The sequence below is a fragment of the Mesoplodon mirus genome (genome assembly GCF_964341445.2).
Source record: "Mesoplodon mirus genome assembly, chromosome: 12".
In the NCBI taxonomy this organism is placed as follows: Eukaryota; Metazoa; Chordata; class Mammalia; order Artiodactyla; family Ziphiidae; genus Mesoplodon; species Mesoplodon mirus.
Genome location: NC_138988.1, coordinates 66,523,445 through 66,643,145, shown reverse-complemented (window position 1 = coordinate 66,643,145; position 119,701 = coordinate 66,523,445). Strand labels below are relative to the sequence as shown.

Genomic DNA, 119,701 nt, shown 5'->3' with positions numbered 1-119,701 from the left:
CAAAAATGTAGTCCACTTAGTTTCAGGGCAGACTCCTCTGACCCACCTGCTTATATCCTTCTCTCATGCCCCATTTTCCTGCAACATCTTTACAAAGAAAGAGAAGGAAGGTGGGCTTCTCTCTCTCCCCACTTGTCCTTTGATTGCAAAAATGTAGTCCACTTAGTTTTCAGGGCAGACTCCTCTGACCCACCTGCTTATATCCTTCTCAAGTGTCTATACTAATAAATCCACTTCTTACCTATCACTTTGTCCCTCACCAAATTCTTTCAGTGCCACGGCATAAAGAACCTGAGCTTTGTTAAGTCCTGAGATGAGTTGTGTGGTTTCATTACTGCGTAACAACTCCAGACCTTAGTGATTTAAAACAATAATTGTAGGGGCTTCCCTGGTGGTGCAGTGGTTAAGAGTCTGCGCTCCCAATGCAGAGGGCCCGGGGTTTGTACCTTGTCAAGGAACTAGATCCCACCTGCATGCTGCAACTAAGAGTTCACATGCCACAACTGAGGAGCCCACGTGCCGCAACTAAAGACCCGATGCAACCAAAAAAAAAAGTCTAAAAATAAATAAATAAATAAAACGATAATTGTAGATAATTTCTCACAACCAATGGTCAACTGAGCAGTTTTGTTGATTTAGATTGAGCTCACTAATGAATCTTCAGTTAGTCAATGGGTCTAGCTGGTGGCTGGCTGGTCTAGTAATGACTTGTAGACAACTGGACTCTCTTCCATGTGTCTTTCTCACATCCCCCCAGCAACCAAGACATGTCCTCAAGCAAGACTAGCATCTTCTTGAAGCAACTGCAGAAAAGTAAGAGAGGAAATGCGAACACAAAAGCACTTGTTTAATCTTCTGCAGGCCTCCAGCCTGCTAACATCCTATTTGGCGACACCAAGTACCTGGCCAAGTCAGATGTAAGGGGCAGGGAAATGGGCTCACATCCTTTTTTTTTTTTTTTTTTGGACCGCACTGCGTGGCATGCAGGATCTTAGTTCCCCAATCAGGGATGGAACCCGTGCTTCCTGCACTGGCAGCACGGAGTCTTAACCACTGGACCGCCAGGGGACTTCCCTCTACGTCTGTTTTGAGAGGCATTATAAAGTCACAGGGCAAAGAATGTGGATACAGATAGAGGTCAAAAATTGGGATCACGAATGCAATCAATCTTATCACAAATTATTGACTGATTGATTGGCTAATTTTTCTTTTCTTTGAGAAACTAGATTGCTCTAAACCGATTTGATTTAAATATCAATCAAATAAGTATATCTTCTTAAAACGTTTTTCTTAGGATCTTAACAATCCTTTAATCCAAAAACACAAGTATACACACTATTTCTATTTTTAAAAGCAGTAAGACTTCCCTGGTGGCACAGTGGTTAAGAATCTGCCTGCCAATGCAGGGGACACATGTTCGATCCCTGGTCCAGGAAGATCCCACATGTTGAGGGGCAACTAAGCCCATGCACCACAACTACTGAAGCCCACGTGCCCTAGAGCCCAAGCATCGCAACTACTGAGCCCACACACCGCACCTACTGAAACCGTGTGCCGCAACAAGAGAAGCCACCGCAACAAGAAGCCGCACACTGCAAGGAAGAGAACACTCTGCTCGCAGCAACTAGAGAAAGCCTTCACACAGCAATGAAGACCCAATGCAGCCAAAAAAATAAATGAAAAATTAAAATATATATATATTTTAAAAAATTTGGCTAAAAAAAGAAAAAGCAGCCAAGGGACTTCCCTGGTGGTCTACTGCGTAAGACTCAGCGCTCCCAATGCAGAGGACCTGGGTTCGATCCCTAGTCAGGGAAGTAGATTCCACAGGCATGCCGCAATGAAGATCCATGTGCTACACGTGCTACAATGAAGACGTGCAGAGCCAAAATAAATAAATAAATAAATCTGTTTTTAAAATTAACAAAAATAAATAAAAGCAGTCAATCATCTCAAAACGCAACTGTGGGGCTTTCCTGGTGGCACAGTGGTTAGGAATCTGCCTGCCAATGAAAGGGACACGGGAAGATACCACATGTTGCAGAGTAACTAAGCCCGTGCACCATAACTACTGAGCCTGAGCTCTAGAGCCCGCAAGCCACAACTACTGAGCCCACGTGCCACAACTACTGAAGCCTGCGCACCTAGAGCCTGTATTCCGCAACAAGAGAAGCCACGACAATGAGAAGCCCGCGCACCACAATGAAGAGTAGCCCCTGCTCACCGCAACTAGAGAAAGCCCGCGCACAGCAACGAAGACCCAACACAGCCAAAATAATTAATTAATTATTTATTTATTTTTAAACAACAGCCCAACTGTGGACACTGGAGTGATCACAGTAAGGAGAGGTGTGCCTCCCTGGAGAAAGATGTTTTTCTTCCCTTTTACAAAACTGCTTCCCAAACATGCACATGCACCCCTGCCTTGCATTTGGAAAAAGAAGAGACCCTGGAATTTCTCAACATTTATCTGAGTTTTGGGGAAAGGTTGTGACACGAGGAAAGGAGAAAGGAAGAAATGAATATGTGTTGAGATATTATGCTTATGACAGACATCTCAATTTGGCTGTACAGCTCTCTAAGATAGAAATTATTATGCCCATTTTATGGACGAAGCAAAATAAGTATAGGTAAAAGAAAATAGTATACTAAAGAAGGAGAACATAATAGTATCAAGTAATAGTTGCATCATTCACTCTATCTTAAGTATAGTTGCATCATTCACTCTATCTTAAGTATTCATTTTTCCCTTGCATAGATAAATAATATAAAGTAGTAAATATACTGTATTAGTTTTCTTTAAATCTAAGTTTACAGTTAGAAGGTAATTATCTGACCTTTCTCTAGTTGTAGGGGTAAATCAGGAAGATGGTTGTAGAATTATGGCAAGAAAAATATGAACAGAAAGTATTTTATTCTATCACCTTGGGAAGAAATATAGAAATGACTAAAAACAACCCATAACGTTACTTCATTTATGCAATGGTTAGGGAAAAGATTTTGGAAGGTTGAGATAGTCTCTGTGTGTTTGTTTTTTAATGTGTCTATAATTTTAAAGAAAATTGGACATATTAGAGGATCTGACAAATTAATCTTGTGATTTCTTTTTTTTTTTTTGCTCGTCAAACTACTGACTTTCTTTTTTTTAATATTTATTTATTTGGCTGTGCCGGGTCTTAGTTGCAGCATGCAGGATCTTTTAGTTGTGGCATGTGGGATCTAGTTCCCTGACCAGGGATCGAACCTGCACCCCCTGCATTGGGAGTGCAGAGTCTTAACCACTGGACCACCAGGGAAGTCCCTCTTTTTTTTAACATCTTTATTGGAGTATAATTGCTTTATAATGTTGTGTTAGTTTCTGCTGTATAACAAAGTGAATCAGCTATATGTATACATATATCCCCATATCCCCTCCCTTTTGCGTCTCCCTCCCACCCTCCCTATCCTACCCCTGTAGGTGGTCACAAAGCACCGAGCTGATCTCCCTGTGTTACGTGGCTGCTTCCCACTAGCTATCTATTTTACATTTGGTAGTGTATATATATGTCCATGCCACTCTCTCACTTCGTCCCAGATTACCCTTTCCCCTCCCCATGTCCTCAAGTCCATTCTCTACATCTGCGGCTTTATTCCTGTCCTGCCCGTAGGTTCATCAGAACCTTTTTTTTTTTTTAGATTCCATATATATGTGTTAGCATATGGTATTTTTCTCTTTCTGACTTACTTCACTCTGTATGACAGACTCTAGGTCCATCTACCTCGCTATAAATAGTTCAATTTCGTTTCTTTTTATGGCTGAGTAATATTCCATTGCATACATGTGACACATCTTCTTTATCCATTCATCTGTCGATGGACACTTAGGTTGCTTCCATGTCCCGGCTGTCTTTTTTTTTTTTTTGGCTGCGTTGGGTATTCGTTGTTGTGCGTGGGCTTTCTCTATTTGCGGCGAGCAGGGGTTACTCTTTGCTGCGGTGCGTGGGCTTCTCATTGAAGTGGCTTCTCTTGTTGCGGAGCACCGGTTCTAGGTGCACGGTCTTCAGTAGTTGTGGCACATGGGCTCAGTTGCTGTGGTGCGCGGGCTCAGTAGTTGTGACTCACGGGCTTAGCTGCTCCGCAGCATGTGGGATCTTCCCAGACCAGGGCTCGAACCCATGTCCCCTTCATTGACAGCCAGATTCTTAACCACTGAGCCACCAGAGAAGCCCCATCTTTTTTTTTAAATTTTATTTTATATTGGAATATAGTTGATTAACAATATTGTGTTAGTTTCAGGTGTACAACAAAGTGATTCAATTATACATATACATGTATCTATTCTTTTTCAAATTCTTTTTCCATTTAAGTTATTACAGAATATTGAGCAGGGTTCCCTGTGCTATACAGTAGGTCCGTATTAGTTATCTATTTTATTTTATTTTATTATTATTATTATTTTTTTTTTTTTTGCGGTACGCAGGCCTCTCACTGTTGTGGCCTCTCCCGTTGCGGAGCACAGGCTCCAGACGCGCAGGCTCAGCGGCCATGGCTCACGGGCCCAGACGCTCCGTGGCATGTGGGATCTTCCTGGACAGGGGCATGAACCCGTGTCCCCTGCATCGGCAGGCGGACTCTTAACCACTGCGCCACCAGGGAAGCCCATAGTTATCTATTTTAAATATAGCAGTGTGTATATGTCAATCCCAAACTCCCAGTCTATCCCTCCCCCCCACCCTAATCTTGTGATTTCAAATTGAATTGTGTAATTTATTCTAGACTTGTGATTTGAAGCTTGAAAAGTATAAGATAATTTGATTACATTTGTAAATGGTATGGATATCTTGAAGACAACTTAATGTGCCACATTTAGAAGCTCGAATTATTAGGTTTAGGAGAGTTATTTACATGCTTAAGATTTTTTTCTTGTTTGACTTTTAAATCTGTCTACGAGGCATTTGAAGTGCTTGAAAAAAAGCAAGTATATTAAATTTGTAAATGTAGTTTAAATATTTAAGAGAATTTAATTAACTTTGTAAATGGCATGAGTAATGTTCAAGCAAATCTAGTATGTCAAACCCATGGGCTAACTGAAAATTAATCAAGGAACAAGTTATTGCTCTTATTTTTATACAAAAAATACAAGATTTCTAAACAGAACATTAAAGTAAGTTAAACTTAAGAAAATTTGTTTGTAAATTTACAACTTTAATTAATTGAAAATTAAACATAAACAACTGCAAATAGTCCTTTTTCCTCTCAGATGTGTCCCTAGTATATATGCCTCCTTGGCAGCCGACTACCTTCATCTCACAGTGTTTGTCCTTCCCCAATCTGTGATAGCCCTCATTACTGGGAACTCTTTCACTGGGCCCTGTTTTTTGTGGTTATTTAACTTTTATAAGAATGCACGGGGACTTCCCTGGTGGCGCAGTGGTTAGGAATCCGCCGGCTAATGCAGGGGACACGGGTTTGATCTCTGGTCCGGGAAGATCCCATGTGCCGCGGAGCAACTAAACCCACGTGCCACAACTACTGAGCCTGCGTGCCACTACTGAAGCCTGCGGCCTAGAGCCCGTGCTCCGCAACAAGAGAAGCCACCGCAATGAGAAGCCCCCGCACCGCAAAGAAGAGTAGTCCCCGATCGCCGCAACTAGAAAGAAAGAAAAAAAAAAGCACGTGCGCATCAACGAAGATCCAACGCAGCCAACAATACATTTTTTTAAATTAAAAAAAAAAAAAAGAATTTTGAGAGTAGACTCACGTGAAGGGTTTAGCAAGTACGTGGCATGGAGTAAACCCTCAATAAATGTTAGCTGTCCCTCCCACCCCCATCATCTCTGTATTCCACAGCATCCACAAGCCTCAAGAAATACTCATTGAATATCCTTTCTCTTGATCCAGTATTTTCTAGGACTTTGGCTTTAAAAAAAATCTAAATAGAAAAAGCACTTTATGGTCAAAAATGCTCATCTGTGACAAAATTTCAAAGAGCTAAGTATTAGGACAGTTTATTTCAACAGTAGGGAAATTGTTGAGCAATTTTATTTATGATTTTATACACCACCTTGTTCCAAAAAAGGATTTAAGATGGCTTACAGAGGCCTAAACCAAAGAACAAGATAAAATATGTTTAAAACAAACAAGAAATATAAGGCAAAGGGATGGAAAACAAAGATAGCAAAGTGGGCGGGGGCCAAGAGTAGGGTTAGCAATCCAAATAATACATGTGCTAAAGTCATATATCCTTGACCGGAAAGATTTGTTATAAGCTTTCTAGCAGCCAACACCACTCAAATTCAAAACTCGAAGGGTCCATAGGCCAAAAACTAACAAATTGCTCTAAAAAGTTAAACTCCTCTGGAAAGCGAGATCATAAGAAGGTCCTCCTTTGATTAAAGGGGGGCTGTGTAATGAACCAGCACCATCCTCAAGAGCTGTTTGGAGAGAAAACACAAGGACGAGCTTCAGCACTTCCCAGAGGATAGGCAAAGACACAACTCGGCGCCGCCATTCTAAGGAAGGCAGGTATTCCCAGGCACAATCCAGGTGATTTGACATCGAACGAGTAAATAAAGGATGATAATCCACTTAATGGACTATTCCAATGCGCACCACAGTACGGGGGTGGGGAGGGGAGTGCTTCCGTGAAAGAATTAAGTGGAAAAACTGGAGACGACAAAAACACAAAAATATCAAACTATGTGTAGAAAATCATCAGAGTAAAATTCACTAACATGTTAACTCGTTATTTCCGTATATTAGGAGTACCATTGCTTTTTTCCCCCTATTTATTATTAATTTTTAGATGTCCAATGGGAAATACAGTGGGTAAAAGTATCTTGAAAGATGACTCACATAAAATCTGAAGAGTGATTAGACTAAGCCTCGAAGCAGCGTTCCTGCGCATCCTAACCCCGGGTCGCATGTTTACGGTAAAAGCCCTGACCCGGGGTACCCAGGCGTCCCAGGGAGCCGCCCACAGAGACGCAGGGTCCTCCGCACAGCCTAGAGAGGACCGGAAGTCGGCTGGGGGCGGGGTCTGAGGCTCCTTCAGACTCCAGGTCCGCTGGTGGCTCGTAGTTTTGCCGCTAGAAGGGAATCGGTCGAAATCGTGCTGTGGAGGGCGGACTAGCTGCACTCTATCCACCTGTGCTCCCCTTGACCTCAACTTGCCATGCCGCCAGCGCCCGAGGTGACAGTGGGTGCGGGTCCCAAGCCCCTGGCGGGGGTCGACGCCGGCCGTGCATCGCCCCGTGCTTGGGGTCGTCGGGGCTCTGCCCCCACTCGGTGCCCCCCGATCGCCTTTTCTCAGGCCCGTCCATCCCCCACTTCTCTTGGCGAAGCAGGTGATAGGATGACCCCGGGCCATAGTGGACAAACCTTCAGTTCCAAGAGCCGGTGACCTTGGAGGATGTGGGCGTGGGCTTCAGATACGAAGAGTGGAAGCGCCTGGACCCTCCTCGGAAGGCTCTCTACGCGGACGGAATGCTAAAGAATTATGGAACCGTTATCGCACTGAGTAAGGGCTTTCCTGCGACCCACAGTCGGTCTGACTGGAAGGCTTAACTGCACTTTGTTTCTCACTGGGTCTTCCTCTGCACTCCCCGTCTCGTGTGTTGTGAAACGTTTCAGGGACTGGAGAGCTTCCAGAATTTGTCCAAGTAGACCTGTGAGTTCAAGGTTTTTTCTTTTTCTTTTTTTGGCCGCGTTTGTACGTAGCTTGCGGGATCTTAGTTTCCCGACCAGGGATCGAACCTGTGCCTAACCCCTGTAAGCGCGGAGTCCCAACCCCAGGATCGCCAGGGAAGTCCCCTGAGCTCAAGTTTCTAATTTCTTTGTTTGTATTTGGTTTTGGTTTTGGTTTTATGGGTTTTTTAGTATTTGTTTTTTTAGTCAGTATTTCTTTATTTTTTCTTTGCATTATTTATTTTTGATGTGGACCATTTTTAACATCTTTATTGAATTTGTTACAATATTGCTTCTTTTTTTATGTTTTGGTTTTTTGGCCACGAGGCATGTGGGATCTTAGCTCCCCAACCAGAGATCGAACCCTCACCCTCTGCATTGCAAGGCAAAATCTTAACCACTGAACCACCAGGGAAGTCCCTGCATTATTTATTTTTATGTCAGGCAAAAGGCTTGAAATTTGCCTGTGTCCCTCATTGGTATGGCACTCTTCTGGTGAGAGTGCTGCTCTGGTGGAGCCGTGCAGTTCCTGATTCCCCCCACCCCATGGACAGAGAGAGAGCCTTGAGGTGCTCCTGGGCCCTGAGGAAAGATATTTCTACTCGTAGACTCATGTTGCCCGATTCGTATCTGTTAAAAGTGGGCAGTTTTTCAGCATTCTCAGTTACTGCCTTTCTCATACCTGGAGTTCTCTATAAGCAGGATCCCAGGCCTGGGACCAACTGGTAGGTTTCTAGGGTGGCTGCCCACTGCTATTGTCTTTCATGTCATCCCAGACACACAAAAAAGATGTGCTCACCAGGACAACACTGCTTTCCAGGCCTCAGAATATTCTGACCCCAGAGACAGCGTATTTCTCCGACTTCCCCAAATATAAGAAATGAGTCCTGGGAATTCCCTGGCGGTCCACTGGTTAGGACTCAGTGCTTCCACTGCAGGAGGCAAGGGATCCCTGGTCTGGGAACTAAGAAACTAAGATCCTGCATGCCACGTGGTGCAGCCAAAAAAAAAAGAAAAAAGAAATGAGTCCTTAGTTCCTTTTGTCACTGTAATCATGTAACAGAATGATTTAATTAGATTAAACTGGGGGATCATTAACGTGGAGGACTCCTTTGCCAGCCTCTCATACTTTGTAGAAAAGGAGTCCCTGGGCTTCCCTGGTGGCACAGTGGTTAAGAATCTGCCTGCCAATGCAGGGGACACAGGTTCGAGCCCTGGTCCAGGAAGATCCCACATGCCACGGAGCACCTAAGCCTGTGTGCCACAACTACTGAGCCTGCGCTCTAGAGCCCATGAGCCACAACTACTGAAGCCCGCGTGCCTAGAGCCCGTGCTCGGCAACAAGAGAAGCCACCGCAATGAGAAGCCTGTGCACCGCAACGAAGAGTAGTCCCCGCTCACCGCAACTAGAGAAAGCCTGCGCACAGCAACAAAGACCCAACACAGCCAAAAAGAAAAAAAAAAGAAAAGGGGTCCCCTACCCCAAGTGTTGGAAAAAGTAAAGAATGGATAGAGTTGAACTCTGTCCTTGATATGAAAGTGGGGTGAAAGATTCCCAGGATAGCATCTAAAAAGGAAAACCAGAAATACAGTGGGCCCTTGAACAACATGGGTTTGAACAGGTCCACTTACAAACTGATTCTTTCCCTAAATATGTCCTGCAGTACTACTCTATCCTTAGTTGGTTGAATACACAGATGCGGAACCGTGGGTATGGCAGCCCCACTGTAAAGTTATAGGTGGATTTTTTGACAACTCAGAGGATTGGCACCCCTAACCCTGTGTTCAAGGGTCAACCGTATAGACGAGGCTTTACCTGCCCATTGTCTGTATTTCCGTAGTGACCAGCAGAAAACCTTTATCTTAGAAGCTTTTTTAGGTGAGAGTGGACTGCAAGAAAGCAGAAACCTGGGAAGTCTTCAGCTAGTCCTGGGGAGAAAGGAAAGAAGGAAGGAAATGAGTATCTAGAGCCTGAGGGAAGGAGCCAAGGGGCAGGGACAAAGAGGAGGATAGCTTAACTGGGGCCCCCAGCAGAGTTGCCCTGATACCCTGATTTCTTGAAATGCTGACCCCTTTCCTTGCCCATAAATAGGATTTGCAGTTTATAAGCCTGAGGTGCTAAGCCATTTGGAAAAAGGGGAAACCTGTGTATCTGGGCTGGACAAAGAACCAGAGTCAGATGGGTGAGTGCAGGAAGGCCTTGGGGCCACCGACCTGCCCTGCCTTCAACTTGTACTGATAATTACCTGTAAATAGTTCCAAAGGCTTGTGAGTTCCATTATTAAGAATATAGGCTCTTCCAGGTTGATTTTACTATTGCCAGTGATTATCCAGCCTTTTTCTCTCTGGTCTCATTCTGGTTCAAGGTTCCTGTGAAGGAAGGCTCAAGATGATTATCTTTCCACCTTCATCAGGGCCCAATGGACTTAGGATTTCTAAATGAGCAGAGTGTAGCATTGACAGTTTTTATGTGCTCTATTTTTTTTTTAATAAATTTATTTATTTTTTGGCTGCGTTGGGTCTTCGTTGCTGTGCACGAGCTTTCTCTAGTTGCAGTGAGTGGGGGCTACTCTTTGTTGTGGTGCGTGGGCTTCTCATTGCAGTGAGTTCTCTTTGTTCTGGAGCACAGGCTCCAGGCACGCGGGCTGCAGTAGTTGTGGCACGCGGGCTCAGTAGTTGTGGCTCGTGGGCTCTAGAGCGCAGGCTCAGTAGTTGTGGCACACGGGCTTAGTTGCTCCGCAGCATATGGGATCTTCCCGGACCAGGGCTTGAACCTGTGTCCCCTGCACTGGCAGGTGGATCCTTAACCACTGCGTCACCAGGGAAGTCCCATGTGCTCTACTTAGAATTTGCATCTCATCTTCCTTTGGAAATGGAAGCAGAGTAGAGAACGGGACTTGGATCTAGAACCCCCAAATTCTCAGAACCTTCGTGTTCAAATAAGCAGCACTCTGAATCCAGTGGCCCCTATTCTGACATTGGACTGAGAAAAGGTGTCTGGGTGATGGTGCTGAGACCTCCAACCCTCCTCCTCACCTGTGTCCTCTTGGTGAAGCCATAGTGAATTCTCATCCAGGGGAACGGGAAGAGGACTGGAAAGTTCTCTCAACAGGAGTGGCTCTTTTGTCCTTTGAAGATGAAGACCTTCCCTGGCTGCTTGGAGGACCAAGAGCTCACACCTGTTCTAGGCTCTCCTGGTTGCTGAGGAATCGGGCCCTGGCCCTAGTGCAGGATTGATGAGCTCCAGACGATCTGAGACAGCTTGGTCCTGCCTCTCCACGGGTTTCCTAAAGGCAAAAGGATAACTTCAACCACCAGACATTTAAACAGTTGGAGCTTTATTGCTGATAAGGTTAACCTAAACATTAAACTTAAACTGATTAGACTTCTGTTTAAAAACTAAATCCAATAAAGTCATTGTTTTTATTCATTTTTGCCTCCATGGTCTTATGAGTAGAAGAGGTTGCTAATATATTTAAATAGTACTACCAGGACTACAAATTATTAAGTAACCAATCAGAATTAAAGACTTTAAAAGTTAAAGGTCACTTTCCCAAGATGTAGTAATAATCTCTGAAGTCCAGGAGTCTTGAAAGACTCCTTAACAATAGTCTTAGGACTTCCCTGGTGGTGCAGTAGTTAAGAATCCGCCTGCCAATGCAGGCGACACGGGTTCAAACCCTGGCTGGGGAAGATCCCACATGCTGCGGAGCAACTAAGCCCATGCACCTGGAGCCCATGCTCCGCAACAAGAGAAGCCACTGCAATGAGAAGCCCATACACCACAAGGAAGAGTAGCCCCCCGGTCTTCGCTAGAGAAAGCCCACACACAGCAACAAAGACCCAACGCAGCCAAAAATAATAAATCAATTTATTTTTTAAAAAAGGAAAAAGGCTGAATAAGATAATTATCGAACAGAACATGGGGATGTAATGGAATCCCATTTTCCATCTGTCACATCTGGAGGATTCTTGTTAAGTAGAACACACATCAAATTTGTCTCAGCTGATCCCAGCCATTCACGTCTTTAGGCCTGCAGTCATAACCTCTTCTGTCACTGATGCACCAGTGGCTTTTTTTTTTTTTTTTTTTTTTTTTTTTTTTTTTTTGCGGTACGCGGGCCTCTCACTGCTGTGGCCTCTCCCGCTGTGGAGCACAGGCTCCGGACGCGCAGGCCCAGCGGCCATGGCTCACGGGCCCAGCCACTCCACAGCATGCGGGATCCTCCCGGACCAGGGCACGAACCCGCGTCCCCTGCATCGGCAGGCGGACTCCCAACCACTGCGCCACCAGGGAAGCCCACCAGTGGCTTTTGAGCCAGTGGCCGACCCGTAACCCCTGGGGTCTAGTGAGGAAAGGGGAGCAGAAGGTGGCTGGTGGGATGGCCCCTGACCCTGCTGAGTCCATGTAGAGCTTCTGCTCAGATTCCCCTCCCCTTCCCAGGCTGGTGTGGTATCAGGAATCTCAGGAGGGACCAGGGGGTTGAGAGTCAGAGATCAGCTCATCTCTGCTGCCTTTTGTTTCGTCCAGGATGTCCAGAGAGGACGACCCCAAACTCTTGTGTAGTCAGCCCTTGAAATAGGTCTTCTGAATTACTTACTTAGGACACAGTCGTTTTGATCTCAGGTGGCCTCAGCCTGCAGCGGCTTGAAGCAGGATTTCAGTTCCCAGCCAGAGACTGAAGTCAGGCCACGGCAGTGAGAGCGCTGAATCCTAGCCACTAAACCAGTGACCAGTGACAAGGCTCTGGCCCTTCGGCTTTGCAGAAATGAATTCCCACAAAGACGGAAAGTAGTGAAACAAGTAAAGTGTTTATTAGGAGGAAAAAGAGTACGTGTGGATCGACACACAGGCGGGCTCAGAGAGTCACGCCCTCGTAGTAGTTTGAATCACTTATATGGGGCATTTCTTCAGGGTTTCCTTTGGCCATTCATCTTGCTTTGCCTGATTCTGAGTCCGTATTTGATTTATCTAAGGGTCCTCCCATGTGTGTGCACACACCTCTTAGCCAAGGTGGATTCCAGTGAACAGGCCTATGGGTAGCTTGACATCACCAACTATGGGGTGGCACCCCCTCCCTTTTTGACCTTCAAGGAGCCTTTCTGTGCATGTGTAGTCAGGAAGGTCTCCTTGACCTTGAGAATGAGAAACATGTGCCCAGCCCTGGGCAGGGCTTAGCCCCTCCTCCTCTTCGTCTTGGAGTATCTGTCCATAGGGTCAGACTCCAGCTGTTCAGCCTGGGGCCCATTTACCTCCTGCCTCAGTTTGAAGAGATTTCTTCCTGCCACATAAATAGATAATTTTCAGGTGAAGAGCTGGAATTTACCCTAGACCTTAGGGACAACTTCCATTTTAGTAGGTGGCCGTATGTCCCAATTTGCTTGAGGCAATTCCAGTTAAGACCCAATGGCCTGGTGCAATTATTAATAGCATTCCCTTTCACTGACTGAAGTAAGAAGTATTCCCATTGCAACAATAAATCACATAGTCCCTGGAATTCTAGGACAGATCACATTTCTCCAGTATCAGTTCCTACTCTAAATTCCCTCCCCAGTCATTCTTTCTGAATGGAACCAGTCAGACTAACTTGCCTCCTGGTCCCCTGAACTGTGCAACCCAGGAATCCTTTTTCCCCACAGGTTGGTCATGCAATTGGTTTCTGTTGTTGCTGTGGCCACTGATGTTATGTGAGGATGCAAACTGTTCATTTGCTGTCTGCTTTAACAACAGCTCACTCAAAGGCTGAGAAATATTTGAAACCCAGTTGTAAACACCCTGAAGAAACTGGAGCATTGACTGGCGTGTCCTATGCAAAAACCTGTAAAGTTCAGACCACTTTAAATTGTTCTTTTCTGTGAATAATGCACAAATTAGGGCAGCTCCAGGGTAGGTATGGGCTGTTAGGCCAGTGCAGGGTTTTAAAATAAGTTGAATTATAACACAACATTGTAAATCAATTATATCTGAATTTAAAAATTAAATAAATAAAATAAGTTGAATTGAAGTACTTCTGGGGAGTCCCCCCTCTCCAGGGAGCCATAGCCCCCCACCCTTTTGTCCGATTCCAGCTGCTTCTCTCACGTTTACCTTTCCTACCTGGTGCCAGTTTTGCCAGTTCAAAACTCACAAGACTTGTGAGTTTGTGAACTCAGCTCTAAGTTTCCTTTTCTGTCTTTGTTACCTTTTGTTCACATTGGAACAGGAGGGAATAGCGTGCTGGCCTCTCAGGCTGGCTTGGCAAGTGGGGTCACCACAGGTGAGATAAACCTGGCCCCTTAGGCTCACACCTATGTTTGCAAAACTATGCTATTTTCATTTCCGTGCTAATAGCTGACCTTCACTGAGCAACTCCCACCTGCCTGGGCCTGTTCTGAGGGTTTACCTGTCTTGGTAACCTTAAGGGGGAGATGCTTTTATCCCTATTTTATAGGTGAAGAAACTGGTACAGAGAGGTTGATTAACTTGCCTAAGGTAATCTGAGTGATAATTTTTTAAAAACTCATTGCTTCTCATTTTCCAATTATAGTAGTAATTATTGTTCATGACAGAAAATGTGGAAAATACAGAAAAATAAAGACATAAATTTATAAAATTACAAAATAACACAAATCTCCAATTGCACCCTGAGACATAAATCCCATGTTTAGTAAGGTTCTGCCAGGTTTTTTTTTTCCCCTGAGTATATATATTTTTAAACATAGCTGGAATCATTTAGTACATCTGTTTTATAACCTGATTTTTAAAATGTCCTCAATTGTGAACTTTTTCCCATGGCAGTATCTGCTCTTTTACGTCATGTTTTTTAATGCCTGCATCGTCTTCTACATATGTTCTATAATGAATTTTGTTCTTAACTGATTCCCTATTGTTGGACATTTATGTAACTTCCAAGCTGTTATAGTTAACCAGCATGCAGATTTACAACAAGAAATATATCTGGCAAGCCAACAAGACTATTTCTGCAAGTTGGTCACACATCTTTTCCCTCTAAGAAAGTATGTGGAAAATCAAACTATATCACAGAATTCAAAAAAGGGGCTTTGATCTTAATAAGTGGGGTCCGCAAGGTAGGTGGTAGCCTGTTAAAACCTGTTTGGATAAGAATGTCTGCATTGCAGTCTTCCAAGTTACATCAAAGACCATACATGTCAGGGTCTCCTTATCCACACCTATACTGACCAGTACATGGGTTTTTCTTCCTGCCACATAAGTAGATAGTTTTCAGGTGAAGAGCTGGCATTTACCTTAGGATTCTGCATTTCTAACAAAGTATCACACTTCAAAGGCTTTACAGAGCTTTCTGCAAGCTGTCCAGTGACTCCTGTTTCCATTTCATTGGCCAGAACTGTATCCTGGAACCAGCCCTGGTGCAGGAAAGCCTGGGAGACATGGTCTTTTTAGCTGAGCACTTTGTCACCCTGAATACAATGTGTCTATGTTAGTAGGAAAGAAGAGAATGGTGTTAGTAGGTGACTCTGATCACATTGGAAACTTTTTAAAAAATCTGTCCCATTAATAGTTACAGTTCATTTTTGGTAGAAGTGTGATTTCCACTGCCTACCCTGTATAGAAATGTTTTCCCAAGGATGTTTTCTGTGAAACCAAAATAACTGTAATATTATGAAGTGATGGACCTTGTCATTCTTCCTGGCTACAAATTCTCTCTCCTATAGTTTCCCATTCTGGTATGTGAAATAAGTGGTTTTGGGGAAGGGCTGAGATGAGCTCAGAGACACCAGCTCTCCTGCATGCCTTTGCTTAAAAAGTACTCACCTTTTGCATTCAGCCTGTGTGCTGTTTTAACTCCAGATACAAAGATCTAATATCCTGTAGATCTATCACTATGTCAAAATAAAGAGCTAAAAAATCTCCAAGATCCTGGGCTTCCTTGGTGGCGCAGTGGTTGAGAGTCCGCCTGCCGATGCAGGGGACACGGGTTCGTGCCCCGGTCCGGGAAGATCCCATATGCCATGGAGTGGCTGGGCCCGTGAGCCATGGCCACTGAGCCTGCGCATCCGGAGCCTGTGCTCCGCAACCGAAGAGGCCACAAGAGTGAGAGGCCCGCGTACCGCAAAAAAAAGTCTTGCAGATCCTGATCCAACTGTATGAAATATTTTTGAGATATTCTGGGTCATCAAGATCTAGCAGGTGAAACAAGAATGGCAGAATGTTTATGGCTGCAGTTTACTCTTTATACTTTCGTGAATCTTAAAAATTTTCCAGGCAAAAAGCTTTTTAAGAAAGTTTTTAAAAATTGAAAGGTATCCAGAACATATAAAGTACTCCTACAATTCAACAACAGCAAAAAACTCCATTAAAAAATGGGCAAAGGACTTGAATAGACATTTCTCTAAAAGAAGTTACGCAAATAACTAATAAGCACATGAAAAGAAGCCCAACATCACTAATCATTAGGGGAATGCAAATCAAAACCACAGTGAGAGGGCCTCCCTGGTGGCGCAGTGGTTGAGAGTCCGCCTGCCGATGCAGGGGATACGGGTTCGTGCCCCGGTCTGGGAGGATCCCATATGCCGCGGAGCGGCTGGGCCCGTGAGCCATGGCCGCTGGGCCTGCGCGTCCGGAGCCTGTGCTCCGCAACGGGGAAGGCCACAACAGTGAGAGGCCCGCATACCGCAAAAAGAAAAAAAAAAAAAAAAAAAAAAAAAAAAAAAAAAAAAAAAAAAACACAGTGAGATACCGCTTAACATCCATTAGGATGGCTAGTTATGAAAAAAACAGAAAATAACAAGTGTTGGTGAGGCTAAGGAGAAATTGGAACCTTGTGCATTGCTGGTGCAGCTGCTATGGAAAATGTTATGGCAGTCCCTCTAAAAAATTAAAGATAGAACTACCATATGATCCAGCAATTCCACTTCTTGGTATATACCCAAAAGAACTGAAAACTTCAGTAGATATTTACACACCCATATTCATAGCAGCATTATTCACAATGGCCAAAAGGTGGAAGCAACCCAGATATTCAGTGGATGACTGGATAAACAGTGTGGTATATATCGATATATGTATATTGTGATATATATATATATAGATATATAGATATCACATTGTGGGTGTGTGTGTATATATATATATAGTGAGTATATATATATACTGTATATATATATACACACACAATGGAATGTTACTTGGGCTTAAAATGAAGGAAAGTCTGCCACATGCTACAACATGGATGAACTTTGAGGACATTATGCTCATGAAATAATACAATCACAAAAGGACAAATCCTGTTTGATTCCACTTATATGAGGTACCTAGAGGAATCAAGTTCTTAGAGACAGAAAGTAGAATGGTGGTTGCCAGGGCCGAGGAGGAAAGAGGGATGAGGAGTTAAGGTTAATGAGTATGGAGTTTCAGTTTGGGAAGATGAAGCAAGTTCTACGAGAGATGGATGGTGGTGATGGTTCCCTAGCAGGGTGCATGTACCTAACGCCACTGAACTGTACACTTAAAAATTATTAAAGTGATATATTTTATGTTACACACATCTTGCCACAACCCTTTTAAAAAGAGTGATTGCTGGTTGGGTTCAGCCATGAGAAAGTCTTGTTCGGGATTGTTCTTTTGGCCTGGATGCATTGGAGCAAAGCCATAGCCAATTACAGCCCTCATGTAACATGAGTGACAAATCAATCTCTGCTGTTGTTTAAAAAATGAATACACTTTATGTTTATATTTTACCATAATAAAAATATTTGAAAGAAAACTTTTTTTGATTATGAAAGTAATACAGGTTCTTTATGTTAAAAAAAATGTGGAAAGTGAATACCTCTCTCAATCCTTTCCTTCAAGAGTTTAGAATAAATTTGTCCAGATTTTATGTATGAATATACGTTTTAAAAAGGATCAAGCTGAACCTTGTTCCACTTACAGCAACTTCCTGCATCATGAAGACATCTCCAAGTCTTTCTATATAGATCTACTTTACAGTGCGTGGTATTTCACTATGCACAATAGATATGCCGTATCTTTTTGGCCAATGGAGATTTATCATTTATGATACTTTTGTTTACTTGTTTAGCAGCCCAAGTTAAGATGGTTAGGGTGGACTTCCCTGGTGGTCCAGTGGTTAAGACGCCACACTCCCAATGCAGGGGGTCCAGGTTCAATCCCTGGTCAGGGAACTAGATTCCCACATGCCTCAACTAAAGATCCCGTTTGCCGCAACTAAGACCTGGTGCAGCCAAAAAAAAAAAAAAAGGTTAGGGTACGCATGGGTAGATTTTGAAATTCTTAAAAGTGAAGACTACCTGGCTTACTCTCCCACTTGAGAGAGGTGGGATGCATTATTACTCTTAGAGTCTGGTTTCTGAAGTGGATTTGGGTGCAGGTTCAGAACTGCGGGGCTGTGCACACTCCTCCCTTTGCAAATATTCCTACCTTGTGTGTGTGGTCCCTCCCTGGTCATGGGAGTTGGTCTGGGCACAAAGCAGGGGGACTGTCTCTTTTTTTTTTTGTCCAAATTCAAACTTTTGCCCTAGCTTCTGCCAGTTGTGACCCCAAAGTATCCGCCCTCTGGTCATGGCCACTCCAGCCCTAGCACTTGGGTCTGGTAAGCCTGCTTCTGTTTGCTTCTTTCCCAAGATCTTGCCTTGCCACTCAAACAAGGTTTGCATTCCTTCCTGTGGTATGATAAATATATTTGGTCTTTGTCCCCATTTCCTGGCACAGAGTTCCCCAAACCCCTGGAATTCCCTGAATGATAGCAGTGTCTTTTGTTAGCCGTAAGGAGCCCCTTTTGAGCACACTGGAGTTTATGCTAATGAGGTGACTTAGGGTGGGGCCCTAGATGGCCTCAGGAAGGGGCTGGACACCAGAAAGACCAAGTGATTGGAGGACTGGAACTTTCAGTCCCACCTTCCGACCCCTGGGAAGGGGGTGGTGCTGGATTTTAGGCTCTATTAAAAAACCCTTGGACAGAGCTTCCCTGGTGGCGCAGTGGTTGAGAGTCCGCCTGCCGATGCAGGGGACACGGGTTCGTGCCCCGGTCCGGGAAGATCCCACATGCAGCGGAGCGGCTGGGCCCGTGAGCCATGGCCACTGAGCCTGTGTGTCCAGAGCCTGTGCTCCGCAATGGGAGAGGCCACAACAGTGAGAGGCTCGCGTACCACAAAAAAAAACTCTTGGACAATGAGATTTGATGAGCTCTTCGGGGCTGGTGAACAAGAATGCATCCAGGGCTTCCCTGGTCTGGGAAGACCCCACATGCCATGGAGCAACTAAGCCCGTGTGCCACAACTACTGAGCCTGCACTCTAGAGCCTGCGAGCCAGAACTACTGAGCCTGTGTGCCACAACTACTGACGCCCATGTGCCTAGAGCCCATGCTCTGCAACAAGAGAAGCCACTGCAATGAGAAACCCGTCGAAGAGTAGCCCCCGCTCACCGCAACTAGAGAAAGCCCAAGGAATGAAGACTCAAGGCCGCCAAAAATAAATAAATAAATTAATTAAAAAAAAAAAAAAAAAAAAAGGAATGCGCCCGCATGCCAGGAGGGTGGCACAGCCAAGGTCCACACAGGGCAGAAGCGCTCTTCATCTGGCTGTTTACTCGTATCCTTTAATATCCTTTGTCATAAACTGGCCGGAGTGAGTACACTGTTTTCCTGAGTTCTGAGAACCACTCTAGCAAATTAACCCAACCTGAGAGGGGGTCGTGGGAACCTCTGGTTTAAAGCTGGTCAGTCAGACAACCAGATGACAGACAACCTGGACTTGAGATTGTTGTCAGAAATGGGGGCGGTCTTCTGGGACCAAGCCCTTGACCTGTGGGGTCCGACACTCCAGGTAGAGAGTGTCTGAAATGAAGTAAATTGTGGGGTGAGAACTGCTTGGTGTAGGAACACCCTACTCCACCCAGTCCTCAGCCCCCACGCCCCCTCCCCCACATGCACTTGGTGACCAGAAGTATTGAGAGTAGAGGAGGAAAGTAGAATTTTCCTCTTGCACTTCCTTTGCTCAGACATTTGCTGACCACACAGACATGACCATGCCCTTCCCTGCTAAGAGTTTCCCTAGACTTGACCCCTGGCCTCTTGTTGGAGAGCTCTTCTTGCTCATCAGACATAAACACAAGACTCAAAGCCTCCCCCTTACCCTGCTGAATCTTTCTGTGCCCCTCAGGGATTATTCTCCTGATGAGGTAGAAATCTTCAGGATCATCTTTGAGGATGAGTGAGGTTGTGACCATACCCTTCACCCATGGGGACAGGTGTTGACCCCTCCGAGAGGAATCTCCATTAGGATGTGATGGGGAATCTGGGGAATGTGATCTGACTCAGTTCATTCCTTGCTAACCAAGTCATTGCTGCCACCCATGTGTTAGTGATGTGGTCTGAAGGTTTCCATTTAGTTGGTTTTAGTTTCTGATTCCTTGCAAGCTGTATGGTGCCTTTTGATGAAAAATGGGCTATTTCTGCTTCTCCTTAGTATTCAGTTCTGATGTTTTCCTCACTGGAAATGGGCAGCTTTCCTGTGCTCTGAGTCTACCCTCACCTCCCTGGCACCTGGGTCATCTGCCTTTGTATTGAAGGCCCTGCCTGTGGGAGTTTTACTTCTGTCCTGAGATGGTCATCCTGCCTGTCTGTGCTTCCCAGCAAGCTCTCCATTTGTGTCTCCAGCCATATCTGGTTCCCACTGACAGAAGGGTTAAGGCTGGTTTTGGTCTATTATCTCCCCTTTCCTGTTTTCGGTGCTATGAACAGAATTTCACTTTTCCAACCTAATCTGATCATCCTCCTGGAACAAGGGAAGCATCCTGGGTACCACAACTGCAGGCAGATGAGGACAGAAGACTCACTCACAGGTGATGGGGGGAGTCCGCTAGCGCCCCCCACCCCCCACCTTGTTACAGCTCCTTCCCTTGTGCCATTTACAATGTTGAAGAACCCGAGGTGGAGCGCTGATTCAGATGAGTCCTTGTCTTCGCTTGGTCCCTAAGCCACTACGTGAGAATCTGATGGACACCTCCACATTAACACCTCGCCGTGCATTCCCCTCGCCTGGGTGAGTCGCCTGCACAGAGGGGACAGTGGCCCAACGCCTGGTCAGTCTGTGTGTGGTGAAGACGCCAAAGACCTTCGGCCCTCAGCCGTTCCCCTTTACCTGCTGCTTTGCTTTGTCACCCCTTTCTGGCTGGGGCCCTACATCCCTGTTTCTTCCCCAGTGTTTTGTCCTGTCTTTTGTTCCCTCCCTTTTATTCTCCACGTAGCACCAGTACACTCTTTGTCTGCTGGCTCTTGGAGGTTTCTGTTTTGGTCCCCTTCCCGGTCCTTACTGTTCAGGGTTGTGAAGATAAGTGCTGGATGCTGTCATTCTCTTTGTTGCGCTTGATTATTCTGTTCTTCTCAGGTTAATTTTTGCTCAGGATGCGGATCAAGTCATGTGTTATTTGTCAGATGGTGAGAGCAGAACCAGGAATCAACTCTATAAGGCAGGGCCTTTCTGAGGACATGAAGTATGGAGGGAAGGCATTGTGAGGACTCCCAAAGGCTAGGCTCCAGAGATCTAATTTTGTAGAATCTCGTGGATCCCAAGAAACCACAAAAGGTCTTAGAAGAAAGGATCCTGCAAGTATAGTGCGTGCAGTAAGGGATCCACCAGGAAGTCACAACTTGCTGCCTGGCAGAGAATCCTCGCTGGAGAAAGGTTTGCCCTCACCTGTTCCTGTAGCCCGGAGGAATTCCACTGGCAAAGAATCTCGTAGATGTAAGGTGTGTGAGAAAGCGCTGAGAAACAGATACATGTTCTCATACATCAGGGCACTCACACCAGAGGGAAACCCCACACTCACAGCAGGTATGGGGAGTTCTTCGAGTCTAGTGCTGTGACCGTCCCCTGTGGAGAGAAGGCCCAAGAGTGTGAGCAATGTAGCAGAATCATAGCCCTAGTCCCCAGCTTACACCATGTGGGGAGAAGTCTGAGTGCCGAGGGTGTGAAGAAAGGATCAGAATCACCGCTCAAGCTCATCAGTGCTTCATAATAGAGAAAGCTCCATGGGTGTCACAAGCATGGAAGAACTTTCTGAGATGTGAGGCCCTTTCTTCCCATCAGTGAGCATACAGAATGGGAAGGAATACATCTGTAAGGAGTGCAGAGAGGCCTTTTCTCAGGAGGCCACTGTTACTGTCTGTTTGTTTTTTTAAAGATTTTTTTTTTTTTTTTGGTGGTACGCGGGCCTCTCACCGCCGCGGCCTCTCCCGCCGCGGAGCACAGGCTCCGGACGCGCAGGCTCAGCGGCCATGGCTCACGGGCCCAGCCGCTCCGCGGCATGCGGGATCTTCCCGGACTGGGGCACGAACCCGTGTCCCCTGCATCGGCAGACGGACTCTCAACCACTGCGCCACCAGGGAAGCCCTAAAGATTTTTTTGATGTGGACCATCTTTAAAGACTTTATCGAATGTGTTACAATATTGCTTCTGTTTTATGTTGTTTTTTTTGGCAGTGAGGCATGTGGAATCTTAGCTCCCCGACCGGGGATCAAACCTGCACCGCCTGCATTGGAAGGAGAAGTTTTAACCAGGGACCTCCAGAGAAGTCCCCAGGAGGCCACTGTTATTGTTGGTCAAAGAGTCCACACTAGAGAGAAGCTGTATAGAACATAAAGAATACAGGAGAGATTTCAGAGACGGGTCACATCTCATTACACACCAGAGTTCACATCCCAAGTAGGCCATGTGCACACCACAAGTGTGGAAGAGCTGCCGTGTATATCACAGTAACCTCTATTCACTGCAGAGTTCACACCGGAGAGAAGCCCCATGGGTACAAAAGCTCCCAACACTTGGTTCTTCTGAGTAGTCACTCTGGGGAAAGCCTTGCACGTGTGGCAAGTGTGGAAAAGCCTTCAGGGATCGGCCCCATGTCACTGTCCATCAGCGTATTTATACTGTGAAGAAGGCTTAAGAACTGAGTGGAAAAGCCTTCAGCCAAAAGTGGACTCTCAGGGTCCATCAAGGAGTCCACCCATGGACTTCCCTGGTGGCGCAGTGGTTAAGAATCCTCCTGCCAATGCAGGGGACACGGGTTCAATCCCTGGCCCGGGAAGATCCCACATGCCGCAGAGCAACTAAGCCCGTGTGCCACAACTACTGAGCCCATGTGCCGCAACTACTGAAGGCCATGCACCCTAGAGCCCGTGCTCCGCAACAAGAGAAGCCACTGCAATGAGAAGCCCGCGTACCGCAATGAAGAGTAGCCCCTGCGAGCTGCAACTAGAGAAAGCCCGTGCACAGCAACGAAGACCCAACGCAGCCAAACTTCTTCAACCTGGTGGTGGTTTCAGTATCTGTAAGACAGCTCACAGGATATGGCTCAGGATATTATCTGTAGCCCTTAAGAAGGCATTATAAGTCCTTGACTATGCTTAATGACTAAACTATTATTATTTGGTCTCCTTTGACTGTTTTCCTTTGTTTTTGCATTGTCTCACTTCTCTGATTAAACTTATTCTTTGGCAAAAGTTTTTCCACGAACAAAAGGCAAGCTGAGGATATGGGGGGCATAGACCATAGGGTCCTGTTCCGTTTCAAGAGCGGGACTAGGAATGGGACACTGGGTTTGTCCAAGGGTGGTGTATTAGTCCCCTGGGGCCACCATGACAAATGACGACCAGCTGGTGGCTTAAAACAGCAGGAATTTATCCTCACAATTCTGGAGGCCAGATGTCTAAAACCAAGGTACCAGCAGGGCTGGGCTCCTTCCAAGGGCTCTAGGAGATCACTCTTTGCCTCCTCCAGCACCTGGAGGCTCCAGATGTTCCTTGGTTTGTGGCTGTAGTGCTCCATTCTCTGCCTCCTTCTTCACAGGGCCCTCTATTCTGTCTGTATCTCTCCTTATGTGTCTCTCAGGACACTCGCCATTGGATTTAGGGATCGCCCAATGATCCAGGACGATCTCAAGATTCTTAATTACATCTGCAAACACCTTTTTTTCTAAATCAGTTAACTTTCATAGGTTCCTGGGGTTGGGATGTGGACATATCTTTTGTGGGGCACCAATCAACCCACTCACTACAGGTTTAATCAGTGGAGGGACGGTAAGGAAGCATGTGAGCCGGTTCTGGAGAGAACGGGGGCAGAGGGAGTGCAGACGGCAAGCATGTGTAGAGCTAGAGGGTAAGACTGAGTCACACTTGCCTGATGAAAGCAAGGATCCTGTTATACCCAACTCTCCGTGTCGGATGCAGCGCCCCCACACACACGTTCCAGGAGGAGGAGATGGAGGAGGCGGGGAAGGAGTTGTATCACAGCATTCCTGTTACACAGCCATGGCCTTTCTGGAATCAGCCACTGCAGTGGGTGTCAGGTCTCTAGATGCCTGGAAGCAACACAAGCTTGACTGGGGGTTGGGGGGACAGCATTGCCAAAGCAGGTGGGCAGGAGCTAGAAGAGAACAATTTATAATGGCCCGAGCTCCTGTGGGCACCTCTGGAAGCCCTGAAGGCTACGCTGAAGGTTTTCAGAGACCAGGCTACCTTTGGTACTGAGGCAGCCATCCATAAAATAAATTGCATGTCCTCCTGCAGCCATGAGAGACTTGTCCTCACAGACTAAATCCAATCCCCCAGCTTCCAGGAGGAAGAAGCGGTCTTACATGCAGGACACCTACATTATGCTTGGCATTAAGGCCAGTGCCCAGTTCTCCAATGAATGGCAAAAGTCTGCCCCAACTCTTTTCCATAGGATTGCTTAGACAGGGACACAAAAAGTGGTGTGCTCTGGGGAATGGTAGGGTGAGGCAATCTCAGCCTTGAACAAAAGAGAAGGGGCCTTGGCCAGAGTAGGTCAGATTTTGATGTGCAGACAAAAGATGGTGATGCCAGGATGAAATGACTCACTGGAAAGGGATAGCACCTGGAGGAAGATGGCTTGGGGGGCAGGATGTATTTCAGGTTAATTGAAACATAACTTTTTCAAAAAGGTTTTCCAAGGCACCCTAAAGAAGTTGGGTGCCCTATTCTTTCAGCTCACTTGTTCAGGGTCATCAGTTTACGAAGGTAGCTCCACAATGACAGGGACTAGCTAGCATCCTGTCTAATGCAGCTGATGGAATGAACTGGAGGAGAAGGGGAGGGAGAAATAATCAGCTGTCTCCTGCATCTTCGTTCTGAGCAGTTGCTAGGTGATGTCTAGGAGGACCACTGCTGCCTGCTACCTGCAGGAGCTGTTCCCTGAGCTCTGCCCCCTGCACAGCACTGGGTGGGGGAGGGGTGCAGAGGGAGGGTGCCTGGCCCTCTCCTGGACTGCATGCAACCCTCCCTCCATAGGTTTGCCTCGCTGGCCTCTATCGTCACCCCAGCAATTGCTCACCACCTCCCAGCTCTTCCCCTTCTCTGTCCTCATTCCCAGACTGAGGAATGCCAAATCGAAGCGTTTCGAAGCGTTGAGTCACCCCCCCACCCCGTTTTCCCTTCTGTCTCTTTCAGCCAACCCTAGCTGAAGAAATGCTGCGGGGGCTGGCAGTGTCACCCCCAACATCAGCAGGAGCCCCGTATCTCCTCCCATCCTCCTATTGTCAGAGGTACTTCAAACCATATGATGGAAGCAAACATTTCTGCTTGTTTTACATACACTTCTCACTGCGCATAGATGGGCCGGACACTCAACTGCAATGTTTTCAGGGTTAGGGCTCTGCTCAACTGATCTTCCCATAACATCACTTTCTTTTTTTTTTTTTTAACATCAATTTCTTTTGGAATTGAATTTGACACACAAAGTCCACATGGTTTGTAAAGCACAGGTTTAAAAAAATTTATAACCTATTTTTGGCTAAAGGAGGGTTGTGGAAAAATAGTTTCTATCTAATCAAATAGTCATTTTTAAAAATTAAAGGGACTTCCCTGGTGGCACAGTGGTTAAGAATCCACCTGCCAACGCAGGGGACACAGGTTCGATCCCTGGTCCAGGAAGATCCCACATGCTGCAGAGCAACTAAGCCCGTGCGCCACAACTACTGAGACTGTGCTCTAGAGCCCACGAGCCACAACTACTGAGCCCACCTGCCACAACTACTGAAGCCCGCACGCCTAGAGCCCGTGCTCTGCAACAAGAGAAGCCACCGCAATGAGAAGCCTGCACTGCAACGAGGAGTAGCCCCTGCTTGCTGCAACTAGAGAAAGCTCGCGTGCAGTAACAAAGACCCAACACAGCCAAAAATTAATTAATTAAAAAAAAAAGATTAAAGCCTAGTTCTAATGAGATTGCTGAAAAGGGTGTATAACCTTGGAATATTTGAGAAGTATCCATTTCATTGCCTACTGATGTACCAATTGCAAAGTTTTTTCTAAGTGATGTTTCTTTGCTAGCTGTGGAGAGAGGGGAACGTCCCACAGTCACTCAGGGACCTGTCTCCACAAGTGGAGTGGACTTCTTTATAACCCAGGGTTTTGTTGGTGTGATGCTGCATTCAGCACGGCCTCAGAGTGATGTCCCAGTATCCTGCTACCCTCTCGACACATGGCACCAAATATGTAATCTGAAAATAAAAACGAGGATGGTTCCTGTTTTATAGACAATTTAAGAGGAAAACCCTTGAAATGGGAAGTCTTTTTTAAAATCAAACTTTGCTTCATCCCTCAAATTTCCTTGATCCTGATTCTGTTCCTTACTTTATAAACTCATTACATATTTGATTTTAAATTTTATTATTAAGATAGGTTAATTTCCCCTGTTAGAACCTTCTTAGAGTTTCTCCCCACCACACCTGATGCTTGATACAGAATATTTTGAGGGGTGGCGTTAAAGGCATAGGACTAGACGGAGCTTTTTGAAAGCAGGGACCGATACTTGATCATCTCCGTATCCTCAGCACTTGACGTGAAGGCCTGATGGAATGAGGATTGAATTGAGCCAGGCCTGCAGTGCTTTCACGTGGCCATAGAGCAGCCAACCAGGTGCCTGCTCCTGGGAGGAGGTGGGCTCCGCAGTCTGCCTGTCCCGCCCCTTGGACCCGGGCCCAGAGACGGGGTTACCAGCTGGGCGGCCCCCCAGACTCAGGCGGGCAGATGGCCCCAGCACCCTCGGCCCGAGAACGGCGGGGGCGACGCCAGAATGAGGCGGGGCGATGGGTGAGCGCGCCTCGGCCCCTCGGCCAAGGAGCCGGGGTGCAAGGAAGAGGAGAATCACCTCGAACCCCGGACGTGAGAAAGTTTACAAGGCTGGGAAGACAAGGCAGGGGAAAGGTTTCCTTCCCTCAGAGGGAAAGGAAGGAGAGCCTGCTTTTGAAAACAAAACCCTCATCCCCACCCCCACCCACGTAACTAGAGGGGCCCGGGAGGCCGATCTTCGATGGCAGAGGGTTGTATGGGGCCAACAGATCCGCGCACAAACTGCAGACGGCGCCGGCCTCGAGCCGCGGGAGAAGCAGGTTTATGAGCCCTGAAACCCTCTGAGATGACAGAGATAATATCTATAAAATCCAGGATTGCTAGAAAGCCACAGACTTTCTTCTCCAAACTGCCGAAAATAAAAAGTAGGAAGTGAAATTAATAGCGCTGGGGATGAGAAAGGAACGAGGCCATGCACGCGTACCTTTGAAGCATCTTCTGGACACATTACATTCCGGGTGCTGACCTAAGTAATTTGCACTTCTTATGTCATTTAATCCTCACAACAACCCAAGGAGATAGGGGTTACAATCTTGTTTAATCAATGAGGAAATTCTCTTAGGTTAACTTGCCCAAAGTCACATCGCTGACTCAACAGGACCAGTTTAATAACTATGCCAGTAACTTTCAAACTTTTTGGACTAAGATCCACAGTAAGGGATGTATTTTAGATCCAGAGCACATACATATAATATATAACTGAAAGGAAAATTTCATAAAATGTGTACCCTTGATTCTTTCTATTCTATTCATTCCATTTTATTTAAAAGGAAATGCTGGTCCCGACCCGCTTAATGCATTTCATAATTCACTAAAGGGACAGCCCCCCACCCCTACCCCCCAGCTGGAGAAACCCTGTGTTACCACCTCCCAGCAGCAGAGGGGCTGGAGTGGACCCTGAAGAGGGCTTTGCCAGGCTCCCTTGAATTGCTGGCCTGAAGGGTAAATACCCTCCTCAGATAAACAGTGAGGATGTGAGGACTGTAAGGTCGTCTTGAATCTCCTGGCCCTGATGAATTACATCCCAGCAGAATGAGGGAACTTGCCTTGGAGACCTTTGAGGAAGTGCCACAGAGGAAACTGGCAGTGGATTATGAACAAATAATAATCAGTTATAAAGAGGCACTGCATGCATTCACAAGGAACAGGTCTCTGTCCTGGTGGGAATACTTCTACTAGTACTGTATACACCTGAACTTTAGCAAAGCGTTGGACTAATTTCCTAACAGCCTTATGGAGAACTTGGGAAACGTAGGATAGTTTTTGGTTAAATAAATTTACTCCCGGTTGGCTGCCTATGCCAAACAGGGCTCAAAAGAGATAGTCCATGAGGGAGTTCTTTCTAAAAACAAAAGCAGTGAACAAGTGTTTTAGAATTTATATCATTGTTTTTTTTTTTTTTTTTTTTTTTTTTTTTTTTTTTTTTTTTTTTCTTTTTGCGGTATGCGGGCCTCTCACTGTTGTGGCCTCTCCCGTTGCGGAGCACAGGCTCCGGATGCGCAGGCCCAGCGGCCATGGCTCACGGGCCCAGCCGCTCCACGGCATATGGGATCCTCCCAGACCGGGGCACGAACCCGTATCCCCTGCATCGGCAGGCGGACTCTCAACCACTGCGCCACCAGGGAGGCCCTATATCATTGTTTTTAATGGCTTTATTTTATTTTATTTTTGGCCTCATGGCATGTGGGATCTTTGTTCCCTAACCAGGGATCAAACCGCACCCTCTGCATTGGAAGCGCAGAGTCTTAACCGCTGGGCCACCAGGGAAGTCCCTATATCATATTTAATTGCATCTGTCTCCCCCACTAGAATGTGAACCCTCTGAGGGTGAAGAACTTACTTCATTTGCCACCTCTGTACTCCCAGCGCTTAGCCCAGGCTCAGGCATTTAAATGCTCCTCAGTCACTCTTGGTGGAATGTGATCATTAATTGATCAATATCTGCCTGAAAGAGACCTCCAGGGACAGGGTCCAGAGCTCTGGCCTAAGTCCCCTCATGTTCCACATTCTTACCAGTTACTTGGACATGGGAATGGATGACATATTTATCAAAGTTTCAGGTGGCACAAAACTGGGACAGCCAAAGCACCGGATGACAGAATCAGGCTCCAAAAATAACCTAGCAGCCTGGAATGGTGGGCTGAATCAGGATGAAAAATAATAGAGATCTGTATTCTGCCTGAAGGTCTAAAACTTAACTTCATAAGCGCAGGATGAGGGGGTATCTGGTTTAACAGGAACACATGTGAGGGATTGGGGTTTTTATGGGAAGCTAACAAATGAAGCAGCAATGTGGTGAGGTAGCCGACGCTGCAGACTTATCCTGTGAAAATGCAAGCTTGGGGGGCCCCCCTCTACCTGGTGCAGGTCAAAGGAGGCTGGGAGAACTGGCTCTGTTTGAGCAACAGTCATGAAGGATGATAATGACACATTGCAAGCCTTCTAGAGGAGGACAGTACAGTAAATTTGCCCACATCAAAATCCAGGATTTCTGTTAATCAAGGACACCTTGATTATTATATCAAGGTACTGACAGGATAGAGAGCAGACTACGAAAAGATATCACATTAAACGAGCACGGAATTAATACCTACAGTGTTTAAGGAACACGTGCAAATCAACAAGAGAAAGGCAGGAGGCCATGAGAAAAGAGGGCATATGTCACAGAAAAGGAAACTTGAACTGCTACCAGTGTCAGAAGAGATACTGGGATTCACAACTAATCAAAGAAATGCAGATGAAAACAACAGGACTTCTCTTTCAGGTAATAGCAAGGTAGCTCTCTCCAGCCACCCTCCTGCTGAAAACAACTAAGTTAGCTGGATAAAATGTTGAAAACATCCTCTGTAAAGAACTGACAAGATGGGACAGCATCACTCTGCAGGTCACCAGAACCAAAGAGGGAGGAGCCCAGAGGCTGCTCTCCCGCTAAGGAAGGACCTTTGCCTACTAGGGGAGGGTTGAACTTTCCTTTTGATGGCGTCTTGAGATGAATGGGTCTCCATCACAGCCCAGGACCTGCCCTGGTGGGAAGTCAAACAGGAGACGCCTTCCCCCCAATAAGCCAGGATGAGAGTAAACTAGAAGTGGACCAACCTGCCAGAATGACAAGCTGGTTCTGTTTGCCTGGGTTACCCAGTGTATCCCAATACTTGACTTTGGGTAGCTTAGTACCGACAATGTACCCAGGCTCCTGGAAGAAGCAAAACAAATTCTCTATGGAGGAAATTACCTTCATCCTCGCCCTCAAATTATCCCTACAAACGATTTTTCAAATATAATGACCAGCATATAGTCAAAGATAAACTTGGGGCACAAGGAAATTAGGCTCCAGCCCACTGCCCTAGAAGCCCAATTTCTGTGGCTGCTAGACTCCAAATCTGACACCTGGTGGCAAGGGTAGCACAGAGTACGTGGCCATCAGCAGCTGTGTGTCCAGCACCCAGGGACTGTGTGAGGGGGTGACAGTGTGGGTGCATGTGTATGCCTCCAGAGTGCTGGGAAGTTCTCTCCCTGACAGCTGGTCAGGTTTTCTGATAATCTTCTAATTTTTCCAAAAATATGCTTGAAGAGGGCCACTTTTTCTAATTTGCTTAAAGGTGTCCTATGGCCTAGGGGCAGCCCCATGTAAAGACTTTAGATATTGAAACTATCTGATACAGACTATAAAATAACGAGGTATATGATCTTAAAGAAATAGGTTGAATATATCTGCAGTAAACAGGAAACTAGAAAAAGTAATATGGCAGGTTTGAAAAAGAACCAAATTGAACTTCTAGAAATGATAAATGCAGTAAGTGATGAGAAACTCATGTCAGTGAGACAACCACTATACCAATCAGAGAGAGAAAAGTTAGAAGGAGGGAAATACTCAACACTGGGCAGGATCCAGGGAGCTGGGATCCTTGGGCAATGATTGCGGATATGTATAGAGTACTACCTTCTAGAGAGGCGCCTACAGTGCTTTTGTGCAGGGGCATGTGTACCCCCTGTAACCTAACAGTCCTGACCTTAGGGTCAGAGCTCAGAGACCTGTGCAGAGACAATTATGAGGGCCGCCACCCCAACCTCGCACGGGCTGCAAGCAGCTGGGATGACGGCCCTCATGCAGCTGGTAGTGGCTTTATTAAGAGAGATGTGGAAAGAAGGTTTTCATTTGGGATAATTCACTCTGTAGCCTGTGGAAATTGAAAGAGGAAGAAGGTTTATCTTTAAGGGGCTCTAACTCAATAGGAAGCCAAGGTGATTTTTTTTAGTTGAGACGATTACAAAATTCAGTTTTAAAATATTTTATTTGTATTGCTGTCATAGTATTAAAATCATCTAATTTGTTTTGTTAAAGTCAGTACACAGTTGTCATAGAAGAAATAATCCAGATTATATGGCATGGCTGTTTTAGAAAAATAAAATAGTTTTATAATGTCAGTATTTTTTTGTAATGGTGGTTGGTCTTCTCACAGAGTCTGGCAAAAATAAACAGCCAAAATGCAAATCTGACCAATTAGCTGGAGAGAGTTAATCTCCCAGTGACTCCAGTTATTTGCATCATCTATTTTTGTTAAATACATTAACAAAATCATCTTTCCATTTTCTGTGGATACATTTGCAAAGTTGATTAACTTTATTTAGTTAATTATTTAACAGCATTAAACTGTTTAAAGTCCATATAATAAAATGTAACCTACAGCCAAATCTGGGATATGAAGATTATATATTAAATTTATATCAAATGACAAGTACCAACTTTTGGTGGACTGTTGATTAAATCAAGAGACCCAGACTTGCACCTTAAATAAACTCATACCATATATTTTAAATAGTGAATTGAGTCTACCTTATCAAAATCAGATTCCCTAACTCCAAATGCTGGGTGCAATTTATGTTGACAATATTTAAAACAGTTGGTAATTCCTGAACATCCCTGGCTCTTCCCTGGAAGATGACCCTCAGAAGAGCTTGACAGGCAGGAGGGGTGGGCCCAGAACCTAATGTTCCTAGTGGGCCCATCCCATCAGCCTATCTGGGCCTGGGTAGCAAACACTGAAACTTATTGCTACCAATTGGCTTTAATGCTTCCCGGTTTATTGATGCAAAATTGTCAGTGTTAAGGCTACATCTGCAAATTCCTTATTAAGGAATTAAATTTACACTTGTTTGCTTTGCTGGATTTGGAATGCTCAGCTCAGATACATTTTTATTCGATTCTGGGAGCTCTAGGGGTTTCTCATAAGTAAGCTAATTGCCTTTTTTGTACATAAACAAATGAAAAAATGAAAACTAAAATTTCTCTACTTAAAATGCAATTCTTTTGTAGTTTTATGCATTCTTTTTCCCTTTTCATTAATTATTTAACACGTTTTTATGATCCATGGGGGTAACTGGCCTGAATTAAAATTGAAACTGGGAAAAAATACATACGTAGTCCAAATGATAATTCTTTTTTTCTAATAATAGTTTTGAGGGATAATGGAGTGAATTTGAAAGAGCATGAACTTTACAATCATCCAGACCTGGGTTTTAACTGGGGTTCCCCAATTACCTATAAATTAATGACCCTGTTGCAGTTTCTACTCCATAAAATGGGAATATCACCTACCTTGCAGTCGTTATGAAGGTTAAAGATAATATGAGTAAAGTGCCTGGTGCATGGAAGAGAGTTTTTGATTTTATTCCCTTGTGTGATTCTTGCCAGGGTTTGATGGCTTAAGCATGTCACTCTGGTGGGTTTTTTGTTTTGTTTGTTTATTTTTACATGGCATGACCTGGTGGATCATTCTGGCCCTTTCATGTATTCTTTTCAATGTGATTTTATTCTCACCTGGTCTTGAGACACATCATCATATGAGTTAATTTATCTGATCTTCACAATAGCCTATGAAGGTCTGTCTCAAGGCCATCAACATGAACTCACAATCCAAAATCAGAAAACCCACAAGGAAATAATCCACAATGAATGAGAGTTTGCCTACATAACAAACAGCAGAATTAGACCCTCAAGCACTTCAGACAATAGAATTACAAGATTCAAGCTATAAGTATGATTAAAAATGATTAGTCATAAAACACAGAATCATGCTTCCCCGGTGGCACAGTGGTTAAGAATCCACCTGCCAATGCAGGGGACACGGGTTCGAGCCCTGGTCCAGGAAGATCCCACATGCCGTGGAGCAACTAAGCCTGCGAGCCACAACTACTGAGCCCACGCGCCACAGGTACTGAAGCCCATGCAACTAGAGCCTGTGCTCCGCAACAAGCCACCGCAATGAGAAGCCCACGCACCGCAACAAAGAGTAGCCCCTGCTCACCGCAACTAGAGAAAGCTCGCATGCAGCAATGAAGACCCAGTGCAGCCAAAAATAAAAAAATTTTAAATAAATTAAAAAGAAACAGAAACAAAGAATCAAAACCATGAAATAAACAGAATGCTATAGAAAAGATTAGCCAGGTATCAATGATTACAAATGACAAATATAAACTCAATGGATGGGTTAAACAGAAGATTAGAAGTAGCTGAAGTTAGAATTGGGCATTGAAAGATAAATCTGACAAAAGTATCTAAAATGTAGACCAGAAAGATAATGAGATGAAAAATGTGTAAAAGAGAGGAAGAGGCATGGTGGATAGAATGAAATGTTCTAACAAATGCCTGAAAAAATTTTGAGCAGGAGAGAATAGAGAGAATGAGAGGGAGTGGAGAAAAAGGCTCATTTATTTACAGATTCATTCAACAACTATTTATAAGCACCTAATGTATGTCAGGCACTATTTTAGGCTCTTAAAACAGATAATGACATGATGAGAACAGATCATGGTTGATCATCATCCAGAACTGATTTTGGTCAAAAATTCTCAGTGTCAGGAAATGAGTCCCAAGATACACTAAATCCTCACCCAGATACATCAGAAAGAAACTGAAGAACTCAAAGACTGGGGGAATATTTGAAAAGAAAGCAGAAAGAAAACATATGTTTTCCACAAAGCAGTGAAGCCCAGACAAATAGAAAATTTCTCAACAGCAACTACAGAAACTGAAAGACAGGGCACTACTATCTTCATAGGTCTTGGAGGAAATATCTGGCAACTTAGACCATTAGACTAAGCTAAACCATCATTCGAGAATGAAGATGAGTTGAACAAACCCCCAGTATACAGACTACTCCTGTTCAGGTTTACCTAAATTCTTACTGATTTTTTAGACAGTTGGAGAAATATGAATACACACTTAGTATTAGATGGTGTAAGGAATTATTATGTTATTAGTGATAGTGATATTGTGGTTAAGTAAGAAATGTCCTTATTTTCATAAGATGAATACTCAAGAATTTAGGGGCGAAATGTCATGATGTGTGTAATAACTTTTTAAAAACCACAATGAGATATTATTTCACATAATGATATTGGCAAAAGTAAAACAAAAAAATCTGAAAATACCAAGCATTGGGAAAAAGAAATATCTACCTGCTGCTGGTGGAGGTGTAAATGGGCAAATTGGAGAGTAATTTGGTATCAAGTAATTTGGAAAAGCTGAAGATGAAATTGCCTCCTACCCAGCAGTGCTACTCTTTAGATTTATATCCTAGAAAAATTCTCCTACCTGTGCAGAGGCATATTCTAAGTGGTCTCAACTCATGCTAGTTAGAAGGTTTTTTGTTTTATTTATTTATTTATTTATTTAGGCTCTGCCGGGTCATAGCTGCAGTACTTGGGATCTTCATTGTGGCATGTTTTTTTCAGTTGCAGCATGCGGACTCTTAGTTGCAGCATGCGGACTTCTTAGTTGTGGTGTGCATGTGGGATCTAGTTCCTCGACCAGGGATAGAACCCGGGCCCCCTGCACTGGGAGTGCGGAGTCTTACCCGCTGGACCACCAGGGAAGTCCCTAGTTAGAAGTTAAATGTATATGTCCACCATCTTCAGCATGTGTTTTTCCAACACTCTTCCCAGTCTCTTCTTATTGTATCCTCACTGGAATCTATCAACAGAAGTTCCGTCTAGAAAAAATCTGAAGCAAACTATTAACAAAGGACACAATCTTAGCATATAACTTTGTACAAGAATACTTATATAACAGGTGTATCAGTAAGATATTACTGTCTTCTGATATGAATATTGCATCACCTGTGATGTGATCTAGCCAATAAAGTTTGATTTAAATCTAATCAAGCCTTTGGATCTAACTTGCAGTTTAAAGGAAATCTAGAGGAAAGAGAAACATGCTAAACACCACCACATGGAAGCAATCAGACCAGAACAGAAGGTGGGCTATTTCACAGGACAAGCAGCCTTGTCTATTCAGCTAATCAGTGTCATGAAAAAAGGGACTGCTCAAAATTAGAAGGGGCTTAAGGGACACAATAAAGAAACTAATGCAGGGACTTCCCTGGTGGCGCAGTGGTTAAGAATCCGCCTGCCAATGCAGGGGACACAGGTTTGACCCCTGTCCGGGAAGATCACACATGCCGTGGAGCAACTAAGCCCGTGTGCCCCAACTACTGAGCCTGTGCTCTAGAGCCCGCGAGCCACAACTACTGAGCCTACGTGCCACAACTACTGAAGCCCGTGTGCCTAGAGTCCATGTTCAGCAACAAAGAGAAGCCACTGCAATGAGAAGCCCACGCACCACAACAAAGAGTAGCAACTAGAGAAAGTCCGCTTGCAGCAACGAAGACCCAACGCAGCCAAAAATAAATAAATTTATTAAAAATAAATAAATAAATAAATAATAAAGAGACATAGTGGGATTTCCCTGGTGGTCCAGTAGCTAAGACTCCGCGCCCCAATGCAGGGGGCCTGGGTTCAATCCCTGGTCAGGGAACTACATCCCACATGCTGCAACTAAGAGTTCACATGCCACAACTAAAGACCCCACATGCCGCAACTAAAGATCCCGTATGCAACAAAGATCTATGCAACAAAGATCTATACAACAAAGATCCCACACGCGGCATCGAACACCCCGCATGCCGCAACTAAGACCTGGCACAGCCAAATAAATAAATAAATAAACATTAAAAAGAGAGAGAGAGAGAGAGAGAGAGAGAGAGACAGAAACGTTGAAAATAAATTGATGGAAAAAGACATACCAGACAAAAATTAACCAAAAGAAAAAGCATTATTAGAAATGAAGGGGAGGGGCTTCCCTGGTGGCGCAGTGGTTGGGAGTCTGCCTGCCAATGCGGGGGACGCAGGTTCAATCCCTGGTTCGGGAGGATCCCACATGCCGCTGAGCGGCTGAGCCTGTGCGCCACAGCTGCTGAGCCTGCGCTCTGGTGCCCGTGGGCCACAGCTACTGAGCCCACGTGCCACAGCTACTGAGGCCCACGTGCCCAGAGCCCGTGCTCTGCAGCGGGAGGGGTCAACGCGATGAGAGGCCCGTGCACATTGCAATGAGGGGTGGCCCCCGCTCGCCGCAGCTGGAGGGAGCCCGCGCGCAGCTGCGGAGACCCAGCGCAGGAAGGAAGGAAGGAAGGAAGGAAGGAAAGAAAGAAAGGAAAGAAAGAAAAGAAAGAAAGAAAGAAATGAAGGGGGATCTCTACATAATCACAGATGATAAAATTCATAAGGAAGAATTAATAATTCTTAATTTGTATGCACAAAATCATACAGTCTATATATATATAAAGCAAAAATGGACAGAATTATGAGACATTTATAATTTCTAACGACAATGGGAGATTTTTAACATATCTCTCAGAAATTTCTAGATCAAGCAAAGTAAGAAATATATTAGCACACCATAGATTAGCAAACTTGCATACAATTAGAGAATTTACATTCCTGTCTAGTACACATGGGACATTTGCAAAAACGGCAAAAATTCACTATGTATTAGGACACAAAATAAGTCTTAAAAAATTGCAAAGTTATTATCATATAAAACCATATGCTTAGACCACAAAGCAACTAAGCTAGAAACCTATTTTTTAAAGATATTTTTAAAGCTCCATATTTTTATAAATTTGAAATACAGACACACAATTTCTAGATGAGTCACAGGTCCAGTAAAAGATACTACAGTAAAGAGATTATATATGGACAGTAACTGAAGTCAGAATAACCATCAGATTAAGTTTATGATCATCCACAGTAATTTTTCTAAGATCCACTTGACTTTTGTAGAGGCCAAACTGAGTTAAGTGGGGAGGGTTAGGAATCACGACCCCTGATTCTTTCAGGTTTTTTGTTTTTTTTTTTTCAGTACGTGGGCCTCTCACTGTTGTGGCCTCTCCCGTTGCGGAGCACAGGCTCCGGACTCACAGGCTCAGCGGCCATGGCTCACGGGCCCAGCCGCTCCGCGGCAGGTGGGATCTTCCCGGACCGGGGCACGCACCCGTGCGTGTCCCCTGCATCGGCAGGCGGACTCTCAACCACTGCGCCACCAGGGAAGCCCCTCTTTCAGGTCTTTAATGGGAGCATCAATCTCTGCATTTCCCCCAGGGATGCAGTATTGCTTCTGGTTCACTATCTTGGCAAGGGGTGGAAGTTCCAGAGACTTCCACTTAGCCCTCCCTACCACAGTGAACCCATAATGATCCCATAGGGCAGAGGCAATGTGGGGATTCATCCAGCTGCCAAATATATCTAATCCAATTTTACTTCCAGTAACCAGGGAAATAACCACAGGTCTGGATATTTCTTTTTCCCCAGTGTACAGTCATCTAGTAAATGGCTATAGATCCCTTTGGGAAATGCTTGGAGGAAGATTAAGATGTTTATTTGTGGCAGCAGTGCAAGGTCCTTCCTCAAGGGAACTTGGCCTTTTCAAAAGGCTCTGGGTCTGTGAACTGACTTAAGCCAGTTCGGGCGAGAGGGCATCATTCTCAAGTTAAGTTTTTGGGCTACCAGACCTAGAGCTTTTCCTTTTATATAGATCAAGCAATATTCTAGTAGGCTGATTATCTATTTTGTTCCTAGGGACACCATGATCAATTAGGTATCACTAAAGATCTCTGCAGACCAGAATGTTCTGATTACTGAAATACCTGTGATGCCCTTTACGGGTGATGATTAAGTGCTTACACTTGGCCTCTGCTACAATGGAATATCATCATTTTCATTGAAATCAGGCATCTCCTACATGCATAACTGGCCTACAATGGACAGCAACCACAGAACTTTTCAAAGGTGTGGGTGATCCCCCCACTAATACAGGCATACCTCGGAAATATCGCAGGTTTGGTTCCAGACCACCTCAAAAAAGCGGATACTGCAATAGAGCAAGTTACACAAACTTATTGTTTTTCCAGTGCATATAAAAGTTACATTTACAGGGACTTCCCTGGTGGTCCAGTATGACTTCACACTCCCAATGCAGAGGGCATGGGGTTTTTTTTTGTTGTTGTTGTTTTTGAGGCAAGGTATACGACTTTATTCAGAAAGCCAGCAGACCAAGAAGATGGCAGTCTCAAAATAACCATCTTCGAGAGCACGGGTTTGATCCCTGGTTGGGGAACTAAGTGGCTGCCGCAGGGCATGGGTTTGATCCCTGGTTGGGGAACTAAGGGGCTGCCGCAGGGTGTGGCCAAAAAAAAAAAAAAAAAGGAAAAAAAAGTTATGTTTACACTATACTATATATATATATGTGTGTGTATATATATATATATTTATTTATTTATTTTTGCGGTACGCGGGCCTCTCACTGTTGTGGCCTCTCCCATTGCGGAGCACAGGCTCCGGACGCGCAGGCTCAGCGGCCACGGCTTGCGAGCCCAGCCGCTCTGCGGTATGTGGGATCTTCCCGGACCGGGGCACGAACCCGTGTCCCCTGCATCGGCAGGCGGACTCTCAACCACTGCACCACCAGGGAAGCCCTGGTCTTTTTTTTTTGAAGTATATAGTTGATGTACAATATTACATGTCTTGGGCATACAACATAGTGATTCACAATTTCTTTAAAAAATATTTTATTTATATATTTATTTACTTATTTGGCTGCTGCTGGGTCTTAGTTGTGGCAGGTGGGATCTTTGTTGCGGGATCCAGGATATTTTTTTTTTAGTTGTGGAATGCGGGATCTAGTTCCCTTATCAGGGATGGAACCCGGGCCCCCTGCATTGGGAGCATGGAGTCTTAACCGCTGGACCACCAGGGAAGTCCCTGATTCCCAATTTTTAAAGGTTATATTCCATTTACAGTTATTATAAAATATTGGCTATATTCCTTGTGTTGTACTATGTATCTTTGTAGCTTATTTATTTTATAAATAGTACTTTGTACCTCTTAATCCCCTACCCCTATCTTGACCCTACCCCCTTCCCTCTCCCCACTGGTAACCACTAGTTTTTTCTCTGTATATGTGAGTCTGTTTCTTTTTTTGGTATAATCACTAGTTTATTTCTCAGATTCCACATATAAGTGATATCATACAGTATTTGTCTTTACCATGTTGTAAACAAAAGTGCTGTCATCCAGGCTTTGTCATTCCATTTATAGAGCACAAGCAGAGTAGATTTAGCATAATTCTTAAGGGCCCTAGGGCTTTTGGAAGGGCAAATGAGCACTGGCTTCAACTTAAAGTCACCAGCTGCATCAGCCCCTAACAAGACAGTCAGCCTGTCCTTTGAAGCTTTGAAGCCAGACATTGACTTCTCCTCTCTAGCTATGAAAGTCCTAGATGGCATCTTCTTCCAATGTAAGGCTTTTTCATCTGCATTGAAAATGTGTTGTTTAGCATAGCCACTTTTAAGAATTAGCTAGATCCTGTGGCTAACTTCCTGCAGCTTCTACATCAGCACTTCCTGCGTCACCTTGCACTTTTGTGTCATGGAGAGGGCTTCTTTTCTTAAACTGCATGAACCAACTTCTGCTAGCTTCAAACTTTCTTCTGCAGCTTCCTCATCTCTTTCAGCCTTCATAGAATTGAAGAGTTAGGGCCTTGCTGTGGATTAGGCTTTGGTTTAAGGGAATGTTATAGCTGGTTTGATCTACTGAGACCACAGAAACTTTATCCACATCAGCAATAAGGTGCATCATGTCCAAAAGCATTGGACTTCTAATTCTGCACCAATATGAGATACCCCTGAATCTGTGTATAGTTTAACTCTTACCTTGTGGTATACCTGTGTCTTATGGGAGCATCCAGGGTACTTGCTACTTCTTGCTCCCTGGTCTAAGATGTTTTCAATATAGTGGATCAGTATAATACTCTGGAGACTATCCAGGTGATCAAGGTCATGTTAGCCTATATTGTGACAGAGAGCAAGAGAGGGTGCAAGGTTGTAGCCCTGGGAAAGACCATGACTGTACACTGGTGTCCATTCTGTGTGAATGTGAACTGTTTCTGAACTTCCTTCCTGATATAGAAAAGAATACAATTACCAGATCAAAAGCCATATACCAAGAGCCAGAGGCTATGTTGGATTATCAAATAGTCCACCACCATCCACCATAAACAATCTGGTTTTTACAGGAGCCACAGTGGTGAAAAAAAAAAAAAGGAAATATAACAACTGCATTAAGTATTTGAGGATGATATTAATATCTGCCATTCCGTGTAGGATGCAAAACTACTTCTAATTGATCTTGGCTTGGTGGAGGTAGGAGAGACTGTTTTGCGGGCTTTTACTTGTCTTTTCCTACCATTATGGCTCTTACTCCATAGATCAGGGAACTACTAGGAGGGTTCTATCAGAGTCTAAATAGATCCATTCTTACTATGCTTTTGGGAATTAGGGATATTACCAGAGGATTGTTCCACAGACCCATACGACCTACTGTGAAAAAAACTTGGACCAGAACTCCATTTATCACCCACCTTCCCTATACCATTTAATAGGGTGGCCATGATGTTGCTTTTTGTATCCTGATACCAGTGTCATTCCGGATTCTAAAACCCACATCTCACAAAAGATCTTGTGGTTCCTCTTTTTTCCTGTGTACAGTTCCCTTAGTAAAGTACAACAGGTCCCTTTAGGATTAGAGGAAATTCTACCGTGCTGTCACAGAGTCCTTCCTCAAGATAATTCAGTCTTCTCTGGGTCTGAGAACTGGCTCTGGTCTAGCAACTGAGTGAGGGATATGATTCTTCTTTTCAGTAGCAAACATCAGCCTTTGGTCCATTCACTCTTGATCTTTTTTTTTTTTTTTTTTTTTGATTATATAGGTTGAGTTAATATCCTACCTGGCTTTCTATCTACCTTGCACTGGGAATACCTTGGCCTATTAGCCATTGCCACAGATCTCCGTCTCTTCCCTCTAGCTGCCATTCTTGCTTTGTTGCCTATTATGGTAATTATGTCTGCCTTGCCCCTGACAAGTAAGTCAGGGCCTCTACTCTTTCAAAATCCTATCATCTCCATTGACACTATGGACTTCAGTTCCATATCAGCCTCCTCTATGATGAATCCTAGCTTTCATAGAACAGCTACTACTGATATTCTCAACAATGTCAGTGCTCATCTCTAGAGGATTTCTTATTGTTTTATTGAGGGGAGTGTCCTCTGGCCTCCCAGGGAACACAGTCAACTGACGAGTTCTTTGATTTTAAGGTAAATTTATTCTAGCATGTCTACATTTTTTTTAAAAGACAATTCCTTCTATTCCTTTTTTAAAAAAATATTTATTTATTTATTTATTTATTTATTTATTTATTTGGCTGCATTGGGCCTTAATTGTGGCACACAGAATCTTCATTGCAGCATGCAGGATCTTTAGTTGCGGCATGAGGTACCTTCATTGCAGCATGCAGGATCTTTTAGTTGCAGCATGCAGGCTCTTAGTTGCTGCATGTGGGATCTAGTTCCCTGACCAAGGATCGAACCCAGGCCCCCTGCATTGGAAGTGTGGAGTCTTAACCACTGGACCACCAGGGAAGTCCCTAGCATGTCTACATTTTAACTTTTCCAAGGCAGTTCCAGCACCTCCACCTCTCTCACTATGGGGTATTGTTTTCCCAAGCTTTAAGGAGCTTTCTCAGTGATGTACTAGGATCAGTTCCAGGTGTCTTTGCCAGGATATTAAATCCTATATCACAAAAGAGTGTCCTTATATTACTATGTCTTCCTTATCTGGTCTTATATTCCAGTGCCCTTGTTCCAGCACCCTCAAGATCCCCATCCCCTGGTACATTCTCCCAGTTACTACTGGTACATATTAACCGGATTCTGCAACTCTTTTGGTGAATAATTTATTTTCTCCCAAAGTAGAGTCAGTATTTCCCCAGTTGGGCCATAATAAAAGATCCAAATTATTAGCCTAGAAGTCAAGGAGGAATTTGGGGGCAAATCTTGAAGAGGGCAGGTATCACTTACAAAGCATCTGCCGCAGATGTAGGAAGTGCAGGCTAAAAAAGAGTTGCAAATGGCCTGGTTAAGCACTGAAGGAGTTTTCCCAACCCAGAGCCAATCTGGAAAGACCTAGAGAGTAATTTTCCTTTCCTTTTGTTTCTGTTTTTCCCCCCATAATATTCAAGATATCCAGTTTTCAACAAAAAATTATGAAGCATGCAAAGAAACAAGAAAGTATGGCCCATTCATGGGGGGAAAAAGAATATCAATAAAGAGATATAAATGACAACAAACCAAACAGAAATTCTGGAGTTGAAAAGTACAAAAACTGAAATGAAAAATTCACCAGAAGGTTTCAATAGCTGATTTGAGCAGACACAGGAAAGATCAGTGAACTTGAAAATAGGCCAACTGAAAGTATCCAGTATGAAGAGCAGGAAAAAAAAAAGGATGAAGAAAAATGAACAGAGCCTAAGAGATCTGTGAGACACCATCAGACATACCAACATATGCATAATATGAGTCCCAAGAAGGAGAGGAGAGAGAGAAAGGGGCAGGAAAAATATTTGAAGAATTAATGGCTAACCCCCACCCCCACACCGATTTGATAAAATACATGAATATATACATCCAAGAAGCTCAATGAACTTCCAGTAGGAAAAACTCAAAGGGATCCACACTGAGACGTATAATCTAACTGCTGAAAGCCAAAAATAAAGAGACTCTTGAAAGCAGCGAGAGAGAAGTGAATCATAATGTGCAAGAGATTACCAATAAGTATTAACAACTTATTTTTAATCAGAAACCATGGAGGCCAAAAGGCAGTGGGATGACATAACTAAAGTGCTGGGGTGAAAAAAAAAAAGGGGGTTCCCTGGTGGTCCAGTGGTTAGGATTCAGTGTTTCAGTGCTGTGGGCCTGGGTTCAATCCCTGGTGGGGGAGCGGTGTGGCCAAGTAAATAAATAAATAAAGTGCTGGGGTGGGGGTGGAGGAAACCTGTCAACCAAGAATTCTATATCCAGCAAAACTATCCTTCAAGAGTATAGAAGAAATTAAGACATTCCCAGATAAACAAAAGCTGACGGAGTTAACTGCTAGGAGACCTGCTCTGTAAGAAGTGCTAAGGGAGCCCTTCAGGCTCAAATGAAAGGACATTAGACAATCTACATGCACAATGATGATTGTGGAGCCTTAACCCACATAATACACAAAAATTAACTCAAAATGGATCAAAGGCCTAAAAGTGAAAGCTAAAACCATAAAACCCTTAGAAGCATGTATATTGGGAGTGATAAAGTATATTAAGAGGTGAAAGCATAAAAGGATATATGGCCATTTATACCTTTCCATTTACTATGAATATCCTATTTCCTGTGTGTGAGAAAATAAAGACAAATTATTTAAAATGTTGATTTGGAAAACTTTACCATGTTCCTTCCAAGAAACACATTCAGTTGGAAGGAATAATGCTGGAAGGAACTAAGCTGGAGGAAGAAGAGTGTTATGGACTGAATTGTGCCCTCCTCCATTCATATGTTGAAACTCTAATGCTCAATGTGACTGTATTTGGAGATAAAGCCTTTAAAGAAGTAATTAAGGGTAAATGAGGTCCTAAGGGTGGAGCCCCAATTCAGTATGAGGGGTGTCTTTGCAAGAATAGAGATACCAGGAGTGTGCATGTGCACAGAGAAAGGTCATGTGAGGACCCAGTAAGAAGGCAGCAGTCTGCAAGCTAAGGAGAGAGGCCTCAGGAGAAACCAAACCTGCTGGCATCTTTTTTTTTTTAATAAATGTATTTATTTTGTTTATTTATTATTTTTGGCTGCATTGGGTCTTCGTTGCTGTGTGGGCTTTCTCTAGTTGCGGCGAGAGGGGGCTACTCTTTGTTGTGGTGCGCGGGCTTCTCACTGTGGTGGCTTCTCTTGTTGCGGAGCACGGGCTCTAGGCACGCAGGCTTCAGTAGTTGAGGCACGGGGACTCAGTAGTTGTGGCTCACGGGCTCTAGAGCGCAAGCTCAGTAGTTGTGGTGCATGGGCTTAGTTGCTCTGCAGCATGAGGGATCTTCCTGGACCAGGGCTCGAACCCGTGTCCCCTGCGTTGGCAGGCGGATTCTGAACCACTGTGCCACCAGGGAAGCCCCCTGCTGGCATCTTAATCTTGAACTTAGTCTCCAGAACTGTGAGAAAATAAATATCTCTTGTTTAAGCCAACAGCCTGTGGTATTTTGTCATGGCAGCCCTAGAAGACTAATACAAAGAGCCACTAATACTTGACAATAAATCTTTAAAGGAAAGTTTAGATCATGTAGACAAGAATGGTTGCTGTTGATTACAAGAGATCATGATCATGACAAGTGCAGAAAAATCACATTCAAAAATGCAATCTCCAGCACAGTCTAGGGTTATCAGAAGCTGCATAACACAAGCAAAGGGAATGTAACACCTGTACATTTTGAGTTTCTGGTCATGCTTTGTCAATACTTTCAGAAGCTGATTCACAGTCATCCACTTCTGACGACTCCATTGCCAAGGAAAGCAGACTATCCACCAGCTTCTTGGATCTGACATGGATGAACCTCAGACATTTACTGTTTCACTCATTTCTTCTGAAGCTCGTTCTTTGTCACCTTCCTCCACCCCTAGACACCAACAGTGACTACAGTCTCCATATCCCCCTTCTAATCTCCAAACCTCACTCAGGAAGCACTGCAATCTTCAGTAATCATGTTTAAAAACTTGCCTTGTTTATTTTATTATTGCTAAGTGTTATTTGCCTTCATTATGTGTCTTTAACATATTATTTCACTGTTCATTTACATTACAGTACACGTTTGTTACAGTTAAAAGGAAAACACGATTTGTACCCTATAGGGTTACTGCACAAATAAAGTCATTAGTGAGTTAATTAAGTGTTAAACAATTAGATAGTTGGTGTTTTAAAGGCTTTATCTTAAGCAGAAAAACCTCGTTGATTGTTTTATATATATGTGTGTATATATATATTTTAGAGTGTTTCGAGTACTGAAAGAAATTGCTTGGGGGTTTTAGATGTGCTGGGAATATATTACTTTTTTCTACTTAAAATAATGATGCACAGACTCCTACTACCTAAAAATTCACTATCCAACATGTTTTTAAGAATGGATTAAATCCTCTGAGGGACGCCTGAACTAGAATATGAGGTACTAGAAAGAATAAAGTCGTATCATTATTATATTGTTGTGAATATTACATTTCATTAGAGGACACATATGGTCAACCACTAGTGATGCTAAAATTGATGACTCAATTTACAGTTAATGCTTTCCCTCTTCAGATTGGAAAGTAATCGGTGTGGTGTTACTTTGGCTCTATATGAATGTTTACAACAATCAATCATCTATTGATTTTTTTAAAAAATTTATTTATTTTTGGCTATGTTGGGTCTTCGTTGCTGCACGTGGGCTTTCTCTAGTTGTGGCGAGCAGGGGCTAGCCTTTATTGTGATGTGTGGGCTTCTCCTTGCCGTGGCTTCTCTTGTTGTGGAGCACTGGCTCTAGGCCACCAGCTTCAGTAGTTGCGGCTCGCGGGCTTAGTTGCTCCATGGCATGTGGGATCTTCCCGGACCAGGGATCGAACCCGTGTTCCCTTGCAGGCGGATTCTTATCCACTGCACCACCAAGGAAGTCCCTCAACTATTGGTTTTAACACCAGTTGATAATCCTTGCCTGAATCAATAATTTCATTGGAGTTTGTGAAACTATGTTTTTCTAATTATTTTGTTTCTTTCACATTGTTTACAAGAATTCTGTGAAGGCTTCTTCATTAACTAGGACTATTTGGTTATCCTAAAATAAATTTTTACTGGAAGAGCAAAATAACGCTTAATATTTTCCCTTTAATTACCAATTTTCAAAGTAAATGTTTTAAAAGTTACCCCAAATGGTAACTTTTGGTAACAAAAGTAACCATTGAGACTTCTTGATTTACTCTCATTTTGAGTATCATCATGAATTTCACTGAATCAGTGTTAAACTCAATCATTATTCTTTTAGTTGCTAAGATTGTGACAACTTTGTTCAGTTGGGACACTTTCATATGGGCTCCTGTGTCCTTTTTTTTTCTTTTTTTTTTCTTTGCAAATTTCTCTTTATTTTACCTAGGCTTTCAAAAGTCTTTTTTTTTTTTTTTACATCTTTATTGGAGCATAATTGCTCTACAATGGTGTGTTAGTTTCTGCTTTATAACAAAGTGAATCAGTTATACATATACATATGTTCCCATATCTCTTCCCTCTTGAGTCTCCCTCCCTCCCACCCTCCCTATCCCACCCCTCTAGGTGGTCACAAAGCACCGAGCTGATCTCCCTGTGCTATGCGGCTGCTTCCCACTAGCTATCTATTTTACTTTTGGTAGTGTATACATGTCCATGCCTCTCTCTCGCTTTGTCACAGCTTACCCTTCCCCCTCCCCATATCCTCAAGTCCATTCTCTAGTAGGTCTGTGTCTTTATTTCTGTCTTACCCCTAGGTTCTTCATGACATTTTTTTCCTTAAATTCCATATATATGTGTTAGCATACGGTATTTGTCTTTCTCTTTCTGACTTACTTCACTCTGTATGACAAACTCTAGGTCTATCCACCTCATTACAAATAGCTCAATTTCGTTTCTTTTTATGGCTGAGTAATATTCCATTGTATATATGTGCCACATCTTCTTTATCCATTCATCCGATGATGGACACTTAGGTTGTTTCCATCTCTGGGCTATTGTAAATAGAGCTGCAAAAAAACAGTGGTTAGCCGCCATGAAGTAAGTGGCGATGCCTTAACCGTATGCGTGTTGTTAGGCCTGAAGGCCTCTTCCATCCTTGTCAAGGGGAGTGCTAACCTTCTCTCCTTTCATACAACACTCCTGTGTCCTTTTGACATGACATTATCTTCTAAAGCTTTCTTGCTTCTTAACACGAAAAGGTATCCCAGGTGCTCTTTGAAGAATGTCTGCTTCTAGACATGGAATCAGCAATTTCTCCAAGAAGCCATGCTTAGTTAGTGGAATTACATAATTCCATTACATACATAAAGGAGCCTTAAAGCACACATAGTCTTGTTTCTGTCCTTAGCTCAACTTCTTTTCCCATTTTTATTGGTTTCTTGTTTATCCCAGTAGTGTTTCTTTTTGCAAATATACTTTTCTTATTTCCTCCCTACTCTTACTGTCTCTCATATAAAACAAAGCATGTTATATATATCGTTCTGCACTTTGCTTTTTTCCCTCAACAATATATGCTGGAGGACTTCCGTGGTGGCGCAGCAGTCAAGAATCCACCTGCCAATGCAGGGGACACAGGTTTGATCCCTGGTCCAGGAAGATCCCACATGCCGCGGAGCAACTAAGCCCGTGCGTCACAACTACTAAGCCTGATCTAGAGGCCGCGAGCCACAACTACTGAAGCTCGTGCACCTAGAGCCCGTGCTCTGCAATAAGAGAAGCCACTGCAATGAGAAGCCCGCACACCGCAACGAAGAGTAGCCTCCGCTCGCCGCAAATAGAGAAAGCCCGCATGCAGCAATGAAGACGCAAGGCAGCCAAAAATAAATAAAATAAATAAATTTTAAAAATATATATGCTGGAGATCTTTCTAAATCAATACAGAAAGAAATTGCTTATTTTGTTTTCAAGATTCAAGTAGAAAGTTTTATTAACTTGGACCAGAACACAAACCAGAGTGTTTAATGTAAAATTTCTGATTAGATGTTCCTACTGTATATAACTATTTCCAAATTTATTTCTCAATCTTTTAAAGAAGTGACTATATACAAATACTCAAATTATAATTAATACAATTCTCTAGAGCTCATATATGTATTTGGCATTTTTATTCAGTCCACAACTATGCATAAATATATCTATCCATAAATAACCAATGCCATGAAAACACAAGGGCTCCCCCTCTTTTTAAACTTAACTCACAATACCATTATCACAACTAAAATTTTTAACAATAACTCCTGATATCATCAGGTGTCCAGTCAGTTGTCTCATAAAGGTCATAAAATTTAAAAAAAATCTTAAAAAAAAATTTTATCCAAGTAAGGTCCACGCATTATGATTGGTTAATGTCCTTTAAAATCTTTTAAACTACAGATTACCTTCCATTGCTTTTTTCCCCTTGCAGTTTTTTTTTTTTGAAGAAAACTGGTTATTCATTCCCCAGAATTTCTTACAGTCTCAGTTTTGCTGATTGCATCACTGTGGTATGGTTTAACATGTTTCCCTGCCTTCTACATCTTCTATGAATTGGTAGTTATATCTTGAGGCTTGATCACATTCAAGTTCAGTATTTTTGGCCAGACTAATTAATAGGTGGTGGTGGTGTTTTCCATAAGAAGCACATAAAGTCTGTTTGTTTCTTTTTTGTGCTATTAGCAGCCACTGATGCTCAACGCCTAGATCCATTAGCTCATTAGTGGTTCATTTATTTTTTTATTGTGGTTAAATATACATAACAAAATTTACAATTTAAAGCATGTTTTAAACCATTTTTAAGTGTACAGTTCAGTGGCACTAAGTAATTCATGTTGTTGTGCAACCATCACCACCATCCATCTGCAGAACTTTTTTCATCTTTCCACACCGAAACTCTGTACCTATTAAACAATAACTCCCCATTTCCTGCTCTCCCCAGCCCCTAGACAACCACCATTATACTTTCTGTCTCTATGAACTTGACTGCTCTAAGTCCCTCATATAAGCGGACTCATACAGCATTTTTCCTTTTGTACCTAGATTATTTCACTTAGCATGTCTTCAAGGTTCACCTATGTTGGAGCATGTGTCAGAATTTCCTTCCTTTTTAAGGTTGAGTAACACTCCATTGTATATAAATACCACATTTTGTTCATCCATACATTGGCCAGTGGACATGCTACAGACGTGGTACCGTTTCTTACAAGCCAAAAAATTACAAGGCAAAACAGAGCTTATATGGAAACATACATTGCAGCAAAATCATTAAAGTTGTTTTAATTGCATGTAGAGTCAAGAACAAGAAGCAAGATCTCCATTCCCACACAAATTTGCAACAGATACATATTCTGAGCTCAAACTACAGTTCCAGCAATGTTTTTCAGACCTCAGTGCAAGTGCAAAGGAAATTTCTATATTTCATTTAACTGTGCAATTGTGGCACTTCCACCTAACCTTCAATTGGATGTGCTTGATCTACAATGTAATGATGTGATAAGAGGCGAGTATGAAGAGAATATAAATTACAGAATTCTATAAATGCCTTTCAAGTGATGAATGTGCTCAGTTAAAATCATATGCTCTTGGGATTGATACCAGTATTTGGCAGTACTATCTGTGTGAAGACATTTTCAAAGATGAAATACATAAAATTTTATTATAGATCAGCACTAACAGATGAACATTTGCAATTGATTTTAATGATAGGAAACACTAAGTATGAACCCCAATTAAGCAACAGACCTGTACTACAAAAATTTGTGCTCAATTATTTTAATTTGAATTTTGTCAGTAAATTCAAAGTAATCATGGAAATTTGTTTTCCTTAATTTTTATGTACCTACATAATATCCTTGATTTTGCTTCTTAGCATGCAAAGCCTAATATTTACTATCTTATCCTTTATAGAATAAGTTTGCCAACCCCTGGTCTAGAAGAACCCTGGTCAATACATGCGTCTGCCCTTGATCCACTCCCAAGTTCTATTCCTGTCTCCCACTCATTAACTGGCCTCCAATTCAACTGCTCAAGCCAAAACTCTAGAAGTCATCCCTGATTTTTTACTTTCCCACAATCTCTATATTAATCTGTTAAAACGTTCTGTCAGTCCTACCTCAAAATATAATAATTTTTTTTTTTTTTTTTTTGTGGTAAGCGGGCCTCTCACTGTTGTGGCCTCTCCCGTTGCAGAGCACAGGCTCCGGACGCGCAGGCTCAGCGGCCATGGCCCACGGGCCCAGCCACCCCGCGGCATGTGGGATCCTCCCGGACCGGGGCACGAACCCGTGTCCCCTGCATCGGGCAGGTGGACTCCCAACCACTGCGCCACCAGGGAAGCCCCTATAATAACAGTTTTAATCCGTCTCCTTCTCTCCATATCTGCTGCATTTACTCACCTCTTGTCTGCACTAATGAAATAGTCTAATTTGTTTCCCTGCTCCCATTCTTGGCACCCCCCCTTTTTTTTTCTTTCAAGAATCTTGCCCTTTAATGATCCAATATTCGATCTATAGCTATAGGAATCTCTTTAAAATGTGAAAAGATCATTACTCCCCTACTTTAAACTCTTTATCTTCTTCTCATTGCAGTTAGAATAAAATCCACATTCCTCATCACGATGTGCAAGGCTCTATATAGCCCAGCCCACCTCTTCAATCAACTGAATGTTTATGTCCCTCAAAATTATGTTAAAATCCTAATCCCCAATGTGATGTTACTAGGAGGTGGGGCTTTGGGGTGATTAGGTCAGGAAGGTGAAGACCTCATGAATGGGATTAGTGCCCTTATAAAAGAGACTCCAGAGAGCTGACTTTCTCTTTGCACTATGTGAAGATACAGCAAGATGACTGTCTATGAGACAGGCAGCAGGTCTTCATGACACTGAATCTTCTGGTGCTTCATCTTGGACTTCTCAGCCTCCAGAACTGTGAGAAATAAACTTCCATTGTTTATAAGCCACCCGGTTTGTGGTATTGTTACAGATGCCAGAGTAGACTAAGACAACATCTCATTCCTCTCCAAGTCCACTGGTCTCATCAAATATACCTCCCTTTCTCTTCCTTGGCCTTTACATCTGCTGAACACTTTACTAGAACCACTTTCCTTGCCCTGTTTTGCATGTCTGGGTCTTTCTTTTCCTTTGGATACTAGATAAATGTGTACAGTACGCCCTCCTTTTCTGTTACTCTCCCCCTTATTGCCTGTTTTATTTCCTTTCCCTTTTGATATATCTATGAAATACCTACATAACTGGTTTAAACATCTGTCTCTTAAAGTGACAATCCAGGGCCCAATCCCCTGTGATACCTTCTGCTTTTTTCATCAGTGCCTGGTACACAGCAGACACTTATTGCTGAAGGAAGGCAGGAAAGAGGGAAGAAATCTAAGTGGGTCTGGGGGTCAGGAAAACTGGAGATAAAAAACTAAGGGTCATCAGTATTTAAATGCTTTAACTCAGGGGACTTCCCTGGTGGTGCAGTGGTTAAGAATCCGCCTGCCAATGCAGGGGACACGGGTTCAAGCCCTGGTCCGGGAAGATCCCACATGCCGCGAAGCAACTAAGCCTGTGCACCACAACTACTGAGCCTGTGCTCTAGAGCTCAGGAGCACCAACGACTGAGCCTGCATGCCACAACGACTGCAGCCCGCGTGCCTGGAGCCTGTGCTCCGCAACAAAGAGAAGCCACCACAATGAGAAGCCTGCGCACCGCAACGAAGAGTAGCTCCCACTCACCACAACTAGAGAAAGCCTGTGCACAGCAACGAAGACCCAACACGGCCGTAAGTAAGTAAGTAAATAAATAAATGCATGCTTTAACTCAGAAGAGTGGATAAAAATCACCCAGGAGTGTATCAAGTTAGAAGATGGGGGAAAGGGCCCTGAAAAACTCTAGCATTTATGAGAAAGGTAATAATTAAAACAATAACATCTAATCCTTACTGAGTTCTGTATGCTTCATTTCCCTTTTTGTTGAAAATATTTTCCCTTTATATATGTGACCCTTCCCTGAGAGAACCGATCCCTGTAAAGGTGTGGGGAACTACTGTTCTCACTCATAATAACAGTTGACATTTATTGAGTTTACTGAGTACAAGGCACTGTTCTAAGCATTTTACATGTATTAATTCTCACAACCCTATGAACATAATAAATGCTAATGAGAAACTACAGAGACAGAGAGTGAAGATATAGGACAGAAATGATAATTAAAAGAGCAAAGGCTCTGGGAAGGGGGCTAGCCTGGGACAATAGGGACATCTCTTCCACTATAAGGAGGAAAGGACAGAAGCAGAGAGGTGCATGTTTGTTTAAACCAAAATCTTTCATCATGGAACTCAATTTCCCTATAATCCTAATAACTTGGAAAGAAAACCCAGACTTCTACCATGGTGTCTTAATTGGCTTTACAGAAGTAGTAAAGTGCTATGGGGATTAAGGAGAGGGAGGAAGCAATTCTGCCCTAAGTTTGGACACCTATTAAGTGCCAGGTATACCTGAGGCTTTACGGATCCCAAGATGGGCAACATATGGAGATTGTATGGGTGGGCCTCTGTTCTTGTGGGCTGGCCAGCACCCATTCCCCACTCTTCTGTCCCAGAACTTCAATTTCCCTTGAGGATTCCAGGATTTGTCACCTCAATGGAACATATGATCAAGGTGCTCTGGTCAGAGGATGGCCCTGAGGCCCAGAGTTCTCTCCTGGGAAATTTTATCTTCAGATGAGTGACAGAAGAAATAAGATTGACTGGGTCATCATCCCAAAACATATGACCGGAAAAATTCCCCAGTTCCTGTTCCCTGAACTCCTGGAGCTGACCCAGGTCTTGTCCTTCCAAAGGCTGGTCTTTTAGCCCTTCCTTCCATTCCAGGAGCCACCCCACATCCTTCAGATTCCTGTGTTGATAAGGTTAGTCAGAGCCAGTTTCCACTGCTTGAAACCCAAGGATCCTGGCCAACAGATATAGTCAGCTACAGAACGTGTGCCAAAAGAATGACAGGTGGGTGGGATGGTAGTAGATCTAAGGTTGGCAGCCTCCATCCCTGACCCCTTATCCAATGTGGTCAGTCCTTACAGTGGGGATGGTATCATGGCAAGGCTCTTTAGAAAGGCTGACAGATCCCAGCTACAACTCACCTTCTCAGCCATAAAGTCGTATTTTTTAGCCCCTTTAGGTTCCATACCTATTAACTTTTGAGGAGTGTGCTTTGGCAAAGGCTGTCACTCCTGGCTCTATAGTTGTGACTTCAACTCATGTTCACCATTTCCACATCAATTCAGCCACCCACACCCACTGCCACACTCTGGCAATGGAGTTCTTTGTGAAACCTCTGGTGACCCATCATAGGTCTTTACTCAGCTTCCTTTGTGCCACTACAGTAGCTTGTACTGTCTCCCATCATGGACTTACCATACCACAACGTCATTATGTCTAGCTTCGGTAGTAGCTGTGAACTCTCTGAGGGTAGAGTATAAGTCAGGGTCTAGTACAGTGCTTTGCAATAAATGTAGAACAAACCAAACAATAAACATAATACATGAAGTCAGGGAATATTATAGGTAAAGATGTGAACAACCCCTTAAAAAAAAGAAGACAGAGAACCAGTTAGGAGGTACATACCACACCACCAAAAAAATTTTTTTAAATAAAAAATAAAAAAATAAACAAAACAGTTCGGACTCTGAAAAATAAGGCAACTTACCAGAAGTTATTCAGGGTCAGGTCAGGGCTGAGAATCTGGCCCACTGACATCCAGGACAGTGTCCTCTGCAGCAGTGTGAGACTATCCGATTCTTCCCCCATCAACATAACCCAGCCACATAAGGAATATGTCCAAGTCTTTGCAACTGTTCTCACATCGTCTCTCCCATATAAATGACTCAATTCAGTCCACTGTCAGCTTAGCTTTCACGGCAAAGTTTATTTGAAGAAATTAAGAAACTTACGACAATCTCCCCATTCCAACATCTATCCTTCTATGTGTCGACCTAGGGGCTGTCAAGTGTGGGTAGGGATGGAAAGGGAGGGGGTGTGGTCCCACTGTGCAGTTATTTCTCTAGTTTTCAGCATGTGCCGTCTCAGCCCTGAGTCCCTCTGACCATAGCCACTTCTTCAGAGCGGTGGCGCTACCCTGAGAGTATTTTAGGTCAGTGGCCATCTCTTGAGTTCACTGGTCACATTCCAGTCAGTGTGATCAATATGGATGATCAGTGGTGGTCAAAGGTAGACAAGGGGGACTTCCCGGGCAGTCCAGTGGTTAAGACTCTGTGCTTCCACTGCAGGGGGCGTAGGTTAGACCCCTGGTCCGGGAACTAAGATCCTCTATTAAAGAGGGGTCTAAGTGACACATGGAATGCTCCATCTGTTAAAGTGCTCAACTACAACATACAACAAAAAAGGTGTTGCAAAATTACCTACTAGTGAGAAAGCAATTTATAATCTGAAGGGTTTCTGGAAAATTTTAACAAAAGCATATAAGAAGACCTCTACTCACATAATTTCAGCAATGATGAGGGAGAGTAAAGCTTAGAGCTTAGTCTCCGGATTACTAGAACTCTGAATCAAACATACCTCTAGATGGAGACCAGCTCCCTTAACTACTCACAGAGACTGAATGAAATATTTATCATAATTTTTCTTGCTAACTCCTCTCTCATCAAATAAGCTTCTAATCTGAATTCCAGTTTCCTGTATGAAAAGAATATCTATTATGGGCAACTGATCGATTTACGTATGGCCTGTAAACCACTTTCCTGTAGGGTAGTTAGCCAAAACCTGGAGTGAGATGAGAAATCAGAGTTTCCAAATCGGTCAGGTTGAAGCCCACACCCAAAAACAAGAGGTCCATAATATCGCTATCCTCTTGGCATAATTAACAAGATACAGGATTGGGGTGCCATGGTAGTGAGGGCTAAGTATCCAACAGCAGCAGTGGCTCCCTTGTCCTGGAAATTCGTGTATGGCCTCAGTAGTCACTTGTAAGTCCAATGAGCAGTGGCCCAGCCCTGGCCCTTGCACAGGTCCCGGTGGCGAAGGAAACAGGCATGGACTCGGAACCGGCGGCCACAGTGAGGACAGGCATGCAGGGCTCCAGCGTGGGTCTTCATATGCTCTGTTAGATGGTGCTTCAGCTTGAAGCGCTTGTTGCAGATGCCACAGCCAAAGGGCCGAAGGCTGAAGGTCAGCATGATGTGCCGGTCACGCTTTGGCTTCACTGCAAACCGCTTCCCACACAAACAACCAAAGCGTTTTCCATCTGCAGGGGGTGCCCCGCCTAGCTTCACAGGTCCATGCACAGCTTGCCCTGCTCCCCCAGGTCCCCCACCCCCTGACAGGATTTCATTCCCATGAAGATCCACTGGTTTCCAGGATGGACCACCTCCTCCAGATGTTGGCCCTGCTCCTGAGGGCAGCAAGAACCCTAGCTCTCCATTCTCTTCAGTGTCCCCTCCTGGAAACACTTTGGTCTCCTCCTTTGTTCCTCCAGGCTGAGTTCCGCCTCCTGATATCTCCTCCTTGGGCTCAAAGGGTTCCTGCTTAATGTAGAAGATTTTGGGAGGCAGTACAGTATGAGGGGCAGGAGGCTCAGGTGGAGCACTCTCGCCCTCTGGAAGCCTGCAAGGAGTAGTGGATGTGGGCAGGGCGTGGGATGCAGGAGGGCGGGGAAAACCCCCTGACCCTCTCTGAGGCTGAGGAGTTTGAGAGGGTGCTGTTGACCCCTGGTCCTCCTCATCCTCTTCTTCCTCCTCCTCCTCCTCTTCTTCTTCAACTTGAAGCTGTAACATATCTCCCAGTTCACTCCCCTCCCCTCCAACGGGGCTCTGGGTAGAAGCGGAAGACTGAGCCACAGTCTGGAAAGGGGAAGAGCGGATACACCAGCCTCCTGGAGAGGATGTGGTGGAAAGAAGTGTGTGGAAAGGGGTCGCTCCCCGAGTTGAAATCCCACCACCTGAGTTTTCTAGTTCTCTAAGGATCTCTGAGCACTGATCTACCACTTGCCACATCTGGAGACCACTGGCCACAAGGAGGTGGGCAGGGAGAGCATCCAGTGGCAGACGGAGGTGCCCGGAATAAATGAGCTGGAGCAGCCCCTCGAAGGCGTCGGCTTCGATGACGCTGGGCAGGGTGAGACGTGGTGCATCCCCCAGAAGAAGTTTGTCGTGGAAGTAAGGAGAGGCGGCAGCCAACACCGCTTTGTGGGCCCTAAGTTCGCGGCCCTGCACCAGGAGGGACACATCACAGAACTTTCCCTCCAGCCTGTGGCGGTTCAGGGCCTCCAGGAGTAACGAGCTATGCTGAGGGAACTCGATCTGGATCGTCCGTGGGGCTGGGTTGCAGGCCGGGGAGGGGGCTACGGGAGGCAAAGGCGTCGAGGTATCCATGGCCTCCTGGGGAAGAGAGAAACCCCAGAGGGGTCGAGTACAGGAGGTGAGGGGTGAGGTAGAGCCCGCGCGGGAAGAGGGCTGTGAAGGAAAGGGACGGGGTCAGAGAAGCTCTGGATAAGGGGAACCGTGTCTCCTCAAACGCCCGCCTCCCCTGCCCCCCAACGTGTGGAAACTTTTCAGTCGGCGGCAGTTCGGGCAGATCAGTCCCACGCACTCCCCCGCCGAGAAAACGAAAACATACCACAACAAAACACCAACCAAGGCTTGTACTTCCAGGGCCTGTGGAGACGAGGAGGTCCTTCAGCCGCGAGCCGGACCTCGCCGGCCGGGTCGGCTTCTCCCCGCCGCTCCGCTCCCACTCACGTGCCCGCAGAGTCCGGCTCCAGGGGAGGCGCGGCCACCCGGAGACCGCCAGCGCCTGCCGCCCGGCTCTTCCCGCCGCCACGCCCCCGAGAGTACACACGCGGCCCGGCGTCCAAGGCGCCTCTGCGGCAACCGTACCGCCCCGGCCGGAAGCCGCCGCCTCCCCGCCGGACGCGGACGCCGGGGCGCTGGGCGGTGCCAGGGAGGCAGCCAATCGGGGGACGCCGGCCTACAAGCCTCATGTTGATTGGTTGCGCGGGTGAGAAGGCGGTGCTGGCGAGAAGCCGCTGGCCCCAGCCGGGTCGCAGAAAGGGTGGGCGTGCGCTCCGGTGATTAAACTTAGCCCCCGCCTCTGGTAGGTGCTGAGAGGGCGAGATTAAGCGGGCACTTACTGTATGGGCTACGTATTGACCGCATCACCTTGTATCCCTCGGGCTCCGCCACCAGCGAGGTAGGTGTTTCCATCCCGTTTCCTCGGGGGAAACCGAGGCTGGCAAGTGGTGGCCCTGGGGCTGGACCGCACATCGCTGAGGCACCATGTTCTTTCCTCCATTCCGCACGGGAGCATTTAAACTAATTTTTATTTTTCCTCTAACTAGCAATTAAATAAACTTCATTTCTAGGTAATTTTAAAAAGATATTTGAAATACAACTTTATTCTGATTCTAAACGAAAAGGAATGGGAATGACAGTGACAAACAAGATTCCACCACTGAATATTGTGATGTGACCGTAGCAGTCTTATATTTGAAACTCAAGGAGGAAACAACTGTGTTCCAAAACACAAATATGCAGGTCCAAAAAAAAGTTTGTTTTTTTTTCAACTGCCACATTCACTCCGAAGCCCATTCATCTCCTTCAGCACCCCAAAGATTAAGCACATGTTCTACTTAGCTATATAATAAAGTGGCAAACACCCCGCACCACCGACATCACAGGACAGTTGCCTATAAAACTAGACTTCTGACTCTGGGCTCCAGCTTCACTTTCTCACAGGTCATCAAGTTCATCCGGGAGGGCAGTTGTCTGAGCAGCCTCTAGATCGTGCTCGTACTGCGCTGCCAACGCTGGATCCATGACCACCTCTGGTGGGGTAAGAGCAGGCATGGCGACGAACTCCAAGTAGGGTCTCCGATCAGTTTTCTAGCAAGACAGAGGAAGGGCTTTTCAAAGTTGTAGTTACTTTTGGCAGCAATGTCATAGTACTGAAGATTCTTCTTTCGGCGGAAGACGGTTGACTTTGCCTTAACCTTTCTGTCCTTAATAACCACCTTGTTGCCACACAACACGATGGGGATGTTCTCACACACTCGTACCAGATCTCTATGCCAGTTACGCACGTTCTTGTAACTCTCGATATTACATCAAACATTATAATGGCACAGAGCTTGGATATAATAGCCATTTCTCAGTCCACCAAGTTTCTCCTGACCAGCTGTATCCCATACATTGAACTTAATAGGTCCTCTGTCGGTATGGAACACAAGGGGATGGACCTCAACACCCAAGGTAGCTACATACTTCTCAAATTCACCAGTCAGATGATGCTTCACAAATATAGTTTCACCAGTTAGGTAATTATTTTTAAGGTACACGTAGATGTATACTTGGAATCTTTTATCAGAGAATGCTTTTCCTTTTTTTTTTTTTAAATGTTTTATTTATTTATTTAATGCTGCTGTTCCTTGACCTCTTTACTCCTTCGGGTTAAGTGGTGCAGTGGTGCGGGGAGAGACAGACGGAGTAAGTTTGGCCAGTGCAAAACCCCTACTCTAAAACAATAAATCTCGCTGGTCGGGACAGCGATATTCTAGGGTGAAGACTATGGCACCACACAAGGATATACAGTTTCTCCTAGGCTGTCAGCTTCCTCTCAAAAAGCAGCTCGTCACCCTGCTGGTCCTCCTGGAGGTCCCAGCCTAGGAAAGTAAGCACAGCGATAAAAGAACAATCTCCGTTTATTAAACATGATTTTTCTGTTTCACCACACACTCCAGAAAAAAAGGAAATGGGGCTGGGAGTGGAGAAAAAGGGACAGTGGCTGGGAATAGAGTAGGCTGGGAGTGGGGTAGGGTGGGGAGGGAGAACGTGAAAACAAAATAAAACAGGTAGGAAGAACATCTCCCTACCCTTAAGGTGGTGGCCGGGGGAGGGAAGCGTGGGGGGGAGGGGGCCAGGAAGCTCTGTACAGAGGGGTTGCCCCCAGCCCCCACACACACACCCTGGATATGTACAGTACAAACCCCAGATAATTACAACAGCCAAAGAAGAGAAGAAGAAAGGGAGTCCAGGGGTAGGGTCTGAGGTTGGGAAAGCAAGGAAAGGGCACAGGGATAAAATTTCACATATTTACAACTTTTATATAAGTATAAATTTGGCCCCGGCTGGGTGTATGTGTGTAGTGGGATGGGACTGAAGGGGAACTGTCCATACAAAAGAAAGAAGGGTGGAGTCTGGGAAGAGTCTCAATACCAAACGCAAGAAGGGATGAGGGGGCAAGGCTGGGTAGGGGACAGCAGTCAGGGAAGACGGGGTGCCAAGGAGGGGCTTCTCCCCTCCTGTGACCTACCCACACCAAACCCCATCCATCCTACCTCCCCTATCCCGCCAGAGAGCTATGTACAGAGAAACACCGAAAAATTGTGGACCTGGCGGGAGGGAGGAAGGTGGAGGGAGATTGGGGAGGGGGGGGAGGATGAGAGGGAAGCCCAGCCCTGTCCTACCTCCCCCGGGGGACAGAGTCATGGAAGGGGGCCCCCAACACCCCTCCTCCAACACAGGTCCCCCCACCCTGGGGGAGAGAGACATGGCTTTTCCTAGAGTAAGTTCCCCCCTCCCCCTGGGAGTAGAGACCAAGAAAAGAGAGGGGAGGGGCAGCGGGGCTGTGTGTATCAGGATAGGGCAGATCAACTAGTCTGTCCTCCCCAACATACACCTGCTCCTAAACCTTAACCCCTCCCCCAAACCTCAATTCCGCCCCACCCAACACACTGGGGGAGGGGGGGGCACAAGCCCCCTCACCCCGCTCTGGGACCAGCCAAGAGCAGATCAGGTATGGGAAGAAGGGGAGACAACTCCCATTCCCCCCTTGCCGCCGCCTCCCTGCCCCGGTGGCCCCTCCACCCCATCTGAGTTCTGGGTGGGGAGGGAGTAAATTTAAGAGTGGTAGGAGGAGAAGGAGTTTGTGCGTGCTGAGCCCCCCCAGACGCTCCTGAGAAATCAAGGGGTAATAGGGCCCCCTCACCTGGGGTCCCCTCCCCATAACAAGGGGGACAGGGGAGGCCAAAATGGGGCGGTGGAGGGGAGTTAGATTGTCAGCTCTGGTTACTGCTAAAAAATCACCCTGAAGTTGAAAGTTTGGAGGTGCCGCACCCCCACGGTGGGGTGAGGGTCTGTCCCCCAGTGCTCAGGGGAACGATGAGGCAGAGGATGGGGATAGCACCCCGGAGTGAAGGGGTCTGTGTGGGGTAGGTGGTGTCCTGGGGCAAGGGTTCCTGGGGGTCACGGGGGAAGCACCCCAACAGGAAGGAAAAGGGAGCAGCTGAGGGTCCCTGCTCTCCCTCCTGGGAATGGTGCAGTGGGGGTGGGGGACTGGTGCCCCCAGCGAGGCATTCAGGGAGGCAATCCCTCTGTCCCTCGGCGACGTCCAGTCCTGGTGGTTGGTGCCGTTCCAAGGTGGGGTGCACAGAGAGGGAGAAGGAGGTCTGTGATGCAGGGTGGGCTAGTGGTCTGCGGTGTTTCGGAACTCGCCGTTCTCGGTGATCTGCAGCCGGGGTGGGGGAGGTGGGGCTGGGGGGGCCAGGCCGTTCCAAGGTGGGGCCAGCGTCACACGCGGGTTTGCTGGACCCAAGGGGGGAAGCTGCCTCTCCTGCAAGACACCAAAGAGGAGAGCGCGGACTTATTGAGACGCTTCGCGGGGGCCTGGGTGCCAGCCCCCTAGCAGTGGCCTCCCCCAGAGATGGCCCACTCCACAAACCACATCCCACCCCCTTCCCCCAGGACACCCCCACCCGCATCCTCCTCCTTTGTTTCTCACCTGTAGGAGAAGTTACATCTTCTGGGATCAGGGAGAAGAGAATCTCATCCCTGACTCCTAACAGGGGCCTTCAACCCAGGGAGTCACATCAGGAACCCAGTTCACAAGAAGTAAGTTTCCTATCTCACCCCCAGCCTAACCCTTGCATCTTCCCCTGCCCAGTGCCCCCCATCCCAGGCCACCCCCAATCAGAGGTGGGAACTTTGTGTAGAGGGAACAAGGGGAAGCAGTACAGCAAAACCTCATTAATCCAAACCCCCATGGATTTGGGATTTTTTTCATAATTTGAACAAAAACTGGGCTTGAGTTTTCCTTTATCTGTAAAGAAAGGGTGTGCTAAGCGAAATTAATAGTGGAAACGTGTCTGTGGGAGGGAATATTTAACCTATACCAGAAAACAGACTTTTCAATCCTATCTACTCATTAACACATGCTCCCTGAGGGCCTCGAGTGGGAAAGCCTCGTTCATTGAGTTCCACTTACTGTATATAGTATGAAGACATGCATTTCATTAAACAGACACTGTCATTCAGTTTTGTCACTTATTCAGAGTGGCCAGCTTCTCAAACATAACATTCCAAATTAGGGAAGTTTAACTGTACTGGGCGGAAAGGAAGGGGATTCAGTGAAGTGATGTGGGAAGGAGAAAACACTGTGGGAGAGGCCGCCTCTTGCTCACAATAACGGCAGGAAGGAAAGGACTAGGAGCTTCTGCAGAGACGCAGCATGCCCCAAGCTCTGCATCCCCAGGAAACAGAAGGGCTTCATTCCTTTCCACCCCCACTCTCCTTTCATTCCCTCACCCTGGGCTCCCAGTTAGAGGGTGAGGGGTACCAAACCCTACTCCCACCCCTGGTCCTATTCTACCCCTTCCTACACCTCCTGGACCAACTCCTGGCTCCTCCCCTCAGCTCTGGCTGCTGTTCCTCTGCTGGGAGAGGAGAAGAAAGCCATGTGTTCTACACTTTGGGTTGCTTGCTTAGGCTTTTAAAAATACAGGCACATAATTAATTTTTATGTTAATGGCTGAGTTGCAGAGGGACCAATACCTGAAAGGGGTTTAGAGAAAGTGTCCAAATTATTTCCTGGACCATAGGGCATTGAATACTGGCAACCTAGCTGTGTCTGACAGAATCTCTAAAAGATATAAAAACACTCCAAGCAGAGGCTCCCAGGTCACCTCTTCTCATCTCTCAGAAGGTCACCCAAACCCAAGATTTAAGCAAAGCCACCCTCTTAGCTTGCCTCTCCCACACTTTCCACAGCCAGCGAGAGAGGAAATCCTGTCTGGTAGGGTATCCTGAGTGTGGCAGGAGAGCAGGGGAAGGAAACCTCAGATTCCCTTCCCTCTGCTTGTCTGCTGGCAACGGCACACAAGCATGCCCCCAACACCCCCATGGACCCAAATTTGGAAAGGAGATAAATTAGGGTGCCATTATTCATTTTACAAAAGAATTCACCACAGGAGTCCTTTAAATGGTGAGGTCCCCTGGTGCCTCACCAACTACTTTGACAGAGAGGCCGGGCAGGCAGAGAGTTAAAATTACAGTGTGAGGAGACACTGCCCACTGCAGATCAATCCCGCAGAAAATAAAGCATCTCAGAAGTGATGTCAGTGGCTGACTGGTTCCCATTTACTGGCTTTTCAGGTAGGATTCTGTGTCCAGCAAGGCCACTGGGTGGCGGGAGAGGGGGAGTGAGTGGCATTAGCAGCCCAGGGCTGTGAGCACTGACGAGAGGTTATTTAATCTGCTGGTTCTGGCATCTCTGCCTGGAATCAACATGGCTACAGAGCCCACGATTTTATTTAGGAGGACACCACCCCCCACTTCCAACTCCCAATGCCACACGCACCAGTCCACATGCTAACACCTGTCAAGGTTCCTTTCTCGCTCCTCCTTGCTCCACTCACCCTTACTGTCCCGACATCTGAACAGCATCCCTTCCCGGCACCCCAAAGTCTCCCTTAATTAATTACCCACTCTTAATTCCCACCCAATGGGGCTGAATAGGAACCCCAGATGCCTTCTACCTCACAGATATAAGGAAGGAGAAAGAGAGAGAAACAGGTGAGGGCTGGGAGGAAGGAGGGCTCTCTACAGAACCAAGGTGTGGGAGAAGGAAGAGGAAACCCCAGCCTACCTGCTGCAGCCAGCACAGCCCCTTTAGCCAGGGGCCCCCAACCCAGCATCACCACCACCCCTTTAACAAACCCTGACCCCAACATCCCAACCCCCAAGGACGCTTTGGTGAAATGGGGGGTGACAGACATACACTGGAGCAGTAGAGGAGGAGGACTGAGAGTCAGGAGGAGGCCGCGGGGAGGTGTGTAGGAAGGGGAGTGTGATCTGGGGGATGTGCGGGCCATCTAGGGTAAGGTGCTTTGTACTGGTCAGGTGTCGCTGAACAGTTCTGGGAGGCGGCAGGAAGTGCTCTTGGGACAACGCCTGGGGAGACAGGTCTGTGCAGGAGGTGTCCGGAGGGTCGGGCCTGTAGAGGTCCTCGGGCGTGGGGGGCAGCAGTGAGCGGGGGAGAGGCTCCGGAGAGTCAGAGGGGAGTGGGCTTCACGACCAACCTGCAGTGGTCCGGAGTCACCTCCCCCTGTGTCCTCCGCCCGTGGTCAAAGCGGAACCAGGAGAATTACCTGATGAGGAGCTGCAGGGGGAGAGAGTGGGGTCATGGGGTCAGGAGCCTTGGTGGTGCTGGGGGGGAAGCCTGGAGGTCAGAGCAGAGGAAAGAGGAGCATGGGTGGGAAGTGAGCAGAACTGGGGGAGAACGAGGGGTTAAGGGGGCAGGAGGGAGGTCCTAAAGGTTGGCTGGTGAGAGAGAGGGAGAGCAGCCGGGAGCTGGAGAGGCCAGTCAGGAGTGAGGACCACAGGGAGAGGCAGGCCAAAGGCGGCGGCTAAGGCTTCAACACCGAGCGAAGGAAGGGAGAGCTTACAGGGCAGGGGGCTTTCAGGATCTGAGGAGTCGGGAAGAGGAGGCCCAGCAGTGGCTGTCAAGGAGTGATGGGGATTGGGTGGCCCAGAGGACAGCAGTGACGAGTACCCCAAGTCCCCAGGGCACCAGCCAGAGCCTGGGGACACTAGCACTCCTACTGCCCTGGGCTCTGTTCTAGCAAACTGCAGCCTCTGGCCCTCCTGTCCCGAGAGGAGCTCAGAGGAGGCCAAACTCCCTGACTCACACAGGGGCGGCCCAGCAGGGGCAGGGGTCCAGGAACTTGGTGGGGTCTGAGGTTCTGGTAGGAGGTCCTGAAACGCAAACAGAAGTGGGAAAGGCAAGGTGGGGAGGCACAGCAGGGGAGGGGGGCTGACACTGCTGGGAGTGACAAAGGCACAGACGATGGGATGAAAATGGGGTCGCTTGGGGGCTGCCGGGAGCAGCCAGTGGACAAACGGAGAACAATGGGAGAGACGGATGGAAATGGGGCTGGGGTGGCTGGTGCAGTGACTGCACGAAGGACAGTGGGATGGATGGGGATGGGACACGGAGAAGATAAATGACATTGTAATTTCCACCTGAGCGTCGAGCAGCCTCTTCTTGGGTTCGGGCAGCGGCTCAGCCATGGCGGGGTGCTCCCGGCGCAGCTCCTCCTCCACCAGCATCAGCCTGAAGGGACGGGCTTCAGTGGGGTTAGTGGCGGGCACAGGCGCGGAGCCTGCCTGGGAGCTCACGATCCCGGGGAACCCCACAGCTCTCTGGAAAAGCCTTGGGCATCCTTCTCCCCCGCGCTCAGAATCCCTCCATTGTTCTGACTCCAAAAGACGCCCTGTCATTCACCTTCCTTTCAGGGATGCTCGCATCTCCCTGCTAAAGACCATCTCCCTGCTAAGAACGGGTTTCTGTGCCTCAGAGACCCCCTACCTACCACCAGGCACCCCGGCCCTCCACGCTCCCACTCAGGACAGTGCCGTCCCTCAGACCCTGTGGCTGAAGACCTGGCTTCTCCATCCCCCACCCCACCTCACCGAAACTAGGCCATCTCCAGGGCAGCCCCTAGACACCCCTCGCCCAAGAGGGGTCTCTACAGTCATCATTCCCGGACTCTCCCTGCCTTCGGTGAAGATTCTCAAGGTGACTTCTCATAAAGGATATCAAAGCAGTGGTTTTCAAAAAGGTTTCCAGTCAAACCTTTTTCTTCTAATTAATCTTACTCAAAAATACATTTAGAATGGGTGGAAATGGAGCTGGCTCTGGTTGGAGTGGGGGTCCTACCCAGTTCTCAAGCTAACTGATCCCCTTGTTGAGACACCTCTTTGGAGCCCAGGGCTTGACAGAGCATAGGCTAAAACAAGCGTCATTTACTTTCTGATGGAGTACCTTTCCACGGCTGCAGAGGAGGGTGGGCCCAGGATGGGATGGTCAGGGGCTACTATGGCCAAGGGACCCCTGCTTAGACTTGGGGTGAACATCACAGGCTGAGTTGAGAATAACCAGTGGGGAGTCCCAGGCTAGGCCAGGTCCAGACACAGAGAGATGGTTGGACAGTAAGAGGTACATTTTCCAAGGGCTTCAGAAGTTACTCTACTAGGAGAGAGATCAGGGTTTAGTAAAGGGACATTTAATGCACTAAGCGGGAGGTTTCTCTCATCTGGTGATGACGGAGTGGGTGGCATCCCTGGGAGGAGGGTGGTGGGCTTTCCTCCTGGTGTCCTGCGTTGGGGGATGGGGGATGGTGGTTGGGGGCTGGGGGGAGCTCGCTGGCCCTCTTCAGCCTCAGGCTCTCCCTTGCCACTCCTCCCCGGGCCGCCCCTCACCTGCCAATGATGCTCTTGATCTGTGAGTCCTTCTCTGCCTGCTGCTGCCTTAGCCTCTTCTCGCTCTGTTCCAGCCGGGCCTGATACTGCATCAGGATTTTGCTGGTCTGTTCTTCCTGGGACAGCAGCCTCCGCTCATACTCTTCCAGCTTCCGGTTGGACATGTGCAGCCGCTCCTTCAGTGAGTGGATCTCCTCCTCATACTCCTTCACCTGCCCGCCGGGCACACGACCCCGCACTGTGAGGGGGACTGTGCCTGACCCCACCACCCAGCCTCTACCCTTGACTGCCAAGCACAGCCACCGTGTGGTGAGGGACACCCCACCAGCCTCCTCCAGCCCTTCTCTGTCTGTTGGTCATACACACACACACAACTGGCCTTTAAGAAGGCCCTTCCGTGGGGCTGAGGCTCCCTCAAGATGGAGCAAAATGGTGGACTCCCCCACCCTAGAGGTACACACATGCCCTCACATGTGCATCTGGACACGGAGGACCCATACAGGAGCCTGGACAGACTGACACACGTGGAATGCATTTTGGCCTCAGCTTGTTAAATGGTGCTGGAAATAATTTATTATAAGGCCTGAAGATACTCTCTTAGCTCAGGTCCATCTACATCAATCCCAACATTTTCCTTTGGTCAGAGACCACTTCTCCCCAAAAGCCTCTCTGCTTCCTCAAGTTGCAGTCATGTATTCTGTATATATAATCTAACGCTGTAGCTACCCTCTTCTTCAGGGTCCTCGCAGCAACGGCTCCCAAGGAACTTTCTGCTAAGTGTGTGAAGGCCAGAGCTCCTGCTGACTTTTGCTTGGGACCACCACCAGCTGAGAGTCTGAACAGTCTTTCCACACGTGGGCCAATACACACCACCCTACCCCTGACCACCAACCCTCTGTCACCGAGGCCTATGGGACAGTGACTGGGTAAGCCATGCATGGGTCCTGGTACGACCATTCTGCCCCTCACCCAACGTACAGCTCCCACTGCTAGTGAAGTAATTTCCCCTTTCCTGAGAACTCACAGGAGCCAGGGCTTCAACATGTTCTCCCCGGGGAAGAACACAGAGGCAGCCTAATATAGAGCATGCTTTTCCCCATACAGTCTATGATGTGTGTAACCCAAAATAACAGAGTTGAAATGGGTTTTTCAATGGAGTGTATCTGGCCTTCCCTGACAGACTGAGGGCTTCTCAGGAGAAGACATCAGGGTCTTTGTCCTTTTTTTTTATCGTAACTACCTGACCACAGATGTTGCCCTTGGAAGGGACTAGAAGCCTGCCCTGTGGGTAAAGGGTAAGATGGGGTTTGGGGCAGGGAGGGCCCTGCGTACCCTATCCAGCCGGCTCTCGTCCATGGACTTCGAGTATTCCTTGAGCTTGTACTCTTCCCGCTCGATGTGGGCGCTCTCGATGTCAGCTGACAGATGAGGCATGTTGGAGACCCAGGCCACCGTCCGCTCGGAGGCCGGCATCGTGGGGTTCAGTGTGGATGGCGTCTGAGAATGCTGGGGCAGGGAGAGGTGGGGGCAGAAGGAGAGAGGGAAGGTGGGAGGAGGCGGAGTGCTTTTAGAGGGAGGGAGCACTGCCCAAAGAGACGAGGGTCCCCTTCCTGTCCCCCGCACTAGATGAGAGTCCCCAGCCTGTCCCCTGCGCTAGCACCCATCACCTCGTGAAAGCTATATTAGTTATTCATCATATCTCCCCTCAGGAGCCCCATGAGGGCAGGGAGTTTTGTCTGTCGTTCACTGCCAAGTGCACAGTGCCTAGAACAGCACGTGGCGCAAAGCAAGCCCTCTACGAACATTTGTTTAATGAATGAAAGGAAGTGAGAAAATTGTAACTTCAAACCACAGACTCTACCACCCCCCCAACCCGTTTCCTTCTTCCCTCCCTGCTCTTCACCCCTCCGGCCTTCCTCCCACCCCCACCTACCTGCTTGGTGATGGAGGGCTTGAGCCCCCCACCCCCTCCGCCGCCGCTGCCCCCGCTGCCCCCAATGCTGCCCTCTTTGCTGAGGCTCTGCTGCCGCGGACGGGCAGGGCCATAACTTGGCTCCGGCGACTGCAACAGGTTCCCGCTGGATGGACGGGGTTTCTGGGCAGCGCTGACTGTCAACTGCTGAGACTTGCCCCTCTGCAACGGAGGCGGCTGGCCCCCGCCACCCCCACCGCTGCCCCCACCACCGCTCCCACCTCCAGGGCCTGGGGGAACAGGCCTCTGGGGACCAATGGTGATCTGGGGAGGAGACAGCATGTGCTGCAGGTTGTCCTGGAGTGAGAGCTGCCGACGGGTGAAGTCAGTGCCAGAGGGTCCAAACTCATCACTGTAGCTGTGGCTGTGGAGGATGGAAGCAGCGGGGGGCTTGGGGACCCCTGAGGAGAGGTCCTCGCTCTTGCTATAGCCATGGAATGGGGCGAAGGTGTCCCCTGGGGGCTCTCCACCTCGGTGGTGGTGATGGTGGTGATGGTGGTGATGGGAGGAGGGTGGACCGTGGCCTCCGCCCCCTCCATGGCCCCCTGGGGGGCCTGGCCCATCAGCAGCCATGTGGAAGAGAGGATTCTGGAAGGAGAGGGGTATGCGCAGTTGCTGGGCAGGGACACCGTCCGTGGTGACGCCCATCTGGCTGAGACGCATGCCGGCTGCCGTGATGGATGAGCCACTCCCCTGGGAGAGGCGGCCAGGAGGCGCGGGCCGCAGCCCCAAGGCCGCAGTCAGGGAGGCCTGGCTCGAGTGCAGCAGGTCTCCGACGGCTGCCAGGTTGGACACACTGCTGCTGTTGAGGCGGCCACCAGGCCCGTCACCCTGCAGGTCCAGCATGGAGACGCTCTTGTTGACACTCAGCATCTTCTGCTCCGGTTCTGTGATGTCCGAGCTGCTCGTGCAGTACGCGGGTGAGGACCGGGCCAGGGGTGGGCGGCTGACATAGAACAGGTCTTTCCCCCCACCAGGCGGCGGTGGGGGGGGCTTTTCCTTGGTTGGGGAGGGGAGGCGAGCCATGTCCATAGAGCTGCAGGAAGGGAAGCGGGCACACGAGTGGGAGGTAAGACCCAGACTACTGGCAGTAGAGCCTCTGTGGTCCAGCATAGGCCTGGGGTGAAGAGTGGGACCCGCAGGGAAGGGCTGAGAGCTGACGTTTGCAGCTCGGGAGAGGGCAGGCAGGCTGGGGGGATGGGAGGGGATGTGAAGGAAATAGGATGGGACAGGGCCCCTCCGGGAAGGGAGGGAGGCCTGGAGAAGGGGAGATGGGGCAGCAGGAGGAGGCATGAGGGGCAGGTCTGGGCAGATGTGGAGGAGATGAGGGCGCATGGAGGAGAAGAGGAGCGGAGGGAGGTGATGGCCACTGGAGTCGGGGTTGGCGGGGGAGGGGAGAGCCCCTCACCTGTTGAGGCCTCGAGCCATGAAGGACTGAAGGTCGATGGAGCTGGAGAGAGATGGGAAGAGGGACGAGCACAGACAGAGAGAAGGAGAGAGGCAGGTGGAAGTTGGGGATGTGTGGAAGGAGAGGCGGGGATGGTGGGATGGGTATGGTATCATGGAGGGAGAGATGCGGGCAGAGGAACGAGCAGGATGGTCATCAAAACAACGAGCGGCAGCTGCGGCTCTGTGCGCCTCCCAGCCTGGAGGCTGTGGTGGGGAGGCTCTGCGGGGTGGGGTCCAGGGGCTACTGCTCTAATGCTGAATCGGGGCAAGGTTTGAGGGGTCCTGGTGGCGGGGCTGGGGATGGTGCTGCTTTACCAACTAATACAGAGCTATCTGAATGTTCTGACACCAGGTGGCTAGTCCAAGTGTACGGGCTGAACCCCAGCTCTGAGCAGTGAGAAAGACCTCCTAGGCTTACGCCAGGCTGGAGCTGGTGGAATCTCAGCATGTTTTGGGGGGGCTCTACATTCCTTGCTCCCTCTGGCTTGCAGCTAACTACTGACTGGACCTGTCTCCTTACCGTTTTCTCTGAGAAAACGCTTCTCTTTCCTTTCTTTCAAGCCCTCGAGAAAGGCACATGGGGCCCAGCGGAGTGTATCCAGGACAGAAGCATAAGGGCGCCTAGGGCACAGGCCTGGGGTCCTGGGAGCTCACCTGTTGAGGTCCCGCATCACGTAGCCCTGCATCTCGGCTGAAGGGCCCCGCAGCACCACAGGCTGAGGCCGGGGCCGCTCGCTCTGACGGCTCGGCTGCCGTTGGATGTTGGGGTTCCTCAGAGCTGTGCTGATGTCGTTGAGGAGCCGGGGCAGTGGGCCCAGCTTCAGGAGGGCTTCCTGGAATAGGGAGGCTATTACCCGGGGGCTAAGAGCCCAGCTTTAAGGGGGTCTCAGAGAGTTCAGGTAGAAGGAGTCAGCTGGGGAAGTGGCATTGGAAGTGGCAGTGACGTGTCTGGGGACAGGAGCGGGGAAGAATCTGCACAGGGGGTGGTCTCCGGGCCACAGGAGCCTCTGGTGACCTGAGGACAGGCCAAGGGGCCTATGCTCACCTTGCTGAGCTGGGGCAGCACCTCCCAGAGCAGGGCGTGCAGCGTGGAGAGCTCTCGGCCCAGGTCGATGTAACCCTCAAAGCTACTGCTATTGGTCAGTGTGTCCAGGTTGGAGATCTCGTACAGGAACTGCTGCATGGAACCCCACTCCAGCTCCAGAAACTCGTTCATGAAGCCCAGAAAGTCCTCCTTTGAGGTAAACCTGGCCAAAGCATCCAGAAGGTACAGGTCACACCCAGAAGGCCTCCAACCCACGCTTGTCTCTAGGGACTCAGGAGACCCTTCCTGCCCACTCCAGCCCCGTCTGACACCCAGCCTGAGGCTTCCCTCACTTGGAAAAGTTGGCCAGGTTCTGGATGACCTTGGCGATGAGGGTGAGGGTTCGCGAGGTCTGCTCATCTGGGTACTCCTGCATGAGCCCAAAGAGACTGGGTGACATGATGGCCGGGCAGAGGAAGCGCAGGAAGAGCGAGGCGCTGATCAGCCGGTCTGCGATGTCCTCCCGGCCCCTCTCTGCGCAGCGCAGCCGCCAAGATGCAAACACCTCCTTCAGCTCCCTCGGGAACACGCTGAGGGGACGGGGTGGGGAGACAGAGAGAGAGAGAGAGAAAGAGAGAGACCGGGACTGAGCCCCAGAGACCCTCAGCTTCCACGGAACATGCTGAGGGGGGTGGAAGGAGGTGAGGGTGTGGAACCCTCACAGAGGTGAGAGCGACAGGGAGGGAGGGAGGGAGTGCAGGAGGAGGACAGGAGGCTGCTGGAGGAAGAGGGCTATGGCAGAGGGGACAGAGGGGACAGACAGGATAGGGAGAGAGAATGGAGGGGAGAGGAGGTGAGGGGAGAAGAACATGCGGGAGAGAGACAGGGGCAAGTGTGAGAGAGACAAGGAGAGGAGGAGAAGAAAGACACCAGGGAGAGACAGAAATGGGAGAGAGATGGAGGGTCACTCGAGGTACAGGGAGCTCGGACCCCCCAACTCTTCTGGATTCCAGGGAAATGGGGATGGAGGTGTCCCAGGCATGATCCCCAGTCCCTGGAATGGCTCAGAGCTCACTCTCCCCACCTCCCTGGTCCTCCTCTTCAATGTCCCATTGACACCTTAAACTCTAACTGGTGTAGAGTGGAGCTCAGCATCGCCCCCCACACCTCCAACCGCCACTGGGCTCCCCCTCCTGACTCCCCAGTTCTGTCAGTGAGGCCACCGGTCTCCCAACCACCAGCCTCATGGCCTTGGGAGTCGTCCTTGCTCCCCAGAGACATGCCCCCTCCTTTCCACTTAGCCGATGACTCCTGTTGATCCCTTCCGCAGAGGGTCCTTACAGTAGCCCCTTTCTACTTTTCCTGCTACCATCCTGACTCAGGCTATGATTTCCATGCCTGAACCATTAACAACAGTCCCCAACTAGCCTGGACTTCATTCTCCCTACTCCAGCCACCCGCCACACCCACCTCCATTTAAGAATTAACCTTCTCAATCATGATACTGCTTGGCATCCCATGACCTACCAATGAGCTCCAACTCCTTTACCTGGCAGCGGAGGCCTTCAGATTCTAACTCTCCTCGCCCTGTCCAGACACGTCTCCCATCACTCTCCACTGTGAGCCACACGCTCCACTAAACTACCTCTGCCTGCTGTCCCAGGACCTCTCACCTTCACGTGTGGGCCTGTTCCACAGCCTTCTCCCGAAACGTCTTCTCAGCCCACCATATCTATACATCAGAACCTGACCCAGTCTTCCAAGCACAGCCCTGGGGGCACCTCCTCCATGAAGACTTCCCTGCTTATCTCAGTCAAAGATCTGCCTTCTCTGACCTTATGTTGCATTGTGGAGGCAAGGGGAGGGGGTACCCTCACTTGGAACTTAACACATACTGTACCGTTCTGTGGCTTTCTGCATATCTAATCTGTCCCTACTCATTCTGGTGCAGGTCCTCTGAGGGCAGGGGCCAAGCCTCATGGCTCTCTGTCTGCTCTACAGCACCAAGCACAATGCTTTGCCCATAACTGGTTCTCAGTCCTCTTTGAAGATGGACAGATGGATGAAGAGATGAACACACGACTCCCCCAACCCTGGCCCCCCAACCCAGGGTTCCCAGTCTCACCAATGGGAGTTGACCACCTTGCACAGGGCCAACTCACAGCACATCCGCAGGTTGGCCTGGTGCTCTGCCAGACTGGACGCCGTGCACTTGATGGGGTCCACCTCACAGTTCTCCTCAGATTCATACAGAGCACGGATGAATTCTCCTGTGGAGGTGGGGGCACAGTGGAGGACGGTCACACTTTCGAAGGGCAGGGACAGGGGCTGCCAGGGTTTGGGGAATCTTGGAATCAGGTTGGAGGGGACTCTGGGCCCAGAAGCATCAAGCTGAGGCGGGGTGGACTTGGGGGCTGGAGTAGCTACATTTAGGGCTGGGGTGGGCATCTGGCAGGTTTGGGAAGAACACCTGTGGGTGGGCCATACCGATGGCATCCTTGAGGTATTTCTGACCAATCAGTCTCATGTACTCTTCTATGGCTTTAGTGGCGAGTGTGTTCTCGCGGAATATGAGGTGCTCCCGTTCCATGAACCGGTCCACCTCGGACATGGCCATGTCTGAAAGGAAGTCCTGGGGGCCAGGAAAAGCCAAGGGTCAGCCTCTGTCCAACCCAAGCTGATGAAGACAGATGTGCCCTACCCTTACTATCCCCACGAGTGTGCACTCCCAGGTCACCTTGTCCTGAGGGCCCAGTACTCACCTTGGCCTTGCCCGTACTCTGCAGGATGTGGACCAGCGCGCTGGCGACCTCCTCCTTGCCCTTGACATTCAGGGCGGGCTCCAACACCGCACACAGCATCCGATAATGGTTGGTGACGTACTCTGCAAACTCCTTATAGAGCTCCATGGGCAGGATGCTCATTGTCTGGTAACGCGCTTTCAGCCGCACAGCCGGGCAACCTCCTTTGCCCTTGCCCCCTGAGCCACCCGAGCCCCCTCCCCCTCCCGAGCCCCCCATACCCCCGGAGCCCCCACTGCCTGTCGGCAGGGTCACGGGGTACCACTGCTCTGTGAAGTGGCGCCCAGCCAGGGTGGCCACAGGCACAGTCACCAGGCCGACATAGCCCGCCTTGTCCTTCTTGCGCTTTTTGTCTGAGTCACGGTACAGGTGCAGCCGCAGGGCCCGGACGGCTGGCAGGTTGTTGAATTCGAAGTGCTCGCCCCAGAAGACGGTGTCCCCCGAGGCCGAGCGGGGCTTGGAGGTGGTGCGTGCATACAGCATATCATCCAGGCAGAGCTCGCAATAGTACCGCTTCTTGGGGGGCAGTTCCCGCGCCTCTATGATCCACAGCTTCAACACGTTGTCCACCCGGCGGCTGTTGTCCTGGCAGGGTAGGGCGGGCGCGGCAGATGAAGGGGAAGGGACACAGAGACAGAGACATCAAAAGAGGAGAGACGGTGAAAAAGCCAGACAGCCTCCGACACCAGCAATCACAGGGCTGAGAAGGCGTGTGCGGGATTAAACCGTGTCACCCCAGAATTCATATCTTATAGTCACATTAAGTGACTATAGTCACTTGAGACGTGGTCGTACTGGATGAGGGTGGACCCTAAATCCAATGACTGGGGTCTATATGGAGAGGGAGATTTGGAGACCAGAGACACACTGAAGGGAGATGACCACATGAAGATGGAGGCAGAAAGTGCAGAGATGCAGCAAGAAGTCAAGGGATGCCTGAGACTGCCGGCAACCACCAGAAGGTATGAAGGGACGAGGGAGAATTCTTCCTAGAGCTTCCGAGGGAGCAAGGCCCTGCTGACACCTTGATTTTTGACTTCCAATCTCCTGAACTGTCAGAGAATAAATTTCTGTTGTGTTAAGCAGTCCAGAGAGTGGTAATTTGTTACAGCAGCCGCAGGAAACTGATACAGAGGGAGCTCATACATCAGATGACAGAATTCGTACTGAGAAAAGATTTTAAAAGCTAGAATAATAAACCCAAAATATTAAGGTGGAATTTGAACAGGAGAACTGAGGAGTCCTTCAAAGACAATCGAAAGGTAATTGCAAAAAATGCATAAATGCAGCAGCTGAGACTATATAGTTAGTGTGAAAAGGGCCTGGAGGATGACAATTGACCAGTGAGGCTCAGGTGATGCCACAGTGTGAAAAAAGCCCGGTGTTTGTACTCTGCATGGGGCATATCACATCCAGCATTTTGGGTCTAGTTTTTAAGAAGGACATTGACAAACAAGGGTTCCCACAGAGGAGGCCACGAGGACTGTGAGCTCACTGGAAACTGGGAAACAGAGAACAGCTCACGGAACTGGGAGCATTTCTCCTGGGAAGAACACAAACTCAGAATTTTTGAGCCAGAGGGACCTTATAGATTATGTAGTTCAACCCCATTCCTACCATACAGAGAGGAAACCAAGGTCTAAAGACTCATCTACCTGACAAATCTATGTGTCCTGCAGAAACACTGCAAGCAGGGGCCTGGCGCCCACCTGTCAGGGTATTAGTGGGACATCCCTGCTTGCAGGGAAGATGCACCAGAGGACTCCCAGAGCCCCATCAGTTCCATAAGTCTGATTTTTATGGTAGGGAAACATCATAAGGTAGAAAGAAAGGAAAAAGAAATGAGGGACTCAGAGGAAAATGGGGTCCCCTCCTCCTCGGTCCCCTTCTCCCCTAGGCCCCCAGTTTCCCCTGCAGCTTGACCTTTGCCTTGCCCATGCTGTCTGTGTACCCGGTACTCCCAATACCTTGTTGGGTTTTACCGCCCGCTGTAGATTCTCGATCCATTTGTCCCTTTCGGCCGCAGAACGACAGGCAAAACATTTTGTTCCTGATGATGTTGTTACCTAGAGTGGGTTGTGGAGGTCAGTTGGGGCTCTAGAGGGGTGATGACTCCCAAGGACTGAGAGTCCACCACCATCTCTTCCTCCCTGGCCTATCCTCCTTTCTCTCAGCCCCAGAGGCTTCTGTTTCCTTGACGTCCCCACCTCTGCCGCTTTCTCCAGGACTCTCTGCCCTCCCCCTCCGTGACCCCTGCCCTTTGGCCCTCCCCAGCCCCCTACACCCAGTACCTCAAAACAGAACTCCTGGCCCAGGATGGAGCTGTGCACTGGCTTGATAATGGAATCTTCATCCAGGTTGAGCTCCAAGGCCTCGGCCGCACTGCTAGGACTCAGCAAGGACTCGTGAGAGTGCGACTCCTTAAAGCTCTGCATCAGCCGGGCCCTGGCAGGCGGGGGTCCAGGAGGGAGAGTCAGGGCCCCACTCTGCTTACACATACACAGGCCTGCATTGCCAACCTGGCTCTAGGATGGAGACCTGGGGAAAGGGGCTCCTAAACCCACTTCCCACATGGACACAGACACAGACAGAAAGAAACCCAGCCTATCCCCAGGGAAGGACATGAAGGATGTGAGTAAAATGAGAACCCTTTAAGAAATCCCCTCCCCTCAATCCACCACCTAATGGGTTGTGAGGACTGGGGACACCTAGAAATATCTCAACCCAGAAAGGGACCATTGAAGAAAAAAAAAGAACAGGTGGGCCTTGGACACTTCTAGGTGGGACTTCTATGTGACACCTCCCCCGCCAAAACCACAGCTTCAATATAAGGGGAAAAAGGTGGGAGTAAAGAACCAGAAGTACAGGGGCTTCCCTGGTGGCGCAGTGGTTAAGAATCCGCCTGCCAACGCGGGGGACACGGGTTGGAGCCCTGGTCCAGGAAGATCCCACATGCTGCGGAGCAACTAAGCCTGTGTGCCACAACTACTGAGCCTGCGCTCTAGAGCCCGTGAGCCACAACAACTGAGCCCATGTGCCACAACTACTGAGCCTGTGCTCTAGAGCCTGTGCTCCGCAACAGAGAAGCCACCGCAATGAGAAGCCGGCACACCGCAATGAAGAGCAGCCCCCACTCTCTGCAACTAGAGAAAGCCCATGCACTGCAATGGGGATCCAGTGCAGCCAAAAATAAATAAATAAAATAAATAAATTTTAAAAAGAAAGAAGCAGAAGTTCAAAGATGTTGCTCTGGGCCTTGGCACACAGGTAGCGCCTAAAAAGCACTTAATAAATCCAAAAATGAACAACCTAAGAGGACAAGTTTTAGCAGAATCGGGGGAAAGAGTGAGGGAAAATCATAAGAAATAGAAGAAGGATTCTGGGCAGAAGAGTGACAATGGAGATAAGGGACTGAAAATGGGGACTGGGGAAGAACAGATAGGGCGAGAAGGAGAAAAGGAGGAGGGAAAGGTGTGTGCAGAAAGACAGGATGGGAGAAGATGAGGAGAGGCCACTGGAGAGCTGGACGTGGGAACAGAGGTCGGGGACGGGGGTGGGGTGGGGGGACGAACTTGGGAAAATCAGTGTGGGAGGGCAGAAGGTGAAAGGCACTGAGTGGAGTGGAGGCCGGGACCACAGGGAAGGCAGAAGGTGAAAGGCACTGAGGGGAGTGGAGGCCGGGACCACAGGACAGTTTGCTCGGAGCCGGCTAGGGGATGAAGAGTAGAGAGCAGTAGGGAAGCGGGAGGGGGAGCTCGGGTGTGGGAGCCTCCATGGAGCTATTTATAGCAGCCCCGTCATCTTGGGCTCTGTTGCCGTCAGCACGACGCTCCCCCGGCCCCCCGCCCCCGTGGCCAGGAATACCAGGCCCTCACACCACCCCCCTCCCCAAATCCAGCTCCGGTGACATGGGAGGGGGGAGGGGAAGGTGTGACTCACCTATCCCAACCTCCCCTACCTGCCCCATCCCGGGGGCGGCCAGACATGGGGGAAAGGAAGGACAGGGTTCTCCCTGCGGCGGCGGGGGAGGACTGGGTGAGGGGGAAACCCAAAGAGGGACCCCAAAGAGCAGACCACAGGAGCAAACAAGATTTCCTTCAAGCCCAGCCTCAGAGACAGTGCACTCTGGACTTCTCTGCGGGCTTCTTCCTCAGGCTTCAGTCCATGGATTAACCCTCCAACCTCCCCTCCCCAGTCTGTTGACCTGCATACCCGTGCCACCTCCCCTTCTCTGTCACGCTCCACGCTGCACGCTGCACCTTCTCTCCTCCATAATACCTGCCAGCCCCACCCCACCCTGCCACCCTTCCCTCATACCATCTACCTGGATCACACTCTCTCCTCCTACCAACCAGCCCACCGCCCCTTCCCTGGATTCCTTAAATGTTCCTCCCAGGCTCTGTCACTCCTTCTCTGTCCTTCTGTACAGCTTCTTCCATCCTGGGCTGGAGCCCATCCTTCTGTCGGTCAGAAGAGTCCATCCCTCCTTGGCTTCACCTTCACCCCCTTTCCTGCCCCGCAGCTCACCCTCTCCGGGCACCCTGCACCCCGCCCCTCTCCTGCTGCTCCTCTGTTCTGACCCCTGCCCCACCACACCTCTCAATCAATCTGAAGCCGTCAAGCTCTACACTCTGAGAACCCCCACCCCTCCAACCTCACTCTGGAGGCCCCTACACTGCATCCAACTCATCCCACCCCGCTCTAGCCCACCGCTCCAGGCCCTGTACCGGTCATGGTCAGCACTTCGGAAGCGAGGCAGGATCTGGCGAAAGCTGCTGGTCCGGTCAAGTTTGGGTTGTGACTTCGTACGTTTGATGGAGCTTTTTAGCCTCCGGCTCAGAAAGCCTTGCTGGGTGGGGGGGAAATGGGGATAGGTGTGTTTTGGGGTAGGGTCACAGTTCTACCTCCTCACCGCTCAGCTGGTAAAGAGTCCCTCGATGAAGGTGGGATGGGGGGAAAAGGGAAATCTCTAGAGGCGAGGAAAGGGGGATAGGAGCCCTGCTACCAGTTTGCCTTCCTGTGCTCTCACGGATGCGAGTGTACACACAAACACACACACACACACACACACACACCCCAGCCTGGAGAAGGTGGGAGGGCTGGTCTGAGAAGCAGGGGGGCAGAGCCAAGAAGGGGGAAACCAAAGAGGTGGGGGCACACACACATACACTCTCTCTCTCTCCCCTCCTTCCCCCTTTCTCATAATCCTCAAGCTCCAGCTGGGGCTGGAGGGGAGGGGACCCAGCTGAGCCACATCTGGCAGGCGCCTTCACTCACCGAGGGCCGAAAGGGTGCAGCGGGGGCGGCCTCCATGCTGTACTGCTTCCCCCCTGGGACGCTCTTCCTCCTCGAGCGACCCAAGTGGTATTCTGGAGGGGAGAAAAGGGCCGGAACGGAAGTTGGGGAGGGGGTCGCCGTTAGCCCAGGTTTCCACCCCTGGCCCCAGCACACTCGCCCACCTCCCTCTGCCCCTTAGCTCCAGCCTCACCTACCCCCCGGAAAGCAGCAGGAAGAGCAGCGGCGGCTGAGAAGCTGGCGGCGGGAAGGAGGGGGCAAGGAACCCGAGCCGGAGCCCCCGGAGGGGGACGGGGTAGGAGGCCTTAGGCCCATGACTGGGGCTGGGCCTGGCAGTCAGCAAAGGGGCATGGCTGAGAGGGTCACTAAAACTCCAGGAATAAAGGACACCGAAGATCCACAGAACCTAGGTCCTTGGTGCCCAGCCCCCCAGGAAGGGGCGAGCTGGTGGGGAAAGTCGGGTTAAAGGTCATTGACCAGAGGCAGGCCTTCCTCCTCCCTCAGCTGGGCACAACTTCCACCTGGCCCCCACTCCTGGAACCCCTGTCTGTCTGGAGGGCCAGAGCTACCTCCCATGACCCCCTCCCTGGACTGGAGGGGGAAGTCTTGGAAGGGACCTGTGAGGACTGGAAGCGGAAAAAGCCTGGGGACAGAAAATTAAAGGAAGGGGTGGGGGGGGAGGGGAGAAGGGGCTGGTTCCACGTGCACTGCAGTGGCAGGGACTCAGAAGTGAAGGGGGAAAGGGGAAAAGAAAAGAATGCAGGGGAACGGGCAGGGAGTGGGGAAGATGGGCAGTGAGGACTCGGGGGACTCCCAAGTGAGGGCAGGGAGAGGAGGAGGAGGAGGGGAGACGAATGCCGATGAAGCTCAGACTGCTCAGAGTCAAGAAGGGTGGCAGCTGGGAGGAGGAAAGCTGAGGCTCTGCTGCCAGGGAATTTAGAGGGGCCAAGTGGCTAGAGGAGAATGAAAGTGGGGGGATGCCAAGCTCGGGCTCCAGCTCCAGAATGGCTGCCCAGGCCTGGGCTCCCCCCTCAGCCCCACAGTCACCACTGCAGCCAATGGGGGGGCAGGTGCTGCATCAGGGGCGGGGCTACCATCTCCATGGCAACAAGAAGCTACATGCTGGGGGGGGGTGGACCGGAAGAGCTGCCTGTTAACCCTCTAGTTTCCAAAACAAGGGAGGGCCACAGCTACACGTTCATTGTCGGCCTCCTGAATTGCAAATCGCCTGCAGATTGCCCTAGAATCAGTCTCCAGCTTCCCTAGGCCTCTAAAACCTGGGTGTTAGGAGATGTGCACACAAAAATGTGGCTCCCATGACACAGGAACCCTTGTCAGTCCCTCAGGAACACATGTGTAAAGCACAAAAACATACACCGAGCTGTGGGGGGTACGTGCACATAAGACCCATGATACAAAAAATAAAAAGGGATCTAGGTGCTTATGAGACATACAGGCAGCTGTGAGAATGGGGGGGGGGTGCCACGGGTCCACATTCTGAGACCCTGGGGCCCACATACCCCACAGGATACATGCTTAGACATATGTGAGCACTGCAACAGGGGAGTACATACTTGGACCCAGACACTCACATGAGAGCTGCTAGTGTGGATGTGGGGCCCGAGTCCCTCGGGCAGTCATGTGGGCAGCACGTAACAGAAGGGGACATTTAACCCAGAGACACACACAGGGCCCCCACACAGGGGAAGCCACTTTAATCTCTAAAACACATGTTCGAGTATACCATGATCCTGACCACATCAAGGTACCCCTGTATCCCCAAAGCACAAACATCCTTCATTCACATGAGAAGTACAACCACAACCACTGTCTCAGGACAACCCCTTCTTCTCCCCCAGCCCTTCCCTGACTCCAACACATGAATCCCTGGTTGCTACCAGAATACAGACAGACCAAGGAGCAAACGTGTTAATTACCCTTCTGTAACACACTCAACAATGCATCTAAGGGTTCAGAATATCTCCTTCCTAGTCTTTGCCTTTCTCAGGTCTAGCTGCCTGTCTCATGCCATGGAATGTAGCTCAGCCACTATTTTCATTTGCAAGCTCCTGTAATAAAGGCAGAAAGTCTAACTTCAAATCCACTAAAATTACATTTTGGAACTAAAGAATTAACAGAAGGAGAACGGATTTGCTAATTGGTTTGCTTGGTTCTTGAAGTAATATAACCTTATACATACAACCAAGCACTAAGATCCAAGAACTCACATATAAGTCAGAGGTACACGGAGGCCACATACACATACACTTACAAAGATCCTCACTGCCACAGTGAAAAAAAGAGCAGAAACACAGAGGGAAAAGGGACGGAGTGACAGAATCACAGGACATCCTGTTATTAGTGCTGCATGCAGTGACATGTGCAGGAAACAGGCACACGCCCATGTCCACACACAGAGCAAACCTGATAAGCATACACCACGATCCTGGGTCTCCATGTCCCATCCCTGCATGATGTATACACGCATGCACACGCATAACAGCCACCTACACAGACCCGTAACACAGGCATTGTGCACACACCCACACATGTACACACCCTGTACACACACACACAATTGCACTCACACACACACACACAACGAGGGCTTAGACTCCCGCCTCTCCAACCTCTCTAATCTTGCCATCACCCACAGAATCTCCCCTTGCCCTCCAATCCCCCAAATCCCTAACCTTCCCTTTGGCCCTTCTTCCCTGTCACACCCAGCTGGCAGCTCGCAAGGGGAGCCACAAAGGGAGGCTGCCAAAGCTGGTGGAGGAACAGAGTTGGACAGAGAGCAGAGAAATGAGGGGCAAACTCTGTGCTGGGAACAGGAACCTCTAACAGCAGTTCCTGCCGTGCCAGGCCTCACTGTGAGCCAGCCTCTATGATGGCCTCCCCTGATCCAACCAAGCCTGATCCTACACGGCCTACACAAATCCCAACCCCGTCTTGCCCTTTCTCCTCTGAGATCACTTTACCAAAGGCCTGACTCTCTCCGCCCCACAAGCTGTCTCCCCAGCTTCCAGGCCCCTTCTCCGCTGTCTTCAACCAGTTCCCCATCTTAAAACCTCTTCTCCTCTCCTCTCTTCTAAATCTGGCTCCACTATCTCCCACCTTCCCAGCTATTCTCCAGCTATTCTCTCTCCCAGGCTCTCTCTCCTCTGCAAGTCTCTCTCATTCCTCCTCTCCCCCAACTCCCCACTTTTCCTCTTTACCCCGCTCTTTCCCTTTTCAGCTTTTTTTGTCCCCACTCTCTAACCGAGCAGGGGCTTACACCTGCTAGCCCAAAGGTGTTTCATACATGGTAGGATTCCAAGGAACACGCTCACACACTTACTCTCTCCCCCCACTTGCACACCACCCACATCCAGACACGCCCTGGACACCCATGCTGGGACTGACACAGATACCCAGGCCAATGATGGAACACACATGCAAAGACACACACTTGCCACCAGGGACACAGAAAATCCTTCTCATGCAGCCACACATCCCCACACACAGGAGGCTGATAGGAGGTGAGCCACAGCAAGGAACATGCATTCTCAGGGTCAGAGGTGACAGGTACCAGTATGGCCAAAAGCTGCCCCACAAGCCAGTGGTCAGCCCAGCAGCCCCCTAGGCAGGAAGCCGGCAGAGGCAGGATACGACAGGACAGACTTGAAAACCGCTGGCTGCACATGTGTGCACGAGGAACTGGGCCCCCGTGTGCACATGGCACCGACACACAGGGGACACGAGCCTGGACAGCGACACACACGCGCACACCAGGGCTGCCACCTCCACCGAGGGTCTCCAAGACCACCCCACACCGCCCGCCCCCGCGCACTCGAGACCCTGGCCCCACGAGGCCTGTCCCCGACCCCCCGACCTCCGCTGTCCCCCTCCAGTTACCATAACTCCCCCCACTCGGAAGATGCAGCGAGAACATGCGGAGGGAGCAGCTGCCGCCGCCGCCGCCGCCGCGGCCTCCCCACCCCCCTCCCGGCGCCCACGCACACACGCGCCCCCGCCCCCAAGAGCGCGGCGCCCCCCCACGCGCGCGCTCCTCGTCCGCCCGGCCCCGCCCTTACCTCGCACCGCCCCCCGGGGGGGTCGGGGGGATGTCCCCGGTGGGGGAGGGGCCCCGCCCCTGCGCGGGGGAGGGGCGGGGTGCAGCGGTAGAGGGGGCGGCGCGGCCCGGCTCGCGCCGCCCGGCGCGGTGGGGGCGGCGGCGGGGCCCGGGACGGCCGGGACGGCCGAGCGGTGACGGCCGCGGGAACGGCTCCCTCCGCCGCCGCTCCCGCCGCTGCCGCCGTTGCCCGGGCCCCGCCGCCGTTGCTAGGCGACCGCTGCTGCCGTGGCCGCCTCTGTCACGAGCCCCGTCGCCCGGAGACAGCGCGAGAGAGACGCGGGAGGGGGACGAGGGGACCCCCAAAACCAACCGGGCCTCCCACCATCCTCCAGAGCAGGACCCCCCATCAAAACCTCGCAGGGAACGAGGGGCGGCGGCTCCACCCAGCAGAGGAGGAGCCCTGGATGCCAATGCCCCTCAAAGGTCCGGCGACCTCTCCTGGGCTCGAGAGTCCACAGCCTCTGCACAGACCTTTTCAGACCCAGGTCCCCAGGTCCCCAAAGACTCCTATGTTCCCTGCAGCACATCCTCCATGCCCTTTACACATTCCACGTCCACCTGAGAACCCCAAACGTTCACCAGCTATCAACTCTTTCGCTAAACCCTCCCCCTAAATATATATACCCCTGGACCCCCTCCCAAGCCCTATTGAACCTCCAACACAAACACCTCCACATACCGTCCTCCAACCCCAAACACACATGGGTGCCCTCCCCCTAAACACACAGGAGACCCACACCAGAGACCCCAGACCCTGAGGACTGAGGGTAAGGAGAAAGAAGGCGAATATGCGGGCTGAGATGCCAACCACCGGATATATGATAAAGATGCTCCACAAGCATGTGACCATTCTGGCCTCGACACACAGGTATGCACACATGTACACAAACCTTTCCCAGACATGGACATGACTGACTCCCTCTCTCTCACACACACACAGATGTGACAGACATCACACACATTCTCTGTACACACTCCACCACCACCACCTGGCTTTGCCTCACAGAGATGTGCTACCCACACACCCCCATGGTCAGAAGTTTCCATGACAATGACACACACCCCTGGCCACCCATCCACCCAGGGTCCCAGAGCTGGCCCCCAAGGGCAGTAAGGCCTGGGCCTATGAGAAGAGGGCTGAAGGGAGCCAAGGGATGGAGACAGGCCACTGGCTCTCTCCAAGGAAGAGAAACTGGAAGCCTGGATCCCTGAGGGGAGGGGTAGCTGGTGGAAGAAAGGGGTCACAAGGGGTTGAGGGGATGAAGGACCTGGACCCTTGGTCCTGGAAGGGGAACAGAGTGGTAGGGGGCAGTGACAAGGGGGTTTCCGGGGGGCTGAGGGCGTCTCTCTGCACCTTGGCTGCAGATCTCTGTTCTCTGCCTTCATCTCCCCTCACTGTTCCCATGGAAACCTTTTAAGCGAACTTCTCAGGAAGACAAAAATCTTTTTTTAAATGACTAAAGAGGGGGGTGGAGGGGGGGCAGAAAGAGGGAGGGGAAGAGACAGATGGAGAGAGGGAGAGTTGGAGAGACAGACGGAGCACATAGCTCCACAGACAGGCAGAAAGATGAGATGGGGGTCTGATGGAGATCCACCGGGAGCAGAGGGGAGAGGCAGAGGAACCAAGAAGGACAGAGAAAATAAATCGGGGAGGGAAGAGAAAGAGGGTGATAGAATTGCAGAAAACAGAAACAGCTGATGAGAAGAGGGGAAAGGGGGAAAGAAAACAGGGAGGGTCCACAGGCCATAAGGTCTGGAAGAAGAATCAGGAGCGTGGGGGTGGGGCTGAGGTCTGGGGGCAGGGCAGGAACTAGGTCATTCTTTCCAAGATCCCAGACCTGGGGCTGGGAGGGGCACGGGCAACTACACTCGGACAGGAAGCTAAAGATCTAAGGAGACTATTTTTGCAAGCACCGGGGAAAGAGTCAAACTTCGCTGCTGGAGAGGAAAAAGGGAGCGAAACAGCAAGGACCGCTGGGGCCTCTCACCCACAGCCTCCGTCCCGCTCAGATCCCAGAGGAGGGCGCCTGCTCCGCCCAGGTTCCCACTCGCAGAATTCGAGACTTTGTCTCCGCCTCCTCCCGGCCCCTGACAGCTCCTCGGTTCCCGGACTCCCCCTCCCATGCAACCCTGTCCACCTTCAGCCCTCTCCCCGCGACTGTCCGGGGCACGAGAGCCTGCTCGAGCCTGCTCGGCCGCCGTACCATGCTCGCCGTGGGGCCGCCCCTCCACCGGCACGGAGACTGTGCGTCTCAGCAGTTTGTTGCGACTGGACTCGCTCCTCCGGTCCCGGATCAGAAGGGGGTGTATCTAGGGGATGCGGGGGGGGGGGCGTGTCAGACCTCGCTGGCCCAGGCCGTCCCTCCTCTTCCCCTCCCCCACCAAGGAAGGATGAGCCTGCCTTTAAACCAGGCCTGACCACCTTCTGCCCCCGCCCCTCTATACTCTTTTAAGTGTCTCGGGGTGAGTGGATTTCGCGATTTCTCGTTCCCTTCTCCCTCCGAGTCTGTCTCCCTCATTCCCTCCCGTCCCACCCTCCTCTTTTCTTCCACCATTTCTTTTGAAACACCCTCCAGGGAATTCCCACAACCCCTCTGGCCTTCGCTGCTCCCTGAATCCACTTTCCCCTTGACCTTCAGTTCCTCCATTCTCCCTGTTTTCCTCCCAACCTCCCACCTCCCTCACCCCCTTCCCTCCCTCCGTGGCTGTCACGGGGGTAGCAGAAGCTGCATTTATAATCAGGATCCACAGCTTGTCTCCCTCCCACGGCCAGGCTTGCGGCCAGAATGGGACCCAACCTCCCCACCCCCCAGAGGGCTTGGTCACCTCCCCCCACCCTTCATCTCCTTCCATCGCCCCTCTCACTTCCCTTTAGCCATCATCTCTCCCTAAGCCTCATCCCCAGCTCGCCCTTGCCACCTCCTTCCTAACCTCCGCCCCTCCAAGAACCACCCACCCCACTAGTCCCCAGCCTGGGCTCCACAACTCAGCCAATTCCAGCTCCCTGTGGCCCTACACTCTGTCATTTCCCACTCCCTCCCTCCGCACCCTTCCTATTTCAGTCTCTGGCCACTGGTCCCCTGGACCTGTCTGTCCCCATCTCTGTCATTCCTTCATCCCCCCCACCCACTGTCCTCCCTCTTCATCCTCACACAGTCTCCAGTTTCCCCAGTTCATCCTACAGACCTCAAACCCTTGGTCAAGACCGGTGACCACTAGTGAATCACTCAAATGCCCCTCAGTGCCTAAAACTTGACTCCCCAAACCACCTCTCCCTTGAGTCACCGTGTCCTCCCCTGGACACTTGGACTTGACTCTGTGCCTTGGAAGCTCTCTACCCAGCCATCTCTCCACACTTACTTGCCCCCCAGATCCCTTGAAACCCTGGTTAACCTCAACTCCAGTTCTAACCCTGCCTCGCAACACCCTCCCTGACAGCTTTCGGGGCGCATCTCTCACCACCCCTCTGGTCTTGCAGGCTGACCTATCACTCTCTAAAGCTGGTCCCCAAATCACCCCCACTCCCAATCACACCTCTGGGCGTCCACCCTTCATATTCACATCTTGTTTCCTCTGATGGACCCTCCACTGCTGACCCAGCTCCAAAATCAGAACCCACACTCTAACCACCCTGCATGGCCGCTACCTCCCACAAGGATGCTCTGTTCACTTCACATCTTTCACTCTGGCTAGTCCCTGCCCCTATCCCACTCTTACTCCTTTAGACAACTTCCCATACTCCCAGTTCCCCTCACCCCCAGGCATCTCTTTCCTTATATTCCTTCCCCATGTCCCTGGTGAAAGCCCTCCCAGTGTCTCTCTAAACCCTGATCTCAGCCTTCCCCATCTTCACTGCCCACCACACCCAGACCTGCTGACCTCTGTCATCTCTCCTGGTACCCTGCAGGCCCTTCCTAGTTTCCCCACTCAGAGACCCCACTCTCTGAGTCCTGTACTCTGCCCCATGCCAGGGAAAGGACAGGGACTGGTCAGTGATGGGGCTTACTGAGTTGGGGAGAGGAGAGGGTCCCGAGGATTGCTTTGGAGACAATCCCTCCAAAGTGATCCCCATGTCTTTACCCCTCCTCCAAGCCCCTTAGTTTCCCTTTCCTAGCCTAACCTATCCCACAATATGAGCAGGGTGAAAACAGGAGGCACCCACAAATCTTTAGAACCATATCTCCTCCCCATCACTGTACATGGCCCTCAAAGACCCCCTGGCCAAGGGGAGAGAACACCTGCCCCTTCTGACATCCCAACCCCAATCTCAGTGGCCACCCTCCTCCCACCACTTGCCAGTGTTTCTCTCTTTGCCTTCTTTGTGTCTCGCGTCCCTTCTCTAATGAGGATTCTCCCCATCCGTCTCTCCACAGTTTCCCACACTACCCAGAGGTCTTTTCCCAGCCTTCCCACCCTGCTCACCTCGTCCTCATCCAGCATGAGAAGCTGGTTCCCCGAGATGATGCAGAACCGAGGGTTCCAACCAGGACGATCATATGGGGAATGAACGTATTGGGTTCGGTGCATAGGGGGTCCCCGTACATCTAGGCGGCAGAGACACACAGAAATGGTAAGGGAGGCTCTATGTATTTAGGAGACAGAGGTGTCTAAAATGGCAAGAGAGTCCATAAAGGGGCAGAAGGGGAACCCACCCGCCTTGAGGAGATCACAGATGGGGGTGAGGCCCCCAGTAACTTTACAGGAACAGAAGATAAGCTGCTCTATCTGGGGAAAAAGAGGTGAGGGGAATCACATCACAGGGGGCTCTGGAGACTTGGCAGAAGAAATACAGAGGAGTGGTTCAGAGAGGGGAATTATATCATGACAGAGGAGTTACACGTTTGGAGGCAGAGAAAGGTGAAAGAGCTCTCCAACCACTTCAGAAAAATAAAAAGGTGGAGGGTGCAGCAAAACTGGCAGAAGAAAAACACAGGGAGGTTGGTGGCAAGTGTCTGGGAAGAGGGAGGGCATCCAGATAGCTGCAGAAGACAAGGATTTGGACGTGGCACCACCCATCTGCAAGAGAGTAAGAGGAAGACTACAGAGCTGTGGGAAAGAAGGATGGGGGTGTAGGGACATTTGGGTCATGAGACTCTGAGAACTAAACATCTGGAAAAGAGAGGGTGTGAGGGAACTTACCTGTTCCCAGAGTCAGAGTCAAGAGAGGGCCTCCCCTCCTGCCGCTCCTCTTTCCTCCACTCCCTCCTCCCCTAGCCCAACCCTGCTCATCCTTTGGGGAAAGATCTGGTTCTGCTAGTGGTGGGGGGGAGGATGGGTCTTGTAGGCATCTGGCTGTGGAGGGGATGGGGAGTGAGGAGGTAGGAAATATGCTGTTTGAATGAATACTGAATTGATGTCTTCCCCTACTCCATGCCCAGAGGTCGGAGGTCGAAGATTCAATACTGTCCCCCTACGCCACCCCCCCCACCACCGCATCTCCACAGACAGGATGGGAGCCAACTCTACAAGTTAGGAACCTCCCCAAGGCTCAGTGAGGAGCTTGAGGAAGAAAGAGGGGAGGGAAGAATGGAAGATCCAGGCATGTGACGTAGAGCGGGTCTCCCAAGACTAAAGCTGGGGTTGGGGACGAAACTTCTAAAAAAGAAGAACGGTAGACTAAGGGTCACCCCTGCTCAGAGAACCACCCCCCACACCCAGGGTCCCCCTTCCCCAACTTTGCTGTTCCTCTTCCCATGCCCCCATCCCTGCAAACTGCTTCCTCTTTAAACCCCAATGCCACACACCATCACAGGGACGTAGGGGACAGGCCCTATAGAAGACAGAAATCAAATTGGTGACATCAAAGTGATAGAAAATAGGCTTAAGGAATCAGAGTCAGAGTTTAGAGGAAGAAAAATTCTGTTACCTTTACAGGATAATTAATCATGGGTATATTGCAGGAAAAGAACTGGTCTTTGAACTTCATTCCAACTGAAAGCTCTGAATAGGAGTTTTGAAAAATCTAGCCCCTTTCTGTCTATAAACATGTTTCAAATTTACCCAATCTGCAGGTCAGAGTCAGAGATGAACCCCCAGAATACAGGTATCTAGAAACCCCAATACTTTGAAACTCTCACTATCTCAATGCCACCTCGGAGATTCTAACCAATACCCTCTAGATACCGAGGTTACCAAAGCCCAGGCTCTGGGACTGCAGACACTGCAGGAAACATGCCCACTGCAATCAGACCCTGAGGACCCCCAGAGGAGACATCTGTTGATACATATCATCATTATGGGAGGGACTGGTTCAGGCTGCAGCCACAGGGAGGCAGGTTAGACTTCAGGGGACACCTTCCGGGAGCGGGGAAGGACATGGGGAACTTAGCTTAGGAGCAACACTCGAAATGCACACACACAAATATTGTCTGGACTTAAGTAAGGATGATTCTGGGAAGCAGATGCAAGAGACAGAGAAACACAGTTGAGAAAGGGGAAAGATTTACTAGGATGAGCAATTCCACAGGGCTCAGATGGGAATCTCTGTAGGTCCTGTTCCAACCACCAAAACCTGTGTCTTTGCTCCCCAAATCTCCAACACCCCAGGAAGTAGAGGGGCCAAGAAAAGAGGAATGGGTGATAAGAGCTGGGGTCTTAGGGGAAAGTGAGTAGGCACAGACTAGTGGTGATAAGATGGGGAATGGGGTGGAGAAGAAATAACAGGGATGGATCTAAGAGAAAAGCAGACAGGAATGATGGTAAATCTTTAGGGACAAGGGAATATACCAGAAGGGCCCAAATGGACATGGGGCAGAGGAAATGAGGTGGACCTCATAGGAGTACTAGGACAAGGGGGTCAAGAAGGAGGGGGCAAAGAGGTGGTAGAGATATAAGGGAGCTACCAGATAGAAGTGAGGGAGAAAGAGAATGGACACCAGAGAAGGCACTGATATAGGGGAAGGACAGAAGGGGGACTCATATAAGGAACGGACACCATATGGGGGGAAAGATATAGGTGATGGACACCAAAGGAGGGAGGGGGAATGGAAATAAGGATTGGAGGTGGGGGAGGGGGGTAAAAGTGGTGAAGTGAAGGAAGTGGATAAGACCCCAGGGATTACATTTCAATGGTCAAGGGTCTTGATGGGGGTCAGAGTGTGGGGCAGGGTCCTAACCCGCCCCCTACTCCCATCACTCAATCTTACTTGTATTGCCCCCCCCCCCCAACAAACACACACTGAATTTGGCCCTCCCCCTGCCCTGGTCTCTCCTCCCCCAACCCATTCCCCATTCTCTCTCTCCTCTCTTCCCTCCATCTGGACCCTCCATTCCTCTTCCCCCCTCCCCCCACTGCCTCCCTCTCTCTCCATCTGGCCCCTTTTTCTCTCCCTCCATCTCCTATCTTTTTCTACCCCCTACCATACTCTGAGCCCCCCACCATATTCTTCCCATCTTCTTGGCTTCTCTTTTCACCCCTATGTTTTCATTTTCTTCATCTTCCCCTCCTAGCCCCTCTCCTAAAACTCTGTCCTTCTATTTCCTTGATATTTTCCTCATCTCTCAGCTCCCACCTCCAAATTATTTCTGCAGCTCTTCCCCCAACCCTGTCCTTCTATCTTCCCACCCTTTCTGGCGATCTCTTTCCCCTTCATCATTTTCCCCTCAGCCCCCCTTCAAGGCCTGTTTCTTGGCCCCTCCGGCCCCTATCTACCCCTATTCTCTGACCTCCAATCCCTCCTTCCCCATTGCTCCCATCCCCGCCTTCTCGGTCCTCCTCTCCCCTTCCATTTCAGCTGCTCCCCTCCCTGGCCCCAGCTCTGCCCAGCCCCCCGCCCCTCCCCCCTCTCCCCCCCCAACTGGCCCTCCCCCTCCCCTCACCACCGTACCTCTGAAGGGGGCATAGGACATCGCGGGGATGCTCCCCCGATGGATGGAGGCGCGAGACCTGCTCATCAGGCCTGGGGGGGAGGGGGCGGGGGGGCCGGGGGAGAAAGAGAGGAGAGAAAGAGGGGGAGAGAGAGGGGGAGAAGGAGGAGGAGGTGGAGGAGGAGGAGGAGAGAGGAGCGGAGAGGAGCAGAGAGGAGCAGAGAGGAGGAGAGAGGAGGAGGAGGAGGAGAATAGGAGCCAACGGCAGCAGCGGCAGCAGGGAGAGGGAGAGAGAGAGAGAGAGAGGGGGGCGGGGGAGCGAGCGCGAGAGGAAAGAGCAGGAGGAGGAGGAGGAGGAGAGAGTCTCTGCAGCCCCCACCCCTACTCAGTGAGAACCAGAGAGGGAGAGACCCCTGACTCAAAAACACACCAGAGAGGGAGCAGTTCTAAAGATGCAGACCCCAGACCCTGAGATGGGGAGACCCCAGACCCACAGAGAAAGATACCTTGCCACCCGGGGTGGTGGGAGGGCGGGGGATAATCTGAGGCACAAACCCAAAGTCTAGAGGAAAAGAGACCCCAGTCTCAGAAAAAAGACCCCAGACCCCTCCGCCCCCACTCTGAGAGATGGGTCAAAGGTCAAAATCTGAGCATCCAGTCTCAGGTTCTCCATAGCCACAGAAATCTTAGACTCAAGACTCAGACGGTGATCTCAGGGACTGAGACGTAAGAACTAGACTCAAAGAAACAGATGAGACCCAGATTCAGAAAGAACCCAGACCTAGAATTAGGTCTTTGAGAACTCAGACCCAGAGAGAGATATGAGACCCCCAGACTTAGATCTCAGAGAAAAGAAACTGCAGACTCGGAGACCGACAACTCGAGAGACACAGAAACTCCAGACCCTGGGGGCGGTGGGGGCGGGGCCAGAAGAGACACTCAGCTAGCCCGGAGATGCAGAACTCAGAGACCCCAGACTCATAAAGAAGAGTTTCTAAGATCTCTGAGAGAGGGTGATCGCGGACCCAGAAACCCCCTAAACAAAAAACAATGAAACTCAGTCCTGAGAAAGATGCCAATGCAAATACTGAAAGACCCCACAGAGATCTATCTCAGAGACAAACTCCAAACCCAAAGACAGAGATCTCAGGGAGACCCCAGCCCCAGAGAGGCAGGTATGAAAGAACTCAGCCTGGGAAATGCCCAGTCATACCCACAGAGCAGACCAGAGACCCCAGACCTAGGAGGGAGGGGGAATACTGGGTAGGGGGTGACGCAAGAGCGTTTTTCTCCCTGCCTCCTCCCACCTATTTCTCCTCTCATTGGCCCCTGTCTCCATTTTTGGGTCACAGGATGTGCTTGGGCCCCAGGGAGGATATGTAGGACAGGTCCTGGCTCCTAGGGGGATGGGTTAAGGGAAGGAGACCCAAGACTGAGAGGTAGACCTGTCCCGGAGAGTGAAACAGCAAGGGGATAAGGGACAAAAGGACCATCACTACTTCCTGGTGTCCTCTCCATATCCCCAACCTGCAGCCCTTCCCCCACACCCCACACCGATTCACCAGTCTGTCTCCAGCTTTGGGGTTTCAGTTAAGAGGGCTGAGCGCCCTCAGCCCGATTTTAATCATCTTCTATCCCATTTACAGGGTCTCACTCTGTCCCTTTTTTAAAATGCATCTTTCCTCACCTAGGCATGGTCTTGCCATGCCGTGTCTGCCTAATCACTCCCCCCTACCCAGGGACAGCTGGTTCCTCAGGTTATACTTGTGCATTCCCCAATTCAGGCATCTGTCACTCCTAACCAAAATGGCAGGGGGCGTTCTCTCCACCCCCTAAGGTTCAATCTCCTAAGACCCTCCCACTCCATAAGGCCTCGGGAACAGTGTAGGGGCTGTTACTAGGCACATTCTGGGGTTTAAGGATGACACCCCACTCCACAACCTGACGCATCGACTCTGCGGGGTCTCCAGACCCCCTTTCCTTGCGCCAGGTCTCTCATCACGTGGCCTGCGAGGCTGTCCCGCGATTGGTCTCTTCGCGTAGCTCATTGAGGTACCGCCGCCTGAGGGGGACCGGCCCCCTCACGTGACAGTGGAACGCCGCTGCGGCTCTCCTCAGCCTGCAATAGGTCGTTTCCGGTTTACACGGAAACGGGTGTCCCATTTCCGTGCACGTCTGCAGATCCGGCTGTTGATTGGTTGGATCCCTCTTCGCCCCTCCCTCACTGGGAGGCGGGACAAACTGGGCCACGTGAGGGCAAGGATTGGCTGGCTCTGGGGGTTAGGGTGGTCCGGCTTCTACTGTCACGTGGTCAGCGCTGTTTTCTTATCACGTGGCTGCTGCCCAGGTAAGAAGAGGCCGCTCTTCCTAGCTTCGGGGCCCTTTCTCGTCGTAACGTGTGGCCTTTGATATTCAACTCTCCTCTACCAGCATAGGCTGCATGAGGGGGGGGCGGGCTCCCGCATTCCTGCTCGGCGGAGGGGTGAGTGACCGGCCCCGCCTCTTCCGGTCCTCGAAGCTTCGCCCACCACCCGGACCCCAAATCCCAGAGGTTGGCCCGGGAGGAGGTAGTGAAAACCGAGTCTTTGTCTTAATTTTCCAAGTTTCTCTCTCAGCTTCAGGGACCTTTTCCTTCGGGGTGCAGAAGAGGGAAGGCAGAGCCTGAGTGTCTATCCAAGCAAAGGGTTCCCGGGGTGCAATTTCCTGGGGTATTTATGGGGAGACACAGAATTCACTTCCTGCTCTCAGGCCGCTCTGCTCCTCTCACTTCTTTGGATGCCGGCCTTGCTGCCTGTAGTCTCCCGCCTTCTGTTGCTACCCCGAGTTCTGCTGTCCATGGCTTCAGGAAGCCCCCCGTCCCAGCCCTCGCCGGCCTCGGGCTCCGCCTACGCTGCCGGCTCGGTCTCTGCAGCCTTTGTCACCTGCCCCAACGAGAAGGTCGCCAAGGATATCGCCAGGTGGGGACCTCAGTGTGGAGCGAGGAAGGGTGCTTAGGAAGGGAGAGTTGGAGGTGGGGGAGAAGAGTGCCCTCCCGCTGCTTCCTGTCTCTGGGCTGACAGTGCAAAAATCCGGGTCACGGGGTCTCTAAATGGGGCTGTCTCTTCACCTTCAGGGCTGTGGTGGAGAAGCACCTGGCAGCCTGCGTCAACCTCATTCCTCAGATTACATCCATGTGAGTCACAGAAGTTGGGGGGTTAACCTACCTCTCGGGTCTGACTGGCAGTCTTTTTTCCTTGGGGGAAATCTTTGCTGCCACAACGCTCTCTTCCTGACCTTTTCAGCTATGAGTGGAAAGGAAAGATTGAGGAGGACAGTGAAGTGCTGATGGTGAGAAACGTTCCCTCACCCAACAAAAACAATTCCCTGACCACTTACTTTGATCCCTGTCCCTCCTCTGAGATCCTGAAATCAATTTCACCCTTTGATTCAACTGTCTTCCCCCCCTTAGATGATTAAAACCCAAAGTTCCTTGGTTCCAGCTTTGACAGATTTTGTTCGGTGAGAACTTTATGGGTAGAGATGAGGGTGTGTCCTGTGGGGTGAGACTTGCTGGGCAGTCTAAGGGGGTGGGCTTCTTCGGGTAAATCTTTGAGTGATCCCCCATCTTTTTCCCAGTTCTGTGCACCCTTACGAAGTGGCCGAGGTGATTGCATTGCCTGTGGAACAGGGGAACTCCCCGTACCTGCATTGGGTGCGCCAGGTTACAGGGTCAGTTCCTGAGTCCGGCACAGCCCCACCGTGATGAGCCTTTGTTTTTGTCACGTTCCCTTCATATACTTCAATGTCCCCTGCCTTCCAGGTGATGACTGGACCCTTAATAAAGCTTTAGTTCTGTCATTTTCCTTTTTCCTTGTCAAAAAGTGAATTTGGTTGGGAAGATCAGAAGTGCTTCTAGTCCTTTTGTTCTCATCTTTCAGAATGACTCAGAGCTGCTAAGTTTATTTATCTTTATTTCAGTGATACAGAGCCCAGGATCCTTTATCATCCTCCCCTCCTCAGTCTCCGTCCCCAGGGGTTAAATAATTTTTAAAAATATTTAAAAAGCTGTAACAAAATAACATCAAAGGAAGTGGGAAGAGGAATGGGGGAAGGGTCAGGAATCATGAAGGGAGTAGAGAAGAGAGAGCCTCTTCCCCAACCCCCCACCTGGATTCCAGCCTGGGCAGTAGGGTGAAGTACCCCGCTACCGCCCCAGGTACATCCCAGCTGTAGGTGAGGTCAGAGGTCAGGGTATGAAAGTGCCGGTGTATGTGAATGGGGAAGTAAGTGGGCAGAGGCAGGCTGTTCAGAAGATGCCCCCTCCTCCCCACTCAACCAGGTACTGCACAGAGCCATCAGGCCGTACTCTCCGAGCAAGGACCCGGACGGGGTCCCCTCGGGACAGGTAGCCGACCCCACCTCGGACTCCTCCCCCAGTTCCAGGAGACAAACTACGGCACAGGGGAGAAGGGGGTGCAGAGCGTCTAGGAAGACCTGGGGAGGGGGCTGGGACTGAGGAAGATGAGGCAGTCATCGAGTGGGGGGCACTTTTAGGGAGGTCTGTGGGGAAACCAATGTGAAGTTCCAGGGGTGACCTAGGGAGAGAAGGCAGTTGTCAGTCCAGATGGAAATTAAGGACTGACCAGAAATGGAGGTCGTATGTGGATTAGAGAAACAAAAAAAACGGTTAGAGACCAAGGAACTTAAGAGCACAGAGGTGAAGAACACAGGTATCACAGGTAAAGGAGTAGAATCTCACCTGTCTGGGGGTTCACCATCCCCAGAGGTCCCTGCGGTGCTGGCAGAGGGGTGGAAGGAAGCGAACATCCGGATGGGACTGCTGGGGTTGGGGGAGGGGGAAAGTCAGGACCCGAAGCAGGGGAACAGGACCCTCTCCCCTGAGAAGGGCAGAGCTCAAACACTACCCTCAAGGACCCCTGTCCCCAGAATACTGGGAAGCAGACATTGGCTCTAAGTGTCTCTAGGAAAAGAAGTGGGCAGCCAAGGGAGAGAGGGGAAAGAATTCTGGGTGAGAAAGTCCAGAAGATGTAGACGACTGGAAGAGAGGTTCCAAGGGAGCACACCTGGCTGGAGGCAGGAGGTGCACTGACCTGGGCAGGCAGCGGGCATCTGTGGGCCGGAAGTTGTAGCCGCTGCTGCCCTGGTAATTCTGGTTAGGGCTGGAGGGTGGTGGAGACACTGAGGCCTAGAAGGAGCAAAGGACTGAGAGATAATCCTTGGTTTCTTCCCACACCACCATTTGCCCCACGGGGTGCCCCTGCCCTTGTACCTGCAGTGCCCTCTGCAGACGAGCCCGCTCCCTCTGCTCCTGGAGCTCGGGCTGGTTGCGCACTGCTGAGGGTGGCCCCAGCTCCTCCATTTTCCCCTTCTGCCTCCTCCTCAGGGGCTCTGGCTCCGGCCTCCGGCGCTTCCCCAGGGGACGTGAGACCCCTCCCCCAGGGCCCTGCCCTGAAGGGAAGCTGTAAGAGGCCTCCTTATCCCCCCAGCCCCCTCCCGGACACCCCAAGACCTCCCCGTTTCCATACATACACCCTGAGAACTTCCCCATCCCCCCTGGACCAGTGACCTGGTGGGGGCTCCATCTCCAGTAGGGGCCTCCACAGGGGGAGGGATCCGAGCATGGAGACCAAACAAGCATTTCCTCTTCTTAATCTCCCTCCCTGAAATGAAACTGGGGTAAGGGGAGAAATAATACAAGGTCAGTGCCGTAGAAGAGGGACCCTCCTATGCCATTACTTAGTCCTTTTCAGAGGTGATCTTCCAGGTGGGCTGCAGCCCCTCTCCTCCCAGGCTGCCATACCATATCTCCATCTCTTTCTGAGCCTCCCTCCAACTCACCGGTCCTTGTGGCTATTGAGAGCAGAGAGGAGCCTGGAAGAACGTTCTCCCTTGGGGGTGTCTGAGAGCTGGGGGAGGGGAAGGAAAATGGGGTCAGGGGAGCAGTGATTCCCTCCCTCCCCCTTTTCTCCACATCTCCCTGGTCCACCCTGACCCCCAGAGCTGCACTACCCCTTACCTCCCCAAGAAGCAAACTGTCCCAATTCTCAGAGGTGAAGGGGAGGATCTCACGGTCAAAATCAAAGTATTTTTTCTTACAGCAAACGCTGAGGTGGTACAGGACAAGATGAGCCACGTCCACCCTGGAGAAACATTAACTTGTCAAGGTGGTAGAAGGGTTACAAAACCCAGGGGGTGTCCCAAGGCGGGGGGCTGGGGACTGTAAGGTGAAAAACTGGGGGTGTTGAGGGAGGAGTTACGCTGAGGCCGTGCCCCATCCAGCTCACCAGCGAAGCTGTAGCCTCCGGACCTTCTCAGGGCCCCCCCGACACACACAGCATTCAAACTCATAGAACCTGGACATGGGCAAGAGGGAGAAAAATACTTTTTACAGGAAAACTACACCATGCTGGGGGGAGGGGGGTACTCCGAAGCAAGGACCGGGTCAACAGGTGAGCAAAGCTGCAGAGGTTGGGGAGAGACCAGGTCTGGGATGGGAGGGTGGGGGACGGAGGTGATGGAGCAGAGCTCTGGGAGAGCCCAGCCCGGCTCACCTGTCCCCGTAGAGGAGAGGCTTGCTCAGACACTGGGTGCAGGCCTCATGGAACCACTGTAGGCAACTCCTGCACTGCAGCATCTTCAGGTTCCACCTGAGGGGAAACACAGGACGAGTGACCCCCAATATCCCTCCTTAACTGCCCCAAACCCAGCTCACCACCTTCTCCCACACCTTCAACACTCCAGCCAGCCACCCTGTTCTTTCTCCTTCGTTCCCTGCATCCACCACCGCCCCCCACAACTTATTCCCTACCCCCTGCCCCTCACTACTCACTCCCCAGGGCCACCACAGTAACAGTAGCTCTGCTGCCGGTTGCTCAGATGCCCAGCGTCCCAGTCCAACCCCTTTAGTCCGTACGGCAGGGAGAGCTTCATGCCCAGCATGGCCCGGGCATAGGGGCCCTTCTTCAGCGCACCTCCCCTCTGCAGGTGGAACAGGCAGGCGGCCTCAGGGGTGGGGGAAGAAAGGACTCAGGAGAGGCTGGGGGTGGGAGGCTCCCATAGGAAGGTGCCTTTACCTTGGTAGCGATGGCAAAGACGCACTGGCGGCAGACCCAGGATGTGCCCTCTCCCTCTCCGGGGGCTGGGGCCCTTGGAACGTGGCAGTCCTGGTGATAAGCTGAATAACGATAATATTGATAGACCACTCATTGCGTTGCATACCTGTCTGCACTAGGTGTTGGGACAGGAGGAGTCTTACCCATCTCATTTCATTCTTGACTGTGGTCCTGCTGGGGTGGGCGTGTTACCTTTATTTTAATAGCAGGTGAGGCAGCTGTGGTTTTTAGAAGTTTAGGGACTTGCCCAAGGTCATATGGGTAGAAAAGAGTGTATTTGAACTACTTTCTGTCTGCAGAGCTCACACGTCCCATCCCATGTTTGCCGCTCCCTGTGCTGGAAGGCAGTGAGGTTACAAGGTTGAGGAGATGGGCCAGAGCAGTGACTTGGGGACTCAGGCCAGGACAGGTGGTATAAGGACCAGTGCTAGAGGGAAGGGTGAGAGGCAGCCTGGAAGGCCCAGGGCAAGCTGGACCATTCAGGTGTCCCGCTCTCTCACCGTGGCGACACTTCTCACAGCTGACCAGCCGGTTCCCAGGGACCACAGTCTCAGAGCGACATACACAGCAGAGGAGTTCCTCCCCAGGGAGGGCAGCTGTGAAGAACACAGTGTCAGAAGGCCTGTCCTTAAGCCCTTTCTGCCCCCCCACATCAGGTTTCTGTTTTCCACGGGATGCACACCCTCAGGCCTCTCACCAGGGCTGATGTCTTTCCATAGAACCAGAAACTGGGAATCATCCTCAAACTGGACCAGACACACCTCCCGAGCACTGTCCACCTGGAATGGGTGGGCACAGAAGATCAAATGGAAGTCAGAACTAGATAAGGGAAATGAGAAAAGGTGACAAGTCAGAGATCAAAGGTCTTACCTTTTTGATGGTCCCCAAGTATAGCAGCCCATCTGTCCATCTGGCCAGCACATCTTGACCCTCCCAAAGTCGAGGCCTGGAGCCTGAGGTGGGAGCAGGGGAAGCTGGGTCCCAAAGTGGGGGGGCACCAGAGCGGCTCAGCCGGGGGGGCTGTGCCATTGCATCCTGGGGGGGCCTAGCTAGAAGTGGGGTGGGAGGAGAAAGTTATGAATACTGAGGAATTGGTCCCCATTTTCTTTGCCTATTTTTCTGTCAAGGACTCAAGCAGGTGTGCCCCCAGTCTCCATTTCCCTGAGACACCTGGATGGGAAACCACTGGGCCCCCCTCCCGAGCTTCTTGACTCCAACTCTCCCAACACAGTCACCACTGGCTCTCTTCTCCCTACTCCCCCTACCAACCTAGTTCTCTAGTTTCCCAGCTTCCAGAGCTCCCCTGGGATGTTACATGCTGGCCTTGAGATTTTAGCAGAAACGATGGTTGCAGAGGCAAAGGTTACCACTCAATTTCTACTACCACCTTCTATTGCTGTTTAGAGGGATCATAATTGGGGTACTGTTTCCCAGAGATGTGTTTTAGGAGCTTTTTCTGGAGATGCTTTCCAGAGTGGAAACGGTTGCCTCCCGGGCCCGCGTGTCTCATTCAGAACAATCATCTTGATGCCAGGTTATGTCAGGTTACCCTTAAATTCGGGGCTCCCGCCCCCGGGTTAGATAACTTCCCTGAGTGCCCCGGGAGGGGGGCGTGTCCCAGTCTCGGTCTCTACTCCCCATGACGGCGAGTCCGAGAGGGGACTTGAGTCGGCCCGACCCGATCCGATGCCCGGGCGGCGCGGCTCTCCCGCCCGCGCCCTGCGCGCCGACCCCCGGCTCCCTGCCCCCCCACGGGCGCCTCCCGCCGCCTCCTTACCAGTGACAGCTGGGGCCGCCGGGAGCCGGGCAGAGGCAGACGTGGGAGACCGAGGCGAAACCCCCGCGCGGGGAGGGCACGTCTGGGCGTCGGGGGGCGTGCAGGCAGAGACCGGGGGGTCCCCAGGCCCAGCCCCTCCGTCCCGGCGGCTCTGGGGCGTATGACGCAGCAGCCAAAGCAGCGGCAGCGGCAGGAGGAGGAGGCGGCGGGGGGAAGGAGGGGAGGGGAGGGGAGGAGAGGGGAGGGAAGGGAAGGGAAGGGGAGGAAAGGGGAGGGGAGGGACAAACCGGCTCGGGGGGAGGATGGTGGGAGGGGAGGACTGGGGGGAAGGAGGAGCCGGGGGTAGGGGGGCGGGCCCCACCTCACCCCACCTCCCTCACCTCCAACAGGCCTGGAGGGTGCAGAGCAAGCGGCGCCTTCTCCGCGGATGGGGCGGGCGGACTGTCGGACCCGGCGGGAGAGGGAATCCCCGCAGCCCTATCCTCCAAAGGGAGACCTGCCCTCGGGGCAGGAGGAAATCCCCCCTCCCGGCCGCTGGCCTCCGGCCGGGCCCTCACCCCAAGCCACATCCGTTAACTGCCCCCCCAACCTTCAGGGTCATTCCAAGTCCCACCCCCCAGCCCCAGTTCACGACCCCGCCCTCCACTCACCCTCTTACCCTTCTCATTGCCCCCGCCACGCCCTCCTCCCTCGAGTGCCCCGCCCCCCACCTTTGCCCCGGCCCCGCCCTCGCTGTGCCTAGCTGCCCCCCCGCCCACCGCCGCCGCGCTTCTGCGCACGCGTGACCCCTCCCGCGCGCGCGGCACCTGGGAGGACCCAGCCCCTCCTTTACGGGGCGGTGGCCCTCGGCGGTTGGCGCGAGGGAGTCGGGGCTTGCATCCCGCCCCGCGCTTCCAAGGCGGGTCCACGGACCGGGAGGGCTAGTAGCGAGGCGGTGACGCCGCCGAGAGCCAGCCAATGGGCAGCGGGCGGGGCCAGACCCAGTGGTTCGAACGGGAAGGCAGGGAAAGAGCGGGAGGAAAGAGCCAGCAGTTTGTGGGAGGGAGCGCCAGCCCCGCCCCTGGGCTCGGGTTCCTACCTTCCCACACTCGCCAGAGGAGTTCCTGCCCCGGGCTGGGGTGGCCTGTGGCAAAGGGGAAACAGAACTAGTGACTGTGGATACCTAGTGGGCAACTCCTAGACGTGGACGACGGGGGCAGCGTATGGGAGCTGGAAGCCACCCGACTCCGGGGATGGTCTGTTAGGGAGAAAAGCCGAAGCCCTAACCCCGTGAAACACACACAAATGCTTGGCAGAATGGAAGATCCACAGTTCCCATCTTCACAGGTATGAAAAATATCTGCCTTATTGGGCAACCGCTAATAAAACCTTTATTTAAAAAAACAACAAAAAACCCTCTTCTTTATTTGATAGGCCCAGGTATCACAGTGCCCCCCTCCCAATAAAGCACCCCTCACCGCCCCCCCTTCCCCGTGTGTCTCTCTCACACACACACACAATCTAGATCCGTCTTCATTTCCTATTGGCCTGGGCAGTACCAATAACACACTGGTTCACCTGCGGGCAGGGGGTTTAGACAATAAAAAACGTTTTCAGAGTAACCAGAAGAACAGTTTTCTCCAAATCACCTCCCAACCCCCAATATTAGGGCTGCCCTCAGAGAATCCTAAAATAAGGGCTCTGAAAGGAGGTTCAGGCTGGTCTCAGTTCTCCCATGCCCACTAGGTATTCTAGGTCTGGAAAAGGAGGAAAGGCCTGAGAAGGGACAAAAGCCCCACACTGGAGCAGAGAGAGGAGCTTCTGTTTCTAGCAGTACCTCGGACTAGACACCCCCAAAGCCCTCCCAACACTAATGCTTAATAAGCTAGATAAAACAAGAACAACACAAATTTAGGAACCAAGGCTATTTGGAAAATTAATGATTCCAAGCCTAGGGGAGGAAATGTACAAGATGGATCTGGAGTAAAGACTACTGGGGACCTATCTAAAGGACACAGGAGCCAAGTTGGAGCTTCCACTGGCCAAAGATGGGCAATTTGAGCATCAGAAAGAATAATGACCGCAAAGGATATATACCAAAAGTACAAGTATCTGTAAGATGTCACCTCCTGGATAAAAACTCACTGTTCACCTTTGAAAGTTGCCAGGATACCAACTTATAATACTGAAAATTGATAAAGAATCTAGCATTTATCCCATATTACCTATATGGACTGAATTTCAGAATAACCAAATAGATGGCAAAGGGGAGTTATTTATAGAAGAATTGTGATTAATAAATGTAGAACTGAGAAAATTAGAAAATCACCATTTAAAAAAAAATCACCATTTAAAAACTCCCTAATAATAGATCTAGATAGCGTCACTGATAAAATCACTAGGAGAAAAAGTTGATAGGGAGTTTTTAAATGGATAGATCAAGCTGACAATACCCAAATCCAATGATCAATTTTTATATCATTAAAAGTGGAACAATTAGGGGGAGGGGGAAAAAAGTGCAACACCTAGATACTAGGTGCCTCCTGATATGATGCAATAGAAAGTGTATCACACCATAGAAGTTTTTTTCCCAAGAAATTTAAACCTGATTCAAATCAAGCCTCTAAATCTACAAAAATTGTGAAGGAAAGAGGAAGCAACCAGCCAAAATCTAGAATACGGTATATTCTATAGGACACATGACCCTACTTCTTCAACAAATAAATGCTATAAAAGGGGATGAGATTATTATAGATTAAAAGAAACTCGGACTTCCCTGGTGGCGCAGTGGTTAAGAATCCGCCTACCAATGCAGGGCACACGGGTTCAAGCCCTACTCCCCGGGAAGATCCCACGTGCTGTGGAGCAACTAAGCCCATGTGCCACGACTACTGAAGCCCGCGCACCTAGATCCCGTGCTCCGCAACAAGAGAAGCCACCACAGTGAGAAGCCCACGCACCGCAATGAAGAGTAGCCCCGGCTCGCCACAGCTAGAGAAAGCCCGCGCACAGCAACGAAGACCCAATGAATGCAGCCATAAATAAATAAAAATTTAAAAAGAAACTCGAGACAATTTCAACCAATGAAATGGGCGGCCCTTGCTTTGATCCTGAACGGAGCAAAACTAATGTATAAAAAGCATTTCTGAGACAGTAAGGAAATTCAACATCAACTGGGTATTAGAGGATATTAAAGAGTTCATGTTCTTGGGTGTTAATGATGTTGATAGAACTTTACTTGGGGACTTACCTGGTGGCGCAAAGGTTAAGAATCCGCCTGCCAACGCAGGGGACATGGGTTTGAGGCCTGGTCCGGGCAGATCCCACTTGCCACAAAGCAACTAAGCCCCTGCACCACAACTACTGAAGCCTGTGTGCCTAGAGCCTGTGAGCCACAACTACTGAAGCCCGTGCGCCTACAGCCCATGCTCCCACAACGAGAAGCCACCGCAATAAGAAGCCTGCGCAGCCCCCGCTTCCTGCAACCAGAGAAAGCCCACGTGCAGCAATGAAGACCCAAAGCAGCCAAAAATAAACTAAAAAAAAAAAAAAAGAACTTTACTTGAACTTGCAAGATTGCAAGGGAAATCCTGATTAAAGTTGACCAGGGCAGGGTGCTAAGGTGGCTGACTACTACCATGGCAGCAAGAGTGCAGAAGGGCACACAAGATCAGAGACCCTGAATAAAGCCAGAACACGTCGTAGGACTATACCCTCAGGAAAACAAGTAACCACAGGAAAAAATTACCCTCTGGAGGCAGACAGTAAAGAAACATCCTGACTTAACTCTAGTAGAGGGAGCTTAAGTATCCTAGAGAATTCATGGCCATGGACACAGCTGATCTTCGTGGGGATTGGAGCCTGAATTCACACTGTTTGGAATAGTCTGAAAAACCTGTACGTCTTTGATACAGGAATTCCATTTCAAGGAATCTCTCCCTAGATAGTTAGATGTAACTAAACAAATATAAAATGATAATGTACAAGGTTAACCAACATGGCCCTTGTATGTAATAGTAAAAGGGTGGAAATAATCCAAGTGTCCAGTAGAGGGAACTGGTGGATAAACTTTGGTGCATCTACACAGTGGAGTCCTAGGCAGATGTAAAAATAATGGGAGGGCGCCCCCACCTGGTGGCACAGTGGTTGAGAGTCCGCCTGCCGATGCAGGGGGCGCGGGTTTGTGCCCCGGTCCGGGAGGATCCCACGTGCCACGGAGCGGCTGGGCCCGTAAGCCAGTGCTCCGCAGCGGGAGAGGCCACAGCAGTGAGAGGCCCGTGTACCGCAAAAAAAAAAAAAAAAAAAAAATAATAATAATAATGGGATCATCTCTGTGCTGGTGGGGAATCCTGGGGCTGTCTTGTTAATCAAAAAAAAAAAAAAAAAGCACGGGACAACGTAATATATGAGAGGGGGAGAAGAGACGTCTTATATAAGGAGGGAAATCCCATGCATGTTGCTTGTATTTGCAAAAGGAAACATTGGAAGGATAAGTAAAATGATAAATGATGAAAATGATTACTAGGGCAAGTGCGGAGAATGGGGACAGGGGCAGTGGTTAAATCTCACTTGTTATATATAGCTTTCTATTGATATAGTTTTCACCTTTCAACTACCTATTTTTAAAAACTTAATTAAAAACCCCCAAAAGTCAATAGTTTAAAAAAAAAAAAAAAAAGGATCCAGGTATGTAGTGCCCCAGATGCCTGGCAAATGTACATCCATTCTGAATGAAGCGTGCCCCCTGGCCTGAGGGACAGCAGGGTAGAGGTGGAGAAGCCTATAATCCCCAGGAAGCCTGACAGGGATGGGACTGGTAGTGACCGCACCTTGGAGGCAAAGCGTAGGGAGTTGAGGGACTCAGAGACGTTCTCTTCTAGGGGGGAAATGTTCACAAACATGAGCCTGTGGAGAGAGAGAGGGGGCCAAGCCCCAGCATCAGTGTGTGGCTGGGCAGAGCCTGGACCAGGTCTTCTCGGTGTTGCCTCCCCAACCCTGACCCCAACATTGTGGTTCCCAGCCCACCCCTTCCCCTCACATCTTAGCGCTGCCACCCAGAGAGTTCTGCAGCAGGTAGGTCAGCTTGCTGTTCCGGTAAGGCACATGGGACTCCTAGAGGGTTGGGGGGGGATAGGTGGTTAGGACAGGGCTGGGTTCAGCATGGCCAGCCCCAACCTCTCCCTGGGGTCTGCCTGCCCCCACCCCCATTACTACCTTGTTGCTCAAGGCCATGATGACCAGCCCCAGCGTGGACAGGCTGCTGTTAATGGCCTGCGTTTCCCGAAGGCGTTCCCGCTCCCCAGGGCCGAGGGCCAAGCCGGGGTCTAGCCGCTCACTCCCAGCCAGGTCCACAAGGCTGAGGGGGGCCGCGCACTGCAGGCCTCGACCAGCATGCTCCCCAGAGATCTGCAGCTGGAACACACTGTGACTTCGTGACGATCGTTCATTCTGGGCTGTGCGGGCCACAGCCCGGTTCTGGCGGGCCAGATGGAGCAGGGCCTCCACCTGGGGATGGAGAGCAGCAAGAGGCAAAGGCAGGCAGAAGTCAGTGCATAGCTAGGTCAGGTAAGGCGATGAGCAAGACTCAGCTCCTGCCCTCCTGATGCTTTCTTTCTAGCCCGCAAATGAATAAGTAAAATACAGTGTGTCCGAGAGTACTAAGGAGTAAAATAAAACAGAAAAATAGTGTGTGAGGGTGAGGGTTGCAATTTTAGAAAGGATGGCCAGCGGGAATTCCCTGGTGGTCTAGTGGTTAGGACTCTTATGCTTTCACTGCCGGGGTCCGGGTTCCATCCCTGGTTGGGGAACTAAGATCTCACAAGCTGCGCAGTGCGGCCAAAAGTTAGGGAAAAAAAAAAAAGGATGGCCAGGGATGGCCTCAATGCCTTAAAATCTTAAGCGAGGGAGCAAGCCCTTCCAGGAGAGGAGCAGGAATGTTCAGGCAAAGGAGACAGCACGTGCAAAGACCCTGATCTGAGGGTGTGACGAGCAGGATGAGGAACAGCCGGGAGGCCAGCATGGATGTCATGAACTGAGCAAGAAGAGTGGGCAGAGGTGAGACCTGAGATTGACGGGCAGGGCCCAGTGGCACCCGCTTCAGCAGGCCCATCACTTCTCTCCACTCCTTGGTTCCACAAAGGTGGATGCACCTCATAGCCCACCAGCCAAAACTGAATGTGCAACCTACCCTCACCACTCACCCTTCCTCATCCTCAGCGTTTTTCTGCCCCTGCTCGTCCACCTCCATCCTTGTCACCCTGCCCATGCCTCCCCAGTGTCCAGGCCTAGTGCCCCTCAGCACTTACCTCTCTCTCACAGGAGACAGGAACATATCGGGCGTTGGTGACAGTAAGCTCCTCGCTCCCTGGCCCTGCCCGGCGAATCTCACACTCACCCCCATGGCCCTTCCGGGTCCCAGTGGCCAGCAGGTCTCGGACAGTCTCGTTGTAGATCTCTACGTAACTTGCCACAAAGCTGTAGGTCCAGCCCTGGCCACTTAGCTCCTGGGCCACAGAGAAGAGGTGTCGCAGGGCCCGAGGGATCAGCCCCTCCACCTGGGGGTCTCCCCCAGGCCCACCCTCCATGGTGAAGGTCTTGCCACTGCCTGTCTGGCCATAGGCAAAGATGCATACTGGGTAGCCATCCAGGGCTGACTGGACAAGCATGGAAATCTCTTCAAACACTTCGTCCTGTCCACTCCCTGGTGGGAATACCCGGTCAAAGGAGAAGTCATGGCGGGTGGGGGCGGCTGGCGCCCCACTCAGGGTCCCACGCCGCTCGTCAGACCGGGAGAGGCTGAGTCGGGTTGGAGGGTCGGAGGGCCCGCAGGGGCCAGAGGGAAATAGCAGGAAGCCAGGGGGTGGGGTGGACTCCCCTGGAAGGACAGGGCGGACCCGGCAGAAGACACGGACATTGCCTTTGAGTTCCTGCAGCTGGTTGTGTAGCCGCCGGCGCTCCATCTCGAGCCCATGGAGACGTTCTTCCCGCTTAGTCAGTAAGCCCGCCTGGGCTGCAGCCTCCTGGCGCAGGGATGCCACCTCCGCTTGGCTGCCCGACAGAGCAGCTTCTGATGCCTGTAGCCTCCTCTGTCCAGAACAGAGCAGACACGGAGGGTGAGATGCAACCAAGAACAAGAACAAGTCATGATGGGACGTGGGGGTGGGAGGTGGGCTGGGCCCTGCCCCCAAGGACTTCACAGTCTGGTAAAGAAAGAGATAAGGAAATAGGAATCATAGTACTAGAATAGGGAGTGCTATGGGAGCATCCAGAAGGGGCACACGGAGGATGATATCTAGGCTGACACCCAAAAAGTATGGGAGTGGACCAAGGGAAGGATGGAGTGCAGAAAGAATACTCCACAAAGAGGGACGTGTATATGCAAAATGCCCTGAATTGAGAATCGAGTCATTTGAGAGACTACAAGTAATGCAATCTAGTTGGTGCTCGCCAAGGAGTCAAATGGATGAGAAGGAGAGAGAATGCGTGGGAATTTTTATCAGGAAAACAGAGAAAGAAGAAAGGGGGCGGAGAAGTAGAGGCGACACAGACCCGGGGAAGATATGGAAACAGAGTCAGGATAGGGTGAAGTGGGGCAGAAAGCAAGACAGAGTCAGAAGTGGGCAGGGGGTGGGGGCGACGGGGGAGCAGGGTAGGGGACGGAGGTGTACTGCCAGAGAGAGGTGGTCATGGATTCGAAGCCCAAAGTGACTTCTGGGCAACCTAGAAAGAAGGGTCAGCATTTGGCGAGAAGCTGGCCCTTACCTCCTGCTCCTCCAGCCGGGCAGCCAGTCCCCTCCGCTCCTCCTGCAGTTCCAGCTGTTCTTTTTGGAGCTCTTGCACTAAGCCCTCCTGCGTGCCCAGCCGCTCTTCCAGCTCCAGGACCCGGGCACTCAGGTTCCCCAGCTCCCGTTGGTCCTGCTCAGCCTGGGCCCGCATCCTGGCCAACTCCTCTTCCAGTGTCCTGCGCTCCGCCCCCAGGGCCGTGGCCTGTTGCTGGGCCTCCCTGAGCTGGTTCTGCAGCTGTTGGTTCTCCTGGTCCAACATCTGGGTCCTCTCACGGCAGCATTTCAGCTCTGCGTTTAGGTCACATAACTGACCCTTTAAGTCCCAGGCCGGACGTTTGCTGGGTTTCTTCCTTCCCACCACAGGAGGAGCAGCTGTTGCTAAGATGGGCACAGAAAAGACAAGGGTCAGGGAGCTCTTGGCTCTGTCTCGCTCTCTCCTCCCTCCTAGCCTTTAGGGCCTCCACACCTGACCCTCCATCTCCTTCTTCTTCAGACAGGGAAGTGACCAAAGGGATTTTTCTGGGTACTCACCACCTCCTCTTCCCTATCCCAGCCTCTCACCCAAGGATTATATTTGTCACCTACTGCCAGGCTTCTGGGCAGGAACAGCAGGGCCTGGCTTCTGATTCTTCAGCACTAGAGAATTGGGGAGGTGACATAAGGAATTATAGCATCAGGGTCCCTCCACCTCCATCCTTCTCCCTTTACCCCCAATCCCTTCTCGGACCCAGCTCTTAAGCACTGTTACCTGCGGCGATAGCTGTGGAACATCGGGGTCCTGTCTTCCTGGGAACTTTCGGCACTGTCGGGAGATTGGAGAGAGGAAAAGCAGAGTCATGATTCTCAGGGTGGCATGTACTCCGGCTGGGCCGAAGGCAGAGGAGCTGCTTTTTCAGAGGATTAGAAGAAATAAGATAACTTCCTTCTTCCCTTAAATCTGACCAACTCCTAGAGATATCCTTCCTAGGACCAACAAGCCAAGAAACAAGTTGGACCAAGACAAGCAAAAAGAGCAAAAGGGGGGCAGAACCAGGTGTAAAGTACGCTAGCATGTGTGTAAAACATGTCGGGGAACACGCCCATATTTGCTTGCAAACCCACAGAACATCCCTGGAAGGACTCACAGTTGCCCCTGGCGGGGGGACTGGGTGCCTGGGGAACATGGGCAGGAGGGAGACTTTTCACTGTATAACAACTTTCGTGCCTTTGGAATTTTGAAACAAGTGAAACATATTACCTATTCAAAATAAGCTAAGATTGAAAGAAAAGAAAAAGAAAGAAGTGAGTTGAAGAGAACTGGACTTTGTGCCCTGGAGCCCACCTGCGGTCTGGCCTTGTGTCTGTGGCACAGTGGTGAGGGCCGTTGCTCTGGGGCGGGACGTGGCAACTTTGGTGCCCAGGCCTCGTGTCCTTTTCTGGGGAAAGACAAGGATGGGGGGTGGAGTCCATAGTTACCCTCTCTGATGGTTTTATACACACACACACACGGATTTCCAAACCCAGCTCACCTTCTCAGGCTCCAAGTCCTCCTCCATCTGGTCGGGACCCCTCTTCAGCCTGCTTCCCGGGAGAGGGAGCCGGGAAGGGGTCTTGGCCAGGGCTCTCTTCAGCTCTATGTTTCCCTTCACTTCCAACAAGGGGGACCTCTGCTGGGAAGAGAGAGACCCTTCAGACAATACCCTGTGGCCCAAATGTCCCAAGAACTCCTGTTTATGGCCCCCCAGCCTAATTCTCATCACCACCAACAAACATTATATGAGTACCTCTTGTGCCACAAACCGTGGCTCACAGGTGATGTGCTGTCTAAAAACCATGGAGAGAGGTGGGACGTAACACAATCCCTAAGGGAATAGCTGGACAGATGCTGAATTTCAGCTAAGTTTAAGGGCAGTACTTAAAAAAGCAGGGAAAAGGAACACTCCTTTCAGAAGGCAAAACCTTAAGCTTGCACATGGTACAGCTGGGAAACTACTACGCCCTTTTAGGGAAAGCTGAGATCATAAACAAGGGAGAGAGTTGGAAGAATAAGGTTGAAGACTGGGTAGGAGGAGCAGGTAACATTTATTAGGAACTGTTTCAAATACTTTATCTGTATCAACTGACTTAAACCTCCCAGCCCACTGAGGAGGAGCTGTTATTAGCCTCATTTTGCAGATGAGGGAAGGAAGGCTGAGAGGTAAACTAGCTGGTCTAAAGTCATCAGTGAATAAAAAGCAAAGCCAGGGTTAGAATCTAGACAGTCTGCTTCTGGAGGCCATGTTTGTAACCACTTGACCACACTGTCTCATAGGGCATTGATGCCAAGCTAAGGAATTTAGGCTTTAGCCCTGCATATATGGATAGCCAGATACAGTTTCTGATCAGGCATGTGAAAAACATACAAAAGAGCCTATTATAAATAATAATAGGGATTTCCCTGGTGGCACACTGGTTAAGAATCCACCTGCCAATGCAGGGGACACGGGTTCGAGCCCTGGTCCAGGAAGATCCCACATGCAGCGGAACAACTAAGTCCATGAGCCACAACTACTGAGCCTGTGCTCTAGAGCCCACGAGCCACAACTACTGAAGCCTGCGCACCTAGAGACCATGCTCTGCAACAAGAGAAACCACTGCAATGAGAAGCCCGCGCACAGCAACAAAGAGTAGCCCCCGGTCACTACAACTAGAGAAAGCCCACGTGCTGCAACAAAGACCCAACGCAGCCAAAAATAAATAAATAAATAAATTTATAAATAAATAATAATGAGGTATAAGTAGGCTGACTTGCATGGGGAAGACGAGGAAGCAGGGGCATGACCAGTCTGGAGACCACCGAGTACAGGTATAAGGTAGGGGCGTGGGAAAGAAAGATCCTCTCCTCTAAGCAGCCCAGTTCAGTGCCTGGGGATCATGCCCACCCTATGGTTACTCCTATGTAGGATGACCAACTATTCTGGTTTGCCAAGAACTGAAAGGTTTCTTGGGACACAGCATTTCAGTGCTAAAACCAGGTCATTCCTATGCAAACCAGGACATGTGGTCACCCTACTCCTATCCCACCATCAGGAAAGCACCATGTATAGATCAACTTCTGATTTTCACTATAGGTAACTATTAATTCCAAGGCCAATCTCTCTCTGCCCTTCAGTTTACTTCATTCATTCAATATTTACAAAGTGCCTATTACATGCCAGGAAATGATCTGGATTCTGGAGTAAAAGACGTGGTCCCTGCCCTCAAGATTGGGACAGGACAATAGGCAAGCGAAGCATTTAAAGAGATGATTAAATCTCTACCAAGTGCTATCATAAAAGGATCCCAAAGGAGGGGGTAGGCATCCAGTTTAGATGGGGAGAGTGTCAGACACAATTCTACAAAGTATTTTTAGGCCAAGCCTTGAAGATGAGGAAGAGTTGGCTTGATGGGCTTGGGCCAAGGTGGAGCATTCCAAGCAGAAAGCAAGGAGAGGGACTTGTAAGGAATGACAAATTATTCTGTTCAAGTGAACACAGGGATGTGCATAGAAAGTGGGGAGAGGAGAAGAGAGGTAGAAGGGAAAGACCGTGGCAGTGGTATGCCGTGATAAGGAATCCGGGGTCTACTGAAGACAAGAGGGACACTGATGATTTTTAAACATGAGAATAGTATGACTGGATCTTTACTGAAAAAGTGAACTGTGTGCAATGCAAAGAATGAACGGAAATAGAAGATGAGGGTTATCACAGCAGAGGGATGACATCATTCCTTCATTCATCCATTCAACAAGGATTTGTTGCACTAGATTTGTTGAATGACTGCTCTTCTAGGCTCTGGGGTAAGAGTAATGAATGTAAAGTCCCTGCCTGCCCAGAGCTTACTTTCTAGGGCAGCCTTTCCAAACTGGGGTACAAGAGAATTAAGCTCTACAGAAAATGATCTGTTTTCTCAATTCTCCCAAGAATATAAAAAACAGCTCTTACCATTCTAGGTGCCTCAGAGAGAAGTTAATGCACTAGACACAAAGGATGCCTTAGGGCATTAGATCTTAATTCTCATGGAACTCAGTTGAGAGGGGATGTTCTAAGAGTTTGTTGGCTAAGCAGAGCTGGCGAGGGGGTGGGGGGGAGTAGCTAGAGGTCAGGCAGTGAAGGAGATGGAGTCCAGGCTGACTCCAAGAAGCTTGCCCTGGTTCCCAAGATCACAGAAGGAAAATCTGGGTTTGTTTGTTTTTTAATTAAATTTCTCATTTTAAAACCATTGTAGATTCACATGCAGTTGTAAGAAATAATATGGAGAGATCTGAGAGTGCCTGAAGGGCTAATTTTTAAGAGATGCTAAGTTCAACTTTGGGAAAGTGAGGTTGAGGATGTTCACAGAACATCACTAAAGAGAAAACTCTGAAACAATTTGATATCCTGGTTTTTAAATTTTTAGTTTATTGGTTTATTGTCTTTCCTAACACTAGACTGTGAGCATCACAAGAACATGCCTGTTTTGTTCACAACTATAGAACCAGAGTGCCCAGTACAATGTCCGCTACATGGTAGGACTCAATACTTTTTTTTTAAATTTTTGGCAGCGCCGAACAGCTTGCGGGATCGAACCTGCGCCCTTGGCAGTGAAAGCACGGAGTCCTAACCATCGGACTGCCAGGGAATTCCCTCAATACATTTTTCAGGGAATGAAATTAGATGTCCACCAGTATGGAAATGCTCAAATAAACTGCAATACATCCAAACCATTGGCTCTTATACAAATAAAAAGGAAAAAAAAAGGAGGTGGTGTTCTCTTTTCCTGCCACCTGCAGAGATGTGCGCAAAGACTGCTGATTTTAATTCACTTTAACCAAATGTAGTATGAAAACTAAATTTTTCTTTTAAGTACTTCAAGGTCAAACACTCAATTTTTTAATTACCTGTGCCCTTCGTTCTCCCTACACTACCATAGTGGATCAACTAAAGACCTACCTCCCTGGAATTTGTGTGGGTTCAGAAAATGTGCTCAAAGGTTTGTTTATACAGGACAACTCCTAAGAGTACAGTATTTATTTTTCTCCCATCTATAAAGCTAGACAGGATGACTCCCAACTTTCCACAATAAGCATATGCACTTAACCTTCTATAAAAACAGATTTTCATGGAACCTCTCCTATACCCACTTCCCAGGATCAGAGATGGATGCCCTGCTGCTAAGGAATCTCCTGCACATGAGCATCCGCTCCCACCCTCACCCACACAGGAACAGCACTCCAGCAAGCCTTCCTTCTCTCCCCTGCACCATCATTTTCACTCTCTCCTGGATCATTCCAATCAGTGTATAATACATGCTATTATTACTTCCAACCAAAAAGAGTTTTTCTCTCCTAACCCCGTCCCAGTCAGGCTTTCACTCCCACCATTCCACCAAAACTGCCCTCAAGGTCACAAGTCTGCTTGTGTTGCTAAACCAGTTCTTCATCTTTTTGTTTCTTGACCCATCAGCAGCGTGTGATACAACTGATCACTCTCTCTTCCTTAATACCCTCGCTTCATTTAGCTCCTGGGAGACGATCCTCTCCTGGTTTTCCTACCTCGCTGGTAGATCCTCTTCATCTCCCCAAACTTTAACAGTGGTCTTTCTATTCTCTATCTACACTCTAGGCCACTCCTATGGCTTTAAACACCATTCATATGCTGACAACTCCCAAACTATTGTCTCCAGCCCAGACTTTGACCCTGAAGTCATATGGAACTAACCTTCTCAATGTCTCCACTTGGAAGCCTAATACACATCAAACTTAAAGCATCCAAATCTTAACCTCCTGACGTCCAACCCTCCTTCAACCTTGCTCTCTTGCAGCTTCCTCCATCTCAGTTGATATAAATCCATCTTTCAGCTGCTCAAGCAAATACACCTAAAGTCCTCTCATTCTCTTACATACCACAAAGTCTTAACATCAGCAAACATGGCCAACTCTATCTTCCAAATAGATCCAGAATCGGACCACTTGTAACCACCTCCCCTGCTACTACAATGATCCAAGTTACCATCATCTGTCACCTGGATTATCACTCTACTGGTTCTCAACTAGGGATGGTTCTCAACTAGGGATGACTTTACTCCCCAGGGGACGTTTGACAATGTCTGGAGACACTTTGTCAAGATTAGGTGGGGGTTGCTACTGTCATCTAGTGGGTAGAAGCCAGGAATGCTGCTAAACAACAGACAACTTATAGGACAATCCCCCCCGCCCCCCCCATAAGAAGTCAATAATGTGAAAGTTGAGAAAACCTGCCCCAGTCCTAAAAGTCTCCTTGTTTCTATCCTTTCTCCCTTACAGTCTATAATCTCAGTGCAGCTGTTAGAGTGGTCCTCTTAAGTTGTAAGACAGATCTTGTCTCTCTTTGCTTAAAACCATCCAGTGATTCCCCATCTCACTCAGAGAAAAAAATCCAAGTCTTCACAACGGCCCCTGCGAGGAGCAATGCGTTCAACACCCCCCTCTCTGTTACCTGACATCCCGTCCCTTCCCACAACCTTCCCCGTTGCTCATCCCATTTCGGGTTTGCTACACAACTCTAGTGGCTTTGCTCTAGCGGATTCCCTCTGCCTGGAATGATCTTAATAATTACTTGCCTGTTTCCCTCACCTCTTTCAAGTCTTTATTCAACTCTCACCTTCTTAACGGAGCTTACTAAGACAACCCAATTTAACAGTCTATCTTGTCAGCTGGCCTCCCCTCCCTCTCTTAATCTGCTCAAAATTTTCCTTTTCTCCATAGCCCTTATCACCTTCTTAACAGCATTATATAATTTACTTATCACATATTGCCTGTCTCCCCAAGGAATGGCAGCTCCATGATGACAGGGATCTCTGCTTGCTCATTGCCGCATCCCAAGCACAAAATAGGTGCTCAGTAAATATGTGATGAATAAATATGAGAAGGCTTCTATTCTTTTTCACTGTCACATCACACTGCTCTGCTCTCTGGCTGGCAGGATACAAAGAGTATCTCTTCAAGTTGAAACCTGACTTTGGGTAAATCTGAGTGTGAAACACTAGTAAACAGAGGATTCAGGCAGGAGGCCTTTTCTGGCACCAGAAGTCAACCCACTCTCACTGTCACAAACACACCTCTCTCCACTGGAGAGGGGACGCTGCAGGTGGTTGTGAGGTGCGGCATGGCACTGATGAGAGAAAAAATTAAGTTAACCAGTCCCACTGAGCAGAGATCTCTGCAAAACCTGGGGAAGAAGAGATAATGAGGAGTCCTTCAGTTCAGAGTACTCCATTCCCCCCTCTCCCCTTCCTACACCCCGAAGAGGCCGCAAAGAGGAGAGAGGACACGAAAGGACATCAGCAGGGATTTCGCCTCAGACACCACTTCCCTAGAGCTAGTGGTCATCTCAGAACTCACACTGCAATAGTGAGTAACAGTGGACAGGTGGGAACGTGTTCAGACAAGCCTGAGAATTCGAAATGGGAAATCCTGGAAACATGAAAGTGAGCAAGGGCGTGGGGGACTCCCTGAAGCTGCGGGAAGGCAGGCAGACTCCCCACACTCCCACTCTTGGGGCTGCTCCCTGCCTTCTCCACTCTCCACCCCTCATCCCTTTCCACTGTGCGGGGGCGCACGACCTTGGCCCTGCAGGCAGGCAGAACTGAGGCCGCCGGCACTTCAGCACTGGGGGGTGGGGCGGCCAGCTGTCGTCCCCGCGCCGACCCCTACTCACCTGCGGCTCCATGTCCAGCTCCGTGCCACACACGGCAGGGAAGCGCAATGGAAGAGGACAGGGCGCCGGGGCTCCAGGGACCCGCGTTCTCTCGCGCGCTCGCGACACAGAACACGCGCGTTCCGGGCTCCAGCGATGCCAGCCCGGCGCCACACCCGCCACTTTTGAATTTCAACGGCCGCTACCCTGCTTACCTCGCTCCGCACTCAGGGGCCAATCGTCGCCGCCGCCACAGCCGAGGGCCAATCGCAGCGCCCTCCACCTCCCGAGGCCACACCCCGCCAGGCCACCGCCTTCCCGTTCCTGCTTCCCCTGCCCAGGGAGGCAGGCGGGTTAGTCACACTTCCGGCCTCACTGTTTCTTTTCTCACCCCACCCCTCCTCTAGCGGGAGTCGCGCTGGACTTCCGCTCGGCTCCCGGCCGCCGCTCGCTGCGTCAGAAATTTCAGGGAACACGCCGCCCTAACGTAACTCGTATGGGGGCGGGGACGCTGGAGGAAAGGAATCACGCGTGCGCAAACAGAACCCGTGCGGGGCGCGACTAGTGCCCCCTAGCGGCGGGAGTAGGAAGCGCACTCGTTAGCCCCGACTGGATCGATGTGATTGCGGATGGTGCGCGACGTCTCCCAGATGCTTAGAACTGATCCCGGAAGTTGATGCTGGATCCCTTATGCGGATGTCAGAGTGGCTGAGTCTGCCCATTCCCCGGTCTCTTTGGCATTTATCACGAAACTTAAGGACCTTGAGTACAGCTTGGCGCTCCATGGAAGCCCGACGGTGGGAATTCGAGGCCCAGGAGAGGAGGATTTTTCTCTCCAGTCAGCCTCCTCGCCTTACCTCCTACGTACCTGGGCGCTGTTACTGGTGCTGGAGAACTGGCTTGAGTCTTTCCAAGCCTAGAGCCCATGGAGGCCTTACTGCTTACGTTTATGGAATATTTTTTATGCTTTTCAGACTAACTGTACCCGTGCATTATCCCTTTTAATGATCCCTCAATTCACTGGGCTCTTACTATGTGTCAAGTGCTTTGCATTTCTTATTTGCAAGCTAGATGAAGGAGCCAGGTTCAGAAAGGTGAAGTAACAAGTACAAAGTCACACTGCTGATTGGGAGTGGATCTAGATTCCACTAGTTTCGAAATACAAACTATGGGCCTTCCCTGGCGGCCCAGTGGTTAGGACTCTGCGCTTCCACTGCAGGGGGAACGGGTTTGATTCCTGGTTGGGGAACAAAGATCCCACATGCCGCAAGGCGTGGCCAAACAAAACAAAACAAAAAACCCCACCAAGCTATATCGGTTATCTCACACTACTTCTAATAACCTTAGTAACAAAAACAACAACCTCTTACCTGTGAATAATTTGCAGAGTTGTTCTACTACTCTTAGTTACCAACCATCCTGGAGATAGGCAGGGCAGGGATTTTATTTATGAGACTGAAAGGCAGGGGACTTAAGGGATTTGTCTTGGTGCATAATTGGAGATTGACCGAACTGGAACTCAAGCCACATATCTTCTAATCCAGTGCTTTGACTTGAATTCAAACGTGCTTGTGGTGGGGAGCAGACTGTGAGGAGACACAGTGTCTAAAAACCCTGTCATCATCCCCCAACCTTTGAAATCCTAGGAAAGTACATGGAGCAGGAGTTTGAAGAGTGAGTAGTGATGGAGGAAACTGGAAAAGACCAACCCTGGATGGGTAAAGAGAACTGAGAAGGGAAACATGAGAAGAAATGTATATCAAAAGACATTTATCAAAGTTTTTATCATTTATCAAACAAATGTTAGACTAGGAGAAATAAGGACATTAAAGAGTTGGGCTTCCCTGGTGGCGCAGTGGTTGAGAGTCCGCCTGCCAATGCAGGGGACACGGGTTCGTGCCCCGGTCCGGGAAGATCCCACATGCCGCGGAGCAGCTGGGCCCGTGAGCCATGGCCGCTGAGCCTGCGCGTCCGGAGCCTGAGCCTGCGCGTCCGGAGCCTGTGCTCCGCAACGGGAGAGGCCACAACAGTGAGAGGCCCGCGTACCGCAAAAAAAAAAAAAAAAAAGAGGAAAAAGTTTATTCATCTTAATAGATGCAGAAAAACTACTCAAAATATTCAACGTCCATTGATACTGAAGAAAAATGAACATAACCTGTTAAAGGACATCTTCAAAAGTCCAACAGCACACATCACAATAATGGTGACGTGTTGAAAGCCTTCCTCTTTTTATTTATTGCGGTGGGCGGGCCTTTCATTGCGGTGGCTTCTCTTGTCACGAAGTACGGGCTGTAGGTGCACGGGCTTCAGTAGTTGTGGCTCGCCAGCTCTAGAGTGCAGGCTCAATAGTTGTGGCACACGGGCTTAGTTGTTTCGCGGCATGTGGGATCTTCTGGGACCAGGGCTCGAACCTGTGTCCTCTGCATTGGCAGGCAGATTCTCAACCACTGCTCCACCACGGAAGCCCAAAAGCCTTCCTATTAAGATGAGAGACAAGGCAAGGAAACCTGCTCTCAGTAATCCTAGTCAATACAATAATGGAAGTTTTAGCCAGTCCAATAAACAACAGCAAATATATAGACGTTGGGAAGAAACAAGAATTTCAGTATTTGCAGATGGAATATACAGTATTTGCATGTGTAGCAACCCCAAAAGAAAATTCAGGTGAAATTAATAAGTGAGTTTAGTAAAGTTGCTGGGTGGGAAATCAATATAGAAAAAAAATCAATATATAAAATCTATTTCATTTCTATCATCAGCAGCTATCAGTCAGAAAGTGTAACTTTTAAAATGTACCATTTGGTTACATAACTATATACATATATAAAAGTCAAGCTATGCACTTGATTTTTGCACTTTATGTTATACTGCAATAAAAATTTTAATTAAAAAATACCATTTGCAATAGCAATAAAAATACAAATTACTTAGGAATAAATTTAACAACTGGAATGTAAACCCTTTGTGGAGAAAATGATAAAACTTACTGGAAGATGTTCAAGAAAATCTAAATTAATGAAAAGATATACTATGTACTTGCAGAGAAAGACTTGATGTTGTAAAGATGTCAGTTCTCTCCAAGGCCTTGGTGTTGGGCTAAGGGGGATGATAGAGTCCGTGATTCCTGGTCCTGCTAGAGTCTCTCTCATCTGCCTATCTCAGGAGCAGGCTGAGTGGGACTGCCCTTGGTGGTCCTTTCCCCCTCGCCAGAGATCCCTCCTGCAAGCTGAGGAGGATTTCTTACCTTGGAAATCACATTCCTGAACCCTGTGTCCCCTCTTCCACTGCTTCTCTTCCTTGTTTCTCTGGCGGATTCCCTTCTCCCTGCCCAGCCCTTGTAGGCCTCTCCACAGATGGCAAAGTGTGCAGTAAAGATATCTTATGATTACCAAAGGGAAAAGGTCTGGGGGGAAGGATAAGTTAGGAATTTGGGAGTAACATATACACACTACTATATATAAAATAGCTAAACAACAAGGTCCTACTGTATAGCATAGGCAACTATATATTCAATATCCTATGATAAACCATAATGGAAAAGAATATATAAAAAATGTATACATATGTATAACTGAATCACTTTGCTGTACAGCAGTAATTAACACATTGTAAATCAACTATACTTAAGTAAAAAAAGAAATTTAAAGAAAAACGAAAATATTTAGAGGAAAACAAATCCATCATTCTTCTAGCCACGGAAACCACTGTTCGTATTGTTGTACTGCCTTGCAGCCTTTTTTCCATACATGTTGTTGCCTAGTTGAAATTCCAAAGATAAAAACCAAACAGAGAAACAAACCAAAAAATGTGAAAGACTCTTTAGATAAACAAAATTTAATATATCCATAAAATGGACTATTATTCAACCATAAAAAGAAAGTACTCATACATGCTACAACATGGATGAATCTTGAAAACATTATGCTGAATGAAAGAAGCCAGACACAAAAGGCCACATATTGTGTGATTCCATTTATCTGAAATGTCCAGAATAGGCAAATCCATAGAGACAGGAAGTAAATTAATGGTTCCAGGGACCGGGGAGGGAGGAATGGTAATTGGCTAATGGGTACGGGTTTCTTTTTGGATTGATAAAAAGTGTTCCAAAACTAGATAGTGGTGATGGTTGACCAACTCTGTGAATATACTAAAAGCCAATGGATTGTACATTTTAAAAGAATGAATTGTATTTCTCAAAATTGTTATAAAAATGTCACTCAGTTTTCAAGTACAATTCATCATTTCTTAAGTGCCCACTCTGTCATGCATTGTGCTAGGCTCTTGGGCTACACTGATGAAGGAGATAAACATCTCTTTCCTCCCAAAGCTTCCATTTTGGTAGTGAAGGGGACACAGACAATAAAATGTTACCATATGGCAGAAGGAAGACAGGTGCTAGAGTCAGATCACCTTGCTCAGAGGTGAGGAGTGAGAGAAATATTTCCAGAGGAAGTTCTCATCTCATCTGGGAGCAGCAAGATAAGTAAAAGTAAAGAGAAAAAGCAGCTTCCATTTCACAGAGGTGGAGACATGTGGGTGCAGGACAGGAGCTGAGGTCCCCATCCAGAGGTGGTTGATTTCCCACAAGTTGTTCTCCCTGTATCCCAGAGTTCCATTTGATAACACAACCAAGGCATAGGTAGATACCACTCCTGTGAGGGAGAGACCCACTCGCTTCCACAGACAGTCCCAGGGAGGAGTGGACCTTGTGATTTATTCTGGAGAGGAAGGCTTCCAGCTCATCCTGGAATATTCCAATGCTGCAGTGACCCCCTGGTCCTTGTCTGAAGGCTCTAGGGAAAAAGGCACAGAGGGGCTCTCCAGGGACCCTCACACACTCACCTTCTGGAAACACAGTGAGCAGAGGAGGAGCCCTACTCCAGACCATTTGCCCCAAATCCACAAGTGACCATTATGGAGATCTCTCCAGGCACCAGATTTGAGTAGCTCATGGCAGAAGAACATGACTACCATTAGGCCTGAGGTGCACCATCAGCCTTTCATCCCTCAAGGAAAGAAGCGTTTGGGGTGAGAAAAAAGCCCGCATATTTCCTAGGCTGAGTAGGAAGTGAAGACCAAGATGACATAATGACCAGGCAACTCAAAGTGTGCTGGGGCAGGGGGCAGTGCTTTTGCACTTTGAACCATATGAATATGTTACACAATAAGATAAATAGAATGAAAAGAAAATGAGAATAATGAAATATGTTTTCCTGTCAAATCGATAATCCCATACATTATTGCTGGGAGTATAAATTGGTACTTCTTTCTGACAAGTTCAGGAAACTTGATAGTACCAAAACCTCTTAATGTAGCATTCCAATTTAAGAGTTTACTTTAAGGAAATAATCGGAAACATGCACAAAAATTTACAAAAGCATGTATATATGTATACCTGAATCACTTTGTTGTACATCTAAAACTAACACAATGTTGTAAATCAACTATACTTCAAGAAAAAAAATTTATGAAAGCAAAGTACTAAAAACAACCAAAAATTTCACCCATGGACAATTTTTAAATAGAAGATGATAAAACTATATTGCATAATACAAATTCAATCTATACACACACTAGGGACAACACATCTACTGTGTGGGCTGCTGTTGGTTGATTCAACCCGGAGCCAAAACTGACACAGCCCCGTGAGATC

At 49.3% G+C, this 119,701-nt stretch overlaps 5 protein-coding genes and 1 pseudogene across 25 annotated transcripts; 1 reads left to right on the top strand and 5 right to left on the bottom strand.

Annotated features, from left to right (window-relative positions):
- Positions 1-53,635: 53,635 nt before the first annotated feature.
- On the bottom strand, positions 53,636-56,617 carry ZBTB9 (zinc finger and BTB domain containing 9). Its single transcript, XM_082638917.1, has 2 exons — positions 56,366-56,617; positions 53,636-56,127 (listed from the first exon to the last, which is right to left on the bottom strand). The coding sequence occupies exon 2, from the start codon at positions 56,119-56,121 to the stop codon at positions 54,712-54,714; it is 1,410 nt and encodes a 469-aa protein (XP_082495043.1). The 5' UTR covers positions 56,122-56,127; positions 56,366-56,617; the 3' UTR covers positions 53,636-54,711.
- Positions 56,618-57,358: 741 nt separating this feature from the next.
- Positions 57,359-58,130, bottom strand: LOC309813666 (GTP-binding nuclear protein Ran-like; annotated as a pseudogene). Its single transcript has one exon. The product of its transcript is annotated as a GTP-binding nuclear protein Ran-like (transcript).
- A 1,464-nt stretch (positions 58,131-59,594) lies between these two features.
- On the bottom strand, positions 59,595-89,996 carry SYNGAP1 (synaptic Ras GTPase activating protein 1). Of its 11 annotated transcripts, XR_014295658.1 has the most exons (20): positions 89,765-89,996; positions 86,361-86,482; positions 84,143-84,248; positions 77,804-77,895; positions 77,254-77,375; positions 74,818-74,971; positions 74,494-74,592; positions 72,488-73,111; positions 72,213-72,357; positions 71,851-71,995; positions 70,079-70,315; positions 69,747-69,948; positions 69,356-69,534; positions 68,661-68,702; positions 67,214-68,288; positions 66,613-66,786; positions 65,281-65,492; positions 64,042-64,132; positions 63,099-63,178; positions 60,225-60,355 (listed from the first exon to the last, which is right to left on the bottom strand). XR_014295658.1 is itself a non-coding variant. In XM_082639875.1 (19 exons), the coding sequence occupies exons 1-19, from the start codon at positions 89,829-89,831 to the stop codon at positions 60,209-60,211; spliced, it is 4,035 nt and encodes a 1,344-aa protein (XP_082496001.1). In that variant the 5' UTR covers positions 89,832-89,996; the 3' UTR covers positions 59,595-60,208. The 11 variants fall into 11 exon arrangements, 9 of the variants coding, with proteins under 9 accessions (XP_082496001.1, XP_082496002.1, XP_082496003.1 ...); XM_082639875.1 differs by lacking the exon at positions 63,099-63,178 and having other exon boundaries at positions 59,595-60,355; XM_082639876.1 differs by lacking the exon at positions 63,099-63,178 and having other exon boundaries at positions 59,595-60,355; positions 65,281-65,486.
- A 2,018-nt stretch (positions 89,997-92,014) lies between these two features.
- CUTA (cutA divalent cation tolerance homolog) lies at positions 92,015-93,589 on the top strand. Of its 5 annotated transcripts, none has more exons than XM_082637258.1 (6): positions 92,015-92,091; positions 92,493-92,701; positions 92,857-92,916; positions 93,026-93,071; positions 93,193-93,242; positions 93,360-93,589. In XM_082637258.1, exons 2-6 carry the CDS (start codon positions 92,520-92,522, stop codon positions 93,484-93,486), a joined length of 465 nt encoding a protein of 154 aa, XP_082493384.1. In that variant the 5' UTR covers positions 92,015-92,091; positions 92,493-92,519; the 3' UTR covers positions 93,487-93,589. The 5 variants fall into 5 exon arrangements, with proteins under 5 accessions (XP_082493384.1, XP_082493381.1, XP_082493380.1 ...); XM_082637255.1 differs by lacking the exon at positions 92,015-92,091 and adding an exon at positions 92,098-92,226; XM_082637254.1 differs by lacking the exon at positions 92,015-92,091 and adding an exon at positions 92,098-92,311 and having other exon boundaries at positions 92,542-92,701.
- Positions 93,590-93,677: 88 nt separating this feature from the next.
- On the bottom strand, positions 93,678-98,766 carry PHF1 (PHD finger protein 1). Of its 5 annotated transcripts, none has more exons than XM_082637249.1 (15): positions 98,634-98,766; positions 97,727-97,905; positions 97,554-97,635; positions 97,357-97,452; positions 96,818-96,918; positions 96,574-96,722; positions 96,296-96,391; positions 96,029-96,097; positions 95,761-95,884; positions 95,583-95,650; positions 95,311-95,415; positions 95,014-95,203; positions 94,808-94,929; positions 94,483-94,563; positions 93,678-94,318 (listed from the first exon to the last, which is right to left on the bottom strand). In XM_082637249.1, the coding sequence occupies exons 2-15, from the start codon at positions 97,883-97,885 to the stop codon at positions 94,030-94,032; spliced, it is 1,731 nt and encodes a 576-aa protein (XP_082493375.1). In that variant the 5' UTR covers positions 97,886-97,905; positions 98,634-98,766; the 3' UTR covers positions 93,678-94,029. The 5 variants fall into 5 exon arrangements, with proteins under 5 accessions (XP_082493375.1, XP_082493376.1, XP_082493377.1 ...); XM_082637250.1 differs by having other exon boundaries at positions 94,483-94,560; XM_082637251.1 differs by having other exon boundaries at positions 94,835-94,929.
- Positions 98,767-99,930: 1,164 nt separating this feature from the next.
- On the bottom strand, positions 99,931-114,236 carry KIFC1 (kinesin family member C1). 2 transcript variants are annotated; one of them, XM_082637157.1, is made up of 11 exons: positions 114,070-114,236; positions 107,905-108,045; positions 107,718-107,811; positions 107,145-107,198; positions 106,982-107,032; positions 106,374-106,774; positions 104,918-105,697; positions 103,827-104,117; positions 103,651-103,724; positions 103,442-103,517; positions 99,931-100,190 (listed from the first exon to the last, which is right to left on the bottom strand). In XM_082637157.1, exons 1-11 carry the CDS (start codon positions 114,079-114,081, stop codon positions 100,146-100,148), a joined length of 2,019 nt encoding a protein of 672 aa, XP_082493283.1. In that variant the 5' UTR covers positions 114,082-114,236; the 3' UTR covers positions 99,931-100,145. The 2 variants fall into 2 exon arrangements, with proteins under 2 accessions (XP_082493283.1, XP_082493282.1); XM_082637156.1 differs by having other exon boundaries at positions 107,905-108,042; positions 114,070-114,220.
- Positions 114,237-119,701: the final 5,465 nt, after the last annotated feature.

Excerpts from the sequence above, each read along its gene's own strand:
- ZBTB9 (XM_082638917.1), bottom strand. The coding sequence starts at position 56,121 with ATGGATACCTCGACGCCTTTGCCTCCCGTAGCCCCCTCCCCGGCCTGC.
- SYNGAP1 (XM_082639869.1), bottom strand. The coding sequence starts at position 89,831 with ATGAGCAGGTCTCGCGCCTCCATCCATCGGGGGAGCATCCCCGCGATG. Across the intron at positions 74,972-77,253 it reads CGAAGTGCTGACCATGACCG|GGCCCGGCTGATGCAGAGCT; the intron begins GTACAGGGCCTG and ends CCCGCCTGCCAG. Across the intron at positions 72,358-72,487 it reads AGAGTACGGGCAAGGCCAAG|GACTTCCTTTCAGACATGGC; the intron begins GTGAGTACTGGG and ends CCTGGCCCCCAG.
- CUTA (XM_082637254.1), top strand. The coding sequence starts at position 92,185 with ATGAGGGGGGGGCGGGCTCCCGCATTCCTGCTCGGCGGAGGGGTGAGT. Across the intron at positions 92,917-93,025 it reads ATTCCTCAGATTACATCCAT|CTATGAGTGGAAAGGAAAGA; the intron begins GTGAGTCACAGA and ends TGACCTTTTCAG. Across the intron at positions 93,243-93,359 it reads GCTTTGACAGATTTTGTTCG|TTCTGTGCACCCTTACGAAG; the intron begins GTGAGAACTTTA and ends TCTTTTTCCCAG.
- PHF1 (XM_082637249.1), bottom strand. The coding sequence starts at position 97,885 with ATGGCACAGCCCCCCCGGCTGAGCCGCTCTGGTGCCCCCCCACTTTGG. Across the intron at positions 96,723-96,817 it reads TCTTTGCCATCGCTACCAAG|AGGGGAGGTGCGCTGAAGAA; the intron begins GTAAAGGCACCT and ends TTCCACCTGCAG. Across the intron at positions 94,564-94,807 it reads CACCTCCTGCCTCCAGCCAG|CAGTCCCATCCGGATGTTCG; the intron begins GTGTGCTCCCTT and ends CCCCAACCCCAG.
- KIFC1 (XM_082637157.1), bottom strand. Across the intron at positions 104,118-104,917 it reads CTGTCTCCTGTGAGAGAGAG|GTGGAGGCCCTGCTCCATCT; the intron begins GTAAGTGCTGAG and ends CTCCATCCCCAG. Across the intron at positions 103,725-103,826 it reads TCATGGCCTTGAGCAACAAG|GAGTCCCATGTGCCTTACCG; the intron begins GTAGTAATGGGG and ends CCAACCCTCTAG.